This window comes from Oryza sativa, chromosome 4 (genome assembly GCF_034140825.1).
Source record: "Oryza sativa Japonica Group chromosome 4, ASM3414082v1".
NCBI lineage: Eukaryota > Viridiplantae > Streptophyta > Magnoliopsida > Poales > Poaceae > Oryza > Oryza sativa.
Window position 1 is genome coordinate 13,391,028 of NC_089038.1, and position 144,179 is coordinate 13,535,206.

A 144,179-nucleotide genomic window follows, 5' to 3' on the forward strand; every position below is an offset into this window, starting at 1 on the left:
GGATCGGTAGATAGATTTGGGGCATTCTCCCTTTTTTATGGCCTTGGCCCTACATATGTACATTGTTAGAACTACTTGTGCAACAGCTATTATGACTTGCCTCTCCCTCCAATGACTCTTACTATAAAGTTATAGCCTACATCATGATTCACTAACAATTATTACATTTATATTTTTTAAATAGTACAGATACATACATAGTTTCCGTGTACGACAGAAAACTCGAATGGCATAAGATATTTCGGCTTAACCCCCAAGCAATCCCATGCGAGTCTAATCTTGAGAACAGATCCAAACCAAAATTATATTTATACTGCAATGGTATGAAAAGAAACAAAAAATAACTTACCCTCTCAAGGCAGAAAAAGTAAAACCAGGTGAATCATACAAAAAAATTTGAATCAAAACTGCCAACCAATTCTCCTTTTTTTTTACTGAATATTGCAAGTTAGTATTGTGCAATGCTTTCGAAGGTCTGAAAAGTAATGAGATATTTATCTTCTCAAAAATTAGAATAGCTATTTTTCTTTGACAAATACAATTATGCTAGTACTAGATTTAAAGAGTGTACAACTAGATAGCATAATACATGGAATATATCTTCGATCGCTCTCGTTCCGTCTCAAAGAATCAGATATGTTCCAATTCGCATGAACTGTCGTTGCTAATTTAATACTCTATCTCTTTTATTATAAGTCTTAGTCCTATTTCTTTAAGTTTAACCAAATTTATAGAAAAATATAGTAGTATTTTCCACCAAAAAATATATTATCAAAATATATTCAATGTTACTAATTTTTTTATAAACTTAGTCAAACTTAATAAAGTTTAATTAGAAAAAAAAACCAGACAACTTATAATATGAAACAAAAGGGAATATAATCCAGCGTCTTGAAAGCTATCTGATCAGAAATGCAAAAAAAGCTTCACCTGATTAACATGTACATCTGACTTAATTTGGACCAAACTAATTGTGACGACTGTACAGATAGGTTCGGTACGGCCAATGTCTCCAACAACATATATTCCCAATGGCTAATGTATATCACAAGCAATGTCTTTATTGTTATAAGGTGTATCACTAGGGATTGATTTGCCTGGATGATTCACAATTTCTGCTTTGATCTAATTGCAGAGACGCATTATGTGGATTTGTGGTGGATAAACTCCTGGAGAGTGGAGATCTAAGGAATTGAATTGTCTTTCCATCCAAAAAAAAAGGTATTGAATTGCCTGTTTTTCTGGAGATCACTAAGCAATTAAATTGTCTCGATGAAAAGCCCTGGTTGTAGATCTTTCTATCCCTTTGCACACATGGCCATTAAACACAATACCTCGCCATGAAACACAATACCATGCATTTGATTCTTCTTCCCGAAGCCCTACAGTACACCAAGCATTCCTTCATGTTTTCTCCCACAGTTACTAGGTGATTCGTAGCAAGATAATGCCCAACCCCAGCCAGCAATAATAATGAAGGGAAACATATGCAGAGACTGTAATCTCTCCACAGAGCACACTTGATCAACTTATCATCGGAAATTGCAGGAAATAAGCAATGCAATCCAGTTTATCTTCAGATTAACTGAATATATAACCAAATTAATTAAGTATTCTGTATTGAACTTTCCAGATTAACATAATTAAAAATGTTTTAGTTCAAGAGGCAATTGAGGATTTAAAATACAAGGCTACAAGTTCCTTCCTACATGGAGGTAACAATAACTGCAATTGCCCGGCCGGGCATCTAGATCACGAGAAACAAGATGAGATCTTCATAAATCAACCCATAATTCTGAACTTGTCGAGATTGTTAAAAAGTGCATCTAAAGCACTACTCTCTCAACTCACAAACTAAGATTGAAACCTTAAAACAAACCCTAAAATTTTTCTCCCAAAAGGTAAATGTACTTTTAGCCTCAATCCCTCTTCTATTACCCATAACATGGTTGCTCCTAGCCACGAATCCAAGCAAAACTAGGACACCTAATCACATAGAAAACCTACCAAATCAGGGAAACAGCATCCCATACAACTCCGCACTCCAAACTTTTCAAATTTGGACTCTAATCCAAACTTCACTTATCTTTCCATATGCACACAACACCATGTGTATGCCATAAAAAAAACTTCACCTCCACATGCATTGTTTTCAAGCCTGAGCGCCTCGCGTAGACCTCAACTTCTCCTAAGCCCAATCTCTATCCATCACCGACTATACTCTCATGGTCTCAAGCAACACCTGCACATGAACAACAAAGTTGGAACATCACACAGATCAAAACCAGATTAACTACAACTACTCAAAACCTGATTAACTACAAGTACTTAATGATGATCTAACATATATCAACATATGTCAGCACCTTACCATTTGATGACACCGCAAGATTTGTAATCTTATTCTGGAACTTGTTTAACACGCATGGTAGGCATATCAGGCCTTTATTGAGAGAAAATCCCTTGCAGCAGCCTGAATTTTGAACCAATACCTTATGTGTTTATGATTTTTTTTCTCACACCCTTGTATGCCCCTAAATTCTGATTTTTTTTTATCTCTTCCATACAAATCATGTCGATTGACCGCTTTAAGAGCTATTGAAAACAATTATGTCCTTAGGCCCTGTTTGATTCAGCTTAGGATTATTATAATCTGGATTATTAGGAGTAAGCTGAAACAAACAGATAGCTTATTATGATAAATTATTATAATCTATAAGCCAGATTACTATAATCTGGTAAGCCACTCTAAAGGTGCTTATTTTAGATTATTGGGTGGCTAACAACTAACAAACAGATAATAATCCAGAGAAACAAACAGCTAGCAGCTTATTCTATATCGGCTTATTATAATCCAGCTTATAGTAATCTAGTTTTATAATCTAGATTACAATAATCTTAAGCTGAAACAAACAGGGCCTTAGATGTGAGGAATCATCTCACCTGCTATACCATTTGGCGATTGGTGAAGTTGGAACATAACCCGTATGTGGTCTGAGATAAGCTTGAACTTGTGACGTTGTTGATCGAGGAGCATATATAACAGAAGGCCACTTGGTTGGCCGAAGGAGAAAAACTTGGTTGTCTAGATCTCTACAAGTTGGAAGGCACTGGTTGTATTTGTGCCTTTCTTGGAACTCACTTGGTTCTTCTATCACGGTATATGGAACAGATAGGGTGTAAGGGAGATCCTGCTGGCTCTCAAACCTAATACGCATTGTTAGTTTGAGAAGCAAATTGTTGGCATCTGCTTGCCAGGTTATTCCTTGCCTTCTGCTATGCATGAGCTGCTCTCATTATTGTCCTTGTGTTGCTCTCTCTCTCTCTCTCTCTCTCTCTCTCTCATATACAACACTATACAAGCATACATACATACATACATACATACATACATACATACATACATATATATATATGTATATATATGCTTGTATAGTGTTGTGAACGGTAGGACAAAATGTGGGACTGTAGACCTGGTTAAAAGAAAATGGGCCAGAACCGATGAACGTTTGGTTCGTTTCAAAAACTGTCAATGCAATTAGACATAATATAGAGATTACTACAAAACCAGAGGGTTTGGTATGAAATGAAACCTTTGCTAGCTACGAAGTGGGGTGGGTTAGATTTAGAGTAATTTATTTTCCTTTTGCTGCTCTGTTTTAATTTTCTACTCCATTTTTTAGATGGCCTCCAATTTACTGACTTGATATAGTAGCACCAACCCAACATAACATAAGGCAGTTATTAGATTCAATAGCTTTGTATCAAAACTATCTAAAATATATTTCCATGAGGATTCATGTTTATGTTGCATCCAGACGGTGGTCTCTTTTGATGCTAATTAACAAGCACACTTCTACTAAGTATATTAAAATATTGTTGAAGCTTTCATCTCAGCAGTGGCCAAAAACAATAATCGTTAAGTTGAGCAATCCCCAACTAAGCTCGACATGCCAGGGCAGTGTACATTTGAGAAAACTCGTCGCCGAGCCAATGCTAGGGCTTACATATCCTGGGCATCGTCGTAGCGACGTAGCGTGCTTGCGGTGTGTGCTCGTCATAGCTAACGACCGGATCACTTGAAGGCTGCATCGTGTTGCAGCGGAGGGCCTCTGGTGCACGATGCTTGAGCAAGACGGTGATCCACCGGCTTCGTATAGGAAAAACAGTGGCAATCGAACTCGCTGCACTGCCGCTGAAATTGCTAGTTCGATCGTAGTTAAGCATAGAATCACCCAGCAAAGGGATCCGAGGCGGCTGAATAGTTTCCAGTGCCTCCCATACCTAGTTAGCAGAGCGAGCTAGGAGGAGACTACATCGATTTTTACCTCCTAAAAGGAGTACTGCACCAGTAGGAGACTAACAGCTCTCAAAGTGGCACGCCATGAAAATTCGATCGAGTGTCTTTATTTATAGATAGCATTACGTCTCGAGTGAATAACTATTACTAGCTAGTATGTACCTCAGCCCTGAGTGGTCATCATTACGATTCGATATGGTGGAGAAAAACGTCCCATCGTTTCACTTATTCGGGCATATTTACCAACGAAAAATAATTTGTAAATAAAACTTTTATATGCGTGTTCTTAGGGTCTTAAAGCGAAGGCTGGAAAATAAACTTCGATGAAAAAACTCCAAAATCAACTCTAAATTTAAGGTTAAAAATTTAAATTTTGGCTGATAAACAAAAGCATAAGCGAAAAGATGAGGTTGTTTACCGTAAGTTTTGATACAACCACTGCTTTGATTCTCTGTTATTACTACTACATGCTCACTTGCAGTTTACAGGAATAGAAAAGGCGAGGCTCTCTGTTTATGTTGGCCCAGGGTTGGTGTCTGTCAACAGTTGGCCCAGACTCTATTATCTCTGTTAACATTTTCATTTTCTGATGAGTTTAACTGCAAGCACTTAATGATGATCTAACAGATATCAACATGTGTCAGCACTTCCCTAGTGATAGTGACACCAATAGATGTGTAGTTAATCTGGATAATTTATTTAACTTTGCATACATATGAGTTCATTAGATACTAACTTTGCATCGTGAACGGCCATCACAGATGTGCTCACTGGTGACAGACCGAAAAAAATCCACGTTGAAGATTGGTCCTCACCGCCGTACCCGTTACCTGTGGCAGGCTAAATATGCGGCCCAACACGGGTCATCTGTGATGGGCCACAAGCACACCGGATGATATGAAAGAGGATAGTGCCCAACAAAGAGGACTATAGTCATTTTTACGGGGTCCTGTTAACAGACTATCAATGATATAAGTGACTATATATATACCCCGATACTTGGTGAAATAGTTATCACAACCCAGCGTACTGTTCCTACTTCGGGTGCTACTTCGGGTGGGAGGGCTAGTGGGGCAAATATTTGCTCCTCAATGACCACTCATCAATTACCAGGCCCTCTGTCAACACAGTTGAGGGTTATCGCCTGGCACAAATGACCGGTTCCCCACTAGTGGGAATTTTTCAGTTGATCTATTGTGTCTGAGTTTTTCTCACTCTCTTCTATGCCCATATATTTTGATTTTAATATCATTTATACCTGTTTTGTCAGTAGACTGTTTAATAATTATTAAAAAAGTCAATTATGTATTTGACATGGAAGTGGACGTTAATGTTGGATGTATAGGGATTTGTGTATGATATTAAGTAGCCAACTACAACAACCCTTGAAATGTAGGTATGGATAACAGGACTCACAATTCAATGTTGAGAGCACAACTATTTTCTAGGATACAGTCATTGAGGCAATAGATATTCCATTTTTGCTTTGATCCTGAATTGTGGCTTATGGTGTTGAGAAGTGAACGGAATTCAGACATGTCATCAATGTTTGGAACTTGGAAGTTCTAGCACCAATATAGAAGACAGTTAGTGAAAACATGCTAGGATAGGATGGGTCAATGAATTATTCTCTCGTACGGTTGCCTGATTGGTCATTCTGAGTTTTGTAGCTAAAAGGTTTTTGAACATTGTAAAAGGATCAAGTACTAACTAACCAAAGCAAAAGCCAAACTGAAGTCATGTTTCTTGTAGTATGTAAAGAAGCAAAACTAGTTCGTCCTTTGTTCACATTTCCCTTGGTCTTGCCTAAAGTCGTTATGCATGGAAGTTGATGCATATAGCTGAGACAGAAATGTACAGGAAGTATATATACTGAGTTTACGAAACTTTGTCAGCCCTCGATTTTATTCTGCTTCATTGGTCTTATTCAAGAATTAGTGAATTCATTGTATCAGACACAATCTCTGAAACTTTGTTCCTTCCTTAACTTATGATCCATTTGTTGTGACTAATTTTTCTTTTCAACCAAGAGCTTTCTACTTGATTCGCACTTATGTTTCTGTGCTAGAGTCTGACGGAAAGCTATCCTCTCTTGTGAAAGAATTCGACACCGCTATCACGTGAAGACCACATCAGAAGTTTCTCCCAAAGACCTCGACCCAGTGCAGTTATCTGGTGAGATATGGTGGCAGTACATTTCATGTTGCATCCCATTTCTATTGCATGTAACTTTTTCCCAAGAAATATTTAGAGAGTTCAGACGCATACAGTGGTTGTTGCTAGTCAGTTATACCAAAGTGTAGAACACTAATGTTGGTTGTTGTGATGAAAGTTACACGTATGGTTCTACGTAGATCAAGAGTGCAAGGATGGGATACCCTATAATAAATTGGTAGTAGGTGAGTCTATATTGCGTTCAAGAAAAAGAACAGAGAAGCACAGCAATTAGAATACATTAGTAATAATTTTACTATTAGTACATTCCCAGAATGGAAACAGAACATTATTAGGCACTTTTGACCAGCAGGAGAATTGGAGGCTTTCAATCTTAATAGAAAAAGTTCCTCACAAAGAATTTTCAAAAAATTTGAGAAGTTCCTATAGGATTTCTATTAATTTTCAAAAAAAATAACAATTGTTATCTCTGACGGCATCTTTAGATAGCCGCCTTTTCACAAGCAGTTAGTTAGGTTGTCCGTATATGTAAGTATATCTAACTATCCACGGGACAAGTGGGCCCACACCTTTACCCAGGCATATTTTCAAAGACATCCACATGTGTAAACCGTTCTCGCAAGCAGATTCTAAAGACTACTGCATGTGTAAACATATTCACATATTAAAAAGTTGGATCCGAGTAGTTGAAATCTTTAAGTTTAGGAGTGGTTGAGTATTTCCGAAATAGCTAGCACCAACGCAATTTTTTGGCTTATTCACCTCCTTCCCCCACTAGATTTGTCTCGCCGACTTTGCCCCACTTCCTCCACCTTCACTAAGGCTCACCACAAACACCACAAGATTTTCCACTTTCTGGTCACATATCATCTAAGTGTGCCATCCCTGCACCACGGCTATCAACGGCTATTACCGAAGCTGCATGCTTGCGTGTATGATAAAAGTTGCTTGCTTTCTGACTTCTTTGTGCTTGCTACTACAGCATGTGAATGGGGTGGCAGTAGATCTACTCATTCACTTGCTCCTTTGCTTGTTTATGTTGATTGCATGAGAGATATGGGGAAATCACGGAGGAAATCAGCCTATGGAAAATGTGTGCAACCAAAACTCTAGCGAGATTAATGGTGCATCAGTCAAACAGCTTGGTGAGGCACAGTGCGTTGTATTTTTCTTGTTGTTTTGTGTCAACATCTAGGCACTTTTTAAACATACTCCCTCTCTCCGTTCCAGGTTATAAGACGTTTTTTACTTTGGTTAAAGTCAAATTGTTTTAAGTTTGACTAAGTTTACAGACAAATATAGTAATATTTAAAATTAGTTTCATCAAATCAATAATTAATTATATTTTTATAATAAATTTTTCATGGGTTGAAAATGTTACTACTTTTTTCTATAAACTTGGTCAAACTTAAAATATTTTGACTTTGACCAAAATCAAAACGGCTTATAACCTGAAACGGAGGGAGTATATGCTATGTAAACTCAATGCATCTATGCACGTGTAATGGCATGAGCCAGATGGTTAGTGCATTAAGTCATCAAATTAACATATAATGGCGAATGAGTGACATTCAATGTTGGTTTGGTATGAAAAGTTACTTTAAAAAAGTATTTCAGGAAAATTATATATAGAAAATGTTTGCGCGAAATGCACTGTTTGAATTAGATTGTTGTGAAGATTATTGTCACATGCTATTTACTTGATTATAGGGATGGCTTAAATATGTTATAAAATAAATTGAATAAATAACTTAAAATAAGTTGTCTAACAATGCAATTGAAAAATGTTTTCTTTCAAAGGCATATTTTGCGAAGCATGGAGCAATTAATCCATTACAACAATTCGATGAATATGGTGAAAAGAACAAGGAAGTATGGTCGATGCTTGACTACAGGGTGCTCTGATCTTTTGCTTACCTACGTATTTGTTACAATGCTCTAAGCCTTTGCCTCCTCTTGACCGTTAGTCCACAAGTGAAATTGAGGAAGAGATTGACCGCTAAAAGCAAATTTGTAAAAACTTATCCAGTAACAGGGGACAGAGATTAAGATATTGAAGCCTAAAGTACTCTGCTGCCATTCCTCGATCCTTTGCCAGAGGTATCATCTCGCCTGTCATACCATGTGGCAATTGGAAGTTGGGACATAACCCATATGCGACCTGATATGCTTGAATTTGTGACCTTGTTGATCGAGGAGCAGAAAGGAAGGCTTTTTAGTTGGCCGAAGGAGCAAAACTTGGCTGCCTAGCTCTCATCGAACTAGAAGGGCCAGGTTGTATTTGTGCCTCTCCCGGCACTCCCTTGATTTTTCTATCATGGTACATGCAACAGGTAGATTGTAATGGAGCTCCTGATGCCTCTTAGACCTAATATGCATGTAAGTTTTTTGAGGAGCAAATTGTTGTCATCTGCTTGGCATGTTATTCCTTGCCTTCTGCTATGTCTGAGCTGCTCTCGTTCTTGTTCCTGTGTTTTCTTCTCTCTTTCTTTCTCTTATGGTCATTTATATGGACTCTTCGAGACTTGTAGTGTTGTGAATGGCAGTACAAAATGTGGGACCGTAGAGCTATTTAAAAGAAAATGAGCCACAATTGATGAACATTTGGTTTATTTTAAAAACAGTAAATGCAAATGGACAGAACATGGAGATTACTATGAAAGCAGGCGATTTGGTATGAAATGAAATCTTTACTGTGATGTGGGGTTTGTCAAATTTAATTGCCTTTTACCTCTCTGTTTAATTTTCTGATCTATTCCATTTTTGAGATGGCCTCAAATTTACTCACTTGATATAGTAGCACCGCATAGAAAGCAGTTATTAGGTTCAATGGCTTTGTATCAAAAACTATGTAAAACATATTTCCACGACGGTCTATGTTTATTGTCATATTAACTGTAGTCTCTTTCCTGCCAGCAAACACAGTTCTACTAATTACACTGAAAAATTTATTGAAGCCTTAAACTTAGCAGTGGCAAGAAAAACTCCTTAAGCTCAGCAATCCAACTAAGCTCGAGACGGCAGCTGCATCCACTCTAGGGATGAAAACAAAATGGATTCGGATAGATAATGTTCATACCAGTATAGAAAGTAGATATCCAATCGGGCTATGATCATGTGAGAGAGACCGCCAAGCCAGGCCACGAAGGGCAGCCGGTACCAAGGGGAACCACCGGCTACATCTACGATTTCTATATGAGTCACCATTAGCTTAGATTATGTGCAACCATGTTATCAGTTTTTCCTTAGAAGTTGACCCATAATATCAACTGCAGTATTAGATCTTAATTAGCAGAAGAAACGATAGGATTGGTGGCCTTGATGGCCCATCCTTTTTCTCTTTCAATGTCACCATATATGTCATTAATACCATTAGTTGTTCTTTTAAATCTTTTTTATATCCTTAGACATTCTCCTTATTATTTTTTTAATGTTCTGTTATATATTGCTCGCTATATTTTCATGCAGTTTCTTTCATCAAAGAGCAAATCACGCTTTCTTAGTATGGGTTGAATTAATCATATAATACAAAGACTTATTTTCATGCTATCAGTTGTACTGGTTACTAGGTCCAATTATAGATATGTTCTTTTTAGTTCTTTAAAAATGCATCTTAACCGCTGACAAACACTGGTAAGAGAGATTGTAGCTTGAAACGATATTTTTAGGTATTTCTCCAATGCCCACCTTAACACGTGGGGTATCATCTTGTATAGGAAATACACAATGGCAATCAGACCTGCTGTGCTGCCTCTGAGATTACCTGCTCGATGCTCGTTAAGCATAGCATGACCCAGCAGATAGATTCGTGGCTTCCGATGCCTCCCATACATACTTACATAGCACATAGCAGTAGAAGACTAACATCGATTTCTGCATTAACAAAAAGGACCGCATGTAGCTCACTACTTAAAAAAAGCATTTTTTTCCGACGTGGGGTCTTTTTTTCGCAGGCGGACATGACCCTTGGAGCCAAATGACCGCCTACAAAAATATAAATCGGGTGAAGTTCGTTATCCACCTACGAAAATCTATTTTCGCAGACGGACCACTTAAGCGGCGTCTAAAAAATGTTTTTTTGCAGGCGGACCACTTAAACGGCGCCTGCTTGGCGAACCTTATGTGGTCCGCCTGCAAAAATCCTACCTACCCAAATAAAATCAGTCATCCTTATCTTCTCCTCCTTCATCCTTATCCTCTCCTCTCCACCACCATCCCCTCCTCTCTCTCTCTTCCCTTCCCATCATATCCTCTGCTCCCTCCCCTCCCCTTCCTTCCTTCCTCCGTGAGAGAGAGAGAGCTTCGGCGGCGGCGCGGGCAAAGGGGGCCGCCGGCGGCGCGAACGGAGGGCGGCGGCAGAGGCACGAGTGGAGGGGGCCGGCGGTGGCGTGGGCGAAGGGATTCGGCGGCGGCGGCGCGGGGCGGAGGGCGTCGGCGATGATGACTACCGCACAACGACGATGACTACCGAGCGACGATGACTACTACCGCCGGCCACGTCGCTGCCCCTCCCCGCGACCCCTCCTCTCATAGATCCGGCGGAGGGGATGGGTGTCGGCAGCGGCGCAAGGCGTATGGGTCGGCGGCGGCGCGAACGGAAGGCGTCGGCCGGCGGCCCTACCGCAAGACGACGACGGCCCACCGCGCGACGACGACGACTAGCACCGGCCGCGTCGCCGGCCCTCCCCTCCCAGATCCGGTCGGAGGGGGGAGGGAGGCGGCGGCGGCCACCCCATGCAACGGAGGAGTTCGCCGGCGACGACGACTCAGAGACGACAACGTGGTTTTTTTAGTTTACATGTACATTGATGTTAACTTGATGTGAATTTGAATCCAATGCTTTTGTGATGTGAATGTCTGTGATTGGATTTTGTTTCTTGGATGAGATTTGTGAATATTAGTGATTTGTGATTTGTGATTTGAAACCCTAGGGAGGGGTGGGGCTGGCGGGAAATATTTTTGGTGCCGAGGGTATTTTTGTAGGTGGGGCTAGTGTAGCATTTGAGGTGCCTGGGAAGATGCCTGGGAAGATTCGAACGGCTGCCTTCGAAATCATTTTCGCAGGTGGTGCTTTGGTCCGCCTGCAAAAATTGAAGATTTTTAGCGTCGTTTGGATACAGGCGGAAAGTTTTGCCGCCTGCGAAAATGTGTTTTGACCACCTGCGAAAACCTTTTTTCTAGTAGTGGCTGCTGCAGCTTCACTAGTTCACTATGTGCACTATCAGCGCTGCTCTCAATGTGTCAAGCCATACGCATATTGGAGTATCGTCTTTATTTATGCTATCTATGCACTTCGTTTTATATCGTCTCAAGAGTATAACTATTGCTAGTATATGGTTGACACTACCATCCAATATGGTGGAGATAGAAAAAAATTGTGGTTGCAGACTGTAAGTTTTGAAATTTCAGCCTGAAATTGTTCTTTTATGGTCTAGCAAGCTCTACATATATACGTCACAGGGTGTCTTTGTGCTATGTTTATGCAAACAAAAAATCTTAAAAGAACGTGAAAATTCAGGTAGGAGAGGAAGAAAAGAAAGTCTCAAAAGTATTGAGATCCTCTGCTGTATTGCAAAGAACATGCGTTCGTCCCAAAAACTTGTAAAATCATTAAAAACTCTTCTCTTATTCAACGCTTTCAGCAAAGTTCACTCTCCTCAATTCTGCAGTATGTGATATGAGGAGCTTCATAGACTGCTTTGTATGAACGTTTTCTGCCAATTTTATAATTCTGATAACATCGGGCAGCCTTTATACATAGATACATATAGCACCCAATAAACAGTGAGTAAATTCACAAAATTACATATACTATGATAAATCTATCACAAAACTATAGATTTAACCACGTGTATCATAAAACTATAGCTTTCTTCACAATACTAGAAATTTAAGGTATCAAAAAAACTACAAATTAAACATCAGTTTTATTATAAAACTACTTTGTAAGCTCACTAGTGCTATGGATATGAACTTTAAAGTCTGTAGTTATTTGATAATTTCATCACTACATCTGTAGTTGTGTGATACGATGCTTTGTAAAATATAATAATTTTGGTGTTAAATCTGTGATTTTATGAAACACATCTTTAAATATGTAGTTTGGTGATAGTTTGGTCAAAGTATATGTAGTTTTGTAAAAAGAAAAAATACTCGTAAACAGTAGTGGAGATATCATCTTATAGTTTCATGCATTGTTGGTTCGAGACAAATAGCCTTACTGGCATAAATGGGGCCATTGTTGGTGCACCTCCTGGTTGCACTCATGATGCTATCGGGGAAGACTATGCAACCATGGACTTGACTCTCCTCAAATGACCACTCTCGATGTTAGGGCTTCCACAATGTACTTCAAAATTAGTCCATAGTCAATAAAATAAGTAAAAAAGTACTAATTACCCCCCTAACTATCGCGGTCGTCCGAATTACTCCCTAAACCCAAAAACCAGACATCATTCACCCTTAACTTTTAATACCGGACAAATTACCCCCCTCGACCCAATTTAGAGCTGTTTTGCCTACGTGGCGTATATGTGGCAATCCAGTCAGCATTTTCTTATTAAAAAAATGGTGGGGTCCACCTATCATCTACCCTCTTCCTCTTCTCTTCTCTCTCTCTCATCCACAAGTTGACAAGCGTGGACGACGGGGATGAGCGGCAGCTGGAGGAGGCGTGGCACGCGGAGGCGGCGGCGCTGGCGATGGCCGAGATGGAGAAGACAAGTGCCGCCCGGCCATGGAGGCGGCTGAGGCGGCGCAGCATGGCATGGCGCATGGCGGTGCGGGGAAGGCAGCGGAGGGCGGTGCGGCCGACGGTGGGCGCGGGCGATCGGCGCGGAACGGCACGGACAGGCAGGAGGCGGCGGAGAGGCGGGGACAAATGGGGATGGGCGGTAGACTCGTCGCCGGAGTAGACGAGTGGCTGACGAGTCCGTCGGCGGCGGACTCGTCAGCACCTTCAGCAGGATGTTGCGGTCGAGCAGGATGTTGGCCGGCTTGAGGTCGCGGCGCACGAGCGACTCCGGCTTGGTCTGATGGAGGAACAGCAGCGCCGTGGTTATCTCCGCCGAGATCCTGAACCGCTGGCTCCTCGGGATCGACGGGCGACGGCGTGCCGGAATCTTTTTTCTTTTTATTTTTGTCTCTGCCCGCTTCTGAATTTTCTGATCTGATTTGGCGCCGCGTTTTGGACTTTGGGAATGTGGTTATGTGCTGCATATGTAGTATATTGGTTTCTCTTTGGAATGTTGGGTAAAGAATTTTGTCGAGAGCTAACTTGCACACTTGTATATATGCATGGCCTTAATTTGCAGTCGATGGCTTGCATCATCAGTGATTTTGCAGCCGTCCACCGAGGCGCGGCGGTACCAGCAGCCGCCGCCGGCGTAGCTAGACACGTACGTGGTGCAGATGCCCAAGGTCAAGGTGTTCCGCGTCCCGCCGCCGGAGAACGCGCACCTCTTCCAGCACTACACCCGCCGCGCGCGCCAGGCGCCACGCCCGCTGCTCCTGCGTCCGCGTCTGCTCCTGGCTCCTCCTCATGCTCGTCTTGCTCATCGTCGCGCTCACGGCCTTCGCCCCCGTCGTCTACCTCGTGTTTAAGCCCAGGCAGTCGGACTACACGCTCCAGAGCGCGAACCTTCTCGTCGGCCTCTCGGCGTTGCGCCGCCGCTGCGCCTCCAGGTCGGCCAGCTGTTGCGCCGCCTCTCCGCCGCTGCCCGCCTATCCGCGCCGTTCCGCGCCGACCGCCCTCGCCCACCGTCGGCCGCACCGCCGTGCGCGCCGACCGCGCCGTCCACTGCCTTCCCCGCACCGCCGTGCGCCATGCCATGCTGCGCCGCCTCGGCCGCCTCCATGACCGGGCGGCACTTGTCTTCTCCATCTCGGCCATCGCCAGCGCGCCTGCTCCGCGTGCTGCGCCTCCTCCAGCCGCCGCCCATCCCCGTCGTCCCCGCTTGTCAGCTTGTGGATGAGAGAGAGAGGAGAAGAGGAAGAGGGAAGATGACAGGTGGACCCCACCATTTTTTTAATAAGAAAATGCTGACTGGATTGCCACGCGTACGCCACGTAGGACAAAACCGCTCTGAATTGGGTCGAGGGGGGTAATTTGTCCGGAATTGAAAGTTGAGGGGGGTAATTCAGACGCCGCGATAGTTTGGGGGGTAATTCATACTTTTTCTATAAAATAATACATTCAGCTACCTAACCACATTGTGGAAGTAGTTCATAGGAGAAAAATAGCCAAAGTCATCCATAAGCATATGAGCTGCCCATATAGAATAAAATATGTCATTTGTCTCTATTTCCTCTCTCCTCTTCCTACTACTTACTGCCTGTATACATTGTGAATATTGCAATAGTTAAAGTGTCCCATCTATATGTACTACTTTAGCTATATGCATTGATGTTGCCTTTAGCACGTCAACACGGATAAATTATTCTGATGGTTGTGTGCATCATCACTCGTACTCAACCGAACAGGCTTATATCGGAAAGGACGCGGCGGATTGCCACTACTTAAAAAAAAGCACATAGAGATCGGCACTATAGGTACCGAAAGTGCTAAAAATCGGCATCTATATTTTTTTTCTCACCTCTGTGGATTGAAAATACAAAAACTGACACATTTAAATAATTATATGTATTGGTTCTAAAGAAAAACTGGCATCTGAGATAATGGTTTTTAAAAAATAGAACCTTTAATATATTATAGGTGACCATTAATTAAAAACTGACAACCCTAATATATTATAGGTGTTGGAATTTTTTTTTAAAAAAAAGGCACTCCTAAAATCGAGTCGAGCCGAACACCGGTGGCCTCCCGTCCTTCTCCTCTTCTCATCTCTCTCTTCTGTCATTATTCTCTCCTCCTTTTTCCTCCACTGCACCCTCTCCTCTCTCTCTCTCTCTTGGCTCTCTCTCTTTATCTCTCTCTCAGTCCCCCTCCCCCCCTCTCTCTCTCTCCATCGGTCCCCACCGACCCGGCGTAAGTAGCCTGACGCGGCGCCATCCACTCCGCCATTCAGAGTTCTGAACTCTGAACTCCATTTTAGTTTTTCGCTCCTAACACTGGCTCCGTCCCTAGCCACGCCGCTCGCTACTTTCCTCCACCGCCGATGTCTCTATCCCCACCCACCCCGTAGCTTCGGTAGCCTCATCAGGGACAGAAGGGCACGAGAAAGACGGTGAGGAGAGGAGGCAGATGAGGCCAGCGACGCTGCCGCCGCCGCTCAAAGTATCCAGATCCGAGATGTCCTCTTCGATTCCTCCTGCTTTCTCTCGGCCAGCATCACCTTGTGGCTATCAGATCTAGCGACAGTGAGTTCGGAGGTGCCTAATCCAGCAGCCCACCCTGTAGCCACTGAAGAAGAGGGTGAAGTCCCTCAGGCGGCTAGAGGTAGAGCAAATATTGTTTTCTTATGAAATTTTTGGGTTTGTTTTCTTAAGCTTCGGTTCTTGTTTTTGGCTTATGGTGTTATCCGATTTGGTCATATTGAAGCTATGAAACTTTACGAGGATTTTGTTGTATTAACGGATACAACTTGGTTTCCTTTTCTCCTATTCTGAGTTGGTTTTCTTTTCTCCGATTCTGAGTATGCAAAGAACAACTGGGATTCAAGGAGGATGGCATGACACGCTCGATGGAGAAAGACGTACACGACAGATGAAAACATATTAGTGGATTCAGGGACAAGACAACGGCGTGATGCGCTCAACGAACAAAGACGTACCACAACAGATGAAAACATCGGCATGACGCGCTCAATAGACAAAGGCGTACCGCAACAGGCGAAAGCGTATTAGTACCATTGGAAAGTTACAAATGTTTTTAGTAGTTAAGATAAGAAATTGAGGTTCGGTTGGCAGACGAACCTCAGATTTATGCTCCAACGGACACTTATTTGTCACCTATTGAGGCTTATTTCAACTCCTTCCCTCATTTTCACTCAAGTTAGTAACAGAAAAGATATCCGTTGTTTGAGTAATTTCCGCGCTCAACTACTCCCTTTCTCTGCAACAAGTTATAAGCTTATCATTCTTACATGGCAACAAGCCAACAGCAAAATCGCTGAGGATGAATACCAATGTCATACAAAAAATTGTGTTGGAATTGACAGCAAGTGAGACCAATCGAATGGAGAATATATCCACATCTACAAAATTGTTACTCTAAAGTGAAAGCCCTTCTGGGTTGTGTGCTTCAATGTCAACATGTTTAATCCCAGGCACAATCTTTTGGATCTCTGACTCCAGCCGATCCACTTCATACCCAAGAGCTTCGACTACATCCTCACCTGTACAAGCAGTGTTTTTCAGATAGAGATAACAAGCATAAATCCCTTATTAGAGCAACATATATATATTGCATACCGTAGTTAGACATGACCCTTATTAACTCCGTATCATCCTTGGACAATGAAGCCTCCCGGAACTGTAAAACGGAAAAAGCAAGAAGCTCAGGGATGTAGAAATAATGCAAAACCAAAACTGGGTGATCATAATGTCCTATGTCCAAAACAGCACACTCTCCTGACAAGGTAGAGTATTCTGTCTCGCCTGTCCTCTCCTCCTCAAAATTGATTTAGGACATGAGGCTTCGAATGATCATTCGTTTCCTCTACATGTGTGTGCAGAACACAAGAAAATCTCACGACAAAATGAGGACTTTTCATTCATTATACATCTTTAAATTATTTAAATACTAGTTTAAGAGTTTTAAACACTGAATTACATAATTCAAGTGATTTTGACACTGCAAAGAAAAGGCGAGGGAAAACAAGTCAGGTGTTAAGACTTGAACTCACAACTACCATAGACATAAGGTCTACCATTAGGGCACTTGAGTACCTAAAATCTCATTAAAATCTTGTGCTACAAGTACAAAAATCACTTATATTGCTAGCATGAATATTGAAATCTTGAAAGTAATTATTAAAATCATCAAAAACAAGTACCAGAGATAATTAAAACCATGAGAAATAGCTTTTAAGTGTACTTGGGGATTCGGGTTGTATAATGTTCACTAAACTCATGTGTGGCAAAGTAAGCAAGTAAAAGGCATCGGGGGCAATTTGAAAAAGCAGTGACTTATGGAGGGTTTTATATTTTTCTTCCAATTTCCTATTAAGGCTAAACAGCAGTAGAAAAATATCAGTAACAAATATCTAGTATAGTTGTAACTTGTAGGTGCTAGAATAATATTTGTGTTGAGCACGCAAGTTAAACCCAAACACTAACTTATAGCTGAAAATTTAGCTAGCATTTGAATATATCAGCTACAAGGCATTACGTACAATTTAAACAAATATAGCTGATGAATGAGCAGTTGTTTCACTAAATTAGCAACTGAGATATACCCCGTACAAAAAACAGCGGCCAGCAACCACTAACACTAATCAAACTAATTTTCAGAGGAGAAGAGCACCTGTTTTGCCCATTCTCCACGTCCAGTCCTTTCCAAATAATTCTGCACCAGGACTACTCCATTGAAATCTATGAGAAGATTAGGCCAGAAAATTGTCAAGAAAAGAGCCGTAAGGGAGTATGCGAGGTAAACAAAATAAGAAAGTAACAGGACTGATGTTATAGATGAGTTCAACAAATCAATAAGCAATGTTAATGGGAATAGTCACTTGCAGACACATTACACCAGCTCACATGAGGAAAAATCCCTGTGGGCACTTGCTATCATGGGAATTTCAGATAGTTCTAGACTCAAGTAACACAACACTACAACAGTACATTAATTTATCATCTGAATTGGAGCCAAGTCATGAGTTAGATTAACGAAGAAGTATACCATATTAGTAGTAAGAAATACAGTAAATGGTTAATAGAAGGTACAACAGGTCTCTGCACATGAATAAAACCATCTTGATCATTTACAGATCACCAGTTCATCTCACAGAAACAAGATTGACTGTAATAAGTGCTCTAGTATGACTCTTTTAAACAAAAGGTAGGCTTAAGAACAATGGATATAATCATAAATGAAGACGTCTCAAACTAAAAATGACATGCATCACAAGTACTAACTGAAAATGACGACAAAAATAAAATAACTGCCTTAAATTTGGAGAAAGCCAGATTATAAGAGCTGTACCAATTTCAGCTTTGAATCTAAAGAATCCTGGTCCAATCACCTCACTTTTGCAATCATAAAGAGCATCTACAACCTGCATGATGCAAGAAAATCAGCTCCATAACATAGATCCAGTGTGCGATATGGAATAAGGATATCCACAAATTTTCACCGGATCAGCCTTCAGAAACTCAAGAACACGCTGCATGTCATGATCATCAATAGCCCTTCCAATTAAAGCATGCCTGTTTCTCTGGATTAGAAAAATAGCAACCTACAGAGAGCACAATAGTTTAATTTGGAACAAGGCATGGACAGGGATGAGAAAATTGGAGAAGCAAATCATCAGCAAACTCATATGAGTACACCTTTTGCACTGTGCACAATTTTGGTGATTCTTTGGCAATAGACTTTTAAAGTTCTTGTTCAATTTGGGTGGCATTTCATGAAAACAAGATTGGCTAAAGCTGGTTTTCAGTCATTAGTGTTTATGTTTTGACTTTTCTGAAAATCAGGAAAAGGTGGTCTTACAGAAAAGAATGCAATTATATGCTTTTAGAGATCTCCATGTTGCCCCAAACCAATGGAGACAAGATTTAAGGTGGTTCAAGCTAGAAACATGTTTAACCAAATCTAGTATTATCAGAACTGTCTATCCAAAATCTCCTTTAAGACTACAGCTCTGTATGGTAAACCATAAATTGTTCCAGGCAAACAACAGCCACATGCATATCTGACCTGCTTACTTTTTAGAGAGAACTTCCTTGGGAATTGGACACGTCATTTTTAAGTTTAGGAGGAGTTGGGTACTACTGCAGATTATAAGCAGTAAGTGTTACCTAACAGTATCGACTGTATACGTGATACCTGAGTACCCGACAACCCATTTATGGTTCCAATTATGTAACAATATACAAATGAATTAGGCTTTTTTAGATTTTAGAAACACACAAAAACATGGATAGCATCCACAATTTTAGTATGAGCAGAATACAGAATATCTGAATAAAATATACTTCAGAATAGATGTAGTCAACATACAAGAAATACACATCAATAAACAAATCTTTACTGGTAGCTATGAATCTTTTGGTCTTGGGGTTTCACAAACTGCTGATATCTGAACATAGTGCTCATCTGTTATGATAGCCAAAATACTGTTTTATCTTGCATAGAAATAAAAAATGAACAAAGCACCATTTGGCCCTTCCTAGCATAGTTGATGGGCATTCGATGAAGTGTAGACAGCAACAATAGAAATGCAAGAAATAAGAAGTTTAACAAGATAAGTGGGATAAAAGATTTAGATTGTCATAGTTTATTTAATTATAAAGAAACGAGGACATGATATTTGTGTCAGACTAAGGGGTATACATGTATCCAATACCAAATGACCATTCAATAAGGCAGAAAACAATTGAACAAATATTCCGTTACATCAATTAGTCACACATAGCAACAGAATATAAGCCAAGAAAGATAATAGAATAATATGAACCGACTATGTTAACATACCATTCCCAGTAAGTTGCCAACAATGATGGAGCCAATTGGATCATACATAGCATTGCCTGTGGTTTGAACAGCCACCAAAGATGCTCCAGCAATTGCAAGACCTGTAACAGCAGCACCATCCTGTAGGACATTATCAGGGCATGAGAAGGAAATCAAGTAGAGGAATAGCAGGTGAGTGGTAAATGAACAAAACATTTATTGATATGGCATCACCATATGATACTTATGAGCAACTGAAGCAGTCATCAACTGTTTTAGAAACAAAATTTCATTTCGACATGAAAAAAAAAAGTATTGAGGTAGTCTAGAACACATCACTCACTTCAGTCATGACAGCAACTGAAGTTGGATCATGACCACGCCAGATGTAGTCCCTGATACTCATTCCTTCTGCTGCTGCACCCTTCCTAACAGCCTTTATAGCAACCAGCAGTGAAGCACCTAAGAGGCAATAGGGTGACTCAATTATAACAAAGTAAAGACATGGTTAGAATGTCATGTAGCAAGCATGTAATACCTTCAATTAGGAAGGACCCACCAATCACTAATGCAGCATAGTGGATGTTCTCAGGGGGCTGTCAAATAAATGTGTCACGATATAACAACTGTAGTTAGGTAACAAAGATTTTCTAATAAGATGGAGTGCATGTGTAAAATCTTTTGGTGAATCAAATGATACATTTGCATCATACTTGCGAATTCCATAAGTTTTGAACTCCATGCACAATGGTAGCACCTGAACCCAAACAAAATATTCCAACTGCAGATATCAAGGACCATACAAATCTTTCTTTTGAATAACCATAGCTGCAGAAAGAGAAATTAAGACATGGGGCAGGCAGCATGTCAGTTTATGGCATATCACAAATAGCCTTACCACTGATTCTATTGTGAGTAGCATTTAGTGGTATACTGGCATGACAATGAATAACAGGATTCCCTGTTTATCTTCAATTCAAGACAATTTTACTCTGGTGAAAATAACTGATTTTCCATGCAGAAATGGGACTAAATTTATGGTACAGAGAAAATAACAGTAATGAAAGAAAGTGATATTTATATGTCAACAAAGCAGCATTTCCAAATTGACAATCGATACATACGGGTGTAGAGCATCTGGAGCACGTCTTGAGCTGCTCAAGCCATATGCAAGAAGAGCCTGATGTTTAATCAACAATTAAGCCCTGGACATGAACCTTCAACAAAGCTTACAAAAAAAGATAGCAAAAGTAGAAGCATCAACTACCTGGTTAGCGAAGTCTGCAACTGAGTGCACTAGCTCAGCTAGCATAACATGACTAGATGTTGAAAGCCATACACCAAACTTCAACGAAAAGACAAGAAAATTACACCACAGTGCTGTGTTAACCGCTCGATGGCTGAGATCACATTCCATTAGCATCAACATGAAACAAAATGTAATAGGTAAGCTTGTGAACAATCCAAATATGTAATGATTAACTAATCGTAATATTGGACATAAATCTGGCAACATATGCAATGAAGAACTAAAATCGAATACTCTTCTTGCCGTTGTTTTATTTTACCACATGGACAAAAACATAAAGGGTTATGTGCAACATGTTTTTATCAGTAAGCATCAGGAAACATATTTCACTTGAACCGTACAGAATAGGTAAAGTACTCCACAATCCTTTCCTCTCAAGCTTACAATAGTGCTACATCCAATCCCCCTCCCATTGCTATCAATGTCATTGTGTAGGACGATCACGAATAACATTTATGTCCAATCACATTATAGAGCCAAAAGCATTTCTGACGCATATATTCCTTGAACACTCACCCCTTCAACTTCAATCAGATAGAAGGTATCAAGTAACCAGAGCACACCTTTTTATTGCAATGCTTCCAATATATTAAAAGTAAACTAACAAGATCATACCTTTAACCCGAAAATCAATACGACTGCAGGACTGAAAGAAGGTAACACGCTAAGTTGCTTGCACATTGCAAATAGAAGACGTACTACACACGAAGCTTAGCACGCCATACAAAGGTTCTAACTTGAGCGGGGGAAAAAATGGGGCATATCCGTCTCACCTGTGCTCATCGTCAAAGTGCGCCTTCTTCTTCGCCTTGGCGACACGAAGAGAATAACCTGCGCCACAACAACAAGAAGAATACGCAAAGAGAGAACCTAAGAAGCCCGCAACAACGAGGTGAGAGAGGAAAGAGGGAAGGTGAGCGAGGCACCCAGTCTTACTGCGGGAGAGGGTGAGCCGTACGGGAGGCGCGTCGGCGACGGGGCCGCGCGGCGGCGACGGGGCCGGGGGGAGGGCCCGCGCCCGCGCCCGCCACCGGCTTAGCCCTAGGACCCCCGAGGCGAGGAGCGGGCGGGGCGAGAAGGGAGGAGGGGGCGACGGGTGGTCGTGGTCGTGGTGGTCGCCGCTGCGGCGGGAGAGGAGGAGGAGGTGGTGGAGAGGGTAGGGCGAGGAGGGGAGGCGGGGGAGGGAGGAGGAGGATGAGGAGGAGGAGCTAGACGAGGAGAGGAGGCGGAGGCGGAGGGCCGCGGCGGCGGCGAATGGGCGGCGCATTTAGGGGTAGGGGTGACGGCGGCGGCGGCGAGGCTGCTGCTGCGGCGGCCGCGGGCGGGGCGCGGCTTCCATGCGAGGGAAGCGATAGAAAAAGGAAGCGGGGGGAGTTTGGGCTTGGTTGGGGCGTGGAGAGTGGAGACGGCGATGGAGTGGACGGTGGGAGAGAGCGATGGACCCGACGGTGGGGTGGAGCTCGTGGACGCTAGGGTTGGGCCAATCTCTGTCACGACTTCTCTTCCCGGACAACAGCTGCCATTTCTTGCCGAGGGCCTATTTGGAGAGCCTCCTTCTCTCGGAATCAAAACTCTAGATTTTTTTTAGAAGTTAATACTTATAGAATCCAGGAAATGAAATTAAGATTTTTTTATTCTCAGAAGCTTAAGCTCCTCCAAACCGGCCATAAAACTTATAACTAGTGTTTTACTACGTATTTATTTACCCTGTGATAAAATCTGATTTATCCTGAAACGTGATATTCCTAAAAGTTTTATCTTGCGTGATAAATACGTGACTCTTAAATAAACACATGTACTAATTGCATGTTTGTTCGGATACTAACTTTACCATAATCCCCCTGAAAAAAAAAACATAATCCAACTTACCAAAGATAAAAGATGGGACAAACCCACACAAATTGTGACCAACGACAAATGTAGCAATGTTTGGCTAAGAAATGAGCCTATGACATGTGGGCCAGTAAGTTAGTAAAGTATGGTTTGTCACAGATATAGCAGTTAGTAAAGTATGGCTTGTCAAAGATATAACAACCAACCAAATACTTACTTTAACTAAAGTGTGTGGTACGTCTAATGTGTGACGTGACAAACTATGGCAACAAAACCAAATAGGTCCTAAGCAGGGTTGGCCCTGCACTTAGGCGAGTTGTGAGACCGTCTAGGGCCCAGAGCGGAGGGGGGGCATCACCAACCCCATCCCACCCCCATCCTAGCCTAATTGATACGGGTAAGGCTTCCTCTTTCACGTCGCTTCCTTTTTATCCCCGATTTGCTCCTTGACCGTGACTTCGCTTTGCACCCATTTGCACCATCTCTCCATCTCTATGCGATAAGCAGGCAACATCAGTGAGAGTCGGCAGCAGCGACCATCAGGAAACCCACAACTTGCCCCTTGCATCATGGTGACTGCACTAGGTATTCTCATTGGCATCTATAGTCCAAAATTTAGGTTAGTTTTATTTTGTTCTTGATGATTAATCTACTATGTAATTTTAGGTGTTAGAATATTTCATAAGGAGCATCTTTCAGTACTCACAAAAGGGAAAAAAATTGCATCAAGAAATGAGACATTGGATATCTGTTATCCCCAATTCAAGGTATTTGTACTATTTGGTTTATTTTTCATGTTATACTATCAATATTAATTATAGAGAACGGAATATTGTATTGCAATTATTTGGTTTATCATGTAGTAATATTGATTTTGTCACTTTGTAGAGGATGTATGGCTTATAAAATATATTTACAAGTACAAGAATATTTAGCCCTAAAGGCCTTAACGTTGGGTTCACCGTTCGCCTAGGACCCTCCAAACTATAGAGTCGCCCTGGTCCTAAGGTCCACATATCATCCTCTCATGTTTTATAGATCACATCCAAGCAATGATTATCGCGTAAAACCCTTCGACACCCACGTACAAGATTCCAATCACATAGTGGATTACCAAGTCATTGATGATTTGTATGTTACATGTGTTGATTTCTATGGAGTAATATTAAGAAATTTACAAAACCCAATGTTTTTATGCTGCTAATGTCCTAGTCCCTACATATAAGTATTTGTGAATTTTTCTCTGATTAACATAACAAGAGGAGGTAGCGCTGAAAGTTAATAAAAATATGTGTGTTGCAAAAAAAAATATACCTAACAAAATGGTAACAGATGAGGACAGTGGAGAAGCAAATGTTGCTATGAAGAAAGCAAATAAAGGTTGCAACAAAAGTAAAAACAACAAAGTATAGTACTTACTTTACCTTTATCAAAGCTACTTTTTTTTTTGAAAGGAATCAGCACGAGACTGTGCTATTTCATTAGATATAGGCGTAAAAAAATACAACCCCTAGGGGCAAAAAAAAGAGCTGTACAAATTACATAAGCACTATGATTAAGCTGGTAAGAATTCTTCAAGTCGCCTTGCGCCTGCTATTATCCAGGTTCTTGCCTCTTCCTTTATTTTTGCCATAAGGTTGGGGGCCGCCGTTTCCTTGTGCTCGAAGATTCTTTGGTTCCTTTCTTTCCAGATTTCCCAGGCTATGAGTAGGATTAAGGATCGCAGCCCTTTCTTGGGCACTTCCCTTTTGTTGGCTAACATTTCCCACCATTCGTGTATGCTTTAGCATGGCTCCCAATTGCTCGGATCCAATTGTTGATAAGCCACCCAGTTGGCCGTCAGTCTCCAGATCCTTCTGGTGTATCTACAGGAAGCTAAAAGGTGGCATGCCGTCTCGTTCGTCATACGGCATAGGGGGCACACTCCGCTATTTGGCCATCCTCTTGTAGCTATGTCACATCCTGATTTTCGTTTTAGGATTTATAAATTATTTAATAAATTATTAATAGAATTTATATTAAATGTTCTTTAATTTACAAGTGAAGTTAAATGTGGGAAATAAAATTTCCTAAATATAAAGCATGGATGGATTTAATTTTTATTAAATTCTCCATGATTAAGTCAATTCTCTGAAATTTTCTCGGATTTTTCGGAGCTCAATTCCTAAATGCTACAAAGAACAGTTCAGTAATTACTTGATCAATAATGATCTAATTATAATTGTTAAGTGCTTTTCTTGTTTAAAATCCTTAAATTATAAATTGTTGTTTAAAAGGAATTATTAGAAATGATCTTAAAAGCCTAAAAGAGAAGATCTAATTTTTAATTTGTTAAATCTCAATATAAAATTGGGCTAGATAAAATTTTGTTAAATACTTTGCTTAATTCTATAATTCCTAGATTTTTCTGGGATTTATTTGAGCTAAGGAAGTATTTTTAATAAATGGAATTGCATTTCATGAATAATTTAAATTGAAAAAGGTTTTTAAAAGTCTCTTTTGGCTTTGGGCCGAAAGCCGGCCCAAAACCTCTCTCTTTCTCTCTCCCTCGGCCCAGTCCGGCCCAGTCCGCCGAGCCGCCGCTCTCTTCTCTCTCTCTGTCGCTGACAGGTGGGCCCCACCTGTCGGAGCCGTCTTCCTCCTTCGGCCGCCGCCGCCCGAAACCCTAGCCGAGCCGCGCCGCCGCCGCTTTCCAATTTGGCCGCGCCTTTCCTTCTCCGGTGAAATCGATTGAAGGGAAATAATCTCCTCGATCTCCTCTTCCTTTTCTCTTATAGAAACTCCGGTCAATTTCCTTTGGAAATAGGCGGATTCGAGTTTAATTCGGATTCGTTTTTCCCCAACCTTTCCATCCCGCCGCCGGTCGCCGTGGGCCTCCGCCGCCGCCTCCTTGCCCCTTTAAAAGCACCCCCGGTGTCTCCGCTACCCGCCGCCTCTCTCGCCTTCGCCCGCCGTCGTGTGTAGCGCCCTAGCCTCGTGAGCTTTTGCGCCGCCGTCGCCGCCGTTCGTTCAGCCGTGCGCCGCCGTCGCTACGGTCGTCGTCGTCACTCGGGAAGGCCACCGTCGGGATCGCCAAGTCGTCGCCGTCCCCGTCCACCGCTTCGCCGCCGCTAGAGACCGCCGGAGCACCGTCGCCGCCGTTGACCCGATCTTCTCCGCTGCTTCGACCTCATCGCCGACGCCGTCCGTTGCTCCTCCGCCGTTGCTTTGGTCACCGGTGAGTTCGCCGTGCCGTCCGCTACCCGTGGGTGCTCTCCGTTCGTGCCGTCGTGCCGTCGTTCGCCGGCGAGCATGTGCGCTTGAGCCGCCGAGTTGCCGCCGGTGCTGACGTCATTGCTGACGTCATCGCTGACGTCATCGTTGCCGTTCCCCGTGGCCCGGTCGTGGACCGTTTGATCTCGGCCGTCCGTTTTGGATCAAGTCGATCTCGGCCGTCCGTTCCCGTAAACCGTTGCCGTGCACTCGGTCCACCGCAAACCCTAGCCGCTGACGCAATAATCCTTCTTTTCCTTTTCAAAAATAATTCATTATTGCGTCATAATTCAATAAAAATCCATATAAGTGTTTTAATCCGATTTAATCTTTAAAAATTCATAACTAATTCATCTTAACTCAGTTTAATGTGGTTCAAGTTGCAAAAGTTGTATAAAATAAAGATCTACATATTAAAATTGTCCATAAATTGAATTAAATTTATTTAATTCTTTTTAAATGGGCTTTAAATAGATTTAATCTTGTAAAATTCATAATAAATTCAGTTGAAGTCAGAATGAGGCCGTTCAAGTCTCATAATTCATCTAAAATTATAATCTACATGTTTGTTTACTTTTTATGTATTGTTTATTTGGTTTTTATTAGTCTTTTCCTTGTTTTGCGTGTTAGCTTGTCGTTTCCGTCGTTGCGAAGGTTCGCGAGTGCGCCGGAAGTATTCAAGAAGATTAATTGAAGACCGATTATTGCAAGGCAAGTCACACAGATCCTAAACACAATCCTTTGAGCATGTTGATCCTATATTTAAATTCTCTATTTATTTCAACTGTGCATTTATTTTCGAATGTCATTGGGTGGAATTAACCTATTCTTTGTTATGGCCCTTTTGTTCTTGATTACTTTATTCCTTGATACCTTGGGTGATTATAATTGGACTAGTTGAGCTTTATATATATTGGTTCTACTAGATATTAGATATAATTGCTTAGCCATGCTTAGAAACATTAGCACACTATTGGGATAACTTATGACTCACTGTTATTTAATGATGGCTTAATGGTAGCTCACGATGGTTAATCGTGTTATGATAATTAATTGGTAATTAAAATATGATTAATGGTGGGTTGTGAGCACATGGTTTTGAGAGTCGTGCTCATGACAATTAAGGACCGGTTCGCGAGCTACTATTGTGAAACATTAACCGTGCCAACCACAAGCCAGCGTGGGCAACGGCTTTACCTTTTGTATAACATGATTCATTGCGGAGCACCAGACTAAGAAGTGGCGGAGATAAGCCCACGGGGGTCGCTGGGGAGTCCATGCCTCTGGTTTTTGAGGGGGTGATTATGATCCAGGAATGGTGCACTGTGGTGAGTTGTGTTGTGCAGAGGGTATTGTCACAGCCTCTATTCGGGTACTTTCCAGTATCGCGACGCATGGTAGACATGATGTTGAGGCTGTGTCTTGTGGGTACAGTGGTACACCTCTGGCCAGAGTAAAACTATTCGAATAGCCGTGCCCGCGGTTATGGGCGGGTTGAGCAATGTTTTTCGTGATTAGTCTCACACCTCTCACAATAATTATGGATGTTATAACTGGTAATAATTTGCTTAGCTCCTGGTTTGGAGTTAGATCTGTACAGCCGGGTATGGTTGTTCAGGATGGTTGGGCCTGTGCAGCATGGGTGTGTTGTTCAGTGTTGATTAAAATTTCTGATTAACTACTCCACTATTTTATTTCTCTTAAATGTTTTGCTAAATGCTGCTTTTGCAAATGAGCCTATATTATGCCATCCTTTGGTATCCTTGTGCACTTGCATATTTGCTGTGTGGCTTGCTGAGTATGTCATATGCTCACCTTGCAATAATCAATCAACCTCAGTTGAAGACAAGTTGCGAAGGAGAAGACGTTTGGCTTATACCCCAGTTGAGCTGCCTGTGGGAGTGGAGCCGGAGCTTCGCTAGATTTTATTTTTCCGCTGCAGTTTTCTTCATGGTGAGGACTAAGTGCCTCTTAAGTAAGTACTTATTATTTTAGTTAATTTGATGAATCTGCATATTAAATTGTCAGTTTGTGTACCTCGGCTGATTCCTGGACGAGGATTTTATGCACAAATAAGTTTGGAAATTACTTGTGAATTTCCGGGCATGACAAGCTAGTCGATCGGAAGTCCAGACTCTATTTTGAATCACAAGCCATGCATAAAATTTGCATTTTGCAGGGGCCCAAGATTTCCAAATTAGGGGATTGAAGTTGGTGCCGACTGTTCCTAGACACTGAGCCTTGTATGCCGAAGAGGCCGAGTATTCTCCATGATTCGAGAGCTTCCAGACGATGTGATCCGACTTATTTTGGTTTAGCATGATGTCCTGGGTTGCGCTCCATAGGGACACAAGCTGGCTAATCAGTTCCACTGTAAAAGTAGTGTTCCCATTTAGCTCTAGGTCATCGATCCAGGTGTCATTTTCAATGCCTTCACGTAGCGATTTGCTTCTTTTCTTGGAAATTGCATAGACGAGCGGCATGCTGTCCTTTGGTCTTTGCCCGTCCAGCCAGGCGGACTCCCAAAAGCGGATCGTGTTTCCATCCCCTATTGTTATTTTGGTAGCTGCGGTGAAGAGAAGTTTGTCCGTTTCATCACACGGTGTATCTAGTCCCACCCACGGCTTGGTGGGGTCTTTCCATTCATGCCAGAGCCATCTCAGTCGCAAGGCCCTCGTAAATATCTCCATGTTCAGAACCCCTAGTCCTCCTAGTGCGGTTGGGAGGCACGTCCTTTTCCAGTTCACCTTGCATTTCCCTCCTGTAATGTCCCCCGTCCCTGCCCAGAGGAATTTTCTTCTCTTTGCATCTAGAACGCCCAAGGCTTCCTTAGAGATCTTAAGGGCAGTGAGCAAATAGATAGGCTGCGCAGTCAGTACCGACTTGACTAGAGTTGATCGCCCTGCCGGCCCGATGTTTTTTCCCCTCCAGCCGGTGACCCGGTTTGCTATTTTATCAAAGATCGGTTGGACGTCCGTCTTGCGCAGCCTTCCAAGTAGAAGCGGCAATCCTAAGTATTTTATGGGGAATTGGGCCCGTAACGCTGGGACGCCATCAAGGATGGAGTCTAGATCAATGCTTGCACATCTGATTGCCGCCACCTGTGATTTTTGCATGTTTGTGACCAGTCCTGTCGCACGTCCAAAACGCATGAAAATGTCGGTGAAAGCCTTGACATCCTCTCTAAGGCTGTGTTCGCATGCACCTTTTCCCATCCCCTCTCCTTCGTTTTCCGCGCGCACGCTTTTCAAACTACTAAACGGTGTGTTTTTTGCAAAAAGTTTCTATTCGAAAGTTGCTTAAAAAAAATCAAATTAATCCATTTTTGAAAAAAAATTTAGCTAATACTTAATTAATCACGTGTTAATGGACCGCTCCGTTTTCCGTGCACAGGAGTTAGGTTCCCCATCTCCCCCATCCGAACTCAGCCTAACAGGGTTTATGAAAACCACTGCGTCATTAGCGTACATGGAGATTCTGAGGCGAGCCGCTCTACCTCTTAGCTTGGTTATGGCGTTTAGTTCCGTTGCTTTGGAGAGGATCCATTGTAGGGGGTCAATTGCCAATATGAAGAGAAGCGGTGATAGCGGGTCCCCTTGTCTGAGTCCTCTGCCATGCACTATCTTTTCTCCTGGTATCCCGTTGAGCAGTACTTGCGAGGTGGAGGTAGTGAGTATGGTCGTCACCCAGTCTCCATTTCTGCGGGAACCCATGATGTTGCATCATGGCTAAAAGGTAATCCCAACGCACCGAATCGAAGGCTTTGGTGATGTCAAGCTTGAAGAGAAGCATTGGCCGCCTTGTTCTATGGTATCTTCTTGCCAAATTTCTAACATAGAGGAAGTTGTCGTGGATGCTCCTGCCTTTGATGAAGGCGCTTTGATTGACTGTGACGAGGGTTCGCATGTGTAATCGTAGTCGCAAAGCCAAGGTTTTGGAGAGGGTCTTTGCTATACTGTGGATTAGGCTAATGGGCCTGTAGTCCGTCACCTCATCCGCGCCTTCCTTTTTTGGAATCAGGACGATGTTAGCTGAGTTCAGAAGGTTCATGTTCGCACATCTCAGATTATTAAGCGATTCGAAGACCGCCATAATGTCCCCCTTGATAATGTCCCAGCAAACTTTAAAGAAGTTCCCTGTGTAGCCATCTGGCCCTGGTGCCTTGTCAGCTGGCATCTCCTTGATTGCCCGATGAATCTCCTGTTCCGTGAAAGGATCGTCCAGATGCGAGAGGTCCGTCGTTGGGGCATGCAAGGCTTGCCAGTTAATATCGCATGTTCTCGGTTCTGGCCTCCTCATCATCCTAGAAAAATGTTCGAAGATAACATCATCTTTGTCTTGGTGGCTCACCGCCCAGCCACCTCCACTGCGAAGTCTTTGGATGTAATTCTTTCTTCTTCGAGCATTGACTTTGAGGTGGAAAAATTTTGTATTTGCATCTCCCTCCTTGATGTGCATTACGCGGGAAGCTTGCCTCTTCCTTGCGCGTTCAAGCGTTGCCAGGCCAAGTAGGCGGCGTTTAAGTCCTGCTCTCAGCCGGTGCTCTAGCGTTGTGAGCTCTCTTTGCTCCTATGCGGAGTCTAGCCGCTGGATGACGTCAAGCGCCATGTGGAATTGGATTTTCGCCTCAGTGCAGATTCCCCTGGACCACTCTCGCAGACTTTTTCCGGTAATTTGCAGCTTATGATTTAACCGATGCATGGGTTCTGTGTGAGTTGTCTGCTTGCTCCAAGCCACCGCAACAACGTCCTTGAATCCTGGTATCCTTGTCCAAAAACTCTCGAACTTGAAGGGACATGGTTTCCGTGGTCCTGAAGTATTGTAAAGGAGTAGCGAACAGTGGTCAGAAGGGCCTGACGGTAGAGCATTTAGGATGTGCTGGGGGAAAGCTAGGTCCCAAGCCTCATTACAAAAGCATCGGTCCAGTTTCACCATGATCGGCCGTCGCCTCTCATTACTCCAAGTGAACTTTCTGTTCTGTAAGTGGATTTCTTTTAGCTCACAATGGTCAAGGGCTAAGCGGAAGCGGGTCATACGCGCAAGGTTAATGTTCTCATTGCTCTTGTCTCTAGCCCTGTAAATCATGTTGAAATCTCCCAGGAGCAGCCAGCTCTCTCCCGAGTTTGGCTTGAGTCTTCTTATATGCCGAAGGAAGGCATCTTTTAGCCGGTGCCTTGTAGGCCCATATACTCCGGTTAGCATGAAGGTAGTGTTTAATTGGATGACTGTGACATCTGCTGAGATAGAGAAGCGACCGACTCGGACGTTTTGCACATTTAATGTGTCACTATCCCAAAGTAGCAGGATTCCTCCCTTTGTCCCTCTAGCTGGTTTGAAGTCGAAGCGATCCAGTTTGTATCCTCCTAGGAACCTGGCGAGTGAATCATCCATGTTTTGGAGTTTTGTTTCCTGAAAACATGCCATGTTGCATTTCGTGTCCAGCATGAGCTCATGCACTGTGTTGCACCGCACAGCGGAATTCAACCCCCGCACATTCCAGTTAACTATTTGCAAGTTTTGTGACATTTGGAATGATGGTTGCTTCACTGATTCTGCTCGGCCCAAACAGCCAGAGTTTGGTCTAGCTTAAAAGGGCCCAACTTGCTAGAAGTGATGGCCATGTGGTTTCCCGGCCCAACCCGCAAGGCCCATGGGGCACGGTGGCGCAGTACTCGTGTAAGTGCGAAGGTGGGCTTTGTGTTGGGCCGGTGGCATTAGAGGAGGAGTAGGAAGGCTTTTTTCCTTTTTCTAGCGGCCCATGCACTCTGTCGTCGTAGATTTTTTGGTGATGCACTCGGTCGTCGTTTTGGCGATCGCTGAGGCTGTTGATGCCCTGAGTGCACTGCCTCGTTACCACGCTCTTTTCGCGATTCTGCGTCGTAGAAATCACAGTTGAAAACGAAGAATGTAGGAGGTTCAAATCAGGCTTATGCCCGTGCCGACATCGGCGATACATGCAACACAAATGAAGGAAGTCTCGATCGGCTGGAATGGGCGCGCGCAGGCTGCCGAGAGTCCAGCTACAAAAGAGTAGTCTGGCATGACGATACATGGAGATTGCAATCTCCAGCTTCCCCTTTTTGGTAGAAGCATCAAGCGATGATCTCCTTAATCTCCGCGGCAGCTTCATCCACCCCTTCTCCCACCATCTCGACAAGGGAGTCCGTGGGGTTGTCGTCGTCTTCAATGTCGATGCCGAACACCGCCGTGAGCGCCGCGATGGTGTGCTGCAGGAGCGGTCCCTCGAACATTGCGACATATTGAGCAAGCACCTCCTCCATCGAAGCGGCGCCGTCACCGCCAGGCAGCCATCCCATTCGCTTGAAGAGGACGCGCTGGCATCGTTCCATCGTCGGCAATGCCGGCTGCTTAGCGATGCGGGCACTCCGACGTTTGGCGCCAGTGTTGTACTGCTTGCGGAGCTTGACACGGCGGCCGACTGCCACCTTTCTTATTGGCGGCGGCATGGGGATGACCGCCATTGGTGGTGTTGCAAACAGGCTGTCCAGGGCGAGCTGTGCTGGCGTCACTGACGTCGTTGTTGTCGTCGTCGCACCGCTTGGCGTGTTCGTCACGGCGGCCTTACCCACGACATTCTGTTTCGGCGACTACAGGGCGAGAATGTCTGCCTTGTTCGCAACAGGGAGGGCAAGCTGTGTCGGGGTCACTGACGTCATTGCTGTTCTTGTTACGCCTCTTGGCGTGTTCGTCGCGGCGGCTTCAGCCACGATATTCTGGCCCGGCGACTGCAGGACGATGGTGTCTGCCTTGTTCGCAGCAGGGAGATGCACCGCCGTCCAACACGGTGATTGCGGGCTCAGCAACGGCTCCTCAGTCGCCGCCGCCACCGCCACTTCCATTCTGGCAAGTGCTTCTTCAATCTCCTGCCGTGTGGTCTCCTGTGGGGAGACGTTTGCCGGCAGGTCACACTTGATACGCGCCAAAACCCGGCTCACCGGGATTGGTTCTAGCAGGGACCAGGCTTCATCCCCTTCCCTCGCCGGTTCTTGAATCTTCTCCATCAGAGTGGTGGTCTGGTTGAACTCCTCAGCCGCCAGGTTGTCCTTCAAGACAGGGGAATGCATGGCTAGGAGAAATTGAAATTTGCTTACCATAGCGTCATTTTCCCTCTGGTGCGGCAATGTCAGCTCAGGTTCTGTAGGCTCGCCATCGCCTTCCACACCTCGGTTGCGCCACCCCCTGTAGCGGTTGCTGTTCTCCTTATCGCGTGGCCGCGGTGAGCGCGTGCGCTCACGGCGATACTTCGCTTCTCCGTGCTTCCAAGACTCGCGGCCACGCGCGAGGTCACGGCGTCCACGGCCGTCGTTGTCGTCGTCGCCATCGTGGTCCCGCCGGCGCTGGTTGTCGAAGAAGCTAGGGTGGTCGTCGTTGTACTCGCGGCGTCGCCATGGCCGCTCGTTACGACGCCCCCCACGGCCTCGCCTGCCATCTCGGACGCTTCGTTCACCGCGTTCATCGCGGTCGCCGCGGTCATCGCGGCCGCCGCGGTCATCATTTTCGTCGCGTCCGTTGCGCTCCTCGCGGCTGCGATCGCGACCGCCCTTGCCGCGGTTATCGCGGCTCCTCCTGTCATCTCGACCGACACGGTCGTCATCATCTCGCTCCTTGTTGCGGCCCAAGCGTTCATGGACCGAGCGTGGCGGCTGCGGGTGATGCGGGAACGTCTCGAAGGCGCGAGCTGGCACCGGCTCACCATCGAGCACCCCCAGGTTCCAGGGTGGAAGTCGGCGCCGCGTCGGCTGGCAAGTGGTTTCATCCGTGAGGATAACACCCGCCGACGTGTAGTCGTGGATCTCCTCGAGGTGGAAGGGGACAGGGTGGTGGACGCCTTTCTGCCAATGCTTAGGCGGCTTCTCTTCCACGAACAGAATCTCTGCTTGCTTGTCTTTTGCACGTTTGGTAAACCCGAGCCACATTCGCTTGGGGATTGTGCTCGGATTCACAGTCCATGCCCAGAGATTGATCGTGCGGGTGTTGCCGGACTCCACCGGGTGCACAAGGTCAGTCTCGATTTGCTCCAGGGCGCAGGTGCGTCCAATGAGCCGCTCGGTGATGTCCGCCGCCCACGCATGCATAGGCATGCCATCCAGACATAGACGCACTCTGAACATCAGAGCAACGCCAAGGGCGTTTTGGAGGCTACGCCACTTGATGAAGTGCACCTCGATGCCGCGGCGCTTGGCGAAGCCCTTCTTCACCACGTCTTCACAGTGGCGGCGATGCTGGAACTTGATCAAGAAGGCTTCTGGGTGGTGCAGGGAGACAGCCACCTCACCTTGATGAAGCTTGAACTCCTCCCGGATTACCTCCTCAATTTCCAGGGCCCCTGTGGAAGGTGGCGCACGGATTGCCCATGAAACAGCTGCAGTGTTCCCCCACTCTCTCAGCTCCTCGTCAATGGCATATGACGTGGGGATGAAGCAGAAATCTTCCTCAGGGCGCGTGGCCGGATCACCGAGCTGTGCCATTGTCGTGGATGTTGACCTGGTAGGCGGTGGCGGGATGACAACGCCGACGGCCTGGCGAGTATGGATGGAAGGTGTCGGCGAAGCAGTGCGGCGACGGTGAGTTGGTGGCAGGGTAGCAGCAGATTGGCGTGTCGGGGTGGCGCTGATGCGTGGGCGTGGCGAGGCGACGTTGCTGCGCGTTCGTGGCGAGGCGACGCTTTTGCGTGGGCGCGGTGAGGCAGCTCGGCGACGGTCCTACTCTTGGACAGCCTGTCGCGAGCGCGCGCGCGACGAGAGTGAGTCAGCGCGGCGGCATTCTCTCGCTCTGTGCCCCGACCGACGGCAGGTGAAGCAGTGGATTGGATCTTGGCACTGGGCGGCTCGGTGGTCTTTGGCGAGGCAGATGAAGCACTTCCCGCTCGTCTCTGCCCAGAAGGCGCAGTGGGCCGCAGAGAGGGGGAGGTGTGATGGACGTTCACCTTGACGCGATGAATGCGGTCGTTGGCCGCGGCTTGAAATCTGGAGTCGTTGGGCCTCACTTGAATGCTGCTCCCTTCGCCACCAATGCCGCCTTCTAACCGGTGTCCAAAGCGAATCCTCTGCTTTGCTGGCTCCCTGTTCCCGGCCGGCGATGTGACGCCGCGGTAGAGTAGACTCGTAGGCATTACTCCGGCGTGGGGGATTGGAGTTGGCCGGGTGGTAGCTGCTCCGGACGGGGATAATAAATGAATATTTCAATTTGGGGCACTGTCTCTGCTCGAGGGGCAAATTCAAATCTGGCTCCAGATCCGGGCACTATCTCTGCTGGGGAGGCAGGAACGAGACGCACCCAAAGCTTCCATCTCGCCCACGAACCACCTCGGCGAAGGAGCGTGGTGCCCCAGCTGACTCAGATCTGGGCAGAGGTGAGGGCTCCAAGCAGTAACCCAGCCATGGTGAGGCTTGCGCGGCGCCGGCGGGGTGGCCAGGGAGTCAAGAGGATGGCCAGGTAGCTGCAGAGACGTCTGGGGACCTACGGAGGAGGCGGACGGGCGTGGGCGACGCCGACGGGAGTGTCGGCGCCGGCGGATGGGGTGGGAGCGGCGTTGGCATGAGCGGCTTCTTTTACTACTACTAATTCTTGATTAGGAGTACTGTCATAGTGTTACACACTCAAAGCTACTTGCAACTCTAAGGAAAAGCCTGGAGCAAATTAAGATCATATATGTATGCCATAGAAAATATTGTTAAGTAGAGAGTACGAGCACACAATAAGGGGTTATGTGGGAAGAAAGTAATAGTTCGTTAACTCATAGGTAGACGCAAGCATTGAAATAACTAGACTATAATTTAATATAATTTGGGTCAAGATAGTTTACTTTGGTTTGGGCTTCGAGCTAAAAGCTTGTTGGTTGAAATTAATTTTGAAAATTCAAGCGCCATTAATTTGGTTTTGGTGATTAATGACAAATCCAATTCCATGAGACTAATATTGTTGTAAGCATTTCTTTGTCTAGTCTCATATGGATATGAAAGTGGAGTGTGTGAGAGGTGATTCCCGGACTTCATATGAGTTGAGATAGAAATGTTCATTGATGGTGGAACTAAATCACAAGGATGAAATGCATGGAGATCAAGCTATATGTATCACACTTTCTCTCCATGTACATATTGATATGTTCATATATAATATTTCCACGTGATTGACATATGCATATGAGACTAATGTTTTATTTGAGTCTTATCTCTTATTTAGTCTATTTACATTGAGAACGTGGAGATGATGAAGGTATGGTTTTATTTTAATGTCTATATTTGAGAAATGCCTTCTATTCTTGTATTGGATAAGCTCTCAATGTGGCATATCTTGTTATGCATACTCTTGCTTCACACAAATATTTTGTATGCATACATTTAGGGGGAGCAAATCCTATACTTTAGTTATGCATGAAATCGATCCAAGTTATTCACTTTCATTTAATTGGGATCTTTACATTTGAGCATATATTTGAGTATATAACACTTGTGGTGTTGATTAATACTCATCATTTATTCATATCCTTTTATACATGCGATTGATTGGTCAATGTGTGAAGGTTGACAACCGAATCATTGGGACTAATAATTTCACTTAGTTGAATAAGAAAAATAGGTTCCAAGGATTGAAAAGATGTTGACGCTCAAGTGATATGATTACACCTAAAATACCAAGAATAACAAAGCGAAGATATTGAAGATGTGGGATACGAAGTGGCTACTATGGCAAGACGGTGAAGGGCAAGCGATGCTCGGTCGCGATGGACCATGCGACGGTGAAGGGCAAGCAAGGGGCTTGGCTCCGAAGAACCAAATCCGGTGGTAAAGGGCGAGTGACGGCTTTGTCATGATGGACTGTGCGAGACCATTTGAAGCTACAAGTAACTGCATCAATCATTTGAAGAATATACGGTGAAATGGTTTTGGCGTTGGCGTCCCTTAAGACAAAGGAAGGAAATGGAAAGAAGGTATTCCTATTGGTATAATTCTATTCCTATTTATATTTGAGTATAGAAATGCCATACTATTAAGAGGGATGCAACGTCGATGCGTTTGTTTATGTCTCGGTGCTCAAAGTAACCTATCATAGTACTACCTTGAGAGAAACCCAAGCTTTAACCTATCCTTTGAGTGGTTTTAGACCTTGTTATTGGTTGAGTTGGGTAGTCCTCTAAGTGAGCTTTCCATAGAGTCCAAGATCATCAAAAGCGACTCCCGAGCAAAAGTTATGGTCGTTTTACTCTGTGCTTTTCAGAAGTTCCGAAAATGGATGCGAAACTGAGTTTAGCTTCTGGAAATTTTAGGAAGTTCTGAAAATTCCTGTCTTTGCCTCCAACAGCTAGTTTTTGAGAGGCTCGGGTATATAAACTCCTCTACCCCTCCTTTGAGTGGCTGCTGTTCTTGGGGAGTATTAGACACATCCAAAGCCCAATAGCCATCCCCATTTCCCTACCTTTGTGGTGTCTCTTTGTGAGGGGGATTTGAGAAGAGAAGAGAGTTGGATTGAGAGAGTGAGGAGTTTAGAGCTAGTGAGCTTCACTCCATCCTTTGTGGTGCTTCTTTGTGAGAGGGATTTGAGAAGGGGAGAGAGTTGGATTGAGAGATTGAGAAGTTGAGAGCTTGTGAGCTTCACTCCATACTTTGAGCACTCGAGTTCATAGCAAGCAAATCTTCGATTGTGTTTGTTACTCTTGGGGACTAAGGTCTCCTAAACGGCTAGGCGTCGCCGGTGAGTACCCAAGCTTGTGGTGTGCCACGGAAAGTTTATGAAGGCTTCGATTTCGCCTCCGCAAGGGAAGAAATCAAGAGTGAAACCGAGGAGTGCATTTGTGCAACCTCGTGAGGAAATGGTTGAAATAGACCCGGCCCTTGTGGCCCCTCAACGGAGACGTAGGATCCGTGGATCCGAACTTCGGGAAACAAATCAACGTGTCTCCTCTCTTGGTTTGCTCGTTCTTGCCATCTCTCATATTGTGCTTGAGCTTGTTTTGACCCGATCTACTTGCATGCTTAATTAATATTGTTGGTGACCTTATATCTTGTTTAGATTCCTTGTTTGTCACCTTTTGATTCATATACATTTTGCTGGTGGCTGGTTGATGGAGCAATGAAGGGACTATGGGAATGGATAGGACTTAGGGTTTAGTATTTTCATGGGCCTTTTACCACTGGGCATTTTCTTAGGCCATTTCAGTCTTGTTGGTCTGCTATGAAATGGTATGATTGGGCCTGTGAGCTAGGCATATTTGGCTCATGAGTCAGCTCGAGCTGGCTCGTTATCTCTAACAAGCTAAAACATCAGCTCGGATCATTACAAAAGTGCAACGAGCCAAGCCGAGTCAAGCCGAGCTAACGAGCCACGAGCTTTTTGTTCACCCCTAAACATGGGGCATGGGCCCTAAGGCATTCTCTCTCTCTCTCTCTTCATGTATATATGCAATTTTCACTATTAAAGTATACCTTTAATCCATTCATATGTTAATCACAATGAAAATAAACATTGATAGCATCACGTGTATGGCATACCCATATACATGCACTTACTATTACTAGAAAATACCACATGGATAATAGACTAATAGTATTACTTATGTTTATATGTATATATGGTGTATCACATTGTGGGTAATAGTCCTAGTTAGGTTCCTTAGGTTTATCCCATTGTAATTACATTATAGAGTTATTGGGCAAATTACATTCTCAAATACTGTGGTTGGGTAGCACTCGTAGAAATATCAAATAACAAAGAACATAAACAATGGAATTGATATCATGATATGTGGATCAAACTTTGGCTATTCTATCAATTACTTTCAAGAGATAACAAACATTACAATACCTAATTACAATGGGAAATGATAAACAAGAACCCATCTACATATCCACAATCTTAATGCTTGACTAATTAGCAGTTCAATACATACCAGCGGCCATGTGGCTTCGTCAACAGTGAATGTGGGGAACAGTCGGATGATGATACAATTGCTTATAACAGTTACCACTCAATAGTTCGTTTTCAGTAATAATGAACACTTTAACATCTAATAATTTAGCACATTTGAGGAAGGAACCCAACTTTTTTTTTGGAAACAAAGGCCAACTGAAAGGTCAGCTAGATTTGTACATATGCCCCTAAAGAAAGGACATATTACAACTTGAGCACAGCGTATGCAGATGAGGAATTTAAAAAGATAAGAAAAAAGCAACCAGGTCCTTATTAGTCTTGCTTCTTCCCCTGCATCAGTACCATGATCGATGATGGCAACGATGGGGAGCTCGCAAAAACCATGGCAAGCTGCATAAGGTTCCGCCAAACAATAAATTTGAATGGGCCTTCTAGAGATGAAGGTTACAACTTGGAACCATGGGAGAACTTCAGCTGTCGTTTTAAGACCCGTACGGGAGGCAAAGAAGAGGACCAAATGCAAAGCAGGAAGATCGCTGGAGAAGGGGCTGTCGACCAGCGCTACCTGGTTGATGTTTAGATTGAGGACGAAGCCACCAACCCAAGCAGATATGTTGTTCCTTCAGCTGCCGACGTCTTGGAGAGACCCGACAACTCATAGATAGAAGGATCTCGTCGGCAAGTTCCTCCATCACCGGAGTTTCTTGGGACAAGTAAGGCCAGACACTGACGACCTCCTTGAACTGCACAAAAGAAACGGGATGAACCTGAAAAGGGGAAAACCTAACTACACCTACTACTAAGCAGAGAAGGAAGGTCTGACCCCTCCCCTCCCCTCCCCTCACTGGTGGGGAACCACCGGATTTGAGGAGAAAGAGGGGTTGAAGAGAATAAGTGATTTACTGTGTTTTGCGAGAGATTTCCGGATCATTGGATTGTATCCAACTCATTTTCAATACTAATAGATATTGAATTATACTCCCTCCAGTGTGAAATTTGTTGACGTTTTAGCTCTTGAAGAATTATATGATATTTCTTGATGTTTTAGCTTTTTTTTTTCATCTTGGACCTTCTTGCCCCTGCATGCAGCCGGCCATTACACCCATTATTTCCAACGTCATGCATGCATGCTGCGCAGGCGCTGTTGACTTCTCATTTCCTGTTCAACCATTACTCTCGCGCGAGCGGAGTAATTTCCTTCTTCTATGGCTGTTTGTTGGCTCTTTGCCTTCTACTCTCCTCCTTGCACTACTTTCGCCATGGAGCAGGTCGTGCAGGACACAGCCACCGTCGCCGCCGTGGAGCAGGTTGACGCTGGCGATGTGGTGGTGAAGCTCGCACAACAGGTGGACGTCGCCGCCGTTGTGCAGAAGTGCAGGACATCGACGCTGCGGCTGTGGTGGTGAAGCTCGCACAACAGGTGGACATCGCCGCCGTTGTGCTGAAGTGCAGGACATCGACGCCGCCGCTATTGTCCAAGAGTCGACGCCGCCGTTGTGGTCGACGCTGCCAACAGTCACACGTCCACAATGCCATGCAAAAATATATGGCCACTAAGAATCAAACTCAAGACTAATAGCTTCAGTTTTGCATGCGATGGCCACTCAAATCAAGAGCAAGTTGTGGTTTGGTGTGCCTCGAAACCGTATTTATTAGGGGTAAAATAGGAAGTAGGAACACTAATTAATCACTCATTGATATGTGTAATCCTGTCTAGAACGTTAACAAATTAGGAACTCGAGGGAGTAGTCACTTAGTACTTCCTATTCATCAATTAACTCCCATGACACATGTCTCGTTATCTCCTAAACATGTCATTACACTGGAAACATCTTGTACACCTCCTTTCCCATAAAACAAAGATGGAACACAACATTTCTATGCCAGCTCACCCGTGACATGGCCCTCTCCTATTATTATAGCAACCGAAAACCCGGTCATCTGCATCATCTCCTCAACAGCGTGTTACACCACAGCAAAAACCGCCGAGTTAACAACGGACAGATTCGCTCGCAGCTCGAATAGGAAAACCCGCAACGTCGGCGTCGCTTTGCCTGTGTGCTCGGCGGCCCATATTTACGCACGCAAGCACGCACACTAGGCGCCAGCGCGACCAAAAAAAAAAAAAGAAAAAAAAAGAGCGACGCGACGCGACGCCCAAACGAGAAGCAACCGGGCGCACGCACGGCGATACGAGACGATACGCCGCCCCAAACCCAACCCGGAGGAGGAATAGAAGGGGAAAAAAAAAGAAAAAAAAACCCCACGAAAAAAAGGTGAGAGTCCGACCGATCGCCGGCGACCTCCGCCCCGCGTTCGCGGATGCGATGCGCCGCGCGCCCCACCACCACCACCACCACTGCGCCACCGTGGTGGGCCGCCGCCGCCGACGACGCGCAGGGCTGCCCCGCCACCGCCGCTGCTGCTGAGGAGATCCGTCCCGCCCCGCCCCGCCACCGCCTCGCGCCGACGACCGCCGTCTCGCGCCTCCGCCGCCGCCGCCGGGTGGCGCGGCGGGCGTGTCGCCGCCGACATGTGGCTGTTCTGGCGCAGCAGGAACCGCTTCTCCCTCGAAGAGCTCCGGTGCGTGCCCCCCCCCTACCTACCTGCCCTCCCTCCCCGTCCCGTTAGGTCTTCGTGGGGAGCCGCCGCGCGCAGATCTGCGCCGCGCTGTAGGCTGTAGCCGGAATCAGCGCGCAATTTCGTTTCGGTTGCGTCCAACTAAAACCTCGTCTCCGCCCGATTCCAATCCAATCGCTTCTTAATTTTGTGCTAAGTAGGCCTTCATGTCTGTGTTATCTCTTGTTGTCGACTTCTCTATGAACTGTACAACTATTAAGCTTGGTTTAGAATTGAGGAGTCATGGAAGTGGTAAACCAACCAGAACCGAGGCATATGTAAATCTACAGTACAAGAGAGGGGATTCTTCTTCCTCTCCTGTCCCCTGATGGCATGATGTAATGTCCTCAACTGCTTAATACTGTTTGCATTTGCTGTTGTTGAGTACAAAGTTTGTAATACGGAGGAGATAAATTGGAGAACAACTGTTTTTGAGATTGGATATGCAGGATTAGTCATGATCAAAGTAGTTCACCTTGGAAGTATTATTTACTTCTGTGGGGGTTTGTCTGTGCGATATATATTAAAATCAAGAATCACATGAGCTGTGATGGTTGAGCAGCATAATTACACTAAGAAGGTTGCACAAGCTACAACGTGCATTTTTATACCATAACCTTGTGGAAATATCACTTTGTGGTTTGTGCCTGCTTCCTTGCAATTAGAAGCACACAGCACAAAAGGGGCATTTTAACTAATATAAACTTTTTATTATAGTTTATTTGCTAGTAAAAAAAGAAAATGCCTGCCTGTTAAGAACCCTCAATTTGTAAGTTCATTATTATTCTAATGAATGATAAAGTAATCCATAGCTGTTTGGGACACATATTTCCATCGTGAACCATCTTTCCTTAATTTAGTTTGTAGTAAGTGTTGAAATACCCCAGGTATTTTTGTGTGTGTGTGTGTGTTTAGGGGGGGGGGGGGGGGGAGGCATAAACAACGCAAAGCCACGAGGCATGATTTTTCTTGTGTTTAGTTACAATTGTTATGCTCAATTTAATTTTGATATTTGTTCAAAGTTACATTTCTCATTCCTTTTCTAATGTTTGCTAAATCAAAAGTTGTTGCATACTCATATGTTAATGCTCTATGTAAGTTTCATCCTTGGTTTTTATTCCTATACTTGTTGCATATCTTATGCTGAGACAGGTCCTTTGCTGCAGGTATCTAACAGATCAGCTACAGAAGGTTCATATTGTTTATGAAGCTAATAAGGTATAGTTGATGTTCCTGGTTATCGCCAGAATTTTTGTGACAATTTTAAGTTGATTGGCCTGACGATCTTTCTTTTGAAGGATTTTGTTGTTGAAGCATTGAGATCAATTGCAGAATTGATGATCTATGGAGATCAGCATGATCCGTCATACTTCGAGTAAGTATTTAATGGGATGGTATCTTGGAGGTATTATCAGTTGATCTATTTGTTTAATTGGTATCTCTTTCAGATTTTTCATGGAGAAACAGATTATGGGTGAATTTGCTCGTATTTTGAGAATTTCTAAGCTCTCAAGAGTGTCTCTACAGTTACTACAGACAATGAGCATCATGATCCAGAATTTGCGGAATGAACATTCAATTTGTAAGTCACTACAGACAATGAATATTCACTCAATAATGCGGTATCTATCCTGTGTCTACACTATTTTGTTTTTGAAGGTTCTAATCTGTAAGCAATTATATTTTCTGCAGACTATATTTTCAGCAATGAGCACATCAACTTCTTGATAACGTATCCATTTGATTTTCAAATCGATGAGATGCTATCATATTACATTTCCTTTCTACGGTTTGTAAACCAGTCCGAACGTCACTGACATCATTCATTTTTTTTATATATATTGGCTTACTTGATTTTTGTTTCATGAAGGGCAATAAGTGGGAAGTTGAACAAGAATACAATTTCTTTGCTCGTGAAGACAAAAAATGTACTCATCCAATCCCTTTTTATGCACTTTCGGTATTGTTTTCCTTGCTTCTTTTGTTTGGATAAATAAACTAGGATTCTATTCTGTATTTACTGATTTGTGTGTGTATACAATAGGAGTAGCTCACGACAAATTCCTAGCTGCCAATTACAAACAGACCTTCAGATTGAATCCGACAATATAATTCGCCATTATTGTTATGTCATTCTTGACACCCCATCGAGGCCAGCAATATTATACGCATGCATTTCCTTCCAGTGCCATAGTTTCTCTTAGCTCCACTTAGTTCTGAAGACAGATCTATTGGATCTATTTTTCTGGTCTATTTACATTATTTGCTACATTATTTTTTTTGGATCAGTTGAGCTGTACATGTTATATGAAACACAGTCTTGTAACAGATTTTCTCTATACTATATGCAGGATGAGGTCATTTCCTTTCCGCTGTATGTTGAGGCCTTAAAGTTTGCTTTTCATGAGGACAGCATGATTAGAGTTGCTATACGTACTTTGACGCTTAATGTGTACCATGGTAGGTTGGATAGCCTTGATGGCCATTGTATGTCTGTTATGCAAGTTCTTAATTTGCATTTGTGCTGTTTCTTACCAGATCGTTCTTTTCTTTCAGTTGGAGATGAATCTGTTAACAGATTTGTCTCACGTGCACCACTGTCAGACTATTTTTCAGACATGGTCAATCATTTTCAGAAACAATGTATTGACTTGGATAAGTTGGTTGTTCGTTCTGTTCGGTAAGTGTGCCACTCATTTCGCCATTCATGGATAAATCCAGAACATGTCACTAAGGTCCATCTGCATCCAGAATATGCCACTCATTTGATGATAACACGTTGGCCTGTGTCCTCGTGCTGTTAAGACATCGATGTCATAAAAACGGCTTCCTTCTGCATTGACAGTTATAGTAAATGTGCAAAAATAATTTATTTTCTTCCGTCTGTGTTCTATTCTACAGAAATGCAGATTCTGCTGTGCCAACAGCCTCTGTTGAGGATGCAATTGTGCAAATTGAAGATACACTCTATTATTTCAGTGACGTTATGTCTTCTGGGATTCCTGATCTTGGAAGATTCATCACTGAAAATATCTTGCAACTTTTGGTGTTTCGGTTCTTACTCCCATCGTTGCAAAGGCAGAGCACTGTAAGTTTAGCGAGAAATATTTTTTGCATCCTATTTTTGATACCTAAGCTTCCTATTTGTTAAAATTTATTATGTTCATGTTCTTTTGTCTAGGATTTGGGTATAAGTGTCACTACTTCCATGTACTTGATTTGCTGTATACTTCACATTTTTAAGAACAAGGATATGGCAAGCACTGTTGCTGCTGCCCTTTTCCATCAACCTGATTGCCATGATAGGAAGCAAGGAACTCCAAACGGTTATACCTCTGAGCATGAGAATGGCATATCTGACAATCAGGGCACTAGCACCTCAGATATAGACCAGTCAAATGAAGACAAATCGGATATCTTGTCTTCATCAAACACGCATTGCTTGCCTGATGATCCATCATCAAGTGATTGTTGCCAAGGCAATACGCTTAGGTATGCTGCTCTTGCTTTGTTTGAGTTTCCATTATGCAAACTCCTTGATTGTAGTTCTTACTAGTACTAATTTGTAAACTATAGATGGTAATTTCCACTGGAAATGGGGATAAGGCAGTAGTCTGTAGTATGTTATATATTTCTAAACATGGTACGTGGTATTGTTAGGCATATAATGGTTGCGAAGTACATTTTATATGCTAAAATCGTTAGGGATTTATTGGCATGATCTTCCTTGCTAGGTACATTTTATCTTAGAAATTCTGGTAGATTTGGTATATTCTGATTAAAAGGTTCATTGGGATCTTATTCACGCATTTATTGATATTTTATAATTTGTTATAGTTATGCTTTAGTTGTAGAATTAGTAGTTCAAACTTGTTAGTAAGAATGTCTATCATGTGCCAAGCACCACTCCATTGCTCATGTGCGCACCACAAACATGTATGCAGAATGATCTTGTTTTACCACTCCATTGTTCGATATTTACACTAACTGTGTTCTTGAAGGCTTGAACCCATTTGTATCCTGATAAATTTGTAAGTTTAGGGGCATAAGTGGCACAAAGATTATTTTTAGGGACCTACTAAAATGATTTTTAAGTTTAGGAATCCAAATGACAGCACTAAGTCCTTGTTTGGGAGGCCCAATTTCTTGGCTCATTCACATCCAATGGCCAGGTTTTAGTTCATATACCCTGCCCATCCCCATGGATACCCCAGGTTTTTTTAACATCCCAAGCATGCCCTAAGCAAGTGGGGGGCTAGTAATGCTCCAGGCATCCACATATTTTGAGAGCTTCCAAACCACACAAAAAAAAAAAACCCCACCAAGTTCAAAGTTCAATAAAAAATGCATGGGAGGGTAGTAGCACCCATTACCTTCATCCTTCCACGCACACTTCAACTAGAATGTTAATTTTATATTAATAGATTAGCGAATTTCATGGTTAGACTTGGCATGTTTTCGATCTGTTGGGTTCTCTGGTTTCTTTGGAGATGTTCATGATATCAGGTGCGTGGATGATAGTGTGGTCATTATTATCGTAAGTTGCCTGTCGTGGTTGTCCATAAATATAAGGGAGATCTTGCTGCAATTTTCCTGCTGATTTTTCTTTTTTAAAAAAACTGGACTCAAATATCTTGTGTATGCGGTTTGGTAGACCTATGTTTATGTGGATATTCAGGACGTTACAGAACCTTAGTGCAATTCTCTTCTCTTCATGCATTCTGCTCCCCGTGGCTATGAAAAAAATATTATTGGGACACTGACATGGTCTCCAGAATGCATTTGTAATGACCAATTTGCACTGTTGTGACGTACTTTATTTTGCAGATAAACTCAATAAAATTTTATGAAATTACAGAATATTGCATGAGATATATCTACTCATTCCTTAGTATGGCCAATATAAATATTCCCTAATACTTTGGTAAGTTAAAATAGTTTGATTAAATGATTCTAGGATAACCTTAGGCACTATATTTATCATAGGTGATACAGTAGATAGTGACATAGACCTTTCTTATGCATATGCCTATATTTACACAGCTATGAAGATATTTGTTTTTAATTGATGTTTTTAATGTTGCTTTGTGGTATGTTAAGGTTGGATGTTGAAGTAGTACGTGCATAATTTTACATATTTTGTCATTCTATATGGTAAAATATGAATCCATTTCCTTATTTGCAGGGAACATTTGCTGTCTTATATAATAAGTGGGGATGACTTCCAAGCTTTAGGTTCTTTGTGCTTATTTTCTACATTGTTGCAGACAAAAGGTACTTTTACTGTCCTCATTTAACTAATATTTTCACTGTGGAATTTCCAAAAATAGTAATTATTTGAGTCCATATTGTCTTTCTAGAACTTGATGAATCAATGCTAGATGCACTTGGAATTCTGCCTCAAAGAAAGCAGCATAAGAAGCTTCTATTAGTAAGTGCTATTCTTCTTCTTCTTCTTCTTCTTCTTCTTCTTCTTCTTCTTCTTCTTCTGCAACATTAGTACACTTCTGCTATTATCACACCCAGAATTCTGATTTACATGTTTGTTAGATGGGCCTTGTAAATTAATCATGCTGTGGTAATGGTATCTATGTTGTTTTGCTTGTGCAAAATGATGCATCTGTTTGTATGCTTGAAGGAACTAATTTTGTGAACTTTTATTATTAATATAGTACATAAACTCCCTTTTTTCTATGTGACATTTGTTGCTATAGCTTAACATTCAATATTGAAATGACATAAGTACATAACAACTGGAGCCATGATTAACTTATGTTAATCATGTTAACTTATGTTATATTGTACCTTTGTTAAGATCATGTGAGCTGTCTTAGGCACACTAATTTTCTGACACCTGTATTGTGAACCTGCAGCAAGCTTTGGTAGGAGAAGATCTAGCTGAAAGGCAATTATTTTCATCCAGTAGCGGTCTAGCAGATGACAGCATCTGCAGTGATTTTGATATGTATGTAAGGAAGCTTCAGGTATACTGCTGGTTCTTTCACACACACTTGGCAGGATGCAATTATACTTGGTGCCGTCTACTACTTTCCAAAACTTTCTATGACATAGTGGGGTCCACAATTAAGTCCTTTACTATCTTATAATATATAAGAGAAACCCACACGTGGCCTGGTATCTGACTGCAAATATTGTCTCCTGTTATCTCATTGTATAATATGGAAGACATGCAATGGGGCTTAGAGCCTTGTACATGTAAAAGAAAAATATCAAGAAACACAAGTAGTCCCTGTAGTATGTTACCTACTGACATTGCAACTTCAAGTTGGCCCCCACCTGTGTGTACTGAGAAACAAAAAGAAAGTTTATAGTGCTAACTTTTGTTTATAACTTTTTAATTTATGACTTAAATGAATTTACTCTTGTTTTCCCAAGCCCCTCTTTAGTTGAGCCTGAATTTTAAATCTATAAGTTTAATTTGGTGATAGACTATTACAAGATCACCTACATGTTTGTTTTGTCTTTTGGTGTTAATTTCGTGCTCGAAGGGGTGTTATTTGAACTCGTTGCCCTGCGCTTCATCAACAAATATCATTTATGATTCTTTTCATGATCATAATTTGTCATGTACTCCCTCCATCCCAAAATATAACAACTTTTAGAGTTCAAGTTTTGTCCGGAATATAACAAACTAATACTTGTAAAAGGTGATTTTTACTACTAAACTTCCCATACTACCCCTTGGTTTTATTATCACCCCAACTAGTCTGGGCCCACCAGCCCACACTTCACCCACCCCAAGGAGACAAACAAGTCCTTTTACCCCTCTCCTTAATAGCCGTGCCAAGGGCTAAAACTTGGTATATTCTTGGTATGTTTTGGGATGGAGGGAGTAGAAGATAATTTTGAACTTGCCATCCTAGAATCAGACAGATTTCTAGGACAAATTGTCCGCAGGTCCATGCTTATTAAATTGAGATACAAATAAAACTATCTTGTTTCTTTCTTGTTCGTGTGTTTGTCAATTATTCTCTAGTAAATTTGTTATCACTATGCTATATCTATGCATTTTGTCTTCTTTCCACAGGATAAATACGGTTTAAAGTGTCATCATCCACGGCAAATGACCTCTAAATTCCACAGATATCAGGTTTGTTTTAATTTTGAACCATATGGACATTACCAGTAGATCCTCATGTTCGTAATATAGGTTTAGGTTATTTTTCCCTCAAAAATGGCATCATTTTTTAAATTTATTTTGATTGTAAACTTACTGTCATTAACTAAAATTGTTGTTCCATCAGTACATGGCTAATCATTGGTGCACACTTTATTTTGTTATATAAGTATGGGCTACAACCTGTAGACACCTCAATAAACTGTATTATAGATTTAATGATTTATTATTAACTGAGTAACTGATACAGTCATCCTGATGTCTCTCCAAAAATCTATGAATTTTCTTATTCAAGATGATCTTTTTATCTTGCTTGCATCTACATCAGGTTATTTTGAAAGAATATATTTGCAACTTAAAAATATCCACACCTACATGAATCATGAACGCCTGTTTCCGTATTAATATTCATTCATTAATTTTCGCTGTAGTATACACTTAGAGGTTGATGTGCTACATATTTGAATATGACTTCCAATATTCAAGCATTTTATTTTATTATCATACTTCATATATTAAGGGACGTTTCTATCGTTTGCACTTTGATTTTTTGCAGGTGCTCGATGCATTAGTTGCCCTTTTCTGCAGATCTAATGTATCTGCAGATGTTCGCTTAGTTGGTGGCTGGCTTTTCAGGCAACTGCTACCCCATGGAGAAGAAGAGTTCACTGCTTTTCATCTAAAATGGCTAAAGGTATGTTTTGATGCATTTTAGTCCTGTGATGTTTCAAAGGAGATACAGCAATACATGATCCCTCACCAGATCACTATTCACTGGGAACTTGGCAGTTCTTTCTTGTTGTTTCTAGTCCTGACTTTGAAGCAAGTGTCATCTCCTAATCCTAATGTTTGAAACTTCCCCATATATGTCACAGTACGCTTGGTTGTGGCTAGTTAACTAGTTGAATCACTAAATGAAAGGTACAAAGATGTAGTGATAGAGAGAATATCTGTATATGGGATACTGTCCAATGCCTTTCTAAGAGGACAGGCAGGCTACCAACTGTCATATCTCGTGCTCAATGTTGTCAGATTTCATGTACTCTGTACTGATCATGGATGTGAAGGTTAAATCAAGCATTTATGTATCCCTCCACCCCCACCCTCTTCTTTTTCTCTTCCACATTGTCACTACCCTTTCGTGTCAGAGATGAATCCATGCTGCCCATGTATCTGGTACAATTAGCCTAAATTTCTCAATGTTGTCACAATGTTTTAATCGCGCAGGATTCGCATAAGGATTACAGTATAAAACTTTTGGACGAATCTGGAGGATGCTGGCGGGACTTGCTTGTTCCTATTGTTAAAGAAGCCTGGAAGAATTGCAAGAAAGGTAGATTTCAATTTTGAGGTGGAAGATCTTTTTTCCACACGTACTACAAATGGTTATCTTTGCTTATACTTTTTTACCTTTTCCACTGGAGTTAGCAATCGAGACATCTTCACCACCTAAAGGATCCAAGTCTGCTATTTTACCCCTGGATTCATGTTCATTTGGAGGTCAGAGCTCGTTGATCACATGCCATGTGACCTGTGTTGTCCTCAACTGTACTGTGTTGAACCATGATGAAAACTTGATGTACTGAATCATATGCACTGTATTTCAGGTGATTCGTCCATTGCCATCGCAGAGAGAATCTATGAGATGGTGAAGGTATGTAAATATTTTCATTTTTTTTGACTCATCCATAAAAATTGACCGATCTGAAATCATAGGTTTGTTCCGTTGATATGCATTTCTGGATTTTATTACCATCAATATGACAGGGCCTGAGTGCCTGACACAGAAGTATTGCCTATTTTGGTTAGAAGTCCTAATATCCATTGGCAACTGAATAACATGTAAGAGAGAGAACCGAATGGAAAAACCATTGATAACCATATCCACAATTCTTTGCTGGTTGCTGTGCTGGAATCTGTAGGAAATGTGGCCACAAAGATTTACTTCAGTCATCATTGTGCTCATGGTCAGTTTTTAAAAAATTAAATGGATGTACATGCATGATAATCAGCTAATTACAAGATGATAATTTGTATTTGTTAGTACAAAGTTTATAATTACTTTGGAGTCTGCAAAGTTCCTTACCGTCCTACTTTTGTTTGTCATACTGGTAGTATAAGGCTATATTTTACATTTTATAACTTGTAATGGTTCGATAGACATGCTGTACTGTGTGCTCTTGACACAGAATATCAAACTTCAAAATGTTCTCTGAAATATTTCGAGCATTACCAGCAGTGTAGGTAATGAAGTAGATTCTGCCACTTTTCAGATGCCATGGATATAAAACCATGAAAAATAGCAATTTTGTTGCACAGGTCAGAATAAACACGAAACAAGACTGAAAAATTCTCCTATTAATGGCTCGAATACATTAATCTTTACAATTGATCATTTAGAAGTTGTTTCTTATTTGCTTTATAATCAGATCACAATTTGATTTGCACTGTTACAATCAGCAAAAACTGTTATTTGAACACATACGCATGTCCTGAGTTCTTTTATACATGCAGTTCTATACTCTTGCTAGCTGTAGATCTACAAAAGATGCGGAGGACTCCCAAACACAATACCCACCCAAATGCTGATGAAATCCTCTATCAATCTCCAAGCATAGAAATATCCACTGACCACAAGCAACCAAGGGAGAGAACTGAGATGAATGCTAACATAAGGCATGATAAAACTTGTGCCATCACAGAGTCCTTGATGTTGTCACGGTAGGATATGAGAGAGCAACCAAGGGAGAGAACCGAGATGAAAGCTAACGTAAGAGACGAAGACTTATGTGGTCACACATAGTCCCAGATGTTGTCATCATAGTTGATGACAACTTATGAAAGGTGCACTGGTCGTAACAACTGCTTGTGGTTGACTGGTTGGGGCGCTGTAAAGTCCTTGTTGAGGTATTTGGAGTTGCATGCTAGGTATTTTATGGCTGCTGGGGTTGCATGACAAAGCTATGGAACTTGGCTGTACTGGAATGAGTTTTTAGAAGACAAATATTATTTGGGTTCTTTGAATTCAGTTGAACGTTTTATGTTGCATTTAAATCCAAATCTACTAAGTGGAGTCCCTTATTAACAGAATCTGAATTAAGTAATTCTTTGGATGTGAATTAACATACCAAATAATGGCCCTGTAAAATCTACATCTTGGTGTTTTTGTTGAATAAGTGTTTATTCCCTACCTACCAATTTTTAGTAGTTTATTCCCCACGTACCAAACTTTTGTACTAGTTTATTTCCCAACTACCACCTTTTGTACCATGATTTGTTCTTTTGCTACTAACTTAATTTTCTTTTTGCAAAAGATGGCATAATCCATTATATTATGGGACGGAAGGAGTAAAGTAACAGACTTTGCCCTTTAGGCTGTATCAAATTCTTATTTGTATGGTTTTAAGATCCCTTATGTTGCAAAATGGGTAAAGTGAAATGATAAGAACGATTATTGGAATATGACCATGCCTTGTTCAATATTCTATGAGTGAAAATGAATGTTTTAAGGGATACTCTAATTTTAATGGTGTAACAGAAGACATAAATATAGTAGATATATGATTGTAATAGTGTATTTTTCTTAATTTGTCATCACAAGTCTAAAACACCATTCATATTATCAATGGAGGCAGTACCACCATAATACATATGTTTTGTGTTATTTTTGACGTTTAGAGAGTTTGTGTTCAAGGTTTATCTAGTTATCTATCTGATCTTTCTGTAAATACAATGTAATTATGAGTTGCACTTGCATGCACTGGCCAGTTCACCCAAAGGCTTATAAGCTCATGGTGAAAGTCAGACAATTCACTTGCACATCCAGACCTCACATGCAGGATAGAAACTAGCACAGTTCTTTTTTTTTTTTGAAAAAAAAAATTAAATTGCACTGTATTCAAATTATAGAACATTTAATTCTGATGTCATATTGAGTTGCATGCACCTGACGGTTCACTAAAAAACATAGCCTATTGAGAAGGGTTGGCAATTGTCTTATATTTCAACAGTAATAATGCCAACAAGAAGCCCTACTAAAAATGCCTCTAAGTTATATGCAGAGTGAATGTCCTGCTAGGTTTTATTTTTTGTTTGGGAACTCTTGTCCAACATGGTAAAAGCTGATGCACTAAGATAAAATTTCTAATCGCCATTTCCGAAATGAAAATTTTAAAGCTGAATGCTAGTTCAGTGTTCTTGTCCTATGAATTTTATCGAGCTGTTGGTAGATCTTGGCTAGCAAGGTGGACTGTGAATGGTGCGCGATATGAATCACCAAGACAGGTACTCAGTCATGGTGGCATGGTCTCATGGCAAGTAAGCTGAGGTGGATGGATTAACTGATGCAGTGAGAGCGTTGCGACACACAGATGACAGATCGGGAGCATAGCAGTTGATGTCATACTCATGTTGGCATGTGACAGTAATGGCCTATGTTTGGTGAAGTGCTGTGGAGCAGTGTGGTGTGGCTTGTCAGTAATGGTGCCTACTCATGCTGCCAGCAGGCATATATGGCTTGGCCCCAGTGGTACAGCAATAAGGATTTCACAGTGGCCATGGCAACCTTGGTGACATGACGACAACAGTAGCTCTATGGTGACATAAGTGGAGATAGTGGCATGGTTAGGAAGGACAGTAATTCTTATTAGAAGCAAGCAGGGCCACTCTGGGATTTAGGAAAATAAATTACCCTGTCTGGTGTCCACCTTGCGGAGTGGCCTTTGATAAGAATATATAAAAACAATATGCATAGTCTGCATTGTGCATTTGTCGCTTTCAGCAGTTTTGAGGTCACTGAATTTATCTCATGTTGAGTCCAATGATCAGGTAAGCAACATTTGTTGCTCAGGCTATAAAAAGCTCTCTCCTTTTTTTTTTCCTCGAAATAAAAAACTCTCTCCTAACAAATGTGATAATCACTGAAGTTGAGAAACCTAGTGTTTACATCATTACAATTACTACTCTTAACTTACATATGTTCTGACCTGTATGCTGGTGGAAGAAACATCATGCTGCTTTTGAGTGAATTTAGATCTTTTGTACCCTCTGTGTTTTGCTGCTAGAGTCACAAATTGAAACATGAAACTAAATTTCTGAGCTTTATTTTCAATGCGCTATGCTTTATTTTTTCCTTCGAAGGTAAGGAAAGCAATAAATTTGGAACATATGACTTGTTCTGTCATAGTTGACTATGCCTCTGCTTAATTTATTGGTGAAATGGCTGGCCTATTAATTTACATATTTTATTAGGAATTAATGTTACTGAGATATGTGATGATTTTTTCCAGGGTTTTGTGCTACAGCGTCAAGTTATCCTCTTCTGCCTTGGAGAAACTCTCACCGACCAGCCTCCTATTTTTTCCCCAACTGATTTGCCTGTAAATAATCGAGCAACTTTAGCAGGTTTCGATGGCTCAGTACCCAAACCTGGACTTGAAGTTAACTTAGGTCTGAGTTTACCTGGAAATTTAAACTTTTTCATGCTTAAATCATCACAAGTGCAAAATTGTCTTAATTCTTTCCTGCACTTACTGATACTTCGATTTGCCGCATTGTTGTTGCAGTTGATGCGGTCCCTTGTCGAATAGCATTTGAGAGGGGCAAAGAACGCCACTTCTGCTTTTTGGCTCTATCTAATGGAACTTCTGGGTGGATTCTTCTTTTAGAAGAATTACCTCTCAAGGAAAAACGTGGAATTGTTCGTGTCACAGCTCCCTTGGCTGGGTCTGATGTATGTATTATCATTACATGGCAAATCTTTTGTTTTTTTCATGCATGATGAAATCATATTCATTGAAAATATCTAGCTTGTAAAAGTATCTTTATTTGTGAGTAATCTAATGTGAACATTTTCACTTTATTTCAGCCAAGAATAGATGAAAAGCATGCAAAATGGTTACATTTACGTATCCGTCCTTCTACAGTTCCCTTTTTGGACACAGAAAAATACAAAGGGAAGACAAGAAAGTACCTTGTTGATGGAAGATGGACCCTTGCTTTTAGAGATGAGCAATCATGTAAGGAAGCAGAGACTATGGTTATAGAGGAGATGAAGCTCCAACAAGGTGCTGTTGGAGAACAGTTGAAGCTATTGCTTGAATTTGACATGCCTGAGGATGGATTACAGCATCCTTGCTCCTCTCATGAAACCACTTCGGATGATGGGTCATGACTTGCTAGAACATCATCGATGATCGCTCATGCCTTACTGGAGGTTTCATCATGTGCAGTGTTCGAGCTTTGAAAACATGGTGGCAGGAAAACCCCGTCGCTGCCATCTCCGACGAGCAAGTCGGTCACGCTCTGTACATTACATCGGCAGATTTAGGGAGGTCCCCTTGTTGACACACTGTAGAGTTTCGAGTTTTGACTGTTTTTGAGTTAAGTTAGCTCGATAGGATTCTTTGTACAATAGTTTGTACCTGTCCTTTGTAATGTCATACAAATCACATTCCATTCTTTCATAAGCTTCAGGGCAGAGTTGGGCTGTGTACACTAATTGTTTGAAGAAATGTGCAGGCAATCATATCTGTTGTCAAAAGGATGCCCTGACTATAGTAATAAAATATGAATTTTGAGCTCCTCCATGATTTTTCTTTGTAGACCACTGCTTATGTATGAACTATTTGTTTTGTTTGCTTTTTCAGAGAAGAACTGTTAGCTTTGACAAGCAGGATGCTCAGCTAAACAAGACAACCAGATGAGCATCGGTTGTGCTTGTTGAATTCTACCCTTTGAACTGACGCTTGGAATTGAGTTTGATGTTCAATTGATTGATGCAACACTGGATGTCTGCTTCACAATGCAGGGTCTTGGTAAGATGATAGTCTTCTGTAGACCGAGTGTTTGGACTTTGGAGCAGGTGAGCAGCCGGTTCATCCATAAAATACTGCCGTTCATCGATCACTTGTGCAGAAAAATCTTTTCTGATATTATTCAAGATTTGTTCTTTGGATCATGTCTAACAAGTAGAGGTACGTTCATTTCACCAGAGAAAAAGAAGATCGAATCTGAATCATTCAGGTTATACTCTCGGTAGTTTGGAACACTCAAGGTTACATTGTCCTAAATTAATAAGTACTTTGGAGCACCCAAGAAAATTTTTTTAATCAAGGTTAAGGTGAAATTTAAATGAAAAATAATTGCGATTGGTCAAGACTATTAAACGGGTGAAGAAATGAAGTGAGAGAGAGTTGCGATATGGGATTAGATGGAGAGGTAGCTATATTTCAGGGCAAAATTGAAATGCTAAATTTAGTTATATTTAAAGATTGGCATCTGTCGGCACAGTTTGGTTCAAATCTTCCGTATATTTTTTTTTTCTTCCTTGCCTATCCCTACTGATAAGTGTCCATCCATCTCCCTTCACCTCTTTTTACTGCCTCTCCAAAGGCAAAAGTGGGGGTTAAAGCTTTTTTTTTTTTTTTGGGGGGGGGGGGGGGGTAATTACAGGAAAAAGGGAGCTTTCTGATTGGCCTCTTTCTGCACCGAGTTGCCGGTAAATTTATGCACGCGATAAAATGGAGCTGCAAAAAGGAAAAGCTTCCTCTTTCCCGTGCTTAGCAACGACGACGACCATATAGCATGCCCGACCGACCGAGAGTGATCTGATCTTCCTTAAAAGTGCCACAAAAAGGGCTGAAAGATGGGGGGCAAGGACACCACAATGCCATGAGAATTCAGAAGCTATGCAGGGGTTGAGATAGGAATGGATAACCCTTCTTTTTCCCAAAAGGAAAAGCAAAGAAAGGGATTAGCAGGTTATGTGTGCATTGTGCAATGAGGTTTTTGATTTTCTTTTTTAAAATTCTCATTCAGTTTTCTACAGTTTGCATCAAACATAGTTGCGACATTACATAGTTGGCATCTATCAAAACATACAACAGGGTCATATAGCCTATTTACTGCAGATAAAAAGTCGTGGCCTTTCCTTTTACCAAACAACAGGCTGTCCCAAGGCCTTTTGCAAGGAGCATGCGACCAAAGCAGCGCTCTGCAGCTGAGCTGCATGCAGGGGAATGGCAAAAGCAAAGCAGAGCAGAGGGCAGAGGAAGAGGGGATGCGTCGTCGGTCTGGCCGGCAACCGGCGACAGAGAGGGGAGAGGTGAATAATGTGAATCCAATCCAATGAGAGACAAAGTGAGGTAAAAAATATGAAAAGAGAAAAGCTTGGAGGGGAGGGGCCACGGAATTTGTTTGTTTGTTCGTCCAATTGTCCCTCTCAAGCCCTTGGCATCCAACACATGTACTTCATCCACAGTCTCAAAATTTAAGTTGGGTTAGCCCCTATGTACTTTGACTGTTGATTTTTTTTCTCCATAATGTATTATCAATAACTACGAAATTTAGCATCGTACAGAAGTATTGCAAATATAAATATAAGATATAACATGACACTAAACATGTACCCTATTAGTTTAATTATTAGTAAAAAAATGAATTTTGACTTTTTTTCTGGTAATATAGGTGGCCTCATATTTATATTTTAGTATGGAGGGAGTAGTATTTACATGTAGAATCTACTGGCTGCTTCTTAGAAAAAATGATTGAGATTTACACAAAGAGAAATCAAGCAACCGATAAATAGGCCATCCATTTCACTACGGTTAGATATACGCCACATTTGTCAATTGTATTCACTTACAGTAGGCAACCATATGCCTTACATCTTATTAAGGATAAGTACATGTGATGTATATATATTTAAGGCGGAAATCCTAATGGACGGGTGATCGCTCCCCCATCCGCCCAGCGATCACCCCCTGCCCCTCCCCTATACTCAGATATACTCCTCCCTCTTCTCCCCCTTCCTCCTCCCCTTCTTCTCTTTCTACTACAGTACACCACACAATTTTTTTAAAAAAACAAAAGTTAGAAAAATTTATGTATAGAAATACTATATATAAAAATTTTGAATTCAAATTCAAATTTGAATCGGGTAGGTAAACTTTTGACTTATAAACTTTGGGTCTATAAACTTTAGGTGTATAAACTTTAGATGTATAGAAATACTATATATAGAAAATATTTGAATTCAAATTCAAATTTAAATCGAGTATATAAACTTTAGGTGTATAAACTTTTAGATGTATAGAAATACTATATATGAAAAATATTTGAATTCAAATTCAAATTTGAATCAGATATAATTCAAATTCAAATTTGAATCGGGTATGTAAACTTTTGACTTATAAACTTTTGTTCTCTAAACTTTAGCTGTGTAAACTTGAGTTGTATAAACTTTAGGTGCATAAATTTACTAAAATAGGAAAGTAATGCGGTGCCAAAAAAAGGAAACCAGTTAGGAGGGTAAAAATATACTTCCCATCCATTGGCCCGTATAATTTTCATCTCTCGACTTCATGTAGAGCCTTTCCATCAATTATTAAAACTATGTAGAATTCATTTTTATGTTCTTTTATCAGTATAACATATAAGGCACTGCATTGAAGAGCTAATGCATGACAGATGAAATTGAGTTTAGTACGATTATTCGAAGACAGAAACAAATAAAATAAATATTAAAAGTTTTTTTTTAAGAATGCTGATGAACAAAGTTTTTTTTTTCTAAATCTTACTCCCTCTGTTTCAGGTTATAAGACGTTTTGACTTTGATAAAAGTTAAACTACTTTAAGTTGATTAAGTTTGTAGAAAAAAAGTATTAACATTTTTAATTCAAGACAAATTTATTATGAAAATATATTCAATTATTGAATTGATGAAACTAATGTATAAACTTAGTCAAACTTAAAACAGTTTGACTTAGTAAAAGTCTTATAACCTAAAACGGAGGGAGCGTTTCTAGGGATTTCCACCTCTGATACGTGAGAGTGGGATCCAGACATCCAGTCAGTTTAGATTTTTTTTAAAGGAAAGTTTAGATCCAATTTTTACACTACATGAGTCAAGACCATAGACGAAATGGGCAGAGCAAAGTCTTACCCGGTTTTAAGACTTGAGGACGAATTCTAAGGTTGTATCATTTCTCTGAGATGTGAATTGGGTGTGATAATCATCTGACCAATTTCAAATCAAACTTCCATTTTACCTATCAATCTCAACGACATGTTTGCAAACAAAAAATAATTTATCTATAAAACTTTTATATACGTGTTCTTAACGATCTAAAAACAAAAGCTAAAAAAAACTACGATGAAAAGACCTACAAATTAACTCTAAATTTATGATTGAAAATTTAACTTTTGGCTGATAAGCATAAACATAAGCCAAAAGATGAGGCCTACCAAAATTTATCTTCACATGTGAGTTGTGACAGAAAAAAAAAACATTTCACATCTAGTGATTTAGGGGGTGTTTAGTTGTAGGGGTGTAAAGTTTTGGCGTGTCACGTCGGATATTATATAGGGTGTTACATGGGATGTTCGGGCACTATAAAAAAAACTAATTACAGATTCCATCAGTAAACCGCGAGAGAAGTTTATTAAACCTAATTAATCCATAATTAGCAAATGTTCACTGGGCAGCACGTTATAAAATCATGGAGAAATTAGGCTTAAAAGATTCGTCTCGCAAATTAGTCACAATCTGTGCAATTAGTTATTTTTTAGCCTATATTTAATACTTCATGTATGTGTTTAAACCGATGTGACTGGGTGTAAAAATTTGGGGTGGGATCTAAACATGACCTTACTCTTTGCATCACAGAGATTGCATTTTGTTTCTGACTTAAGACATGAATATAATTAAACCCCAGATACCCTAACACAAACCAATTTCAATTGAAAAGGAATTTATATAAATTAAACCCCCCCCCCCCCCCCAATTCTCCATTTCCTAGTTCACAATTTTTTACATGCAAAGAAACTAAAACTAAGGACACTAGTAGTCTAGTCTAGTACACCAAAAGGGGAGCAAAAATTGGGTGGGCTCAGTCCACATGGACCCTACTCGGAAGGACCGAGCCCATGAACCCTACTGACTCGTGGGCCCCACCTCCACTGGGCCCCACCCCCAACACTACAGCCTTCCCGCCATTTTTGACCGTTGCCGCCGCCGGTTCAAACACCTCCGCCACCCACCGCTCCATCACCTCGTCGACGAAGTGCCCCGACGCCGCCGCCAGCGCCGCCGCCGCCTCGCCGTCGACGCGCAGCTCCCGCCCGCCGCCGTCGAGCCGCCCCGACAGCCTCTCGCGGACGGCGGCCGCGGCGCCGTGGTGGTCGCCGTCGAGGGTGACCACGCGCGTGGCGATGGACTCGAGGAGGAGGCGGTGGTGCGAGTGGCCGTGCTCGCCGGAGTCGTCGCCGCCGCCTTCGTGGGTTATGTCGCTCGGGACGCCGTCGTCGTCGTCGTCAACGTCTCCGGCGTCGTTGTCGTCGTCGTCGTGGGCGAAGAGGTTGAGGTTGAGGTCGAGGCTGTGGCCATTGCCGGCGCTGCGCCGTGCCCGTGCGCGCTTGCGGTCGCTTGTTGGTGGTGAACTGGTGGGCGTCTTCCTCTTGAGGTCCCCGGACGGCGGCGACTGCTCCGACGTGTACAGCCGTAGGCTGATGACGCCGCTGACCGCTGCATCGGCGAGCTTCGATGTCGTCATGACCACTACGGAGCCCGAGAGATCGAGCTCTTGGCCGCCGAACTTGTCCTTCAGAGCTCCGCTCCTCGACGCCGCCACGAGACATTCCACGACGTGCTGCGGCGCGCGCTCGACGTCGTCAACGACGAGCACGAGTTTGTTGCCGCCGGCGGCCGCCGCCATGGACGCTCTCGCGACGACGTCGGAGCGGAAATCGTCGGCGCACCCGAACTTGTTGGGATCGGCGGAGACGACGACGACCCGATCAGCTGAGCCGCAATGCGTCTCGGCGATCACCGCCGCCACCCGGCGCACGGCGGCGTGGTCGCTCCCCTTCAAGAGCAGCCAGACGCCCGCGCCCTTCGTCCCGTTCCCGCTCCGGGCGCCGGCGGCCACCGCGTCGGCGATCTCCGCCACGGCGGCGCGCTGCCACGGCACGTTCTTGCGCAGCCTCCGCTCCAGCTCGCGCGCCGCCGCGCCGTCGCCACCGCCGCCACCGGAGGACGACGCCGAGTCCGAGAGCGGGAGGCTGCCGAGCGCGAGCGCCGTCGTCACGTCCTGGCACTCCGGCTCCCTCAGAGAACTCAGGGACGGCAGCGCCGCCGCCGCCGGCGGCGACCACCGCAACGCCTCCATGCCCAAGAACCCCGCAATGCTCGGCTTGCCGCCGCCGTTCGGCAGCAAGCAAGAAGCTGACCACCATGGGAGGAGGCTGCTTGGTCCATTGCCATAAGCTCCAGCTCCAAACGACTGACCTGAGCATGGATCGCCGCCGCCGCAGAGATGAAGCTTTCTGCATAGCCTACTCCATTTCCTCTTCAGCTCGATCAAATAGTTCTCCTAAAATCACACAACCAAAATATCTCAAACATGAATTCCCCTCACTTTCACAATGCAAATTCCAAGAACTCTAAATCAAAACCTCTTCTGATCGATTCACATCTCTGTTTCTTTCTCCTACCTTGGGTGGCTCCGGCACGAGCCAGCCGGGGAGATTACCGGCGGCGCGTGGGCCCTCCTCGTCGGCGGCCGCCTCCGCCTTCACCGCCGACGCCTCCCTCTCGTAGTTGTGGCTGCACTCGGTGCAGAGTACCAGCAGCTTGTCATCCAGCTCGTTCCTCGCTGCCGGCTCGGCGGCCATGGCGACGAAAGGGCTAGCAAGCTGCTGCTGCTGCTGCTGGTGGTTGGTCGCCACCATGGCCTGCTGCACAGGCTCTCCATTGCTGGACACATGAACAGTATCAGTTAGTCTTAACAGTAGTACAAGAAAGTGAAACTCAGTTTGAAATTTGTCTCAAAATTCCCCAAAAATTGGAAAATGATACAGAACGGTATCCCGTTCAGACGGGACGACCTGGTACCTCTTGATACCCTATTCGGACGGGATGATACCTCTGAGATATCGCCTGATATATGAGGCATCATCTCTTTCGAACGGGATGCCGTCCGTCCTATAGCATTCCGAGACTAGGAGTGCATATAAAAATAACTATAGCAGCAGGTAAGAAATCTAGTGTGAATCTTTATCTGAATCCTTTACCCTGAACCAAATGTGACTTGATCTTGTGCATGAGAGACGCATCATTGCAAGGAAAAGGGCAAAAGACAGCAGCAGCAGCAGCACTGGAATAAGGCTGTGATGCCTTCGACTACTAAATTAGTGTAACATTTGTACCAAAAGGGGAGTGTTTGCGCCACTGTTTGCTGCATCAGAGAAAAGCCTTTTTTGCCGAGCAGAAACTGGCCAGGATTCAGATGGAATCTCTGCAACCCCAGCAGAGCCAAAAAAAGCCAGTACTAACACTACCACCTCCCCACATTCCCCATGAACAACCATTTTTCTTCTCCCTCTCTGAAGCCTGAACCTAAGTTTTTACTACAACAACTACTACTACTATCTTCCAGCATGCAGAATCTGAATCTTGAAAGAATGAAGAAGCCCCCCCCCATTAATGTGAAAAATATGCTTCAGGCATATTTGTCAACCTGTCATAATAGCTTACAAAAAGAAACTGTTCCCTAAGTCCTAAAAATATAGCAAGCTCTACCCTTCAAAATTTGGCCCAAAATATAAACTCATGTAACTATTTTCTCATTTCAACAAATCACAACCACCCCGTATTTTTCTGCACCCACTCTCACCTCGATCTTAATTGGTACTAAAACTCGGATGAATGCTTATATTTTAGGACAGAAGCAGTAAGCCGTAATAGTAAATGGATGGATGTTCAGAGAGATGGTTCTTGCAACATCAGATGACAAAGTGGTCCTGCTAGCTGTTCCTATTCCAGACAGCAACACATCACAAGCAGCAAAGCAAATGCTAAGCATAGCTGCCTGCATGCCCAACAGTGAGCTGACCACTGACTCTGATCAGCAGCAGCAGCAGCAAGGGAACAACAAGCTAGCAAGAAGAGGAGCCAACACAACAAAACAACACCAAGCACAAGCAGGAGGAATGGACAGCGAGAGTGTGACAGTGCCAGAATCAGGCTGCTGGGACACATGCAGGGACAAAGGAATGAACAGTAGGTGTTCGTGCAAATGGCGGACAAGGCAAGGGCGTAAGATTCATGGGGGTGCTCACGTACCTCGTGGTGGTGGCGACGGCGTGGAGGTTGTTGAGGGCCAGGCCGGTGCCGGCGCCGGTGGGGACGACGACGGCCTGGAGCGCCCACGCGGACTCCAGCGACGGGCGGCGGCGGCGGCATCGCATGTATGTCTGGTAGCTCGCCGTGGCGACGAGCCAGACGCGCCCGCGCGGCGGCGCGCTGGCTCGGAGGTCGCCGAGGAGGCGGCCGAGCTCGGCGACCATGTGTTCGACGGGGCTGTAGGACGAGGCGGTGTTGTGGTGGTCCGCGCCGGGGTGGTGGTGGTGGTGGTGGTCCTCGTCGAGCGCCCAGCGGAGGTCGCCGACGTAGACGACCAGGCCGCCGCGCTTGACGGCGTCGACGCTGCGGCGGAGCTCGGCGGCCTTGGCGTCCACGTCGGCGCGGCTCATGAGGCGGACGTGGACGTAGGAGAGCTGGAGCTTGAGGAGGTGCGCGCCGGCGAGCTCGTCCGGGACGTCGCCGCCCTCCAGCCGCCGCAGGAGCTCGCCGGCGACGGCTTCCGCCATTGACACCGAGTCGCCGACCACCACGGGGTTGGTCCGCCTCCCCTGCTTCCGCACCATCACCTCCAATACCGCCCTCACGTCCTCCTTGCACGACGGCACCGCCATGCCCGGCGAGCTCAAGAACGGCGCCGGCCACAGCATGAAGCCGCCGCCGCCGCCGCCACCGTTGCCGCCGACGCCAATGCTGGGGTCGAGGAAGAAGTGAGGTGGGATGGCCGGCGGCGGAGGGGACGATGAGGTGGACATCATGAGCGCGCTCTCCCCCTCGAGGTTGCTCTTGACGGTGGAGCTGGAGAAGCCGGCCTCGCGCATCACCCGGCTCACGCTGGGATCGTCGAGGATGGAGATGATGAGCTGGTCCAGCTCGACCTTGATGGCGAGCAACGGCTGCTGCTGCTGCGCCGTGGCAGCCACCGGCGGCGGCGGCGGCGGTGGCGGAGGAGGAGGCTGCTGCTGGAGCTCGACGCAGCCGCGGCGCTGGTTGGCCTGCGCGCGCTTGAGCGCGGCGACGAGCGCGTTGGAGAGCGTCGGGTTAGGCTGGATGAGCGACGACGCGAACGGCGGCGCCACGGCGCCCGACGGCGCGGACGACGACGGGGGCGGCGAGTGCGGCGCGGAGGTGGGCAGGCGGTTGAGCGCGACGTTGAAGCAGAGCTCGAGCGCACGGCACTGGAGCGGGTGCGCGGCCACCGCCGCCGCGGCGGACGGGTGCGACCGCAGGCACGCGCGCTTGAGCAGACCGTACGGCGGCGGCGCCGGCTGCTGCTGCGGCGGCGAGCACGCCGGGCTCAGCAGCGCGAACGCGACGTGGAGCGGCGTGACCTGCGCATGACCGCGGCGTCGCGCGATGCCGAGCGCGAGCTTGAGCACCGCGGCCGCCTCGGCGGTGAGCGACTGGTGGATGGTGTACGCCCCCGCCCGCATCGATCCCTAGCTCACCACCACCCCCCACCCCCCACACCAATCCAACAACAACCAGCTCGCCTTCTCTTCTCCTCCTCGACCACGTCGTCTTCCTCCTCTCGCCACCACCACCTTTGCAAGCTGAGGCAAGAAGCTCACTGCCACTGACTTCACTAGTTCACTACTACTCCTTTTATCAGTTTCACTCAAGCAATGCACTAGTAATCTACTACTAGTAAGGCTAAGGCAGCTGCATGCATGAGTAGCTAGCTTGTCTTTCTGCAAATGCTTTTTTTCTTTATCTTTATAGACTGCATTTGCATGGCAATGGCCAATGGCAAGATTCTCTCTCTCTCTAGTTTGGAGAAGTAGGAAGAAGGAGAGGGGATTGTTGGTTTGTTTGTCTCTTTATCGAGAGGATGTGCGTTTCGTCAGCCTTTGCTCCCTCACTCCGGCCTCGGCTACTCTCCCTTCAATTCTCTTTTCTTCTGTCTCGTGTTCTCTTCTGCCATAGCATACCACTATGCATTGCCATGGCGATGGCTTTGGCATGCATGCGGCACGTTTCCTTTGCGAATTAGGCCATGCATCGTCGATCGTTCGTTTTCAATTCAACAAACAGCTGCTGCTGGCTGCTGCTGCTGCAAATGCTAATGCATGCACAAAGTGCAGGGGGTGTTCCCCTCCCGTTCCATCCATTTTGCTTCTCCGGTTAAGGCACGTACTCACCCTCCCTATGTACCAAAAAAATGGATTTCTGTAAAATCCCAATGCAACGGTAATAAGTAGATGAAAGTACCAAAATAGCTAGTGATGGAGCCAGAATGATTTTTGAGACCTAGCAAACTTCAATATAACTATAGTATTTATTATCTTCTTGGAATACACAAGATGCGCATCTTTGTATTAGGAGAAATAAAGAGTATTTACAAATGGAGCCAAACAAGAAAAAAGGAGGGGGACGGGAAGATAGGAGAAGGACCAACAAACTTAAGCCTATTCTCGCGCCAATATAAGGAAACGATTTAAAGCAAGACCTAAATGGTTAGCACCGGCAGCGCCGTGTGTGCCAACCGCCAGAGAGTTGCTTCCGCCGGAGAGTTATAACAAATATAACTAGTATTTGTTATAGAAATTTCATTATCAATTTACTTATCAATATTAACATTTAATGGAATTTTCGGCGGCGAGCACTGGCGATTGCCCGAGCTAGCTGGGCGGTGGCTTCGCCACTTAAAGTATCCCTTATCCTATCTTATTATAAAGTTAGAACCTACTGAATCCTAAAACTCAACGTGCAAAGATGACACATCATCGTTCACTAACAATTATTACATCTTAAATATCTTGCAAGCATGCTATATTATCTATAATTCTATTCTATAATTTATTAACTTTTAGAGCTTTAAAATACAAGCATGTTAAATCATAACCCACATAATTCACATAATATTTCAATATATCTCTCCATCATTTTTATAATATCCTATATACCTGTATATTTTATCCTCACTTAGTTAATATTATTTCTCTCTTCTATCATTAATCCATATTACATCATTTGTTTTTAGCCATTGGATGACTAATCTATAGTTCAAATATCTTCATCCTTTCTTCTCTCATTAACATATATTTCCCCAATTGTTTTTAGCCCTTCTTTTCTTCTCTCATAAAGCCACATCACCTTACTTTTACATTTGAATCATCATTCTATATACTATTTAAATGATCATAAACCACATCAACTTATTTAAGCTTAGTTCGTCTAGCTATTTACACATTATTTCTACCTATTGTTATCATACTAAATTTCTACAGCAATGCGCGAGGTTTTACCTAGTTAATAAAAAAGTTATATTGAATGGTGAGTTGGTAGGGGTATTTAAGGGATGATTTTTTTATTTCGTGCGCCAAAAGTAGGTATGGATGTTGAATTTAATTCTTTTTGGACAAGGTTCAAATTCTAGAGTTAATTTATTTTTGACCAAGGTAGGGAGTACAAAATAATAGCAACATTGTTTAAAAAAAGGGTATCCCTTTGCCGTGGCTGAGTTTAGGAATAAACTCTTTTAACTTCTTTTAACCGAGAAATCAACTCTAGGTTAAGTATAAAACTAGGCATTTTAAACCCCACCTATATACATCCCTATACAAAACCATTTTGGCAAATAATCCTTTTGACTTTATAGGTGGTATAAAAGAGAATCTACCATTGCAGTAAGCTAAGGTAGCCCACGTCATACGTATCATCTATGAAAACTTATTCTAGAGGCGATTGCTATTAGTGACGGCCTCTACAAATTAGCTTTCCAAAGGCTGTCATTATTAGTAACTACGTCTACAATGTCCCTCTCTTGCTTCTCTATTATCAATCCCTCTCGAGTCTGTATCTCTCTGGCCTTGTACACTCTCTATGCCTTCCTCTCTAATGTCAGGGAACCTCCACTATTCTCTCTCGCTCCTTGTTGGCTCACCCTTTATTAGTGTTCTCTCTCTCACCAGATCCATGCTTTTCTCTCACTGCAGCTTGGGACACGGCACTGCCGGATCAGATGGAGGGAAGAGGGATGTATGTGTGTGTGGGGGTGTGTGGGGTGGGGGGGGGGGGTGGTCATCGAATCCTTATGAGAAGCATGTGAGGGTGGCAGTGCTAGAACAATGGTTATGAGCTAACGTCTACCCCATCCCTCTTCCTTGTCTACGCTGCGATGGGAGATGGAGTAGGAGGGCAACAACCTCGACTCTTCGATCCCCTACCTTGTGTTGGCAGTAGTGGTGGCGATTGTCGGATCTGGTCTTCTCTTTCAAGCTAAGTCTTAATTTATTCCTCCTCTCTATATTATCCTATCTCTTAGCCTTTTCTCCTAAATAGATCGGGAGGCCGACTGGAATCCACATGAACTCATCCACGGCGGTGGGGGTAGATCCACATGAGCTCATCCACACGGTGGCAAAGTGGATCAATGCAAGCTTGTCCCCGGTGGTGGCGGACCATGGCAAGCCTGTCCACAGTGGTGGCGGGCGAATCGAGCCCATCCATGATGGGAGTGGTGATGCCCTAGCAGCAATAGAGTACGAGTGAGTTTCTTTTAGGTTATAGAATGATTACCACGAGCGGACCTCTTATAAGAAATTAAACATAATTTAGCAGCCTGTGAAAGTAACTGTTTGAGTAGTCAGTAATGTATAACATTCTATTATAAAAGATGTATAAAATAGTTCCATGTCAGTAAGAATTAGATTACTTACATATCGAAAGAAAAGTGCCATTAAAAACCAGATTGGATTGACCTTAATTAATACTCCCTCCGTTTCAGGTTATAAGTTGTTTTGACTTTGGTCAAAGTAAAATTGCTTCAAGTTTGACCAAGTTTGTAGAAAAAAATAGTAACATTTTCAACCCAAGACAAATTTATTATGAAAATATATTCAATTATTGATTTGATAAAACTAATTTAGTTTTATAAATATTATTATATTTATCTATAAACTTAGTTAAGCTTAAAACTGTTTTACTTTGACCAAAGTCAAAATGACATATAACCTGAAAAGGAGGGAGTATGTACTTAATGGACATGGTTGTTAAGGGTTTTATTCCGGTTTTATTGGTGAAAATCGGTTTCTAAAGTTGGACATACGGTGATTGACATTGGAAATACTACTGGAATAATAATCCGAAATACATGTGAAGATCGTTATAATTAAAAGGTATTCTTAAAACATGGGAAATACAATCATTAATTTTTCAGCCTTTAGGTCAAGCAAAGCTCGTGCTAGCTTGACCTATCAACGATGGGATTTTCTACTTCGTTTGACCCAACTTTGAACACTCAGAGTGCATCCACTCAATGCCAGACTCCCTTATCTATCACAATGTCCATACGACCGTATAGGAGTTTATTTATTTATTTATTTTTGAAAACTATATGCTCCATCGGTTTGTCGTCAAGCAAACTATCAACAAAAACCAATGGAAAAAATAGAAAATATGTAATGATGACAAAATTTGGTTATCCATTTTTATACTTTTTTGTAAAAAGGATGAATAGAAATTAAGTACTAAATTAATATATACTATAATAGACATATATTCTACATTTTTTTTGGAAATTAATAAATAATACATATTTGGGGGAGTTCCTAGTCATTATTAACCAAACACATACCGAATTATTTCTATCATTGAAGTGGTATTTCACCATCCGTCTATATATGCGGCCAATTTTGACGAAAATTAAACTGCACGAGCTCTCGTATACAAGACTGTCGTTATATACCTAGTTCGATACAGTTACAAAGTTGCATGCCTAATCTTTGTTGGGAGTACTTGAATGCATATTCTCTTTTTCTTCTTTTTAGTAAAAAGAAGAGCAGCGCGTGATAAGGTGATCAGAACTTTAAGCGCCAGAAATTAGATGGCCTTTGTGTTTCAGGGTGTGCTCTTTATTCAAATACATGCACTAATATATTTGTACAATTCTTTATTTTGAAAAAAGGAACTTTTTTGTAGCGGCTTTTGTGTTTGCAGTTTTTTCTCACTTTCTTGGTAGGGCAAAGCTAATAGACCCTGACCTTGGAAAAATGCTGGTCAGTATCTATTTTCTGGGCCTTTTTTAACATTATAAAATAAGTTAACTAGGTATGTATACTTATAAGTTGCAAAGTGGGAACAAATAAATTCGGGAGTGGTTTCTATAATTGCCTGGTACAGGAAACGTTTATACATGCGTCTAATATCTAGTTTTCAAAGGCGTTTAGCGAGCCTATGTAATTCAGCTTATGTAGAAATCGGTTATTCCACATGCGTAAAATAGCTCTCGTGAAAAACTATTTACGCAAGCGATATTTTAAGGACCGCCTGCGTAAATGGGTCGTCGACATATAGGTGACCTATAACATGAGGCAGCCCTAAATTTAAGCTCCCTATATATGGAAAAGAAGCACAATATACATATAGGTGTTTTTCTCATGCATATTAACTCTTTAGGAGTTAAATTGGTTTTATGCTTAATTAATAATGAAAAATCCATTCTCTTTAAAAAATAATTTGACATGCTTCTCGTAAAATTCCTAGTCAGCCTTTCTTCTCGTTTATTTCTACTAAGAATTGTACAATAGTACATCTTGATTTTATTTTTCTATTTTTATTATCACACAATCTATTTAATTTATGGAGAGAGCCAGCCATTTTTCTGCTGCATTTTATTACCTTGATCACAACCGTTAGCTAGGAAAGATGTCGCTCATTTTGATGCTAATTAACACGTTTCGACAAAGCCCTAGCCGATGACGAATAGAGTAATGTATGCCCAATGTCGTACTAGCAGTAGACTGATCGAAGCCGTCATTAGCATCAAGGTAGCCTTTTAATTTGGTTCAGACATTCTGCCTTTTTGAGGCTTTTGCTAAGGGATATTCAGAAATCGAGCTGGGCTGGCTGGGCGTGAGAGCTAAAGCTGTACTGTCACTCAATTTCCAAAGGTTGCCGAATTTGACGTTGTAATGGAATGTCTCTTTTTGTTCCCCTCGAAAGCACAACAAGCTCACTAATTAAGGAGCTGGTGGTATGGTTTAGTGTGTAAGTGGCAGACATCGGACAATGGTGAGATTGTACAAGATAAACTTAGGACAGCACACCTCATAGTCATCCATGAATGACTTATGGCCTGATCTTAAACAATAAATAAATTAATACTCCATCCAAATATCTTAGACGTATTTTTTTAACTTCTTCTCTTAACATGTTTTGAATGCATGGATGCATGGAGACTATAAATACAACTATCTTATTTGAAAAAAACTAGAAAATAAAATATAATTAAAACTTTTTGGATGGAGGGAGTAATAACAACAACAACAATAACAATACCTAAGCTGTTTAGATGCCACTTTCAGAAACCACTACTGGAGAACTAATATTTCATTGTGGTACTCAAAATCACAAATATCTCGGCTAGATTAAGAACCGGTACAAAATCAGATGTGTGTTGTAGGTAGGATCATAACGTGCGTGAGAGGTAAGCTGAGAGATCTTGAGTTCAATTCCCACATCCTACAAATCTTTTTGACTTGGTATGTTATCTTTAGTACCGGTACTAAAGATCGAAATTTTTAGTTCCGATTTACTTGTCACTGTTTCTACAACCGGTATTAAAGGGGTTTCTAACCGGTATTAAAAATCGTTTCTTCACTAGTGAACGTACTATTTTGTTCTCCAGGTGAATGTTGTTTCATTTTAAGACAGTTATAAGGTATTGGCTTACTCTAAAAAACTAAAAAAAAACCAAAAACATCATTTAATTTTTTTTGCCCGGCCTAAAGTTTTTTAAAAGTTCAACAATATCATGTATTATTATAGATATCAACGACATATAGTCCATAAGATTAATAAGAGGATCATACATACAGATGATATAGCACATTCAACACACCAATTAGTAACCAACCAAGCAATCTCATGATAAGAGCGAACATAAGAGCAAGTTTAATAGCATAGCCAACTACTAGCTCCAAATTATCTATATCCAATATAATAGCCAATTCATACAATAGTTGCTTACTATACTATTAATACCTGATCCCACCTGTCATATGCACGTTACGTCTTGGAGTCCATGCTGCAGCTGGCTATAGATCTGTAGCCCGCTGCTCTTCTCTCTCTTTTTTTATCTCTTTAAAATATGTTTATAGCTAGCTTATAGTCTGCTATTGTACCTACTCTAATGTTCTCTTTCCTAATATCATGAAACCAAAATTTCCCTCCATATGGTTCCATGGCCATCCTAAACGTACATCGGCGATCCAACGACCAAAAACAATTCTTTCGACGTGTCAGCTCCTCCTTGGAGATCTCTCTCTATAGTGCACGTAAAATGGCATCAAATAAAGGCAAAAGAAAAAGAAGGAAAGTACCTAGGGTTAAGTGCACGGATGCCTTTCTAGCAGATCGAAAGGGGCGAGAAAAAAGCAAAAGAAAAGTGGAGTTTATTCCGGTGCTTAAGCCACTCCTCGCCTTTTCTCCAAGCTCCCTTCCCAAAGATATGAGCAGAGAAAAAGAATCTCTCGTTTGTCACTGCAGCGATCGATGCTTTGCTGCAGTAGTAGTGCAGCTATAGCTATTGTGTCATTGTGTGTGAGTGCCTGCACTGCATTGCATGCCTTAGCTTCCTTTTCTCTCAGTATTACTTGCTTTGGTTGTGAGAGTGTGTGTGTGAATGGCTATGTAAAGACTCAAACTAATCATGATGATGAGCAGGCACTTAGTTTAATAAAGCATGGTGTACTCATCTCCACCCCTGTGTCTTAACATGATCAGGAAAGGTTTTCCTGGCATGCTGTGTATAGCTGCTTTCTACTAGGTGTGCATGCAGGTAGGATTGCTGCTCTATCTGGTTTTATATTTTGCTGATGTGTTAAATGTGGATATGTGAGGAGAGTATATTTTTGCTGATGTGTTAAATGCGCTAGAGGTAGCTATAATATGAGACGGAGGTAGTGGTAGGTGTTGAAAAATATTATCTTCAAAAGTAAGACTCCAATATTTGGTAGACCAACCTAATTTATTTATGCTCCTAAATATATGCTGTTACAAACTTTTCTGCAAATTAAACTATTGGATCACTACTACAGAATCCCTAATAGGGGATGGCTTGTAGATACCGGTTCATTTAAAACCGGTACCTATTGACTTTTCCCACCTTCGTGGGATAAAAAAATATAGAACCGTCATTTAAGCAACTATAGATATCAGTTATAAATAAAAACCAGCACCAGTAATATATTATAAGTGCTGGTAATTAAAAAAACCAGTACCTATAATATATTATATGTGTTCTTTTATAAAAAAAATAACATCCATGAAACCGAGCAGAGTCAGGATTCTTGGCCTCCCTGTTTAGCGCAAAGGAAGAGGGAGCCAAGTGGTCCTTATCCACTTCGCCCCCTTCACCTCCCTCTCTTCACTCATCTCGCCACCTTCACCTCCCTCTCTATCTCGCCCATCTTGCCACTTCACCCGCCCCCTTCGCCTTTCCTCCAGCCTCCTCTCCGGCGCTATCCCCACCCCCACTCTGGTGCCTCCCTCTATTCCCCTCCTCCCTCTTCGTAGCTGTGGGCGGCTTTGCCGGTTGCGACGACGGGCGGATTCAGCGGCAAGGAATTATCTCGTGGGTAGATCCGACGGTGTCAGCAGCTCTTGTGGGCAAATCTGGTGGTGGCTGCTTATGCCAAAGGCAGATCTGACGGTGGTGGCGGCAACTCCCACGAGCATATCTGGCGGTGGTGGCGTTTCCCACGAGCGAATCCAGCGACAGCGGCGATGTCTCTCCTCCTCTCTCCCACACCGCGACCGCAACCAGTCCTCGTCCCTCCTCTCCGCCGCTTGTGGCGTCGTGGTGTCCACCCCCTCGATGGTGGTGACTCCTGCGGATCTGGCAGCGACAACCTTGGTGTCCAAATTAGCAATTTGTGCTATGTGAAATTGTTGGATATTCAGTTAAAATTTTGGGTGTTTATGATGTGTTGTTGGATGGATCGATGGTGATTTGTGTTGTGTGCTTTAGGGATGTTGTTGGATCAATGGTGGTCTGGGTGTGATGGGAACCGGCTCGATGCATCGGCTCGTGCATTCGTGGAACATCAAAGGTGTTCCTCCTTATTAGTGCCTCCTCCGTGTTGCCAGTTTGGAAATCTGGCATCTATCGGGGTTTCTCAACTGGCACACCAATGGTGTTTTCTGTAGTAGTGGATCAATTAAAAGTTGTGATAACGATGACTCCATTTATCATCACTTGTACCACATTTCAAAAAGTTGTGATATTTATTCATGGCAGTGGTAGTGTTAAGAACAAGGAAAATGAACAAAATAGAAACAAGCCTCGAATTTTTAGATGAGTTATTATTATTACTATTATGATGGAAAACTTCATATGACTTATACTAATTATGAAATAATTAAAAAGCTAAGATGGCATGTGTTGATTCTCTAGATCGGCAATAAAATTTATAGGGTGTACAAGATTAAGGAGAGATGGTGACACAGATGGTTATACTGGTTCATGCCCTCGGCAGAGGTAATACCCTTCTCCAGTTGTATGTAGATTAGATCTGTATCAGTATATGCACAACACAACATGTGAATATATCGTAGCGCCTAAGAAAATCCCCGCATTAGGGTTTCCGGCTCCGCCTATATAGACATGGGGGCGATCGGCTAAGGTTAGTAGGTTATCCCTTATAATCCAGGTATTGCCACCTAATTACATGGAATAACATCAATTGCCTTATCGAGCCACACACGCACTACATGGACTTAGGCCTACCTGGCCCATCTCATGCTATGCGACCCAAAGGCCCAACCATAGATACTCGGATACCATGTCCCGCACAGCATGCATTCGAAATCGGAGAGAATATGTTTGTGTGAACAATGTAGTTCTTCTTGGTAATATTATGTGCAAAAATATGTTAAGCGACTCATGTCGGGCTTGAGTCTTGGCGGGTGATCTCGCTCAAGCTTCGCTCATTAATAGCACTAGGTAGTAGTGTGTGTGGGTGATCATTCATACAAATGTAGGCATGCTCTCAAATATCAAAACAATGGGCATTATTTAATTCAATAACCTTAAATTTAATCAACTGAAATAGGATAGGATATTATTTTGGCATAGACATCCGATATTTGATGGGTTATATATTATTTTTTATCCTTTTAGAGGTAGAAAGAGGAACTACAAAAAAATATGTTTTATGGTGCTTGGAGGGTGTTGGTATTTCTTAACGACATTACTAGAAATATAATTCTCAGCAAAGGCGCAGAAATATTCCTAGTATATTATGGTTACAGATATGATCTACAAGCGCACAGATATACCATTGTAGCTTTTTACCCGGAAGTATTCCAGTGTATCGTATTTATTTAATCCCAAGGGAAGATTGATAAGAGAAGACTATGCTAATAATTTATATGTTATTGTAGTCAGAGTCTAAGCAGGGGTTAACTAATTCAAGGGTGGAGTGACACGAAGAAGAAGAACTAAGTTCGCTCATTAAATAAATCATAGGCTATGTGGAGAAAGAATAAGAAAAGAATTTATCCTAATACTTCTAATATACAAGTATATTTAATTTACACTCTCTAGTATACAATCATACAGCCAATACCCCCTAACTATGCCTTCCTGGTGTTTCGAGAGACCACCCCTTACCGAGTTCCTTACAACATGATATTTTTAGTATGTTCACATTAGTTGGCTAAAAACCACGAGGGCATATCTGGTGAAAACTAGCTAAGTGTTGGAAACACGTCAAAATCATACCGAAAAGTTTTGTAAATTCATGGAAAAAATATTAGAGATAGGTGTAGATATTAAATATATTTTCACCAAATCTCAAATCAAACTCAACTTTCTTTAAGAAAAAAGACAAATTTTGGTTGAATAGTGTCATGTTACTATTCATCTTAAATTTATCGTTTTTTTTACTCCTAAATGAAATTGAGTTTGAACTTGAGATTATTTGGTGAGGATGTATCTCATATGTACACCTATCTTTAGTAATTTTTTTCATAAATGTGAAAAAATTTTAGGTATAATTTTCACAAGTTTCTATCACTTAGCTCGTTTTCACCGGCTATATCCGCAAAAACCACGCATCATCCACCTTGTGTACTTTGTCTTCTTCCTTACTCTCTAAAAAAAGCAAGATAACTCCACAAGCGATGACACACATTATCGGTTTACTTATACATATAAACAATTAACCATTCTACCAATAACTGAGCTCGTTAAAGTGAGCCTAACATGTATACTCAGGAATATCTCATATTATTTTTTTATAATTATTACACATAATTAATATTAGCCAAAAACGACTATATAAACTTAAACATGGGTTAATTTTTTAGAACATTTCCCTTATTTGGAACAAATCTGGATATCTGTGGTTTTACATTACGGGTGCCCCAATGCAAAACCCGAGAAACCCGCTAGGTTTTGTGAAATTTTCTACTTATTAAGTTATATCACGAGGTTGCCACGAAATTTAGAATGCCTAGCTAGCTCCTGTAATTAAATGATTTGATGCCTCTGAATGAATAATAAAATTGTACAAAATTTTGGTACCTCCGAATTTAAAATTTTAATAACATGATAGAAACAAAAAAAAAACTTGTAATGAAGCTCTACTAAGCAGCATTTAAGGATAGGTCATAGGTGTGCTTGCATTTGCAACGACTCAGCCGAAACCACGGAAAGCAAAGCTGGACTTTGCCCTTTTTCACGGCAAAAGTGCAAGACTCCTGACTCCTGATCATTCTTTTTGCCAAAGCAAAGAGATACCTTTAGTTTGTTGTATCTACAACACAATATCTATTTATTTACTAAATGTCAGTTATATAATGTCCTGGAGGCACATCATTGTTGTAGGTTAGGCTTAGTACGTACTTAAATTAATTTCTTCAAAGGGTTTACATGTTGACATCAACCAACAGGTGATTCTAATGAAATTTATTGTATTTTTCCTTCAGACTCTTCAGCTGCAGCCAAATTACACCACATGCATAATTAATAGCCAATATTAATAAAGAACCCACGTAGTGCTGACGAGAGACAGATGGACGTTTTGGCATCAAAATGTTCGAAGTTTCTTGTGAGTGGAGAGAATAATAAAGGCAAATATGGAATAAATGAGAGTAGGAATGTGGTTAATTAGTTGTTATAATTATATTTTTCCTAATTTGGAATGCAAAAATTCTGGCCAATGTTACCTAACAATGGAACTCTGCCCTCGGTTTAATTATTTGGAGTGGTTGTAGTTCAAAGAGAGAAAAACGCATTATCTAATGCAGTCACCACAGAAGTCATTTTGAATAGCATAGTATGAAAAAAAAGTAGTATTATCCATATTAATTACTTATTCAAGGAAAATGACAACTTAATTGTACTCATTTTTATCTCCACAATAATTTGCTCACAGGATCAACTTGCTCCAAGTTTATCAATTTAATGAGAGGTGCATTGCTAAATGTGGAATAAATCACAAGTTGAACAAGCGAATAACATTATGACTTTGGAATTATCCTGGAAAAAATGATGTAAAATCCTGAAGAGATCCAGGACTACTCAGTGCCTTCAGGCACTAGCTACACTAGCTATTAAACTAATGCAACATATATACTATATGTTTTGCACTGTTGGCCGAATAATACATGCATCATTTCAGCATAATGGCTGCTATAGGTGTGTGCAAGATCTACATGTCCATGCTAGCAAAGGACAGCAGATGAGCCAGCATGCAATAATAAAATGTGGCTATAAATCATGAATCTTCCAAATACCATGGCATCTGTCTTGCTTTTCATTCTTTGTCCCCCCTTTTCTACACTCTGTGTATCCTAGTTAGCTTTTTTGACCAGTTTCTTTTCTTAAAAAGCAGTGAAAGTGTACTCATATGTTGCTTTCCTTTACACTTTTAAGCAAGATGGCTCATATTGGAGCATAGCCAGTTGCATGGTATAGGTAGAGAGTAGCTGCATGCATGAGTTGTTTTAGTTGAATCCAGTCAACAGCCTTTCCCACTGAGCCCAAATAGTGGCACTCCCACAAGAGGTGAAGCAAGTAATTCTCTCTGCTGTTTCTCATAGTAGTAGCTTCATAGGGTTAGGGCATTTGTGATTTGTGTACATGCTTCTAGTTAGTGTAAGGCCCTGTTTCTTTGAGGGTCTAAAAAAGAAGTCCCTCCACTTTAAGTCACTTTAAGTCTGTAGAGTCCCAAACAGGAGGGACTAAAAAGGGACTAAAGTGCTTTAGTCCATAAGTCCCTAAGGGAGGAGTTTATTGGGACTAAAGTAGCTTTTTTCCACCTGCTGCCCTCATGCATGGACATGGTGCATTTCTCTTTGCATAGTTTTAGAGGTAACATGGTCATTGTGCAGCGCATTTAATAAACTTTAGTCCCTTTTAGTCCCTATAACCAAACAATCATAGACTAAAGTGATTAGTCCTAAGACTGAAATAAGTCCCTAGGACTTATGGATCCAAACACCACCTAAGCTATGGAATAGCACACTGCCTTAATTAAGTAGTTAGGTTACATTATATTACCGCTTTGTTTCATATATAGGTTTGTTAATTAGCTGCTCTGATCTGAAGTAGGAATGACGCTTAGAAGGTTCTGAGAATGGTCTTGATGGAGGGTAGATGCAGGTGGTAGGCTACTGTGCTGTTGGCACACCTCGAACAGTTGAGGCCGAGTTTACTTACAAACTTTTTCTTCAAACTTCCAACTTTTCCATCACATCAAAACTTTCCTACACACGTAAACTTCCAACTTTTCCATCATTACATCGTTCTATTTTCAACCAAATTTCTAATTTTGGCGTAAATTAAACACACCCTGAGTAGAGATACACAAAGAAGACGACAAGAATGTTACATGGCCATTAATTCTACTTTATCTTTGTAATTATATAAAGAGCAAAAATTATACACTTGCAGTGTTTGAACTTGTAGCGTTATTAATCCTGGCCCTAGACTTTGAAAATGATCTAGCTAGCCTCATAATGTACTCAATTAATATACCCATCACAAGTTCAAAAGTCTTACGGTCCCCTCCAACTGCTTACATGGCTGCTACTCTAGTCTACTAAGTAGAGGAGGAGATTGTGGGCATCAGGTCTGCGCCGGGCTTAGGCGGTGTAGTGGGGTTAACACTAGCTGTGAGTGCATGAGTGGGAGAGATAAGAGCAAGTTTAATAGTATAGTCAACTACTAGCTCCAATTCATCTATAGTCAATCTAATAGCTCATCCATACAATAGTTACATACTACACTATTAATACCTGGTCCCACTTGTCACACACTGCGTTGGAGTCAGTGCTACAGCTGGCTACAAATATGTAGCCCGCTGCTCTTTTCTCTCCTTATTTATCTCCTTAAAATATGTTTGTAGCTGGCTTATAGCTTGCTATTGTACCTGCTCTAAGGGAAGTAGAGAAATTAAAGGAGATGAGAGATGTGAGAGGTCTACTCTCAAAATAAATCCATCTTCACTTATTCCACACATATCAATAAAACCAAAAAGACTCGAATCCCCTTACTTTAACAAATTATAATGTAATTATTTTCCATTTTATCTGCTCCCAATGTATTTGTATCTCTTATTTTTACAAACTCCGATGTAATAAATGTTGAAAAATGGACTTATTTTGAGACATACGAGAAGGATAAAAAAAAGATCGTGAAATAGGATAGAGGAGGGAGTAAGTAGCAGCCACATTGGTAACATACCTCAGTTGGATGATGCATGTACGTCTGTGGAACATTTCAGATAACAATGCAAGATGATACCATGCCGAAAGTTTAAGAACCGTATATGCACATAACATTTCCGGTCTAAGAAAACTTCATTAGGGACCTCGCAGCGGTCTAAGCACTACTACAGAAAGGGCCATAGGTGCCGGTTCCTAACCGGCTATAGGTGCCGGTTTCCTAACCGACACCTATTGGTCGGCACCAATACTAGCAACCGGTACCTATGAAGAAAATAAAACCAGCACCTTTAGCTTTGCTCGAGTAAAAAAAAGGACCGGCTCGGCTCGAATTGAGCTGAGCTCACTGAGCACTGTCATTGCGTCATCGCCCGAGTTGCTCCTAAATCAAATTAAAATCCCCAAAATCCCAAAATCCCCAAATCCCCAAATCATCCACAAATCGCCACCAAAATCAATTGACATCACAGTATGAACATACTCCAATCCACAAATCCACCAAAATATCTAAAAAAATCATCCATAGATCAACCAAAACATCTAAAATAAATCCATAAGAAACGAGGGAGGAGAGCCCGCTTCATGCTCCACCATCGGCTTCGTCGCCGGCGAGCCCCTCTTCTGCCGCTGCCCGCCGCCTGCCCTCCCGCCAGATCCGGCGGAGGGGAGGGCGCTGCCTCCGCCATCGTGTGCCACCTCCGCCGCCGCCCGCCGCCTCCCCTCCCGCCAGATCCGGTGGAGGGGAGGGCGCTGCCGCCACCGTCACACGCCGCCTTCGCCGCCTCCCCTCCCGCTAGATCCGGCGTAGGGGAGGGCGCCGCCTCTGCCGTCGCGCGCCGCCCGTCGTCGAGGTACGCCGCCGCTGCCGCGCGCGACACATAGAGGCGAGAGAGACGAGAAGCAAGAGAGAAAGAGGCGAGGGAGAATGAGAGAGATTCAAAGAAGACGAGAGAAGACGAGGCGATAAGGTTCTCATATAGGATAAGGCCAATGGTCGGCTCGGCTCGGCAGCTTGGATAGGTGCCGGTTATTTTAAAAAACAGTATAGGTGTCGGTTTTTCTTTATAAAACCTGCACCTATATTATATTAAAGGTGTCGGGTTTTTTTTAAAAAACCGGCACCTATATAGGTATTGGTTCTTCTTTAGAATCGGCACCTATAGTTGCTTAAAGGTGTCGGTTTTATGCATTTTCAGCCCACGGAAAAGGGAAAAACATTATAGGTGCCAGTTTTAGTTATTCCGGCACCTATAGTGTCGATCTCCATGAGTTTTTTTTTACTAGTGAAGTGTGATAACTGATAAATGACAACACGTGACGCAATGTAAGGTAGTACATATTTGTTGGAGTTTGTGAAGAACAAAGAGTACCTGAATCCTTAGAGTATATGGAGAAAACATGCGATCGAATGTACTTGTGATTCTCATAAGTAATTGGAACGAAATGAATCGTCTAACTAAAGTTGTGCATGCCACAAATTAAGGCCAAACATAGATGGACATAAAAATGTCGAATAAGCAGGTGCTTAGCACCTCGTTTACACCTAATTTATTACTCACCTCATACATGTACTTGGAGCTAGGTGCTCTCTATATGGTTGAAAGACTTGAGTTTACTGGTGGATAACCCACTTGTTGCAGTGGGATTTCGGAAATCTTTTTAGCACTTCCAAAGCAACATCGAGTCAAGAAAAAAAAATTCTCTATGCGTCATATAGTTTTGAACAATTTTAAAATAAATATCATTCTATGTCATATCTAACAATAAATTTTGCCATAAATAATACCTCGCATAACAAACTTAAAAATATACTAGTCTCATACATAAATTTCTACACTCCACAATTTACTTTTTTGTTTTTTCTGTCTGAATATACTTTATGTTTCTTGGCCAAAATTGGTATTTTAGTAACAAAATAACTATTAAATGAAAAGGTTATGGAATACACACACACATGTTAAACTATTAACCACATGCACAGTACTCTCATGGCTTTGATAAAACACGAAAGTGATTCGGTTGCTCTTCATTTCGTGATGAAATATATGGATCAATTTGTACAACGCGTGTTTAAGTTTTTCAGCAAAAAATGTCTTCATTAAGTTTCACTTATATATCACTGGTGGAGAAACCATCTTTGGTCGGTCGAACAGATTTCACAATAGTCCCGGTTGTATTAAAAACCGGGACTAAAAACATCTTTAGTCCCGGTTTAAAAGATCAAGGGTACTTTTTCATCTTTAGTACCGGTTGGTGTTACCAACCGATACTAAAGATCTATTTGTAGTCCCGGTTGGTGTTACCAACCGGGAAAAAAGATCAACATAAGCTTTACTCCCGGTTGGAGTTACCAACCGGGACTAAAGATGTATTTTTAGTCCCGGTTGGTAACACCAACCGGGAGTAAAGATCCCCATGCGCCACTGGCCAGCAGCACCTCGTCCTCCCCGCCCTATCTTATCCCTTCTCTTTCCCACTGCTCCTCCTCCTCTTTCTCACTTCTCCTTCTCCTCCTCCTCCTCTCCTCTCAACCCTCTCCTCCCCCTCATTCTCTCCCCCTCCCCTCCCCTCTGGCTCCCCTCCGGCGGCGGGAGGCGGCCGGGCGGCGGCGGCGGCCTCCCCTCCGTCAGATCCGGGAGGGGAGGCGGTTGGGCGGCGGCGGCGGCCTCCCCTCCGTCAGATCCGGGAGGGGAGCGGATCCGGGAGGGGAGGAGGCTGGGCGGCGGTGGCGGAGGGCGGCGGCCGTCGCGCACGGAGGGCCGTCCCCAGTGGTGGCGGCGGAGGCCAGCACGGAGGGCTGGCCGCAAGGCGGCAGGCGGTGGTGGCCGGGCGCAAGGCGGTGGGTGGCGGCCGGGCGGCGGTGACCCGCGCGGCGGTCGGGCGCAAGGCGGCCGGCGGCCCACGGCCGGGCGGCGGCGACTGCGAATTTTTTTGAATGATTTGTATATTTTGGTGGAGCATTTTGTTGGTTGATTTAGGGATGATTTTGTGATTAATTTGTGGATTGTGATTGATTTGTGGATTGTGGATGTGGATGTATTTTGTTGTGCTTGATGTAATTTTTTTTTGAGATTTTGTGATGTATTTGAGTATTTGAGATGATCGATTGTGGATTTGGAGACAATTTGAGGATGATTGATTTGGGATTTTGGGGACGGGATGGGATGAAATCAATATATATTAAAAACAATGAAGAAAAGAAAATAATAAAGAGCAATCGGATCTAGTCTTTTTAGTCCTGGTTGTATCTTTAGTCCCGGTTGGTAACACCAACCGGGACTAAAAATGGATTTTTACTCCCGGTTTTTTCACCCGGGACTAAAGATAGCGATCTTTAGTCCCGGATTCGTAGTCCCGGTTGGAAAACCAGGACTACATGGGGGTTACGAACCGGGAGTAAAAACCCTTTCTCCACCAGTGTATATATGCTACTATAGGATATGTAAATCCAACTTATGTAAACTCTGGGATAATTCTACAACATTACACCAAGAGACATAGGCCTTTACTAATCGGTCGACTAAGGTATTACATATATATCATATCTCTATAGCTCCCGATATACATGTGATGCAAAAGTCCCACCTATTAATTAGGCAAAATTTTGATACAGGGCACCTAAATGCTACGTAATTTGTTAATAGATATCGTAAAAATGTGTCATGGTTAACACCATCAAAAATCGGTAATTGCTAAAGGAAACTTTTGGTCCAATTGAAGGGAGAGCTTCTTCGAATAGACAAGAATGTCCCTAGAGCCACAAGCTTCTAACATGATGTTGCAGTGAAGATTTTGAAATATGCAACTCTAGATCTACCATCGGTCCAAATACATTGCTAGGATGCATCATATTCCTTCTCCATTCTAGCACTATAGATTAGAAACATTTGGACCTAGGGGCATTCTTGTCTTTTGCAAAAATTTCTCTTTTTAATTGGGCTAAAAATGTCCTCTAGTCAATTATAAGTTTTTTGGGTATCCTGCAACCGTGACATGTTTTTACCATGTCCACCAGCAATTACACAAACTTTGAGTGTACTCTAAAAATTTGCCTATTAATTATGTATATTAAAGTAAAGAAGCAACCTCCCTTATGTATTAATCCAAGACTACTCACATGCATTACAAATTAAAACAATACATAGGAACATCATAATTTAGCTATATTACTATTCGGTCGACATGATATATGTATGGCCCACAAGTTTGAGTTTTGCACATTTAATTTCCATGTTTTTGTCTGTATTAACCTGGTCAACCCCTCATAAAAATTACTCCCTCCATACCAAAATAAGCGCAACCATGAGTTTTGTGTCTAACTTTGATCGTCCGTTTTATTTTAAATTTTTTATGATTAATATTTTTATTGTTATTAGATTATAAAACACAAATAGTACTTTATGTGTGACTTATGTTCTTTAGTTTTTTCAAAAAAAATTAAATAAAACGGATGATTAAAGTTGGACACGGAAATTCATGGCTATGCTTATTTTGGGACGGAATTCTTGTAGCTTTGGGTGTGGATTGATCGGGACATGTTATACAGTAGTGGCACAAATGTTTGTTCTCGAACTGAGATCTTACTTGAAACCTGTTTGACTTGCTTGTACTTTTGGTGATCATCACGATTCATGTGCACTACAGTGTACAACAACGCCCTTTTCCATTTGGTTTGTTTTGCATGGGTGAATCTTTTCCGTGTGATTGATGTGGATGTTGTAAGTTGACCGTGAATTTACATGTTCCTGCTGCCTCGTGCTTCCAATGTACTTGGTGCCATCTTCTCCAGTCTCTTTCTAGATCGGCATGTGGTTGACTAAACTTCGAATTATAATCAAGGTGTGCGTACCTTGGAGAGAATAATTCAAATGGACAATTATGCTAAGGCTGAAAATCATCAAGAAACTTCATTATACATGGCATGAACATGAATGTAGCTATAATATGGTTACCTCATATATATAGGTCGCGTCCATTCTATGTCACCAAAAGATTCAAAGAAATGTTAAGAGAGAAGTGATAGATGTCTCTTACTCAAGGACAAAAAGAGGCTAATAGGAGAAGATGCTCTGAAATAAAATAAAATAAAATATTATGTAAATATGAGAGGAATAAATGGTGTAATCACTGCCAGAAACCGTAGTACACCAGATGGCTAAAAACTATTATGAATAAAATGAAATACCGTCATGAAAATAGTTCCTGACATGTTAATTCAGGACTCATGTACGTGTCTACGAAATAGTGGGCAAATTAAGGGCTTGTTTAGTTTATGGCTTGAACAAACCACAAATAGAAAAAAAACCAATGCCAATAGAATGATCATGCATTTGGTTTGTTTCAAAAAAAAAAAGCTATTGCCAATGTTTTGGCAAGAACAATATAATACATTTATAAGAAGTTATGTTACCAAAATTTTGCCCACAGCCAAATTTTGGGCATTGCCAATGTTTAGTGAGATTAAAAATGGCTACAAACTAATTAACGAGCCCTAAAACTTTGAATTAAAAACCAGACAGTGGCCTCTGTCCCTCCCTTCTGGCTCGTCGTCTTCGTCTTCTTCTTCTTTTTTTTTCAAAGAATTATCCAAATGTTTTTTTAATTATGATAATTAAGTGGATTATGTATATGGTGCAGGTTTGTACCCCTTTTCTGAATCTAAGCGTTTCAATAGATAAAGGAATGACAAGGGAAAAATAGATTTTAAGAGCAAATAGATAGGTTATGTGTTTAATTAATTTGGCATGACATCTTTTATTTCCTTCAGACAGTGGAACGTTCGGGGTAAACCAACATATATATGCACCAGCGCACAATAACACAATCAATGTTAATTGCACATCCATATCCATACTTATATAGTTTCTTTATCCAGAAACAGTTACGAAAAAAAATGATTGATGATCAGCTCACCACCTCTTATGATGATTCGAGAAACCACTGTACAATAACTGATATAAAGCCACAGAAAATTGCAGCACACACGTACACCAATCAATTTACATCCCTGAATCTGTCTCTCAACTGCCCTACATCTCCTGCCAAACCAAAAAAAAAAAAAGACCAAGAAAAGAAACGAAAAGGAAAAAAGAAATGTTGAATCCCGAGATCTCAGCTAGCTAGGAGGACAATAAAACCTGACCTGACCACAGCTGAATGCACCAGCTAGCTTAGCTATATAGCTACATACGCACTTATACACGCATAGATAGGCTGGACCCTGCATCCAAACGTACTACGTAGTACATGCCCTTCACGGTTCACGCTCACATTCCATGAGAGCAACCAAGAAACGGCCATGGCGATCGATCGATCGATCCATCGACATTGATCGATAGAGATGGCCATGGCCCTCCTCCTGCTGGACGCCGTCGTCGCTTTCGTCGTCGCGTGGTACGTGAGAGCGACGAGTGATCGATCGATCCCCGAGAAGATACATATGGTATGTTTCAATGTTTGGGAGGAGCTTCTGACAGACATAGTTTATCCTAAAATTTAAAACTAGCCCTACCAAATAGGCAAAATTGATTATATAGTATCGAAAGTTCACGTTTTTGGTTTTATAGCACCGAAAGTTACCGGTTCACTTTAATAGCATCCAAAGTTCACCCTGTTCCCATTTTTAGCACTTCCGTCAATTTTTCCGTCCGTCTTAATCGTTATTGATCCAGCCACACACATGATATGACATTTCTACCCCTCATTGACATGCATTATACTTGTACTTGTGAGGGGTAGAAACGTCATATCGTGTGTGTGGCTGGATCAAGACGGACGGAAAACTATCGAGAATTGACGGAAGTGTTAAAAATGGGAACATGGTGAACTTTGGGTGCTATTATAGTGAACCGGTAACTTTCGGTGCTATAAAACCAAAAACGTGAACTTTCGATGCTATATAACCAATTTTGCCTACCAAATAACGATCTAGCTCCATGGATTTATCGAGATAATAAGTAGATGTAGTTACAAAATTAATCCAGAAAATAAACTAGAAACTGAGTTTACCAGAGTCTACACATGATTGATTGTAAATTAGATGCGTTTAGGCGCAGCGGGCATCTCGGAGGCGAGGGGGAAACGCCACGGAGATAGCGGCCATGCAATGGCAGGCTTTCGATCAGCAATTCTCGCGAGACCCAAGGCGATGGCATGGCATGCATGGTAGTGTTCATATGCGATGCCGTGCTGCTGCCGCTGCTGCTAGTGCTGCTAGCTACTAGCTGCCGGGTTGCAATTCTCTCTAGCTTGACACAAGCTGCAGGTCACCATCGATCGATCTGGGTCTCGATTACCATGCAGAGAGAGCTACATGTACAAGCTAGGATGCTGCTGGAAGCAGGCAGCAGGGTCGAGTTGGGAGAGGACCAGCAGCAGCAGCAGGCAGAGAGAACCCTATTTGCAGGAACCATCGGCTTGAGTTTAGGCTTTGGCTCTGGACTGGGCCGAGGAACGTGCAGTAGCTACCAAGCTAGGGGGTAAAAATGAGAGAGAGAGAATTTTCCATGTACTTGCAGTGGTAAAAGTTTGCTCTCGTTGTCTACTGTAACGGGCTGATTGATATAAGTTACTTGAGATTGGTACCATTTCTTACCTATATTATTTATAGAATGGAGAAGTATTTCATAACTTTAAACTTTGGTTGAAGTACAAAAATTAAGTATAAACATTAAAATGGGACAACACTATTCGCCCATTAGCTCCTATCATTTGATCTATGGCTGATAATCCGTGAAAACATGAAACCGTGCTCTTAGCGGTTTAAAAGATCATACCGAAAAGTAAACTGCAATAAAAAAAACTTTAAAATCAAATAATCATAACCCTTAAACTTTGAGAGAGATCGAGAGATGGGAAGAAAGAAAGAAGAGGAGGACAAGTGAATGACAGTTAATGCCCACCAATTTTTAAAATTCTTTTACTGACTGTAAGATATCTTGCAGTCTAATTGTAGTTGATGCATGAGTATATTCATACTATAACTTAACTTCCACATATTGCACAGGTGGTTTTCCTTTTAATTTGTACAGCTTGTGCAGTTTAGGTGGTGGTGCCAATGAGAATCAATTTTATAGTATACTAGAAAAAATACTCATCCGTTTCAACAGGGAAAACCGTCTTTCCAGTGATACAATAGCTACTAGGAGCTGATGAATAAATTTAAACATTACAATCACTATACATTAAAATTGGAAAGGCATTGCCTCCTACGTACCTACCTCCCTTAACTTTCGCAAGACAGTTTTGTGCCCGTATGATGCCGGAGCCGATCGTCCCCATCAAATCTAGGATCTCTCAAAATTGATTGAGCGCTTTTGATCCACCCGATCTCCTCTGTCTGTTTTTTTTCCTGAAATCGGAGTGAATCCGCAAAATTCAGGCGGGGAAGATAGCTGTTTGGCAATCATTGACAAGCATTAAACAAACATTAAATCTGGCGAATTAAATCTGAATTGAAAGAGAAAATCATGGGGGAAAGGATGAGGGAGGAGTGCAGAATTGATTTTTTGCAATTAAGTATAATAAAAAACACATGGGAAGACAGATCATGTGATGGCGGCATTAGGTGCCCATGTGGAGCCACAGACGACTCGAGCATGAGAAGGAGTCGGACCAGGAGGTCCAACGGACGAACAATTTTTTTTTGGAAGCATAGTTCGTTTTTTAAGTACATAAAGATAAAGTGAAAGATATTTCAGTCATATAAAACTATTTTATATACTTACTGGACATTGTTTTAGGAGAAAATATCTTGTGTATCCCTGAAATTTCACCTAATCCCTTCTACGCCCTTGAATTTTGCTCATTCCTTTACATACCCATGAATTTGCATGCCATTTTCGCTAGTTGACCGTTAAATTCTTATGAAAAAACCCATTTTGCCTTTTGCTGTGGAGAAGCATATAAATTAATAGAGTGTATTGTTGGAGCGTAAAATTTGTTAGATGGGACTATTATATTTATGAGTTAATTATACACCATCTTATTTTCGATAAATATACTTTTAGATACGACATAAAAAATTAATACTTATTTATTATTTATTAGTTATTAAAAGTTGTTTATGTAGCATATAAATATATTTGTCTTATACAACAAATTTGTTGTATTACTATCAAAACACATATGCTACATAAAAAAACTTTTAATAAATAATAAATAAATATTAACTTTTTATGTCATATCTAAAAGTAAATGTGTCACAAATAATATGGTGCATAACAAACTCATAAATATAATAGTCTCATCCAACAATTTTCTACAGTCCAACAATGTACTCTATTTATTTATTATGTTTCTTCATAGCAAAGGGCAAAATAGACTTTTTCATAAAAATTTAACGGTCAACTAGTGAAAAGGGTGTGGAAGGGATCAAAGAAAAACAAAAATTCAGGAGTACATAAGGGAATGAGTAAACTTCAGAGACATAAAAGGAATTAGGTGAACTTTCGTGGGTACATAGGGATTTCTCTTGTTTTAGTTACTACTACTTTTTTTCCATATGGCATTTTGGAACCAATAACTGGGCTCCTGTGTGGATCGGAATACCAAAATGTCCTAGATATTCGGCAAAATTAATTTTACAATTATTTCATAGAAAACCGATCAATTTGCCACATAGAAATTAATTCGCAACATTCCAAACGGGCCGTGGAGCTATATATAATTGGTCACTCACGAACCGGCCGGCCTCTTGGCTATATTGGTCACTCACGAAGCTCGAGGCCGGCCTGCGTACACAGCTCTTCCCTGCATGCAAATCCTTCACAAATTGCAGGTAAATTGAAGCTTGTGCTCACGTCGTACGTGTTGCACGCATCATTCTGATTCCTGACGCCCTGCCTATATGCGTACGTACGTGCCCTGTACCCAGATGGCATATATGCATGCATTCAGTCGTATACTTGCTTAGTTTCAAAATATATGACATATATACATGGGACATATCCGGTGAAAATCATCAAATAAATAAAAACCCGTGAAAACCATATCTATATCTGAATAGCGTGAGAGTGTTTTATCCGGCAGGAAACAAATCATTAACACTGCATTTTATCAAACCGGTACTAGTGATGGTGACACTGATGTGATTTTCTATAATAGTGTCCATTCTGAAATATAAGACTTTATATATATTTTTTAAGTGAATACCGTGGTTAGGTCAAAAGATTCCTTTTTGTCACTTTTGTTGTTATTTGTTTAATTTTGAATTGTTTACATTCTCATACCAACCATCTGATTAGTTTGGAATCAATGTTTAATAATGATAAAAATCACGAGAACCAGTACATCAATGCTTATATTGTGATATAAAATTTGAATCCAGAAGAATCCATAGAACCGAAGGTGTATATATAGCTTTATATACTCGTCTTCATGGTTCGTTTGGACCAGCTATATGTAGTATATATATGTATGGGGACAAAAACGGCGACACACACTGCAAGGCTACATATCGCATGTAGATGTAGCCAGTAGCATGCATGCATTAGTCTGATGGGCATGGATTTAGGCTTTACTTCTGAATTCTGATCAGTTGTTGGGCAGAGAAGCATGCAGTGAAAAAAGGAATCGTTTTTTTAACACAGTGCATTTTTGTAGCTGCATGCAAATGTACAATGGTGAAAGGTGAAAACCTCGATCTGCATGCATGATGGATACATAGATACTAGATAGATAGATCATGCTGTACACAGTAGAAAAGAGTATATCAAAGCTACTCCTCACATGCATTTCTTCTCATCAGAAGCTAGGCATAGCGTACGGTTAAATTTGCTTTTCTGAGGCAACATATATGTACTGTGTGTGTGTGCAGAAAGTTCAAAGCAAGGAATATATGAACGGGCAAACGGACATGTTGTACATTCAGTTGCAGTGCGCAGGCAAAAGATTGGACTACTCGCATATAGTACTGTTACCGTGTAAAGTTTACAGAAAGATATATACTCGTGGTAGAAAAGATTCAGCCGAGATAAGATGAACATTTACTGTTTGGCATGTAGCACTTTTCCCCTTTCCTTGATGGAGGAAAAGTGTATCGTTATATATGCACGTTTCAGTTCAGATACACTCATTTCTACACACCAAATCACTAGATGGTACAACCATGGTTACTGTAGTCGTATGCGGGTGATAGCACATATATGCATGGCATTGCATCGTAGGATATTAGTAGAGATGTTGCTAAGCTGCGGTGCTGATTGGCGCACTATTGTAGAAAACGGTTTTTCGATATAAGAAGGGTAGTAGGATGCAGGTGAGCCATAAGTGGCTATGCTTGCAAAAACCGGTCCCCGGAGGCCTTATGTCGGTCGCATGCGACAACATCGATTTTCCAAGGTCTTTTCGTGCATGCTGGCTAGCCATCTGCAAAAACCATTTATGTAGTAGTACTGTGGGGACAAATAAATAATTGCACGAGGAAGGTCTTTTCGTGCATGCTGGCTAGCCATCTGCAAAAACCATTTATGTAGTAGTACTGTGGGGACAAATAAATAATTGCACGAGGAAGGAGATGACCGCACGGGGATGAGACGGTCGACTTCATGAGATCGAGTACTTCCTCTATATCAGTGGGTGCGCACACTTCCGTTGGGCAAATCTTTTCTTACTTTATTTTATTGCTTTACGTGTTGAGTGGTAACGATTTATGCTTATTTATGTGTTTCCTGGTATGTGCAGAAAGTATGCATCAGTGTCACTCTTCTTCACATGTGTAAGTATTTATGAGTATTCACGTATAAGAAAATTTCATGACCACCTAATGCCGAGTAGTTGCACACTTGCAAACAGTTGAGAGCATGAAGATCAATGGTAGGCCGTGTTTGGAAAAAAAAAAGGACGCCCTGAATCGATAGTCCCTTTGGTTTGCAAGCTAGCTAATTTACATGTTAATTACTTCGTGAATAAAAAACTTATTATGGGCCTCCAAGATGCCAAAGGAGACTGCAGACTCCATTCATTCTTCACATCTCATTCTCTTCGATCCTAATCATTCCCCAGCCCTGTCTTCTCCTTTCCATTTATTCAAGATTGTGCTCTAGCTAGCTTACCACGCTCTGCGGAACAATAACTAGTTTTGTCATGAATATATATATGTTGCCATCCATCTTGATTTAATTAATTTATATTTATACATGGGAAATGAAAAACTGTAAGCGTGAAGCATCGCCAATTTGAAGATCGCTCGATTGGTCAGTTTGGGGCTTTTTGCTGGCTTGGGCTTTGGAGGGAGGAGATGCGCGGCCCAGGAGGCTGCTGTATTTCTAGCATCGTCCGATCGTCAGCTTTTAAGAACATTCATCTTCAATCGTTTCTCTTCTCTGCATCTAAACACACTACTATAGAGACGATTTTCCTGAACGCTGGCCCCTTTTGGTTCCAGACAGGCCAAAAGCGGCTCCGCCTGGTACCAGGCGAATGCCGGCGCCGGGCTGTGGGCTGCACGGGATAATCGATTATCCCGTGCGGTCCGCTTAAGACAACCGCACGGGATAATCTTATTATCCCGTGCAGTTGTGTTATGCAGACCGCACGGGATAATCGATTATCCCGTGTGGCCCACGTAAGGCGACCGCTTGCGATGGTCGGTGGGCATATAATCCCCAGCCCGACCGTTGGCATAAAATTCCGGCGGTTTCTCTCTCATAAACATTCACAAAATTAGGGGGAAGGTTTTCGACCTCAAATCTTTGATTGGGTTCCATATAAAAGGTGTAGAGCTTGTTCTCCTCCTTCATTTGCTTACATTTTTGTCAGTTTTCATCGGTGAAATACGATGAAACTTGCACTTTTATAAATGGAATAGTGTAGGCACTTTTTTGTTTTTTTATTTTTTTTAGCAAACACATAATGATTCCATTACATGTTTATAAAAGTATTTAGTACTTAAATTGAAAAGTTGGGTTTGCCTCTATTAAATTTATTTTCATTAGGATGAAAGGACGATTTTTTTTTTCAATTTTTTAGAAATGGACAATATTTTATTAATGCTTAAAATTGTTATGCAGCTGTTTAAATAGTCCGTAAAACTTTAAATTACTATGTGATTAGTTCCCTCTAATTTAAATACATCAGTGTTTGAATCGGGCATGGATGTATTAATTACAAGCTTTATTGTAGGTCATTGATCGGACATGGATGTACAACACGAAAAGAGCTCATCCAACGTTCTCGAAGGAAGCAGCCAAATTTGTTGAGCTCGCAAAGGCACATGCTGTGAGGGAGAATTTGAGGAGCATTTTTTGCCCATGCAAAGTTTGTAAGAACGAAATTTTGCTGCAAGATCCGAATAAAGTATTGTCGCACATCGTAGAACGAGGATTTAAGAAGGGCTACGAGATATGGACTTTTCATGGGAAAGTCGGTGGTCGTAACGAAGAGTTAGATGATTTCTGTTTTGATGATGCATACAATTTTATAATCGAAGACATGTCACAGGGACACATCCCGAAATACAGTCTCTGGTATAGAGAAAACATTTGTGCTCACTGGTGGAGAAAACATTTGTGCTCCCTGTACTCCCGGTTTTGTAACCGGGAATATAAATCCAAGACTAAAGATGGATATCTTTAGTCCCGGATGAAATAACCGGGAATAAAAATCTATCTTTAGTCCCGGCTGGTAATGGACTAAAGATGGATAGGGCCACATCACTATTGTTTTTTTCTTTATATTGTTTTTTTCTGCTTGTATCTATTCCCCACCCAAATCCAACCAAACCATTCACAAATTATGCACAATAAAATCATCCACAAATCATACATATCCACAATCTGCAAATCATACACATCCACAAATCATATACATCATCCACAAATCATACACATCCACAATACACAAATCAATCACAAAATCATCCCCAAATCAACAAGAAAAATTTCCACCAAAATATACAAATCATTCACTACAAGAGATACAGATAAAAAAAATCACTAGCTGCCGACTGGCCGTGCGCCGCATTGTGCCTAGCTGCCGCGCGGGCTGCCGCCGCCCGGCCGTGCGAGGCCCGGCGCACGCTGCCGCCAGGAACGGCCCTACCTTCGTGCTCGCCGCTGTTGGGGGCAGCCCTCCCTCCACGCGCTCTGGCCGCCACCATCTGCCATCTGCCGCCTGCCGCGCGCTGGCTCACTTAGTCACCACCGCCGGCCGCAGCCCCTCCTGGATCCGGTGGAGGGGACGCCACCGCCGCCGCATGCGAGCCACGGCCCACCGGAGGGGAGGGGAAGAGGGGGATTCGGAGGAGAGGGGTGAGATTTGTGCGGAGAGGAGGAGGAGGAGGAGAAGAGGATTTGTGGATGAGGGGAGAGAAGGAAGAGAAGAGAAAAGACATAAGGTTGGGGCGGAGGACCAGGCGTGCTCGGCAGATTTTTTTTTCGCCGATTTATTTATCTGGTTGTTTAACAACCAGGATTAAAAATAGATTTTTAGTCCCGATCAGTAATACCAACCGGGACTAAAGATAGAGGAGGGGTCTGACAAAGTCTGCTTTCTTTTAAACCGGGACTAAAAAAATTTTAGTCCTGGTTGGTAACTCCAACCGGGACTAAAGATCAAAAGGTGACGTCAGTTCTTTAAACCAGACTAAAAATATTGTTTAGTCCCGGTTCTTATTTAAACCGGACCAATTGTGGATTTTGGACAACCGACCAAAGATGATTTCTCCAGTAGTATCTGTTTCTCAATGTGGCACTAATCACCTCAGCTACACATGAATTGGCGCATCGCATGGAGGCATGGCCAATGTTGCAGTATCTACGGCTGATCACACCTCGGCATGCAAGACCAATTGTAGGTGGACACGGTGACGACACACACAATGACGTATTTGGTCGCATCAACGGCTCCTGATACCTTCCAAGCCTAGATAGTTTGAGTCTACATACATGCATGTATTATGTGGGGAGGAGCACACACCAACTTATAGAGAGGAAATAATTTATTGATGCATAACATCGATCATCTCTCTGCTTCGCATGTGTAAGGGTATTTATGGGCATTCACGGTGAAAAAAAAATATAACCATCTAGTTGTTGAACGCAAGCAACAGTTGGGAATGTTTCAACCACAAGCTGCTTCATGAGTATTCATTACTTTCTTCCCTTTAAAAATTGGTAATCACTTTGGATTTAAAACTTGTATCAAAATATATAAGTGACGATTTTAAAGTATTGTTTGTTTCATCAATTACTTCTTATTCAATTTTTCTTCTCGTCTAACATCCAACAACCCTCCCACCGACATATATACATCCCTCATTTTATCTCCCGTCATAATTTAGCCCATTAGTCATAAAGTAACCGCCTATATGATGGGAAGGAGTAATAACAATCCATCTCAATTTTTTGGAAGAGAGCAAAAATAAGTACAAGAATTAAGTATCACAATTTATTTGATAAAAAGAATCAAAGAGCCATCTGGTTTATAGATCAGTCCACTTGACTGCTCAAAATGGACTGATCGAATCTATCAATTTCATAATGCATATGCACGCCCCAAGTCCGGCCTTGCTATTTGTACTGCAACATGGATCACACGATCAGCTCATCACTTCATCAGCATTCTGCTCCAGGAGCACAGATCACCAAGAAAAATATGTTTTGGCCAAGATCGCCATGACGACCGTGTCGAGGCAGGCTACACACGACCAACAGTTGCCTCATGCATTAAGGGTAAGAATGGGAATGTGGCATGTCCAGTGATCACAATGCCTTCCATGCCCCATTCAACGTACATGTACTCAATCCACCACTACTACTACCATGCATGGGCACATGTACTGATTGCTATCTTCTTACCTTGGGACACTCGATCAACTAGCTAGTTACCAATCCGGTAGAGGTTACCATATATACCTTTGTTGACTGGACTCATTTTAGATACATTATACTGGTAATATATACTGCTAGTACAATAAGTGTAACTTAGAAACTGTTCATAAAATTTAAAACCAATATTTTAGTAAATTCGTGTTTTGGTGACTAAAGTCATCCCATTGTGGTGGTTGGTTGTGGCGCGCATGGACTGTATACATGATATAAATGTGGAGCCATGTGTGTTGTCAATATTCCCACGTTTATTATATATACACATGCAGATGCATTTGTAAAATGCAACGAAAATTTAGAAGCAGCCAAATGAAATTCAATAATTAGAAACCCACACATGCATTGTTAAGACTATGTTCATTGCTTCAAGTTAGGTATGAGAGAGTGGAGTGGAAGCAGATTTCGTATGTGTTGCATAGTTGGTTTTAAAGATAGGCTAACTTGATCTAACTGACATAAAACCCATATTTAAAAGGGTTAATTGGAACCATGCCGCTATAAATATGATATTTGAGATAAATGCCACTACTATTCACAATATCGGTAACGTGCCACCATAATTTAGGGAAATTGGAACCGTGCCACTATGTCGCTTTTTCCGCTAAAAATCTCCGTTAGCCTCAATTGCACGTGGGGAAGAAATTAATAAGAGGTAGGATGGAGGAAGATGGAACTGATATGTGGTTCCCATGTATAGGGGTCTAACGGAAAACATGACAGAGTGGCATAACTCTATTTTCCTTAAATTCCAGTGGCACGTAACCGACATCGTGAATAGTAGTGACATTTTTTAAAAATGGCATATTTGTAGTGGCATGGAACCAATTAACATTTTTTTTGTGGGGAACTGACTAAAAAACTTAATTGTAGGCTCTTGGTAACACTTTGTCTTCCCTACGACCTCTCCTCGATTTTGTCTTTCATGGTTACTCTGAAATAAGGATGGAAAGTTTGCTAGTTCAATTCTAAAATTGATGAAATGTATTCTGTTGGTCAGTTTTGACCTTGATGGTTTGGTAGCATGTTTGGAAATGCTACATGCATGTATGTGGTCTGTACCTAATTTAGTAGCATATTTACTACTAATATTGCACCTTCACCTAATATAGTAGAAAGCCGGCCACATTCAAATATTTAATCTGCTTAGTTGTATAACTTGTTGTCGGATTCTTCTAATGCACAGAGAATGTTACTTAATTTATGAGGCTTGTTCCGGTCCAGCGAAATGTACCGCCTAGTACAAGTACCTGTAGGTACCATTGCAATCTGACCGTTCAATACATGGGGGTACGATGGGGTCGACATAGTTCTTCCTCGTGGTCGTGGCCATTCCATCCCCTCCAGCTGCAGGCATCCTCCATCTCTTCCCTGCGGGTACAACTTTTCTCCTTCCATCCCCTCTCGCGCAGCTGTCCTGGTCTCACCCCCACCTCGATCTGCGGTCGCTCGGCGGATATGACGTCGCAAAGCTACGCGGCGGCGTCGTGGAGGTCTCACCCCTCTCAATCCAAGGCTGCGCGCCGGCGGCGGTGGCCAGGGCAAGCATGGTCGCAAAGGATGCGCCCAACTGTGTCGCCGCTGCGGCGGCGTAGTCTCCTCTGCCAAAACGGCTCGGCAACTCTCAACTGCGAACTTGCTCTGCAGCATTGAGAATGCGAGAACACGGCACCCTATCTTTGTTCCTCTGCATCTGATTTCTATTGTGTGTTATGTTGTGCAGTACCCATAAATCTGTTCAATCAACTTATCCTGGGATTTGTTGATTGTCCAATGAAAGATCCAGTGGAAAAGAACCGCTATACCTGTGACACGGCAATATTATGAGTTTTCTTTTTTGACAGAGCACCCAATTACTTGTTACCGCTGGCAGCCTAGCCCTGCTGTATTTTTTTCTCCTCCACTAACAATTTTGAAGTAACATTTGATAACTTGATATACTATTTTTTTTAGATAATGAATTTGATAACTTGATATACTATATATACATATAATGTTCAAAGGGGATTTGACAGATTTAATAACTTGCTATCTACCTTCACGATGAAACAGAGCAGTGAGCACACTTCTCTGCATCATGTTCCAGGCACTAGAATTTGGCACCTGTTAAATTAGTGAAATCGGTGAATAGATGATTTATGCAGCTTACATCGAATCAGTTTGTGTCTATACCAAATGGATGAGAAAAGCTCACTGACTTTTACTAAATAAGAGATGCCATCGAATTCTCTGAACTTTGCTAAACAGGAGTACTGCGGATGCCTAAAATTTCAGTGAAGTTTTCTGAACAGGAGGAAGCAGCAGCCTCTGTTGCCGCATCAGCCCGAGGTCGCCGCTGCCTAGAAGTCCGTCACGCTAAGCTTGTCGCCGTCGCTGCTTCTTCGTCGAGCTCGTAACGAGCTCTCTCCCACGTGCTCAAGAAGTCAAGATCTTGCCGTTCCAGTCGCGACCCTGAGCTAGGTCTAGCGCCCTGAAGTCGTTGGCGGACAGGTCTGGATCGGGACTGGAAAGGGAACAGTTGGGATGGGGCAGGATGGTGGCAGCAAGTTGCAACGAGAGAGGTAGAGACGTCCAGTTTGGATCCGGCCAGCGAGCTTAGCCGCGCCGCCGCCATTGAAGCGCCTCACAGGGAGGTGTGGATTGTGGTGCTGGGGAGGAGCGGACCATGCAAAAACCTAGCTTTGCCCTTCTACCTGTTCGGCGAAGGGGAGGTACCATTGAGGAGATTTTGGTACTGGGCAGTACCGAGAATTCTCATCCGTTAGATCGAGCTCAATGGATGGCTCTGATTACAGGTACCAGGAGATACCACCAGTCATGATGGACTGTAAAAAAACTCTTAATTTATATATCTATTCGATGTTTAGTACCGTGTGCAAAATGACTTTAATTCTTTTTCTCTCCAAATTTGATTTGTTTCTTTATCTTTAGCAATTAGTTATTGGACTAAGCATGAAACTGTAATGCAAACAACATTTGTGTGTTCTCTTCCCTCTAATACCACCATTAAAGTCATGTTTGTCGTTTAATCCATTCAGCTAGTACTACCTCATAGAAGAATGAATCGACAGTATTGTGCAAGAAGCAATTCGTTTAAAGAACAAATTTGCTATAACACATGTCATTATGTATGAATCGAACTGTTTCCGTTTTCTTTTAGGGGGCTATCAGCTGTACGACTTTTGAAGGAAATAAATTTCAAATGGTGGAGTTTATAATCGGTAGCTCATGTGTCCAACAAGCTGTGAGACCTTGTTATGTTTTTTCATCAGTCTTCTCCCTCTAAAAAAATCACAGAAGATTCAGTACGGACTGAAGTTGATGATCTTGGTTTCCAAAGGATGAACATATAGAGGCATTTCTGTATTCATAGGTCCTTTTCACGACCTCTCTGTAAATGAGTTCAACTTCGACACACTGGTGGAGAAACCATCTTTGGTCGGTCGGCCGAAATCCACAATAGTCTCAGATCGATTAATAACCGGGACTAGTTGGTGGTTACAACGGGCATATGTGATCTTTAGTCCCGGTTGGTAATATCATCTTTAGTCCCGGTTCTAGATCTTTAGTCCCGGTTGGTGTTACCAACCGGGGCTAAAGATCCGGTGATCTTTAGCCCCGGTTGGTAACACTAAAAATCCCCCCCTTTATATATGTCTCCTTCCTCCTCCAGCCTGAACAAGCTTCAAAATTTCTCTAAGAAAGAGGAGAGGTCAAGCCAAAATTTCTTGTGAAATTTTTTTAATGATTATATACAAATCGGAGGTGTCTAAAAGGTTAGTAACTTCATCCTCTAATGTTTTTTGTTGTTATATTACTTTTGGAGCTATGTTTCACACATTTTTTTTTATCTCCAAAACTTTGTTGTAAGTTGATGAGAGAGAAAATTTGTGTGGGAAGAAGAATATATAGAAATTTTGTTTGTTTACTTAAAAAATTTTTATTCTCATAGTTTAAAATATGATGAAAATTAATCTTAAAAAATAGAAAACAAACTTAATTGAAAATTAAGAGAAGTACAACATTAATATTAGTTTAGAACTTCAAAAATTGTTAATAAGAATTGTTTGTTGGATTATTTTATAATTATTAATTGTATGAGTAATGATATGTCATTATTGTATGCTTGTCGAAAGAGTTTTTAATTATTTTATCATTATTGTTTGACTGTCATTATTGTACGAAAATTTATTTATGTACGATTTTTTTTCATTTCATGTAGATGGATCAGCAATGGATGTACGCTGACCGGCGGTCCAAAGAGTTTATCGAGGGCGTGCATTATTTTTTGAGAGTGGCCAAAGCTAACAAGCGTAACGGTTTTATTTGTTGTCCATGCAATAAGTGTAAGAACCAGAAGGAGTATTCTGTATCCAGGACTATTTATTTCCACTTGTTTAAGTCGGGGTTCATGCCAAGCTATAATTGTTGGACATCCAACGGCGAGCAAGGGGTTGAAGTGGAAGAAGATGAAGCGGAGGACGAGAACATTCCCGACTGGGCTCCGTACGCTGGATTTGAAGGAAATTAAATGGGCGAGGTGGACAGGGATGCTGGCGATAACGACGCTGCGGATGATCTTGGTCAGATGTTGCAGGACGCAAAGGAGGACTGTGAAAGTGAAAAGGAGGCCCATAAATTAGAGCGGATGTTAGAGGACCACAGAACGTCGTTGTACCCAGGTTGCGAGCAGGGGCAAAAAAGTTGGATACCACGCTGGAGTTCTTGCAATGGAAAGCAAAAAATGGTGTTAGTGACAAGGCATTTGGCGATTTATTGAAACTCATCAAGAACATTCTTCCGGAGGGAAATAAATTGCCCGAGACAACATACGAGGCTAAGAAGATAGTCTGCCCTCTAGGACTAGAAGTTCAGAAGATTCACGCATGTCCGAATGATTGTATCCTATATCGCGCTGAGGAGTACGAGAACCTAGAAGCATGCCCTGTTCTTAAAGCACTACGATACAAGATTAGACGAGAGGATCCAGGTGAAGTTGACGGGCAGCCAACAAAGAAGAGAATTCCTGCTAAGGTGATGTGGTATTTCCCTATAATACCAGGGCTAAGGCGTTTGTTCAGGAACAAGGGGAATGCTAGAATGATGCGTTGGCACGCTGAAGAACATCAACAGGACGGGATACTGAGACACCCCGCCGATGGTTCGCAGTGGCAAAACATCGACAGAAAATTTAAAGACTTTGGAAAGTACACACGAAACATACGGTTTGGTTTAAGTACGGATGGCATGAATCCTTTTGGAGAGATGAGCAGCGGCCATAGCAGTTGGCCCGTTACGATGTGTATCTACAACCTCCTCCCTTGGCTATGCATGAAGAGGAAGTACATAATGATGCCGATTATTATTCAAGGCCCCAAGCAACCTGGTAACGACATCGATGTATACATAAGACCACTAGTCGAAGATCTTAAACTGTTATGGAAGAAGGAAGGTGTTCCCGTGTGGGACGAGGACAAACAGGAGGAGTTTAACCTACGAGCACTGCTGTTCGTAACCATCAACGATTGGCCTACACTTAGCAACCTATCCGGGCAGTCCAATAAGGGGTATAAGGCTTGCACTCACTGTATGGATGAAACAGAAAGTACGTATCTTAAGCACTATAGGAAGGTTGTGTACATGGGTCATCATCGATTCCTTGCTGCAAACCACCCAGTACGGAAGAAAGGTAAGCACTTTGAACATAAGGCGGACCACCGTACGAAGCCTAAACATCGCAACGGGAAAACAGTGTTTGCTATGGTGAAAGATCTTAAAGTAGTGTTTGGAATGGGTCCTGGCAGCTAGCCTATAGAGAGCGAAGATGGTCACGCGGTGATGTGGAAAAAGAACTCCATATTTGGGAGTTACCCTATTGGGAATTCTTGGACATCCACCAGACAATCGACGTGATACACCTCACTAAGAACCTTTGCGTAAACCTTCTTGGCTTCCTAGGTGTATATGGAAAGTCGAAAGATACACTGGAAGCACGTAATGATCTGAAGCATATGGTACAACGCGGCGACCTTCACCCGGAACCAAAGGAGAAAGGAATCCATTACTTGAGTCCAGCCAGCTAAACTCTTAGCAAGGCAGAGAAGGAAAGTATGTTCGAATGCTTGGAGAGCATCAAGGTACCATCTGGATACTCCACGAATATAAAGCGAATAATAAGCACGAAGGAGAATAAGTTCACAAACCTAAAGTCTCATGACTGTCACATGTTGATGACACAACTGCTACCAGTTATAATAAGGGGTATCCTCCCAGATAATGTCCGGGCAAAAATAACGAAGCTATGTTTCATGAACGGAATTTCGCAGAAGGTCATCGATCCGGATAGATTAGAAGCCCTTCAGAATGATGTGGTGCAATGTCAGCTTTGAGTTGATATTTCCACCTTTATTTTTCAATATAATGATGCATCTGCTTTGTCACCTTGTCAAAGAGATCGGTATTCTTGGGCCTGTGTACCTACACAACATGTTTCCTTTCGAGCGGTACATGGGCGTTCTGAAGAAGTATGTTCGTAACCGTGCTCGTCCAGAGGCAAGCATCGCCAAGGGGTATGGAATTTATTGAAGACCTTCGCCCAATCGGGGTACCTGAATCACGCCATGAAGGGAGACTACGGGGAAAGGGGACTCTCGGCAGGAAAGCAATAATGACGGTAGACAACAATTTATTCCGTAAAGCCCATTTCACTGTTCTGCAACACTTTTCATTGGTGACTCCTTACATCGAGGAGCACTTGGCTCTAGTTTGCACCAAAAACATCGGTAAGTACGATGCATGGATTACACGGCATCACATTGATACTTTCCCCGCGTGGATGCGACAACATCTCATGGGTAACGAGACGATTAACCAACAACTGGCCTTCCTGGCGAGGGGACCATCTGGCTCGATCGCGACATTCCAGGGATATGAGATCAATGGGTTCACATTCTACACGAGAGCCCAAGACATGAAGAGCATGAACCATAACGGTGCTGTTCGTATCGATGCCATGGGACACGATGGTACAACTGGCACGTATTACGGTGCCATCGAGGACAAATGGGAACTTGACCATGGACCTCTCAAGGTCCCTCTGTTCCGGTGCCAATGGGTTAGGTTGACTGGTGGAGGCGTAACGATTGATGACAGTGGGATGACAACGGTTGACCTTAACAAGGTTGGATACTCGGACGAACCTTTTGTCCTTGCCAATGATGTAACGCAAGTTTTTTATGTGAAGGACATGTCTAGCAAAGAAAAGAAGGGCAAAGGGCCTGACGAGCCGAAGCGCCACGTGGTTCTTCTAGGCAAAAGAAAAATCGTCGGAGTAGAGGACAAGACTGATGAGGATTACGATCAGTTTTTTGGGCAACCCCCTTTCACGGTGACGATTGACCTTAGCATCCTCCTATCAAATGAAGACACCCCTTACTCACGTAGCGATCACAAGGAAGGAACAATAGTGAGGAGAAAGTACGTGCGGTCAACCGTCACCGCCGATGTATTGCCGTAATTGTTGTGTACACGATTTATTGAATATCGATATGAATCAATTGTTGTATGGCTTATGTTAATTATGTATGATTATTAGAATTTTTAGCAAATTTAAATCATGCATATGCTAGTTATATACGATAATTAGAATTTTTAAAAGTTTTAAATCATGCATGTGGTATTTACATATGTTAATTAGAATTGTTAACAATTTTAAATCATGCATATGCTAATTATATATGATTATTAGAATTTTAATTAATTTTAAATCATGCATGTGGTATTTACATATATTAATTAGAATTTTTAACAATTTAATATCATGCATATGCTTATTATATATTATACACTTAATTTACTATAGACAATAATAATTTTTCGAAGGTTTTGTCATTAATTTTTCAACTTTAAATAATTTTAATGCATTATTTACTATTTTAGAAATACATATGTAATGAAATTCAATATTCAGTGCTATTATCTGTAGTCCCGGTTCTTAACTCTAACTAGGTTTAAAAGGAATTTGGAAATAGCGGAAAAATATCTTTAGTCCCGGTTGGTGAGAACAACCGGGACTAAAGATCTTTAGTCCCGGTTGTTCTTACCAACCGGGAGGGGTATATATATTCCCGATGCGCCCTCGTCTTTTCCACCAACACTTAGTTGTTTTTTCTCCGATCTCGGCTTCTGCTTCGCCGCCACTGCCTAGGGCATCCCCGCGCCAACACCACCATCGTCTCTCGCAGTCGTCTCGCGGTCGTCGTCGTCGCCGCCTCCGCCGCCGCCGCATCTCTGGGGTGAGAGCCGCCGCCGCCTCTCTGTCTCTCGATCTCGATCTCTCTCTCTATCCAAATCGTCGCCGCCGACGTCGACGCGGCCGACCCCGACTCCGCCTCCCACCGATGCCGACCCCGACTTCGACGCGGCCGCCACTGTTGACGACGTAACGTCCATGCGGCTGCCATTGCCGACGACGCCGACGCCACTGCTACGCCACCGCCCCTACCTCGCCACGCCGCCGCGCCACGCCGCCGGGCCGCGTCACGCCGCCACCGCGACACGCCGCCGCCGCACTGCCATGCCGCCGCTGCGCCACGCCGCCACCGCGCCGCCACGCCGCCGCTCCGCTGCCGCCACTGCTGCCCCGTCATTGCCGAAGGTGAACAAAATGTGAATGAACATGAACGAACGCGAACGAAACGCGAACGAACGTGAACGAACGCGAACTTAACGAGAACGAACGTGAATGAAACGTGAACGAACGTGAACGAAACGTGAACGAACGTGAACGAAACGTGAACGAAATGTGAATGAAATGTGAACGAACGCGAACGAACGTGAACGAAACGTGAACGAACGTGAATGAAACGCGAACGAACGCGAAGAAAATGTGAATTAAACGTGAACGAACGTGAATGAAACGTGAACGAAACGTGTGAACGAACGTGAAGGCACTTGAACTAAAAGTGTGAGAACGAACGCGAACGAAACGTGTACGAACGAGATAATTAAACGATTATTAAATTTAGCATATATATATATATATATGTATGATTATATATACTTGAAAACGTGAAATACAATATATGTTCCTTTGCGTTTAGACTAATACATTTTTTTGCATGTCGCAGAAAAGACGTCGTCGTCGTCGTCCCTCAACCCGAAGTGGTAGCTAGCCCTCGAAGGAATTCGCGCAGGCAAGTGATGTAAAGATTTTTAATATAAGATTATTAGATTTTTAATATAAGATTATTAGATTATTAGACTTAGTATATGTGAGTATTAGAGATTATTAAATTATTCGACTTAGCATATGTGAATGTTAGAGATTGTTAGAGATTTAATATAAGATTATTAGATTTTTAATATAGGACTATTAGACTTAGCATATGTGAGTCTTAGACTTAGCATATATGATTATTACAATTTTAATATAAGATTATTAGAGTTTTAATATACGAAACTTAATTAGACTTAGCATATATGATTATCTAGGGTTCTAATATACGACACTTAGACTTTATATGATTGTTAGAGTTTTAATACAAGATTAGTAGAGTTTTAATATTACGCTTAGCAAATAGGACCTATAGACTTAGCAAATATTTCTTGTATGAACAGATGGCTGATCGTGATGAGGAACAAATACTGTACGATACAATCGCAGAGGGAAGCAGCCAGTACTGGAACAAAGAAGAGGGGAACGAGGATCCAAACCAGTACTTGAACGAGGAGAGGAATGTGGAGAGGGATGTGGAGGGGAACGAGGAGGAGGAGGCTAGTGGAAGTCAACCCTCCGCTGGACAGAAGAGGGCACGCGGACAACGAGGTGCCGCGAAGAAGCTAGAGGGTCGACACATCATAACAGAAGTGGACGAAGACGGCCGACCTAGTGCCCCGGCAGAAGTAGCCAAGAAGTACATACGACACAACGGTTGGGTTGTGAGGGATAACGTGCCTATCAGTACGGTGTACTGGCGCAGAACACGGGCACGCGGAGATCACGAGAACTTTGTCCCAGATTCAGAGAAAGAGATGCTGTGGACCACAATGCTCGAGACATTCACCCTTCCCGCGGGTACAGAGAACATAGTGAAAAGGTGGACTCTAAAGAAAATGGCAGAATAGTTTTAGAGCTTCAAGGGAGATCTCTACCAGAAATACATCTTGAAGGGGCTGACACCGAACTTCAACACGTTCCCAAAGCTAAGGGATCACTGGGACGAGTTCGTTGCTTACAAGGCAGGGCAACAAGGGCAGGCGATGATGGACAGAAACAAAGAAAATGCCACCAAGAAGAAGTACCATCACCACTTGGGGTCAGGCGGCTATAGCATCGCGATGCCGAAGTGGGAGGAGATGGAGGCAAGCTTGGTTGAGAGGGGTATCGAGCCGGCCACCGGTAAATGGCCGGATCGATCGAAGTTCTGGTGCTATGCTCACGGTGGAACGCTTAACCTAGTTGATGGCTCCCTGGCATTCAGCGATCAGATACGCAAGGCTGCCAGTCGACTAACGGATGCAGTGGAAGCCTCTTCTCAGGGCACGTTCCGACCCGACAGAGAGAAGGAGGGCAAGGGGTGATTCCTTGGAAGATTGGATTCAAGGAGGACATCCACACGTACAGGAGTCGGATGAGGAGCAAGAGAGATACCGAGGCGAAGATTGCAGATCTTGAGTACAGGATATCGAGCTACGAGCTCAGCATGCAAGAGGAGGTGGCAAGGAAGGTGGATGAACGCATGGCCACACATCGGTCCCAGGATCTCCAGCCGTACATTCCTCCTGCAATGGTCAGCCCATCAGGCAATCGTAGCAGCTGCGCCTCAACGGGGCAGGTAGGATCACAGAGCATGGACGCCATGCAAACTCAGGACAAAACCACCTGCCCCGTTGATGAGATCACTCAGCGGACACCATGTGAGCTGCATATTCCCTTCAAGAACTTATCAATCATGGTATGCTCGTAGTTTTATGATTTTTTACTTGTCCATTCCGCAAGTTGCTGCTTATGTTGATTACTAATAGATAACCTCTCACCATGTGAAGGTGGCATCGGGAATGGCCATCCCAACGGACCCTTCAGGGACGTACCACTGCAGGCCGATTCCAGCCGGATACTCCAAGGTCAAAGTTGAGTTGGTTCAAGCCGTGTACGAGGACCTCGAGTTGGACTACCCTGGAGGAGGCGGTGAGACGCATCTACGAGACACAAGCCACGCCATTATACTATGACGCAAGCGGTACATCATCCTCCCTGGGCGACAAGCGGTGTCTCGTGCACCATCTCCTCCGGCTCTGCCATCTCCTCCTCAGGCTCCTGCACCGTCTCCTCCTCAGGCTCCAACACCGTCTCCACCTTAGGCTCCTGCACCGACTCCTCCTCAGGCTCCTGTACTGACTCCGCCTCAGGCTCCTCCTACTCAAGCTTCTGCAGTGACTCCTCCTCAGGCTGTTGCGCTGACTCATCCTCAAGCTCCTCGTCCGGCACCTTTCAAGTCAAGGTCCCACCAAGCTCCACCGCCTGCCCGCACAAGGGCAACGAAGAAGGCGAAAGTTGACGCCGCAGAAAACAAGCCGCCGCCATACGATTGCATGCAAGAGGAGCTTGATGCTTATGTGGCAGCAGAAGTCAAGAGGCAATTGAAGCCTCGAAGTTCAGAAAAGAAGATTCCTATAGACCCGACTGCCAGGAAGTTCTTCAGGGGTATGTCTGCACCTGCCAAGGAGGCCATAAAGCTATCGGACTATGAGCGAACACTTAAGAAAACATATTCTGGAAAGTCCAAACCAGTCCCTCAGCTTGGAGAGCAACCAAACCAGGAGGTCGAGCCGTTGGTGACCGGTGAAGAATTTGGAATAAAAGAATTTATTTCTGACACCGGGCTAACTACGGATCAATTGCTACGAGGCGCACCAATCCCAAAGGCAGAAGTGAAATACAAGTACGAACTCGGTAAACCGCTTGTCAAGCCTGAGCAGCTACAGTCCCTACCGACACAGATGTACAAATTCCATAAACTGTACATGGAAATGAGCGACACCGGCAGAGAGATGATCAGAGCAAGATATTCTCTGGATCAATTTCAAGGGTATCTACGAAGTATACCAGCTGGACGCCCTCGACGTCTGTATTATGAGTTGTTGGATTTTGTAAGTATCGTTCAGTTAGATTTCTTATTACGTTTCCTTTAGTTAATTAGGTCCTTGTATATAAGTACACCATATATAATATATACTTCCTTTTATCGTGGAGATTCAAAGGGCTCGATGGCGGGGGGTTTTCGATAATGGATTCATCGACCCTCGAAAAGTAAACGTCTCAATGATCGACAAGTATCCGCAAGCCACAGAGGACAATCTCGTATATTTCCTGAAGGCGCAGCATTACAAGACGTACATACTATTGCCGTACAACACACAGTTAGTTTTTACTGTCTTCCTACCAAATTTCATTCCCGTACGTACATGCTAAGTGTTTCATATGTCATGCATCCGACGCACATTGCAGATTCCACTGGGTCCTTTTACTCTTCGACCTAGAGGCCTGCATAGTCAATGTATATGACTCAATGGATAAAAAAGAGTCTACGTTTGACCAGGTTTTTGAACTTATAGGCAGGTAATGTCATAAGTTCCAATGTTATTACGAATCTTGATATAATTAATTGCTACTACGAATCATAGCTTTAAACTCCATGTAGGGCTTGGTATCGGTTCCATCATTTGGTCCACGGCAATTGGAAAGAAAAACTTAGGCGGAAGTTTAAATTTCCTGTGAGTACACATGCTCTACATTTATTGAATCTCCAATTCAAATATAAGTGTATATTAATTAGATCTCTCGCCGTTTGTCATGTATATATAGTGCGCAAAGCAAGAACAGGGAACTAACTCGTGCAGCTACTACGTGTGCGAGTATTGCCACTGCCTTGCATACGAAATCATCACCACAAGAGAGCTCGATGTACGTACAAATGAATTCAAAATTTCATTGCGTACGTATCGATTTGTTGTTTACTAATTAATTTCATACATTCATAGGTTATTCGCATGAGGGATAACCTCACACACAAGGAATTTATCGCGGCGGTTCAAGAACAACTCATGGAATTCATCAACGAAAAAGTCCTTGATCCCAAGGGTGAATTCTACTACGACGGAAATACAATTCATAGGTCGTTAGCTTCTGAGATAACGACTACTACGTCGAAGTCGTAGCTAGCTAGGACATAATGAATTGTAATTAATACATATCTATTTTTCTATATGTACACATTTACTTTAGTGTAAATATATATTTTGGTCATATATATGCACATAAAATGTTAAGTGCTTTAATATATATACATATATATATATATACACATATGCATTTGCATACATATATGTATAAATACATATATATTATGCATGTATATGTATTGAAACATATATATGCATGGTTTATATATATATATATATATATATATATATATATATATATATATATATAAACCATGCAGCAATAGGGCCATACAAATAAAAAAAAGGCAGCTCGATCTTTAGTCTCGGATTGGTAGTCCCGGTTTTCAAACCGGGACTACAGGGGATTACCAACCGGGACTAATAACGGTTTCTCCACCAGTGACATCAACCCACTGAGGAAAAAAAAACAAGTTTGTGGCAAACTAGCAATCAATTTAGAGCACGTGTGGCCGTGGCTCAGTGGAGGAAGCGGACGCCGTGAGCCCGTGGTCGAGTACTAGGCGTGCGGTTGGAGATGACATGGGCTCAAGTCTATAGGACGGGATTGCCCATCCCTAATCACTATTATTATGTTAAGTACCTTTTAATCTAGCGATTTTGCTATATATTTGTCGACAAATTTTCCCCCAAAAATTTGACAGATGTAATTACAGTACAATCGTAGTGTAATTACACTGTAACTTGTATGTAATTACGCTGTAACTATAGTGTAATTTGTATGTAACTTTCAAAAATCTCTCCGTAACATGTTATTTCGGTAAAATGGAGGTCGTGGGAACAAATTCTTTCACATATGTGTGTGCTATAATTTGTTTTCTTCCTCACCAAAACAAATCTTGTAATAGATCTAACGATTCAAAATTATGTGAAACTTACATATAAGTTACACTGTAGTTACATGAAAGTTACAGTGTAATTACATATAAGTTACAATGTAATTACACTACGATTGTACTATAATTACATCTATCAAATTTTTGGGGAAAAATTTATCGACAAATGTATAGGTGGCCCCTTAATCTAGACCACACATGAGCTTTAATATCCGTGCAAGTTTTTTACTGAGGAGCATAGAAGCATATCTCACACATTTACCCAAAGATTTATACGTACTTGACTACCCCCTTAGCATAAGGCCAATGTTTAAATCCCCTGCACACCTTAAGATGCATCATGCAACCCATGAATAGATAACCTTTGTTGTGGTACTTGGTATGGTACACAATGTATAGTATTAATATGTTGCAATATGGGCCTACTACAAAATAAAATAAAATATATGGTGTTTGCCAACTCATATAAGTAAAGGAGGGAAGAATTACTTGTTTTACTTGCTTTGGTTAGTTGTAAGCTTGAGGTGCACCACAGTAACTTTTTCAGTATAGCTAACTTGCACAATAATAATTTTTTACTTAAGATCATCTTTTTAATCACATAGCGGTGTTGCCCATATCAAATAGTAAGGCATAAATGTGTGAGAGAGGATGCGCGAAGAGCGTGGAAGTGATCACATCTCGGACTCACCGGTCACTAGCTAGACATTGAACACTGTCATGTTGACTCTCATTCTTTCAGTACTTTTATTATAGTCAATTAATCCTTTTCATCAAAATATATATGATCGAGTCAAATAGGGTCATCTATGCTTTTGACGAGAGCTATAAATAGATACCTCGACTAGTCAACTGCTTCACGCTCCTACAGAAATTGCTTTTGCATGCAGGTAGAAGTGATTTTTGAATGCGGCCAACACAACCGCATGCACCATACGGTATGCGAAAGTCAGAGTTTTCACATGCGGGTGTTGACGCTTTTTTGTGGTCAATACAAGATTACCTAACAATTTGCGGTGTAAACAATAGAATCGCCAAAATCGATAGATCGAAATCGGCTAGTGGAACCGATTTCGAGATTAATTCACTTTTGTGGAATCAAGTGACTAATTTACAAGCAAATTAGCAAAGATGATAAATATTGTACTTACGTGACGGCGAACGACTAGTTTTCGAGCAAACTAGTAAAGGATAACCTCCTCGCTTTCATGGAGAAGCACGACCGTTTTTCAGCGCAAAACGACAAAGATTAACCAAATTCTAGGGTTGCTATAATTTAGCCATGAAAACGAAATAGAAAAGAACAAGAGAGTAAAAAACAGGAAAATAGTAGATTTATTATTTGTTCGGGGTTCCTTGCCGACGTCAGGGCTGTAGATTTATAGGCGCTGCACACTGCATCCAAAGTCTCCTTTATATTTCGTGGGCCCATCCTTCCTTTCTTTCCATCCTAAGTCGGTACTGCATGCAAGCAATCAGCTTAATTATCTTTCCATAATCTTCGCCAAGTACCGATCCGTCTGATTCATCGTTGTAGCTTCATCCGTATCATGTGCACGCATGCCATCGTTGCTATCCTCCAACTGCATCCTCTAGTGCCAGTCCTGACAAGCCTAAACAGCTGCACGTAGATGATCAATATACATATCACCAAACCGGCATGATCAATTGCTGCAACCACCCATCAATTTCACACACTAATTTAACCGGTTCTTTAGCAAACCATTCTATGAATCATGAAAGCTAAACTAAACAATCTGACCCACCAAATGAATTATCTACTAGCCAAATTATGGCATAAACAGCGGGTAGCACAACCGCATGCGAAAATTTTATACCGGCTGCATGCGAGAATAAATTCGGCTAAAAAAATAACAAAACAACCCAAACCCTATCCTGCTGTCATCGTTGGCCAGATCTGCGCCGCCCGCCGTAGGAGCGCCGGATCCGCCGCACCCACCATTAGTTGTCACCGGCGCCACATCCGCCAGGTGAAAAAAATTTGAAGTGGTGAGGAGGAAAAGAGAGAAGATGGAAACAAACTTTGAAGAAGAGGAAGATATTTTTGCATACGGATCACTTAAGAGGCCATTTTCGCTTGTGGCCCCTTAAGATGACCACATAGAAAAATAAACTCATTTTTGCATGCGGCCTCTTAAGACACCTGCCCGTGAAAATAGATTTTTACATACGGGCATTTTAAGGAGCAGCATGTAAAAATGGAGATTGATTTTTGCATACGTGACCAATTACGATCCGTCTGCAACCTATTAGGGTTCTCGTATAGAAAAAAATGTTTTCATAGTAGTGTCATTAGCCAATGTAGGTGATGGATGGGGAAAAAACTGTCGTACACATGTCTTCCTCATAGCTCGCAGGCATATGAACCGTTTGGGCTTCCAGTAAAGTGAGAATATACAGCTCCATGACCTTCAGTAGGAGGATGCTGATTCCATGTCTATTACTGTAATCAATCAGCATGGTGAATTGACACAACTGAGCATACCTCTACCCTCTATGGACATTGAATTTAGATTGCATGTGAGTGCTACTTTTCTACCAATACATACACAGAGTGTATGGCCTGATGTTACTGTTTATTTGCGTTCTCAATAATCTAGCTAATATCCATATCTTTCCGTGTGTGCTATTAGAGCAGGTTTTGTAAAAGGGGTTGTTGCTACCTTTAATTTTCTTCATATGACCAGCTAAATAGTACGTTACCAATATACTAGTAATTGCAATATAATATAGCTCCAATATTTATTTTCCCAACTTTGCTTTTATCGTGAATTTTGATGTCGAAGTTACCTCTTACATGATAGGTGGCTCCTTATATCTCTCCTCCCTTCTATCCACTACCTCACCATATGAGCTGAGGTGGTATCTTGGGGTTATTTTTTAGTTACTTATAGTAATTTGCTCTTACATATGCAATGTGTTTACAGTGGGTAGTCTAGATAGCACATATATAGCTTGACACAACTATCTTCAGGAGCATTATCGAGCCTGTTGTATTGTTTGTTCTTTCTTTTATTAAGAAAGAAATAGTTTGGTTCATTAACTAATCACTGCATCATCATCAGTGCCCTTTTTGAGACTAGCACTTGAACTTCTATCCGCTCTAAAACTCCAAATCTAGCTGCTCAAGTTGGCTAGCTGGCAATTGAAGGCCTGCGAGGCTGCAACGGATTCGCACGTCGTTGGCCTTTCTAGCAACGGCAGTAAGCAGGTGCTTTTCTGAATGATATGCTTGCACCGCATTAACGATTCTCAGTGTCTCCCAAGCCTAGATGGATGGATGGTTGTTACAACACTCTCAGACTACGGTAACATGCCAATGTCAAGAACGAGCAATTCACATGCATCATTGGCCTACCTTGCTTTATACAGTGTTTGATTCATTCCAATCATACACATGTCGGACTCAATCAACCAATAAATCAATGTCTACATCTTTATAAACCAACGTTACTAAAACGATGATATGGCACTATTGCTTCCTCAGTTTCTAGGCTGGAACTCATCAATTTCACAATATTTTACCACGTGGACGACTCAAATTTGAAATGTTAATTTATACGCAACTGGCAGCCCCATGGAGATGGGATGTTTTCTTCTAAATTTTGACGTAGACAGTACTTAGGATCAGTTCACGGTGCTCAACCAATATTCTCAATTTATATGATGCAATGCAAGCATGTGTGCATCCTCATGGTACCACTGTGGCACATGGACGCCACACTAAATTTTGGTGCTCATTCTCAATGACGATTCAAAATAAAATTGAAGGAGATGTACGGCGGCGTCGACGGGCTGAGCTTTCCAAGTGTTTGTTTGATGGCCTTGTGAACACTCTGTATTCAAAGATCGGTATACATCTTAGATCGTCTAAATAGGATTGCCTATGCTTTGACAAGAGATCACATCATCTAAATAGTATTGCCAATGCTTTGACTAGAGCTACAAGCCGGTATCTCGGACCAGTCATTGGACTGCTTGGCGGTGACTTGTAGTGTCACTGCTGGAGAAACCCTTTGTAGTCCCGGTTTGTAACCCCCCTTTAGTCTCGGTTTCTAAACCGGGAGTACCAATCCGGGACTAAAGATCGCTATCTTTAGTCCCGGGTGAAATAACCGGGACTAAAGATCGAGCTGACCTTTATTTTTTTTGCATGGCCCTGTTGCTACATGGTTTATATATATATATATAAACCATGCATATATATGTTTCAATACATATATATGCATACATACATATATATATATATATATTATATTATATTATATGTATATATGGTTCATTACATATGTACATGCATAATATATATGTATTTATACATATATATATATATACATATATATATATATACGTATATATATATATACGTATATATATATATATATATATATATATACGTATATATACGTATATATACGTATATATATATATATACGTATATATATATATACGTATATATATATATATATATATATATATATATATATATATATATATATATATATATATATATATATATATATATATATATATATATATATATATATATATATACGTATATACGTATATACATATATATATATACGTATATACGTATATATATATATATATATACGTATATATATATATATATATACGTATATATATATATATACGTATATATATATATATACGTATATATATATATATATATATATATATATATATATATATATATATATATATATATATATATATATATATATATATATATATATATATATGACCAAAATATATTTACATTATAGAAAATGTGTACACATGCATATAGAAACATATGTAGTCATGTATTAATTACAATCCATTATATGTCCTAGCTATCTACGATTTCGACGTAGTAGTAGTACTCGCTGCTAGCTCAGAAGCTAAGGACCGGTGAATTGTGTTTCCGTCGTAGTAGAATTCACCCTTGGGATCAAGGATTTCTTCGTTGATGAATCCCATGAGTTGTTCTTGAACCGCCGCGATAAATTCCTTGTGTGTGGTCAGGTTATCCATCATGCGAATAAACTATATGAATGTATGAAATTGATTAGTAATTAAACAAGAAATCGTTACGTAATGAAATTTTGAATTTATTTGTACGTACATCGAGCTCTCTTGTGGTGATGATTTGGTCTGCAAGGCAGTGGCAATACTCGCACACGTAGTAGCCGCACAAGTTAGTTCCCTGCTTTTGCTTTGCGCACTACAAATAAATGACAAATTAACGGCGTGAGATCTAATTAATATACACTTGTATGTATTAATTTGAATCGGAGAAATATAAATGTAGAGCATGTGTACTCAAAGGAAATTTGAACCTCCGCCTAAGTCTTTCTCTCCAGTTGCCGCGGACCAAATGACGGAACCGATACCAAGCCCTACATGGAGTTTAAAGATATGATTCGTTGTAGAAATAATTAACATAACAAGAATTTCTTAATTAACAGAAGAACTTATGCCAGTACCTGTCTATAAGTTCAAAAACCTTGTCAAACGTAGACTCTTTTTTATCCATTGAGTCATATACGTTGACGGTGCAGGCCGACAGGTCGAAAAGTAAAAGCACCCAGTGGAATCTGCAATGTGCGTGGGATGCATTACATATGAAACACTTAGCAAGTTCGTACGGGAATGAAATTAGGTATGTAGGAAGACAGTAAAATTAAACTAACTCTATGTTGTACGGCAACAGTATGAACGTCTTGTAATGCTGCGCCTTCAGGAGATGGACGAGATTGTCCTCTGTTTCTTGTGAATATTGGTCGAGCATTGCGATGTTTACTCTCCGAGGGTCGATGAATCCAGTATCGAAAACCCTCCGTCATCGGGCCCTTTGAATCTCCATTCTACAACGATAAGAGGGAGTATTTTATTTTATATAGTTTACTTATATACAAGGACCTAATTAATTAAAGAAGACGTAGTAATTAAGAAATATAACTGAACGATATACTTACAAAATCCAGCAACTCATAATAGAGACGTCGAGGGCGTCCAGCTGGTATACTTCATAGATTCCCTTGAAATTGATCCAGAGAATATCATCTCCTTGCAAGAAGTCCGGGTCCCTGATCCTCGCTCCGATCATCTCTCTACCGGTGGCGCTCATCTCCATGTACAGCTGATGGAACTTGTACATTTGTGTGGGTAGGGACTGCACCAGCCCAGGCTTGACAAGCGGTTTACCGAGTTCGTACATGTATTTCAATTCCTTCTTTTCTATTGGTTCAACTCCTAGCAATTGATTCGTAGTTAGACCGGTGTCAATAATAAATTCTTCTATCGTCATGTCTTTCCCGGTGACCAACGGCTCGATCTTCTGGTTTGGTTGCTCTCCAAGCTGAGGGACTGGTTTGGACTTTCCAGAAGATGCTTTCTTCAGCGTTCGCTCATAGTCCGATTGCTTGATGGCCTCCTTGACAGGTGCAGACATACCCCTGAGGAAGTTCCTGACACTGGGGTCTATAGGAATCTTCTTTTCTGGACTTCGAGGCTTGAATTGTCTCTTGACTTCTGATGCAACGTAAGCGTCAAGCTCCTCTTGCGTGCAATCGTACCCCGGGTCCTTGTTCTTGGCGGTGTCAACTTTCGCCTTCTTCGTTGCCCTTGTGTGGGCAGGCGGTGGAGCTGGTGGGGCCCTTGACTTTGAAGGTGCCGGAAGAGGAGCTTGCGGAGGAGTAGGTGTAGGAGCCCGAGGAGGAGTCGGTGCAGGATCCTGAGGAGGAGTCAGGGCTGGAGCCTGAGGTGGAGACGGTGCTGGCGGAGCATAAGGAGGAGTCGGTGCAGGATCCTGAGGAGGAGATGGCGGAGCCGGAGGAGATGGTGCACGAGACGCCGCTTGTCGCCCAGGGAGGATGATGTACCGCCTGCGCCATAGAATAATGGCATGGCTTGTGTCTCGTAGATGCGTCTCACCGTCTCCTCCAGGGTAATCCAGCTCGTGGTCCTCGTACGCGCCTTCGACCAACTCAACTTCGACCTTCGAGTATCCTGCTGGAATCGGCCTGCAGTGGTAAGTACCTGAAGGGTCCGTTGGGATGGCCATGCCCGACGCCACCTTCATGTTGTGAGAGATTATTTATTAGTAATCAACATATATAAGCAGCAACTAGCGGAATGGCTAAATCTAAAATATATAAACTACGAGCTTACCTTTATTGATAAGTTCTTGTAAGGAATATGCAGCTCACATGGTGTCCGCTGAGTGATGTCATCAACGGGACAGGTCGATTCGTCCTGTGTTTGCATGGCGTCCATGCTCTGTGATCCTACCTGCCCCGTTGGACGCAGCTGCTACGGTTTTCTGACGGGCTCCCCATTGCAGGAGAAATGGTCGGCTGGGGATCATGGGACCGATGTGCGGCCATGCGTTCATCAACCAACCTTCCACCTCCTCTTGCATGCTGAGTTCATAGCTCGATACCCAGAACTCCAGATCTGCAACCTTCGCCTCGGTATCTCTCTTGCTCCTCATCTGACTCCTGTACGTGTGGATGTCCTCCTTGAAACCAATCTTCCAAGGAATCACCCCTTTCCCTCGTGTTCATCCTGGATGCTCTGGAGTCTGCAGGGCGAGTGTCAGCTCGTCCCTATCTCTGTCCGGTCGGAACGTGCCCTGAGAGGAGGCTTCCACTGCATCTGTTAGTCGTCGCGCAGCCTCTCGTATCTGATCGCCGAAGACCAGTGAGCCATCAGCTGGGTTGAGCGTTCCACCGTGAGCATAGTACCAGAACTTCGATCGTTCCGACCAATTGGCGGTTGCCGGTTCGATACCCCTCTCAATCAAGCTAGCCTCCATTTCCTTCCACTTCGGCATCGCGATGCTATAGCCTTCTGACCCCAAGTGGTGATGGTACTTCCTCTTGGTGGCATTTTCTTTGTTTCTTTCCATCATCGCCTGCCCTTGTTCACCTGTCTTATATGCAACGACCTTGTCCCAGTGATCCCTTAGCTTTGGGAATGTGTCGAAGTTCGGTGTCTGCCCCTTCAGGATATACTTCTGGTACAGATCTCCCTTGAAGCTCTGAAATTGTTCTGCCATTTTCTTCAGAGTCCACCTTTTCACTTTGTCCTCTGTACCCGCAGGAAGGGTGAATGTCTTGAGCATTGTGGTCCACAGCATCTCTTTCTCCGAATCTGGGACAAAGCTCTCATGATCTCTTACACCGTACTGACAGGCACGTTATCCCGCACAACCCAACCGCTGTGACGTACATAGTTCTTGGCGGCTTCAGCCGGGGCACTAGGACGTCCATCTTCTTCCACTTCCGTTATGATGTGCCGACCCTCAAGCTTCTTCGCTGCACCTCGTTGCCGGCGTGCCCTCTTCTGTCCAACGGAGGATTGACTACCACTAGCCTCCTCCTCCTGGTTCCCCTCCACATCCCTTTCCACGTGCCCCTGCTGGTTCCCCTCCGCATCCCTCTCCACGTTCCCTTCCTCGTTCAAGTACTGGTTTGGATCCTCGTTCCCCTCTTCTTCATTCCAGTACTGGCTGCTTCCCTCCGCGATTGTATCGTACAATATCTGTTCCTCATCGCGGTCAGCCATCTGTTGATACAAGAAACATCTGGTCACACGACATTTATGTTTTAACAATCTAAGTCATGTATGCTAAGTGTAAATGTCGTACATTAGAACCCTACACAACCTTACGTGCTAAGTCTAATTACAAATCGTGATATAAGCTAAGTCTAGGTGACGTATATTATACAACCCTAGCTAGTAAATAATTATATACTAAGTCTAATTACAAATAAAATAATCTTATATTAAAACTCAAATAATATTACATGCTAAGACTAAAATAGTCATGTATATGCTAAGTGTTTCGTGCGTATATGCTAAATCTAATTAAGACTACAATAGTCAATTGCTAGGAGTCGCACCAATTCCGTAGTCAATAATTACATACTAAGTCTAATTACAAATAAAGTAATCTTATATTAAAACTCAAATAATATTACATGCTAAGACTGAAAGAGTCATGTATGCTAAGTGTAACTGTCGTATATGCTAAGTCTAATTAAGACTAAAATTGTCAATTGCTAGGAGTCACACCAATTCCGTAGTCAATAATTATATAGTAAGTCTAATTACAAATAAAATAATCTTATATTAAAAATCAAATAATATTACATGCTAAGACTAAAATAGTCATGTATGCTAAGTGTTTCGTGCGTATATGCTAAGTCTAATTAAGACTACAATAGTCAATTGCTAGGAGTCGCACCAATTCCGTAGTCAATTATTACATAATAAGTCTAATTTACAATAAAATAATCTTATATTAAAACTCAAATAATATTAGAACACTACACAATCTTATATGCTAAGTCTAATTACAAGTCTAATATTCTTAATTGCATTACAAATATAACAATCATTTATATTATTACATCACTTGCCTGCACGAATTCCTTCTAGGGCTAGCTCTTCCACTCCGGCTTGAGGGACGACTCCGACAACACGTCTTTTCTGCAAGATACAAAAAATATGTATTAGGATAAATGCCGTGTAACATATATATATTGCATTTCACGTTCACGTTCGTTCATGTTCGTTCGCTCGTTCACGTTCCCTAGCTCGTTCACGTTCGTTCGCTCGTTCACGTTCCCTAGCTCGTTCATGTTCGTTCGCTCATTCTCATTCACGTTCTCGTGGCAACTTACGTTGACGTGTTCGTTCTCGCTCTCGTTCGTTCGATCGTTCTCGTTCTCGTACACGTTCTCGCGGCAACGTACGTTGACGTGTTCGTTAATGGCGGTGTGGCGGCATCGGGCCGGCGCTTGGCGCGGCGGCGGCGGCGTGGCGACGGCGGCGGCGGCGTGTCGTTGCATGCGGCGGCGGCGTTGCGCGGCGGCGAAGGCGGCGGCGTGGCGTGGCGGCAGCGGCGTGGCGCGCGCAGTGGCGAAGGCGGCGGCGTGGCGTGCCGGCGGCGGCGTGGCGCGGTGTCGTCGTGGCGTGGCGTCTCGTGGCAGGCGGCGCGACGGAGAGAGAGATCGAGATCGGAGATCGATGAAGGGAAAGGCGGCGGAGGCTCTCACCCCAGAGATGCGGCGGCGGCGAGGACGACGAGCTCGAGACGACGGCGAGATACGGCGGCGTCAGCGCGGGAATTTGCCCTAGGCAGTGGCGGCGAAGGAGAGAGGCCGAGAGAGATCGATCGGCCGAAAACGTTAAGTGTTGGTGGAGAAGACGAGGGCGCACCGGGAAAATATATACCCCCGGATCTTTACTCCCGGTTCTGGGTGAAGGTCGCCGCATTGTTCCATATGCTTCAGATCATTACGTGCTTCCAGTGTATCTTTCGACTTTCCGTATACACCTAGGAAGCCAAGAAGGTTTACGCAAAGGTTCTTAGTGAGGTGCATCACGTCGATTGCGTGGCGTACGTCTAAGAATTCCTAATATGGTAACTCCCAAAATATAGAGTTCTTTTTCCACATCACCGCATGACCATCTTCGCTCTCTATAGGCTGGCTTCCAGGCCCTTTTCCGAACACTACTTTAAGATCTTTAACCATAGCAAACACTGTTTTCCCACTGCGATGTTTAGGCTTCGTACGGTGGTCGGCCTTATGTTCGAAGTGCTTGCCTTTCTTCCGTACCGGGTGGTTTGTTGCAAGGAATCGACGATGACCCATGTATACAACCTTCCTACAGTGCTTAAGATACGTACTTTCTGTTTCATCCATATAGTGAGTGCAAGCCTTGTACCCCTTGTTGGACTGTCCGGATAGGTTGCTAAGTGCAGGCCAATCGTTGATGGTTACGAACAGCAGCGCTCGTAGGTTAAACTCCTCCTGTTTGTCCTTGTCCCACACGGGGACACCTTCCTTCTTCCACAACTGTTTAAGATCTTCGACCAGTGGTCTTAGGTAGACATCGATGTCGTTACCAGGTTGCTTGGGGCCTTGAATAATAATCGGCATCATTATGTACTTCCTCTTCATGCATAGCCAGGGGGGTGGTTGTAGATACACATCGTAACGGGCCAAGTGCTATGGCCGCTGCTCATCTCTCCAAAAGGATTCATGCCATCCGTACTCAAACCAAACCGTATGTTTCGTGCGTCCTTTCCAAATTCTTTAAATTTTCTGTCGATGTTTCGCCACTGCGAACCATCGGCGGGGTGTCTCAGCATCCCGTCCTGTTGACGCTATTCAGCGTGCCATTGCAACATTCTGGCATTCCCCTTGTTCCTGAACAAACGCCTTAGCCGTGGTATTATAGGGAAATACCACATCACCTTAGCAGGAATTCTCTTCTTTGTTAGCTGCCCGTCAACTTCTCCTGGATCGTCTCGTCTAATCTTGTATCGTAGTGCTTTGCAAACAGGGCATGCTTCTATGTTCTCATACTCCTCACCGCGATATAGGATACAATCGTTCAAACATGCGTGAATCTTATGAACTTCCAGTCCTAACGGGCAGACAATCTTCTTAGCCTCGTACGTTGTCTCGGGCAATTTGTTTCCCCCCCCGGAAGAATGTTCTTGACGAGTTTCAATAAATCGCCAAATGTCTTGTCACTAACCCCATTTTTTGCCTTCCATTGCAAGAACTCCAGAGTGGTATCCAACTTTTTGTGCCCCTGCTCGCAACCTGGGTACAAGGAAGTTCTGTGGTCCTCCAACATCTTGTCCAATTTATGGGCCTCCTTTTCACTTTCGCAGACCTCCCTGGCGTCCTGCAACATCTGACCAAGATCATCCGCAACGTCGTTACCATCAGCAGCTATTTCCTCCTCGCCCGTTTGATTTTCTTCAAATCCAACATACTGAGCAAAGTCCGGAATATTGTCATCTTCCACTTCATCTTCTTCCATTTCAACACCTTGCTCTCTGTGGGATGTCCAACAATTATAGCTTGGCATGAACCCCGACTCAAACAAGTGGAAATGAATAATCCTGGATGCAGAATACTCCTTCTGATTCTTACACTTATTGCATGGACAAAAAATAAAACCCCTTTGCCTGTTAGCTTCGGCCACTCTCAAAAAATAGTGCACGCCGTCAATAAACTCTTTGGACCGCCGGTCAGCGTACATCTATTGCCGATCCATCTACATGAGTCAAAAAAACCGTACACAAATAATTATTCTTACAATAATGACAGTCATACAATAATTATAAGATATCTTTATTCATACAAAAATCATAAAATATTACACCAAATAATTCTTAAAAACTATTTGTAAAGTTTTAAACTAATTTTAATGTGTTTTACTTCTTTTAATTTTCATTTTAGTTTGTTTTCTATTATTTAAGATTAACTTTCACTAGAGATATCCTTCTCAACTATTTTATAAAACCTTGTTTAGCAAATGAACTAAATTTCTATATATTCCTTCTTCCCCACACACATTTTCTCTCTCATCAACTTACAACTAAATTTTGGAGACAAAAAAAGTGTGCAAAACATAGGTGCAAATGTAGTATGACAAAAAAAAACATTGGAGGATGAAGTTGCAAACCTTTTAGGCACCTCCGATTTGTATGTAATCACCAAAATAAATTCAATAGAAATTTTGGCATGATCTCCCCTCTTTTTTGAAGAAATTTTGAAGCTTGCTCGGGCAGCTGGAGGAGGAAGAAGACATATATATAGAGGTTGGACTTTAGTCCCGGTTGGTAGCACCAACCGGGGCTAAAGATCACCAGGATTACCAACCGGGACTAAAGTTACCAACCGGGACTAAAGATCCCGGGGGGGCCTGACATGCCCTAACAGCATTCGAACTGGGATTAAAGATGATCTTTAGTCCCGGTTGGTGCCAACCGGGACTAAAGATCAAATATGCCCGTTACCCTTTTGAACCGGGACTAAAGATCATCTTTAGCCCCGGTTTTTATTGCATCCGGGACTATTGTGGAAATCGGCCAACCGACGAAAGATGGTTTCTCCACCAGTGTGTAGGCGATGCATGGAAACAAACCCTCATACTCATTGCTTGCAGGCACACGAACTGTCTATGCTCACGGGGAGATTAGAATGCGCAGTCCTCGACGTCCTTATACGGCGCAGTTGGTTGTTGCTTCCGCGCCCGCTACCACTTGTTCAACCGCACAAGCAACTTATGGTAGCCAGGCATAAGCGTTATCCTCGACTATGTATTTTGAAGCCTCATTGATTCCTAATGCCTCCAAAGCCGAACTAGCTAAATGAACAATAACTTTGGCTTGCATTTTAGTGCCAGGTGTTAACTAATACATATACAGTGTGGCTGGCCTTTCTGTTATTTGCATTCCCAACAATCTAATACCCCTCTTCATCAATGGTAGATCTTTTCGAGCATGCATGTACCATGCCTGAGCTTTTATGCAGTTTGCGAAGTATTAAGAGGTGAAGCAATATATATAGAACGTTGATCAAGAGAGAGGGGCAATGTACGGAATAAAAGTTATAATAACCGATGGTGGTGCAGTAATTAATTAACTAGTAAAATATGGGTATTTTGGATTAATTAAATACCTGATTCCATTGGTCGGTATCATTCTGCAGAAAAATGTAAATCTTCCGTGGCATTGATTTATGGACCGATTAGATCACTACAATAAAAATTGGTTCACGTCTTCTTTCTTTTCCCCCTATAGCTTTGTTCTTATTCTAGGTTTTGAATTGGTTCACCAGAAAAAACAGATGGAGAAGTGTTGTGTAACATTTTGAAAATTCCTAAAAATAAAAATCAGTAAAAATTTGATCTTTTTAAAATTGTTGCATAGTGCTGGATATTATGGTTGCTATACTATTGCTTGCTAGACCATAAATTGTCACAATGGAAATTAAGTAAAGACCTACATTTAACTTAAATATAATTTACAAGAATATGTTATTTATTATTGACCCTATAATAAGGATTTTTACACAGGGAAACAAAGCCAAACAAAGTCATGGTTAATTACTAATTTAAATTATAAATCAAATATTAAATACTTGAACCATGTTGATTAGTGTGCCATGAAATAGAAGTATACATGAAGAAGTAATGGCCATGTAAATAAATTGAGCTCTATAAATAAAATAGAATGATGGGAGTATTTAATCCAATATTTAGATCAATATTGCACCAAGTTTTCAAATTGCATTCATGTATTGGAATTAAATAAATCAAACTAATCAAGGTAAAATAAATTTCCATATAAATAAATCGAAACAATGTGCCATGGTATTAATATGGTCATGCTAGAATATTTAACCCAATATTTTTCTCAATTATCCAAAATACATGAGTTCATCTTGGGTCGAAAATCTAAATTAAATTAAAACAATTCATTTGTGGAATAAATCAATAGTCCAAAATTCAAATAAACTATTCGAATTGACAACACCAAATTCTAAATATGCATCACCTTCCACACTCAAGTTAAATTTTTTAAAAATATCACTTTGTCGTATTCCTTCTTTTCCTTTTCTTCATTACCCACCAACTGCTCGATCTTGGCCCGGCACGATTGAGCCGCCTCGTACACACACGCGCCTCACGACCATATTCCGGTGCTGCCCACACCGCACCGCGCTCGCACATGGCGCCGTTCCTGTGCCACCGTGCGCTACATCCATGGCCAGCATTGCACCACGCACCGCACAACGGAGCTTATCCTCCATCGCCATCATTGGCTTCCATCACAAGCCATGCCCACCCATTAAAGCCCTTCCATGATGAGGACACAACTAGCTCGGATATAACTATGACTACCTGATGTATCAATCAACCAAAGGCGCATATGTTCTATATTAGATTTACTTGTTATATATTTGAACAAACGTTGCTACACAATGAGTTTTGTGTGTCGTCGTTTATAGAGGTACATGCTTGGGTGAAAGAAAAGAGACCGAGTGTAAGGAATGCATGGATGATTAAAAAAGTTGATTGGGGACCAAACCAAGACCTTCTCCAAGTCTACTTCCATCTTAACACGTCTCTTTTGGTCCATAGAAGACAAGAGATAAAGTTCTACATGTTTTAGATTTGATTCGGGCCTCCTTACAGCATTAACTTCAAACGGACCTAGCCGTTGATTTAAAACGAATTTCGGGGTCTATGAGTACTTGTTGGAAAGCTTGTGGAGTCTAATTTCAGATGGTTTTGGTCCCATGTCAAAATTCCTACCGAGCTGCCAGGAATCTGCAAAACAAGCCACGTACCTCATCCAGTCCGAATCTAAATTGGGTTTTGGGCCTTGTAATTATGCTGTGGGCTCAAGGGGGTGTGCGCCCTAGGGCAACCTAGGATATCCCTAATCATATTTATTCAGTAGCCGTCATTGTTTAGAGTTGGGTTTTGCTTAGATTATTCTGTGAAGAACAGTTTCACTGCTAGATCGGTTTGTGGAACCCCAAATTCAAGTGCTTAATCATTCATATGCAATTGTGTTGCAATCTATCTTGTTCTTGCTTATGTTCTTCGATTCGTATGCAGGAATTAGCCTTCTCAGCAAGGTCAACCGGGTTTCGGCACGGTTGATAACCAGAGGAGACGTGGTGCTGTGATTCCGGGGCTCAACAGCGTATTCGTTCATAAGCCAGATCGAGTTGTGTCGCGACTCCGCCCAAATCGACTGTTTATCAATACCTATCGAAAGATCGGAATAGTCTAAGTTCTAATAGGCGGAATGATCGCCAATGATCTAATGAAGTTCTAATGGATCAAAAATTAACAAGAGGCGATTTTGGCTTTATCTCTTGTCTTCTATGGACCAAAACGTGTAGAACTTTATCCGAATCCGAATCCGAATTTCTCTCACCGTGTAGACCAAAATGTGTAGATCTAATGAAGATCTACACTCATTTCGCCCAAATCCGAAACATGTAGAACTTTATCTCTTGTCTTTTATGGACTAAATGTGACGAGGTGAGATGGAAGTGGACTTGGAGAAGGTCTTGGTTTGGTCCCCAATCAACTTCTTTAATCATCCATGCATTTCTTACGCTCGGTCTCTTTTCTTTCGTCCAAGCAAGTTCATCTACAAACGACAACACACGAAACTCATTGTGTAGCAACGTTTGTTCAAATATATAACAAGTAAATCTAATATAGAACATATGCACCTTTGGTTGATTAATACATAAGGTAGTCATGGTTATATCCGAGCTAGTTGTGTCCTCATCATCCAGCTCTCTGTATCTTCCTCAAACCAAAGCCGAAACACTTAATCGAGTGCCTTCTGTGCATGCTCGTGCCACCGATAGAAGCCACAGCTGCCATAGCCGATCATAGCATATCGTGTTTACGCAGTCCATGGAGCCCGAGGATATTAGGGAGGTTGATCAGGAGCCGTGGGACGCCGGGCGCATTTCGTTGAACACCTGCGAGCGCGTCATCCTTCACATCCTCTGCATCATTGTCGCCGCCCCACTGTGACACCGCGTTTTGCCATCTTGCGTCCCACAGTAAACCCTCGGGCCCATAGAATCCTCTAGACCCTTAGAAGCCGGCGCCTCCTCCAATTTTGGCAATTAGCACCCGTAGCCGTATCAGTCCGGCCGCCATTCCACCGCCTGCGAGCTCACCATGGACATGTAATCCTGGAGCTTCTCCTATCCATCTCATTAGAGAAATCGAACCTCTAGTCACCTCATACATACTTTCTCAATCATCAAATTGGCCAGAGACCTCACCTATCGCCTAACTCCCATGCAGCCCTCACCTATCACGTATTGGATGGTGATTAAAACTGAATTTTGATGAAATCACATGATTGGTCAGTTTGCGCTTGTTTGGACTTTGGACGGAGATGCACCACCCAGGAGACCGCAAGTCTCATCTGCTGGCGTCGATGTGGGCTTGTTTCTCTTGATTGGAGTCTTTCTTCATGATATCTGCAGCGTCCTAACCTTCAGTCGCCCGTTTGTTGATTCGATCATCGTGTTGTATCTCCGGGGAACACGTGAGGAGACCTGAGGCAAAGTGGGACCCTCATCGGTTGCCCATATTCCCTAATAAGACGAAATGGCTTATTAGGGAATAAAAATTAATTTATAGGTAAACCTTTTATATATTTGTTCACAGTGACTTAAAAGCCAATGCTAAAGAAAATATGTTGTAAACATCTTAAAATCAACTTCGAAATCAAGTTCAAAAATTCAAATTTTGGCTTTTGCTTTGGCTTAATAGGCCAACTGAGGGGGCTCTGGGATAGAAATTTTCTCCTAGGACAGCGTCATCGTCAACTAATCGACAATCTTCACCACCCTTGATGATTTTATTAATTCGTCGAACTGTGAGAATATTGCCTGTCACCTTTTTCAGTGGGGTTCTTTTCTTCTGAAGATAAATATGAAGATGAACGTTAAGTTTTTTACGCAAAACGAAGTGATATTAACGTATGATTGATTTAGTTTTAATTATTACAAGTTTGAAAAATAGATTAATATGGTGTTTTAGAGCAATTTTCATATAGAAAGTTTTCGCACGAAACGCACCGTTTAGCAGTTTAAAAAGCGTGCCATGAAAATCTTAATCTTTATCCAACTCTTAGTGTACAGAGATGATACAAATGGTGCTTGGCTAGTTGGCATAATCAGTACTAACTGTGCACTGCTGTAGTTTTTTTTTTCTTTCCTGTACAGAGAAAACTTGATCGATTCTTATGATGTGATCATGTGATTATAGGGTTTCTGTACTGTACATGTTATGTTCGGGTTTATTTGTTCAGAATGCAGGAGTTGGCTAGTTTTGTGCTGTACTTTGCAGAATGAACCAAAATATGACTTGCTCTGTATACAATATAGCGTGGAGGTTGATAGCTTGTCTGTGTTGTCTGAAAATCAATTCAGTGCAGAATTGTTTGGTGGCTGCATGTTTCTTCGGCTAGGAAATTAAGCATTGTACATCAAATACGGTTGCACAAGCAAGATTATGAGCTGTTCTGTCGTTAAAATTTCTTCGAGCCCCTGTTATCTAGTGATCTGTCTAATTGGTTGTTGTCTTGCAGTTAAATCGTGAAAGCCTATCTTACTCCTTTGAAATGACTTGGTTTTGTGGGATGAGTTCCTCTAAATTGCTTCTATATCTATTTCCCTGCAAGCAATCCATTGTCTAATGCATCTTCACTTTCAGTTCCTAGGAAGAGAATTTGTAGTATTACAAAGTTGTTATCTTTTTATCCTAATCATAATGACTTACTTACAACAAGAGATACACGTACGTACTCCGAGGTGAACAATAGTTCTCAATTGCACATACAGGCAGTATAGAGAGGGTAGTGCTACGTACCATTTCTGTGCACATCTAATTCCGTGTGCCTCCTAAGCCCTAGTAGGCATTTGTATATATGATAACACAGCAATATATATCATAACAAAGTTTACTACTAATTGTAAATCTATAGTGCAATTTAGATTGACATATGCACGTCCTGGCCATCTACTCCCTCCATTTCAAAATATATCAACTTATAGCTATATATCTGGACAACCATTCGTCTACATACGTAGCTAGAAGTTGCCATTTTTTGGGGTGGAGATAGTATATAATAACACCAAGGCATCAGGCAATTGAAATTGGGAGAAATTTCAGTAACCAATCTGCAAGCATGTTGCGGGAAGAGGATGAGCAGAGTATAAGGTTCAGTTTGTATTTCTCACTATTCTTGGAATGATTTGTGTGCCATTTCAAATGTTAGTGAAATTTGTTGATATTCGCACGTGATTGAATAAGAGACAATCCCAATAATAAAAAGATAAATAGTATTATACTCAAGTACGGGTCACTTTCGGTCTTGAATTTTCTGAAGGTGAGCAACGCGTACAGAAAACAAAACCATACGTATGCATGAGGCTTGTTCGATCCTGCTCTTTTGGACAGAAATCAAAGAGACTGGGAACAATAATTTTTTCAATCGGTCCATTTGATTATTGCACACAGCACAGCTACCTTGTGTATACTGTTTGACCTCTTTTTTTACAACCTGATTCATTAATTACCAATTCCATTTCAACATATATACCTTTCTCTTCATGCATTTACAGCCATACAGTTCTATTTTTGTATTTTGATGGTGGAGTGATTATACACAGCTGTGCATAGTACATAGAACCCATAGTTTGCGCCCATGCTCAGCAGTACGTGATTAATCAAAGATGAATTTGTGTCATTCGGTATCTTAGATCATGTAAATATGATCGTCCATACTTTGACCAGAGCTACAAACTGATACTATCTCTAACAGTGATTCGACTGTTCCATGGTGACCAGTGTAGGTGAAGCATCGAAACATGCCTTCACACACATGTTTGAACAGTTTGATCATGCTCGTGGGTACATAAACCACCGTTTGTACTGCTCATGGGGAAGTGAGTATGCACAATCCTGGACAACCATTTTTGGACCAGTAGTGTGGTCACTGGTGGAGAAAACGTTTGTAGTCCCAGTTCGTAACCCCCTTTAGTCCCGGTTTTCAAACCGGAACTACCAATCCGGGACTAAAGATCGAGCTGACCTTTTTTTTTTTTACATGGCCCTGTTGCTGCATGGTTTATATATATATATAAACCGCATATATATGTTTCAGTACATATATATGCATATAATATATATATATATATATATATATATATTATATTTATATATGTTTCAATACATATACATGCATAATATATATGTATTTATACATATATATGTTATGCAAATGCATATGTATATATATATATATATATATATATATGAAAGCACTTAACATTTTATGTCCATATATATATATATATATGACCAAAATATATATTTACATTAAAGAAAATGTGTACATGCATATAGAAAAATAGACATGTATTAATTACAATCCATTATGATGTCCTAGCTAGCTACGATTTCGACGTAATAGTAGTCGTTATCTCAGAAGCTAAGGACCTATGAATTGTATTTCCATCGTAGTAGAATTCACCCTTGGGATCAAGGATTTGTTCGTTGATGAATCCCATGAGTTGTTTTTAAACCGCCGCAATAAATTCCTTATGTGTGATCAGGTTATCCCTCATGCGAATAAACTATATGAATGTACGAAATTAATTAGTAATTAAACAACAAATCGATACGTACGCAATGAAATTTTGAATTTATTTGTACGTACATCGAGCTCGCTTGTGGCAATACTCGCACACGTATTAGCCGTACAAGCTAGTTCCCTGCTTTTGCTTTGTGCACTATAAATAAATGACAAACGGCGAGAAATCTAATTAATATACACTTGTATATATTTGAATTGGAGATTGAATATAAATGTAGAGCATGTGTACTCACAGGAAAATTGAACTTCCGCCTAAGTCTTTCTCTCCATTTGCCCCGGACCAAATGACGGAACCGATACCAAGCCCTACATGGAGTTTAAAGCTATGATTCGTAGTAGCAATTAATTATAACAAGATTGTTAATTAACATAGGAACTTATGATAGTACCTGTCTATAAGTTCGAAAACCTTGTCAAACGTAGACTCTTTTTTATCCATTGAGTCATATACGTTGACGGTACAGGCCTCAAGGTCGAAGAGTAAAAGGACCCAGTGGAATCTGCAATGTGCGTGGGATGCATTACATATGAAACACTTAGCATGTTCGTACGGGAATGAAATTTGTTATAGGAAGACAGTAAAAACTAACTCTGTGTTGTACGGCAATAGTATGAACGTCTTATAATGCAGCGCCTTCAGGAGATGGACGAGATTGTCCTCTGTGGCTTGCGGATACTGGTCGAGCATTGCGACGTTTACTTTCCGAGGGTCGATGAATCCAGTATCGAAAACCCCCTGCCGTCGGGCCCTTTGAATCTCCATTCTACAACGATAAAAGGAAGTATATATTATATATAGTCTACTTATATACAAGGACCTAATTAATTAAAGGAAACGTAATAAGAAATCTAACTGAACGATACTTACAAAATCCAGCAACTCATAATACAGACGTCGAGGGTGTCCAGTTGGTATAGTTCGTAGATACCCTTGAAATTGATCCAGAGAATGTCATCTCCTTGCAAGAAGTCCGTGTCCCTGATCCTCGCTCCGATCATCTCTCTACCGGTGGCGCTCATCTCCATGTACAGTTGATGGAACTTGTACATTTGTGTGGGTAGGGATTGCAGCTGCTCAGGCTTGACAAGCGGTTTACCGAGTTCGTACATGTATTTCACTTCCGCCTTTTCGATTGGTGCGCCTCATAGCAATTGATCCGTAGTTAGCCCGGTGTAATTAATAAATTCTTGTATTCCAAAATCTTCACCGGTCACCAACGGCTCGATCTCTGGGTTTGGTTGCTCTCCAAGCTGAGGGACTGGTTTAGACTTTCCAAAAGATGCTTTCTTAAGTATTCGCTCATAGTCCGATAGCTTTATGGCCTCCTTGGCACGTGCAGACATACCCCTGAAGAAGTTCCTGGCACTTGGGTCTATAAGAATCTCGAGGCTTCAATTGTCTCCTGACTTCTGATGTCACATAAGCGACAAGCTCCTCTTGCGTGCAATCGTACCCCGGGTCCTTGTTTTTTGCGGCGTCAACTTTCGCCTTCTTCGTTGCCCTTGTGGGGGCAGGCGGTGGAGCTTGGGGGGCCCTTGACTTGGAAGGTGCCGGACGAGGAGCTTGCGGAGGAGTCGGTGTAGGAGCCTAAGGAGGAGTCGGTGCAGGAGCCTGAGGTGGAGACGGTGCTGGAGCATAAGGAGGAGACGGTGCAGGAGCCTGAGTAGGAGATGGCGGAGCCGGAGGAGATGGTGCACGAGACGCCGCTTGTCACCTAGGGAGGATGATGTACCGCTTGCGCCATAGTATAATGGCGTGGCTTGTGTCTCGTAGATGCGTCTCACCGTCTCCTCCAGGGTAATCCAACTCGAGGTCCTCGTACGCGCCTTCCACCAACTCAACTTCGACCTTGGAGTATCCTGTTGGAATCGGCCTGCAGTGGTAAGTACCTGAAGGGTCCGTTGGTATGGCCATGCCCGACGCCACCTTCATGTGGTGAGAGGTTATTTATTAGTAATCAACATATATAAGCAGCAACTTGCGAAATGGACAAATCTAAAATCTATAAACTACGAGCTTACCTTTATTGATAAGTTCTTGAAGGGAATATGCAGCTCACATGGTGTCCGCTAAGTGATGTCATCAACGGGGTAGGTGGTTTCGTCCTGGGTTTGCATGGCGTCCAAGCTCTGTGATCCTACCTGCCCCGTTGAGGCGCAGCTGCTACGATTGCCTGAAGGGCTCACCATTGCAGGAGGAATGGTCGGTTGGGGATCATGGGACCGATATGCGGCCATGCGTTCATCAACCTTCCTTGCCACCTCCTCTTGCATGCTGAGCTCGTAGCTCGATACCCTGTACTCAAGATCTGCAATCTTCGCCTCGGTATCTCTCTTGCTCCTCATCCGACTCCTATACGTGTGGATGTCCTCCTTGAATCCAATCTTCCAAGGAATCACCCCTTTCCCTCATGTTCGTCCTGGATGCTCTGGAGTCTGCAGGGCGAGTGATAGCTCGTCTTTCTCTCTGTCGGGTCGGAACGTGCCCTGAGAAGAGGCTTCTACTGCGTCCGTTAGTCGACTCGCAGCCTCGCGTATCTGATCGCTGAAGACCAGGGAACCATCAACTGGGTTGAGCGTTCCACCGTGAGCATAGTACCAGAACTTCGATCGATCCGGCCATTTAGAGGTGGCCGGTCCGATACCCCTCTCAAGCAAGCTTGCCTCCATCTCCTCCCTCTTCGGCATCGCGACGCTACAGCCGCCTGACCTCAAGTGATGATGGTACTTCTTCCTGGCGGCATTTTCTTTGTTTCTTTCCATCATCGCCTGCTCTTGTTGACCTGTCTTATATGTAACGAACTCGTCCCAGTGATCCCTTAGCTTTGGGAATGTGTCGAATTTCGGTGTCTGCCCCTTCAGGATATATTTCTGGTACAGATCTCCCTTGAAGCTCTGAAACTGTTCTGCCATTTTCTTTAGAGTCCACCTTTTCACTTTGTCCTCTTTACCCGCGGGAAGGGTGAATGTCTCGAGCATTGTGGTCCACAACATCTCTTTCTCCGAATCTAGGAGAAAGCTCTCATGATCTCCGCGTGCCCTTGTTCTACGCCAGTACACCGTACTGACAGGCACGTTATCCTGCACAACCCAACCGCTGTGTCGTACGTAGTTCTTTGCTGCTTCCGCCGGGGCACTAGGTCGGCCGTCTTCGTCTACTTCCGTTATGATGTGCTGACCCTCTAGCTTCTTCGCGGCACCTTGTTGCCCGCGTGCCCTCTTCTGTCCAGCGGAGGGTTGACTTCTACTAGCCTCCTCCTCCTGGTTCCCCTCCACATCCCTCTCCACGTTCCCCTCCAGGTTCCCCTCTGCATCCCTCTCCACGTTCCCTTCCTCGTTCAAGTACTGGTTTGGATCCTCGTTCCCCTCTTCTTCATTCCAGTACTGGCTACTTCCCTCCACGATTGTATCGTACAGTATCTGTTTCTCATCGCGATCAGCCATCTGTTCATACAAGAAATAGTTGCTAAGTCTATAGGTCATTTTTGCTTTAACAATCTTATATGCTAACAATCATATATGCTAAGTTAAATATGCTAAGTCTAACTGTCGTATATTAGAACCCTACACAATCTTATATGCTAAGTCTTATTACAAATCTAATAATCTTATATTAAAACTCTAATAATCTTATATTAAAACTCAAATAATATTGTATTAAAACTCTAATAGTCAACTATGGTAAGTCTAAGTGTCGTATATTAGGACCCTAGACAATAATTATATACTAAGTTTTATTACACAAATCTAATAATGTTATATTAAAACTATAATAATCTTATATTAAAAGTCAAATAATATTGTATTAAAACTCTAATAGTCAACGATGCTAAGTCTAAGTGTCGTATATTAGGACCCTAGACAATAATTATATATTAAGTCTAATTACAAATCTAATAATCTTATATTAAAACTCTAATAATCTTATATTAAAACTCAAATAATATTGTATTAAAACTCTAATAGTCAACTATGGTAAGTCTAAGTGTCGTATATTAGGACCCTAGACAATAATTATATACTAAGTTTTATTACACAAATCTAATAATGTTATATTAAAACTATAATAATCTTATATTAAAAGTCAAATAATATTGTATTAAAACTCTAATAGTCAACGATGCTAAGTCTAAGTGTCGTATATTAGGACCCTAGACAATAATTATATATTAAGTCTAATTACAAATCTAATAATGTTATATTAAAACTCTAATAATCTTATATTAAAACTCAAATAATATTGTATTAAAACTCTAATAGTCAACTATGCTAACTCTAATAGTCAACTATTCCTTTCTCCTTTGGTTCGGGGTGAAGGTCGCCGCGTTGTTCCATATGCTTCAGATCATTACGTGCTTCTAGTGTATCTTTCGACTATCCATATACACCTAGGAAGCCAAGAAGGTTTACGCAAAGGTTCTTAGTGAGGTCAATCACGTCGATTGCGTGGCGGACGTCCAAGAATTTCCAATAGGGTAACTCCCAAAATATAGAGTTCTTTTTCCACATCGCCGCGTGACCATCTTCTCTCTCTATAGGCTGGCTTCCAGGCCCCTTTCCGAACACTACTTTAAGATCTTTAACCATAGCAAACACTGTTTTCCCATTGCGATGTTTAGGCTTCGTACGGTGGTCCGCCTTATGTTCAAAGTGCTTGCCTTTCTTCCGTACCGGGTGGTTTGCAGCAAGGAATCGACGATGACCCATGTACACAACCTTCCTACAGTGCTTAAGATACGTACTTTCTGTTTCATCCATACAGTGAGTGCAAGCCTTGTACCCCTTGTTAGACTGACCGGAAAGGTTGCTAAGTGCAGGCCAATCATTGATGGTTATGAACAGCAGCGCTCGTAGGTTAAACTCCTCCTGTTTGTCCTCGTCCCACACGGGGACACCTTCCTTTTTCCACAATAGTTTAAGATCTTCGACCAGTGGTCTTTGGTACACATTGATGTCGTTACCAGGTTGCTTGGGGCCTTGAATTATAATTGGCATCATTATGTACTTCCTCTTCATGCATAGCCAGGGGGGAGGTTGTAGATACACATCGTAACGGGCCAAGTGCTATGGCCGCTGCTCATCTCTCCAAAAGGACTTATGCCATCCGTACTTAAACCAAACTGTATGTTTCGTGCGTCCTTTCGAAAGTCTTTTAATTTTCTGTCGATGTTTCGCCACTGCGAACCATCGGCAGGGTGTCTCAGCGTCCCGTCCTGTTGATACTCTTCAGCGTGCCATCGCATCATTCTAGCATTCCCTTTGTTCCTGAACAAACGCCTTAGCCGTGGTATTATAGGGAAATACCACATCACCTTAGTAGGAATTCTCTTCTTTGTTAGCTGCCCGTCAACTTCTCGTGGATCGTCTCGTCTAATTTTGTATCGTAGTGCTTTGCAAACAGGGCATGCTTCTAGGTTCTCGTACTCCTCACCGCGATATAGGATACAATCATTTGGACATGCGTGAATCTTCTGAACTTCCAGTCCTAGAGGGCAGACTATCTTCTTAGCCTCGTACGTTGTCTCGGGCAATTTGTTTCCCTCCGGAAAAATGTTCTTGACGAGTTTCAATAAATCACCAAATGCCTTGTCACTAACACCATTTTTTGCCTTCCATTGCAAGAACTTCAGAATGGTATCCAACTTTTTGTGCCCTTGCTCGCAACCTGGGTACAACGACGTTCTGTGGTCCTCTAACATCTAGTCCAATTTATGGTCCCCCTTTTCACTTTCGCAGTCCTCGTTGGCTTCCTGCAACATCTGACTAAGATCATCCGCAATGATGTTACCATCAGCATCCCTTTCGTCCTCGCCCGTTTGATTTCCTTCAAATCTAGCGTACTGACCAAAGTCCAGAATATTGTCGTCTTCCACTTCATATTCTTCCATTTCAACCCCTTGCTCTCCGTGGGATGTCCAACAGTTATAGCTTGGCATGAACCCCGACTCAAACAACTGGAAATAAATAGTCCTGGATGCAGAATACTCCTTCTGATTCTTACACTTATTGCATGGACAACAAATAAAACCCTTATGCCTGTTAGCTTCGGCCACTCTCAAAAAATAATGCACGCCGTCAATAAACTCTTTGGACCGCCGGTCAGCGTACATCCATTGCCGATCCATATACATGAGATGAAAAAAATCGTACACAAATAATTATTCTTACAATAATGACAGTCATACAATAATTATAAAATAATTACAAACTCTTTCAACAGTCATACAATAATGACATATCATTATTCATACAAAAGTTATAAAATATTACACAAAATAATTCTTATTTACTATTTCTAATGTTTTATTAATGTGTTGTACTTCTTTTAATTTTCATTTTAGTTTGTTTTCTATTATTTAAGTTTAACTTTCACTATATTTTTCTTCTCAACTATTTTATAAAACCTTCTTTAGCAAATAAACTAAATTTCTATATATTCTTTCTTCCCCACACAAATTTTCTGTCTCATCAACTTACAACTAAATTTTGGAGACAAAATAGTGTGCAAAACATAGCTCCAAATGTAATATGACAAAAAAAATATTGGAGAATGAAGTTGCTAACATTTTAGACACCTCCGATTTGTATATAATTACCAAGATAAATTCACTAGAAATTTTGGCATGACCTCCCCTCTTTTTTGAAGAAATTTTGAAGCTTGCTCGGGCAGCTGGAGGAGGAAGAAGACATATATATATATATAGGGGTGGGTCTTTAGTCCCGGTTGGTGTTACCGTGATCTTTAGTCCCGGTTCATAACACCAACCGGGACTAAAGTTACGATCTTTAGTCCCGGTTGGTGCCCCCGGAGGGGCCTGACAGGCCCTGACAGCATTTGAACTGGGACTAAAGATGATCTTTTGTTACCAACCGGGACTAAAGATCAAATATGCCCGTTACCCTTTTTAACCGGGTCTAAAGATCATCTTTAGCCCCGGTTTTTATTGCAACCGGGACTATTGTGGAATTCGGCTGACCGACGAAAGATGTTTTCTCCAGAAATGGGTGTTGCTTCCATGTCCGTTGCTGATCGATTATTAGCACGATCAACTGACGGTGGCCGAGCATAGCTAGGCACTATTTCAAAAGCATCATTTTGATTCATGATATCTTCCACGCCTAACTCGTTAAGTGGACAGTGATGACTTGCATATGCGGTGTGTGACTGGTCTTACTGTTTATTTGCATTCCTAACAATCTAATATCTGTACATATCTTTTCATTCATGCCTATACATATGACAGAACTGTCCTCATGTGCATTACTAAGCCTACTGTACTGTTTCTTTTTTTCTTTTTGTCGAAACTAGATTTCGGCAATAATAAAAGGGGGTGGCTATCAAGCTAGGAAAGTGTATGGGTTTGGAGACAAAGGATTTATACAGGTTCAGGCCTTCTTATAAAAGAAGTAATACCCTACTCCTGTCCGGGGATGAATCCGCCGAGTGTGTTATTGATTGTATGATTTAGAGAAAATCAACATCTGCCCCTAGAGGCGCCCGGACCCCCCTTATATATGGGAAGGAGTCCGGGTTACAAAAGATAATCAATATCCCTAACGGAATACACAGATATAGATTAAATACAGCCGTGACCGACTAAGTCTCAAGGTGTTTCCTTGTTGTACAAGTTAAGAAACAAACCCGAGATACAAATAAGATATTCTATACATATTCGGTATCCTATATCCAGCCCAAATAGTATCGCCATGTAGATATGGGATATCCATAATCTCCACAGTAGCCCCCGAGACCTTTGCAGTCAACCATCGTAGCCTTCTCAAAGATAGCAATCCGAGTGCTTCAAATTATTCATGCCAAGGCCCGCCGAGTAGCGAAGACGAAGACTGTAAAGGGCGAAAAGATAAAGAATATGGTGCATCGAATAGATGCACCTAATTAGGTGTAGCCCCCAACTATGTGATTAGTTTAACAAACTAAACATATAGTTGAGAACAATATAATAACACAATCATGCATTAGATGGCAAAAACATACGCGGCGCCTAAAGAGGCATTCTAGCCGACTGCTTTTTAGCCATAATAAAAAGAATCCGAGTGGTTTACACTCTAAAAGGTTCACGAATGAACACACTGGACAGGCATCCGAATATAAAACTCTAAAGATTACCCACCAAGTATTATAAAAATTATGGCAATGAACAAGTCTAATAGCCTAGGCTATGACTATTTACCATAATGAGAATAGGTATATAACATACCGAGGAAATGACTATGATAAAAACAAGTCGTTCCAAGTTAACCCAAACAGCTTTTGTAGCCTAAAAAAGCTTACAAAAACAGCATAACGCCATTCTGTCGGGCACCTTGTAATTTGCATTGCAATAATTCCAAGGAATTATATGACCGCATAAAAAAGGATTTTATCAGCATTGGGCAACACTATTGTGCGCATAAATTGCCAAAGCAAAAAATATGCCTAAGTCCCTAAGGAACACAATGGGCCACGCTGTGAAAAGTATTGGGCTGAGGTACTTTTCAGGCCTAGGCCCATTTGCACCTCCGATACCCTTAACAAAAAAATCCGAGATCCAAGCGACGCTTCGTCTTCCCCGCCGGAACACTTGCCATTTTCCCCACTCCCTGCTACAGTAAAGAGCTGCGCCGGCGAACTAGGGTTCACCAATCCACCCAAATCCACCTTCAAAACGTGATCAAAATCCTTCCCGTGATCCACCGCCTCAATTCCTCACCTCTCCCAAGCCATCCCTCGAATCAAATCAGCGCATTTGAGAAAAATCGATGGCGGAAGAGAGAGAAAGCTTCGAAAGCCAATGGGCGCCGTCGGACGTGACGGAAGAAAACCTGAAGGAGATGGTGGCGCACGGCGTTCTCCCTGCCAAGGAGATCATCGGGTGGCGGCCAGCATGCGGTGAAGCCTTTCCAACCCCCGATACACACGAGGTCGTGGTCTTCTCTCATTTCTTTTATGGCGGATTTGCTCTTCCAACCTCAAAGTTCTTCCGTGGGATACTGAATTTCTATGGAATCAGCTTACATCATATGAATCCGAACTCCATAGTCCATATTGCAAATTTCGTCCATGTCTGCGAAGCTTTTTTGGGCATTAGACCTCATTTTGCTCTGTTCCGCCGAATATTTTTCCTTAAGCCTCAACCAAACAAAAACAAACCATGCGTAGTTGGAGGAGCTGGATTTCAACTGAGGGGCACTCTGAGCCAAAAGTATTTCTCCATGCCTTTCAAGACTTCAAACAAAGGATGGCACGCCAACTGGTTTTATATTCAAAATCCCGAGCCCGCTCTTCCTGAGTACTCCTGTCTTCCCCCAGTATACCAAGATACATGGAACTCTCTTCCCATGGGAGATGAAGCTGCCCAAGCCTTAGAACTGATGGAACGCATGCTGAAACTCAAAGAGCAAGGCTTACAGGGAGAGCAAATCACTCGGCATTTCATTAAGTGCCGATTAGCTCCAATCAAAGAAAGATCCCGCACAGCATTTGAATTTGACGGCAAGCATGATCCAAACCGTGAAGACCCAGATTCTCTGGATTTTAAGATCATGAAGGAGAGAATGTACAAGATATTCTCGAATGCTATTGTCGTCAGCTACTCACATCAGCTGCCAGTTGTACCATACAACGCATTCAATCCGCCTCCGCAGGTATGTATCTGAAAATCTTCAACCCAAGGTCAAAACATAATTCCATCTTCATGTTGAGTTAGCTAACTGTGGAAGCATCTCATCCAGAAATACGTATTGATGAAATCTGATCCCCCGATTGCTCAGCGCCGATCTCCTCGCCAGCACACTATTCAGGGAAGTGGAGGGCCGACAATCAGGTCAGACCCACAACCTCAAACCTCCAAACCGGCTGGGCAAACAGGTCCTCGCAAGAGAAAGCTGGTGCTTGATGACGACGAGGGCGATGACAGCAACAAATCTGGGGACAAGGGCACGCCCAACAAACTCCCAAAGCATACCATGCCCAGGAAAAAACTGGCTGGCCGTCAAATGCCAAAGATTAGAACATCTTCCAGGTATAAACCTCTCGATACCATTTTATTTCGGCATGCTTCCCTTATAGAAATTATGCTAAATATCGAAAGGACACTTCGCAGGAAACCGTCCGATATAGATCCAACCGGAAAAGATCCTGATCCGGCTGTGACAGAGCCAAATATATCCAAGGATGCTGAGCCGACTGCTGAAAGCCGGCCGACTGCCGAAAGCCAGCCAACTGCCGAAAGTCAGCCGACTGGCGCCCAAGCTTCGGACGACAAAGCCAATCCGAGTGATCAGCCGCCGACTGGAAACCAGTCGGCAGCAACTGAAACTGCAACAACCCGAGAGCCCCCGACTGGAAACCAGTCGGATGTAGATCTAAATCAAGAGATTCCTGAAGCTGAAGAGCAGACAACTTCTCAAGGACCAGAGGCTGGTAATGACTCGGTGATTGGCTCTCCAGATAAAGAACAAGGATCACCTCGCACTCAGCCAGGCACATCCTCAGGTAACCCATCTTCTCAAGTGATGCCGTTCTGAATAACTCCAGATTGTTCGCCTAATGTTTTGGGAATACATCAGGTCCACTAGGCGGCGATGAAGAAACAATTCCTCGCATAAAGGCAGCTGATGACTCTCGTCCTCCTATCTTACTCAAATGGTGGGACGAGAACTCTCAAGTTTCTGGCATTGTCATAAATCGCCAAAAAGAAGATGAGGAAGTGTGCCAGCTGAAGAAAGTACTTGGAGAAGCTACTCGCATTGTGAATGTAAGTCTTCTAGGTGACTGCCTTTGATGACTTTATTGTCTCGTTAACAAAACTAATCCATGAACCACCGTGCAGAGGATCCATCTTCGCAACGAGGCCAAGACCACAACCTTAGAAAAGCTGGTTCCTCATTTGGGAACTCTTGAAGCCGTTAGGAGCCAGCTACACGAGGCCAAGGAGCATGCCAAGAAAACGGAGAAGGAATTAAGGGAGCGAATTGCACAGCTCCAGGACTCCAACTTCGAGCTGAGTGGTTCATCAAAAGGTAATCACCCAGATCTGTTCCATTGATTTATGCTGTCATAATTGTATCCTCAAACATCTGGATTTCAAACAGCGCAAGCTACCAGGATGGCTCAAATGGAGAAACAGATTGAAGCCTTGAAAAGAGATAAAGTAGAACTAGCTGCGCAAAGGGACTCAGCCTTGAAGGAGGTTGAAGGTACTGCCAACTGACAGTTTGAACTTTCCTCTCTTTTATGCAGCAGATTCTTATTATAAATGTGTTTTGTAGACCGTAAAATCAAATCTCAAGCTCAGTTTGATGTCCTGGTGGGTAAGATCAAGAAGCTTGAAGGAGCAAGAGGCGAAGTCGCCAATGTCGCTACACCACTTGTCCAAGCTATGTTCCTTAATGACAGTGGTCCGAGTGCACTTGACGCAACCGAAATCTTTGACAAGCTGAGAGTTGCACCGGATGTATACTTCAAGAATATCAAGAAAGCTGGAAGTATGGGAGCTAGCATGGCATTGGCGATGACCAAATCCTTGTACCCGAGGATTGAAATTGATACCATTGATGGTTTTGCAGACGGGACAAGTGAAGAAGCTGCTCTTGATCTTATCAGTAATGCTCAAAGTGCGGCTGACAAGATTGCAAGCGATGTGGTAGATCAATTCCGCAACAACAACCTTCAGCCGAGCAACGATAACTCTGATGATGAAAGGACTGATTCTGACTGAGTGTAAATGTAACGAATGGAGGTTTAATTTGTACAATACTGGTGTATTTATGCTGTGCTTGATAGTTCTAGCCAAGTCTTTGATTTCTTAAAAATTTTTATCAAGCTTTGTTGAGCCTAAAACCCAAATAAGCTATTAAAAACTTTCAGTCCTCGCAAACTAAGTAGAAAAAACCAAACAAGGCAATGATAGACCAAGTAAGCAAATTAAATTGATAAAAAATCACACTCCATTATTATAATGATAGCCCCCGACTGACAACTTCAAGAAGAAAACTTGATGTTGACAGGCAAGATAGGGAAGTACAATGATAAACTTAAGCGTAGAAACGACGAAGATGCTCAATGTTCCAAGAGTTGTCGACAAGAGTACCGTCTTCGCGCTTGAGTCGATAAGAACCTGGCCGGGTGACTTCAGAGATAATAAATGGCCCTTCCCATAGAGGAGATAACTTGTGCCGATCTCGTGTAGTTTGAATTTTCCTCAAAACCAGGTCACCGACTAAAAAGGCACGAGATCGAACATTGCGATTATGATAGCGCCGCAACCCTTGTAAATATCGAGCCGACCGAATCAAAGCTGCTTCGCGGGCTTCTTCCAATCGGTGCAAGTCATCCACTCGGTCCTCTTCGTAGCGTTCTTCACGGAAATTTCGAAAGCGCAAAGACTCGAATTCAACTTCACTCGGCAACATTGCTTCCGCCCCATAGACAAGGAAAAAAGGTGACTGGCCTGTGGCCCGACTGGGTGTAGTTCGCAAAGACCAAAGTACTGATGGCAGCTGTTGCACCCATTTGCCGGCATAGGGTTTTAGCCGGTCAAAAACACGCGCTTTAATCCCTTGAAGTATCATGCCATTGGCTCAATCCACCTGTCCATTGCTCATGGGGTGTGCCACTGAGGCATAGCAAATCTTAATTCCAAAGTCTTCACAAAAGTCTTTAAAAACTCCGCCAGTGAATTGTGCGCCATTATCGGTGATGATCCGATTGGGCACTCCAAATCTATGCACAATGTTGATGAAGAAGTCTCGGGCATTATCCGCTGTGATTGTGACAACCGGTTTAGCTTCGATCCACTTGGAGAATTTGTCAATGGCCACAAAGAGATGCGTGTAACCGCCGACTGCCTTTTTAAACGGGCCAACCATGTCGAGCCCCCAAACCGCAAACGGCCAAGACAGCGGGATTGTTTGCAACTCTTGAGCTGGTAGATGAATTTGTCTGGCGAAAAATTGGCAACCTTCGCACGTGCGCACAATTTTGTCGGCGTCGGACACTGCAGTAGGCCAGAAAAAACCCTGCCGATAAGCTTTGCCGACAATGGTGCGTGCAGCAGCATGGTTTCCGCATATCCCAGAATGTATGTCTTTTAGCAATTGTCTCCCTTCCTCTAAAGATACGCAGCGTTGCAGAATTCCTGAAGGGCTTTTCTTGTATAACTCGGCTTCATGCAAAACATAAAGTTTGCTACGCCTTGAAATCCGCTCGGCTTCATCTTTGTCTTGGGGGAGTTCTTGAGAAGTCAAAAATCGTATGAGGGGCTCTCGCCAGTCGGCTTCAACCATAGCTACGTCATGAGTGTCCGCATCTTGAGTAGTATCTTTATGAGGTACGGTCGGCGTATAAAGGTGTTCGACGAAAACATCTGAGGGCGCCGCCTCACGCTTGGATCCAAAATTGGCAAGTCTGTCGGCGGCTTCATTGTTGTGTCGAAGAACGTGACTGAGCTCGAGTCCATCAAATTTGTCTTCCAATTTGCGTACCTCTTGTCGATATGCCATCATGTTGTCGTCAAGGCAGGACCACTCTTTCATAACTTGGTTAACAACCAGCTGTGAATCGCCTCGAACTATTAAACGCTTTATCCCTAGGGAAATTGCAATCCGTAGCCCATGAAAGAGGGCTTCATACTCGGCGACGTTGTGGGACGCCGAAAAATGTATCCAAAGCACATAGCTCAATCTTTCTCCAGTTGGGGAAATCAAAACCACTCCTGCTCCAGTGCCCGAAAGTCGTTTGGATCCGTCAAAATGCATGGTCCAGTGCTCCATGTTCTCCGCGGGGGTATCCTCCTGGCACTCGGTCCATTCGGCGACAAAATCAGCTAACGCTTGGGACTTGATTGAAATTCGGGGCTTGAATGATATGTCCAAAGACATCAACTCCAAAGCCCACTTAGCAATACGTCCGTTTGCTTCGCGGTTGTGCAGTATATCACCGAGTGGAAATGATGTAACCACCGTTACGGAGTGACCTTGAAAGTAGTGAGATAGCTTCCTGGTAGTAATTAGAATACCATATAACAGCTTCTGAACCTGAGGGTACCTCGTTTTGGAGTCGGCTAGGACCTCGCTGACAAAATAAATCGGTCGCTGGACTTTTTGGACATGGCCTTCTTCCTCGCGCTCAACGACCAAGACTGTGCTCACAACCTGGGAGGTGGCTGATACATACAGCAACAACGGCTCCTGCGGGTGTGGTGAGGCTAAGACTGGTGGCTCGGTGAGGAGTTTCTTGAAATCTTCGAAGGCCTTCTGTGCTTCGGGTCCCCACTGGAAGTTATCTGTTTTCTTCAGTAGCTTGAAGAAGGGCATCCCCCGCTCGCCAAGTCTTGAAACAAATCGGCTGAGCGCCGCCATGCATCCAGTCAGCTTCTGAACATCTTTCTGGGTACTTGGCGGTTTCATGTTGAGGATAGCAGTAACTTTCTCCGGGTTGGCTTGGATGCCCCTATGAGACACCATAAAGCCAAGCAGCTTCCCTGACGGTACTCCGAAGGTGCACTTTTCAGGGTTCAATTTCATCCTGAAAGCACGGATGCTCACGAAGGTTTCTTCTAGATCCGAGATCAAATCATCCTTTTGCTTGGTCTTGACGACTACATCAACCACATAGGCTTCAACGTTGCGACCGATCTGCGTTGAGAAGCATCTTTGGATCATACGTTGATAAGTTGCTCCTGCGTTTTTTAGTCCGAACGGCGTAGTGACATAGCAATAAGCTCCAAAGGGCGTGATGAATGAAGTCTTCAAGCAGTCGGATTCCTTCAGTCGGATCTGATGATACCCCGAGTAGCAATCCAGAAAACTGAGAAGCTCACAGCCGGCGGTTGAGTCAACTACCTGGTCAATGCGAGGCAACCCAAAAGGATCTTTGGGACAAGACTTGTTGAGGTCGGTATAATCGACGCACATGCGCCATTGCCCTGTTTTCTTCCGAACTAGAACCGGGTTTGCCAGCCAGTCGGGATGAAGGACTTCTTTGATGAAGCCTGCTGCTAACAGCTTGGTTAATTCCTCCTTGATCGCGTCCTTCCTGTCTTGTGCGAATCGGCGGAGTCGTTGTTTGATAGGCTTGGCATCTTCTTTGACATGTAAGGAGTGCTCAATCACCTCTCTAGGAATACCGGGCATATCAGATGGTTTCCACGCAAAGATATCTTTATTGTTCTGAAGAAAGGTGATGAGCGCGCTTTCCTATTTACAATCTAACTCGGCGCCTATTACAGCAGTTTTAGTAGGATCAGAGGGATCTAGGGGAATCTTCTTAGTCTTGGCTTCGCTTTCTCCACTTTTTGAAGTCTTGGTAGCAGGT

The 144,179-nt window shown here is 42.5% G+C and overlaps 3 protein-coding genes and 2 long non-coding RNA genes across 6 annotated transcripts; 3 read left to right on the plus strand and 2 right to left on the minus strand.

Moving 5' to 3' along the window:
* Positions 1 to 16,482: 16,482 nt before the first annotated feature.
* On the minus strand, positions 16,483 to 22,871 carry LOC9269174 (metal tolerance protein C4). Its single transcript, XM_015781753.3, has 13 exons — positions 22,297 to 22,871; positions 22,134 to 22,191; positions 21,319 to 21,451; positions 21,176 to 21,231; positions 20,765 to 20,879; positions 20,590 to 20,647; positions 20,395 to 20,513; positions 20,073 to 20,192; positions 18,730 to 18,831; positions 18,579 to 18,651; positions 17,901 to 17,968; positions 16,847 to 16,907; positions 16,483 to 16,770 (listed from the first exon to the last, which is right to left on the minus strand). Exons 1-13 carry the CDS (start codon positions 22,625 to 22,627, stop codon positions 16,646 to 16,648), a joined length of 1,419 nt encoding a protein of 472 aa, XP_015637239.1. The 5' UTR covers positions 22,628 to 22,871; the 3' UTR covers positions 16,483 to 16,645.
* On the plus strand, positions 22,816 to 27,156 carry LOC136355921 (uncharacterized). The gene is made up of 4 exons (XR_010740505.1): positions 22,816 to 23,590; positions 23,701 to 23,778; positions 23,860 to 23,960; positions 27,076 to 27,156. It is a non-coding gene; the product is annotated as an uncharacterized lncRNA (long non-coding RNA).
* Positions 27,157 to 28,141: 985 nt separating this feature from the next.
* Positions 28,142 to 28,879, plus strand: LOC136356392 (uncharacterized). The gene is made up of 2 exons (XR_010741149.1): positions 28,142 to 28,398; positions 28,625 to 28,879. It is a non-coding gene; the product is annotated as an uncharacterized lncRNA (long non-coding RNA).
* A 12,648-nt stretch (positions 28,880 to 41,527) lies between these two features.
* Positions 41,528 to 55,675, plus strand: LOC4335414 (protein TRANSPARENT TESTA 9). 2 transcript variants are annotated; one of them, XM_066309656.1, is made up of 21 exons: positions 41,528 to 41,916; positions 43,105 to 43,170; positions 43,251 to 43,327; positions 43,401 to 43,534; positions 43,645 to 43,741; positions 43,823 to 43,880; positions 44,304 to 44,412; positions 44,509 to 44,632; positions 44,854 to 45,040; positions 45,134 to 45,444; positions 47,138 to 47,226; positions 47,313 to 47,383; positions 47,826 to 47,936; positions 49,001 to 49,063; positions 49,647 to 49,784; positions 50,318 to 50,423; positions 50,519 to 50,590; positions 50,698 to 50,744; positions 54,379 to 54,538; positions 54,655 to 54,821; positions 54,957 to 55,675. In XM_066309656.1, the coding sequence occupies exons 1-21, from the start codon at positions 41,656 to 41,658 to the stop codon at positions 55,260 to 55,262; spliced, it is 2,754 nt and encodes a 917-aa protein (XP_066165753.1). In that variant the 5' UTR covers positions 41,528 to 41,655; the 3' UTR covers positions 55,263 to 55,675. The 2 variants fall into 2 exon arrangements, with proteins under 2 accessions (XP_066165753.1, XP_015636168.2); XM_015780682.3 differs by having other exon boundaries at positions 43,119 to 43,170.
* Positions 55,676 to 59,715: 4,040 nt separating this feature from the next.
* On the minus strand, positions 59,716 to 64,800 carry LOC4335415 (protein SMAX1-LIKE 4). The gene is made up of 3 exons (XM_015780681.3): positions 63,213 to 64,800; positions 61,583 to 61,844; positions 59,716 to 61,461 (listed from the first exon to the last, which is right to left on the minus strand). Exons 1-3 carry the CDS (start codon positions 64,661 to 64,663, stop codon positions 59,980 to 59,982), a joined length of 3,195 nt encoding a protein of 1,064 aa, XP_015636167.1. The 5' UTR covers positions 64,664 to 64,800; the 3' UTR covers positions 59,716 to 59,979.
* Positions 64,801 to 144,179: the final 79,379 nt, after the last annotated feature.

Coding starts and splice junctions, on each gene's coding strand:
- LOC9269174 (XM_015781753.3), bottom strand. CDS start 22,627: ATGCGCCGCCCATTCGCCGCCGCCGCGGCCCTCCGCCTCCGCCTCCTC. Junction 20,880..21,175: donor GCTCCAGATGCTCTACACCC/GTATGTATCGAT, acceptor CTCTTTCTGCAG/CTATGGTTATTCAAAAGAAA. Junction 18,832..20,072: donor TTGGCAACTTACTGGGAATG/GTATGTTAACAT, acceptor TGCTCTCTGTAG/GTTGCTATTTTTCTAATCCA.
- LOC4335414 (XM_066309656.1), top strand. CDS start 41,656: ATGCGATGCGCCGCGCGCCCCACCACCACCACCACCACTGCGCCACCG. Junction 45,445..47,137: donor TGCCAAGGCAATACGCTTAG/GTATGCTGCTCT, acceptor CCTTATTTGCAG/GGAACATTTGCTGTCTTATA. Junction 49,064..49,646: donor CTAAATTCCACAGATATCAG/GTTTGTTTTAAT, acceptor GATTTTTTGCAG/GTGCTCGATGCATTAGTTGC.
- LOC4335415 (XM_015780681.3), bottom strand. CDS start 64,663: ATGCGGGCGGGGGCGTACACCATCCACCAGTCGCTCACCGCCGAGGCG. Junction 61,845..63,212: donor GCCGTCGCCACCACCACGAG/GTACGTGAGCAC, acceptor TCATGTGTCCAG/CAATGGAGAGCCTGTGCAGC. Junction 61,462..61,582: donor TCGTGCCGGAGCCACCCAAG/GTAGGAGAAAGA, acceptor GTGTGATTTTAG/GAGAACTATTTGATCGAGCT.